This window comes from Gadus macrocephalus, chromosome 16 (assembly GCF_031168955.1).
Source record: "Gadus macrocephalus chromosome 16, ASM3116895v1".
Taxonomy (NCBI): domain Eukaryota; kingdom Metazoa; phylum Chordata; class Actinopteri; order Gadiformes; family Gadidae; genus Gadus; species Gadus macrocephalus.
The window spans coordinates 10,971,177-11,078,251 of record NC_082397.1 but is presented as its reverse complement, the minus strand read 5'-3'; the positions used below and the strand labels follow the sequence as shown (position 1 = coordinate 11,078,251).

The 107,075-nt window shown below is 47.2% G+C and overlaps 5 protein-coding genes across 7 annotated transcripts; 4 read left to right on the top strand and 1 right to left on the bottom strand.

The window, feature by feature from the left end:
• Nucleotides 1–2,514: 2,514 nt before the first annotated feature.
• Nucleotides 2,515–13,455, bottom strand: tsr1 (TSR1 ribosome maturation factor). Its single transcript, XM_060074948.1, has 15 exons — nt 13,288–13,455; nt 12,466–12,569; nt 11,599–11,827; nt 9,897–10,031; nt 9,332–9,783; nt 8,882–9,020; nt 8,278–8,465; nt 6,748–6,962; nt 5,329–5,488; nt 4,963–5,073; nt 4,690–4,822; nt 4,301–4,417; nt 3,673–3,813; nt 3,186–3,260; nt 2,515–2,813 (listed from the first exon to the last, which is right to left on the bottom strand). The coding sequence occupies exons 1-15, from the start codon at nt 13,412–13,414 to the stop codon at nt 2,635–2,637; spliced, it is 2,505 nt and encodes an 834-aa protein (XP_059930931.1). The 5' UTR covers nt 13,415–13,455; the 3' UTR covers nt 2,515–2,634.
• Nucleotides 13,456–13,895: 440 nt separating this feature from the next.
• Nucleotides 13,896–34,301, top strand: taok1a (TAO kinase 1a). 2 transcript variants are annotated; one of them, XM_060074946.1, is made up of 20 exons: nt 13,896–14,159; nt 18,283–18,539; nt 19,132–19,203; nt 19,499–19,600; nt 19,714–19,759; nt 20,000–20,096; nt 20,212–20,325; nt 20,452–20,543; nt 20,721–20,814; nt 20,928–21,009; nt 21,158–21,325; nt 21,657–21,842; nt 22,524–22,652; nt 23,017–23,253; nt 23,736–23,864; nt 24,392–24,595; nt 25,194–25,433; nt 26,794–27,006; nt 27,442–27,624; nt 30,098–34,301. In XM_060074946.1, exons 2-20 carry the CDS (start codon nt 18,408–18,410, stop codon nt 30,656–30,658), a joined length of 3,081 nt encoding a protein of 1,026 aa, XP_059930929.1. In that variant the 5' UTR covers nt 13,896–14,159; nt 18,283–18,407; the 3' UTR covers nt 30,659–34,301. The 2 variants fall into 2 exon arrangements, with proteins under 2 accessions (XP_059930929.1, XP_059930930.1); XM_060074947.1 differs by lacking the exon at nt 13,896–14,159 and adding an exon at nt 14,166–14,381.
• Nucleotides 34,302–34,792: 491 nt separating this feature from the next.
• On the top strand, nt 34,793–39,686 carry paf1 (PAF1 homolog, Paf1/RNA polymerase II complex component). Of its 2 annotated transcripts, none has more exons than XM_060074951.1 (14): nt 34,793–35,002; nt 35,418–35,450; nt 35,563–35,655; nt 35,752–35,873; nt 35,957–36,023; nt 36,267–36,368; nt 36,483–36,588; nt 36,736–36,804; nt 37,093–37,196; nt 37,319–37,435; nt 37,527–37,655; nt 37,829–37,934; nt 38,416–38,494; nt 38,972–39,686. In XM_060074951.1, exons 1-14 carry the CDS (start codon nt 34,956–34,958, stop codon nt 39,511–39,513), a joined length of 1,716 nt encoding a protein of 571 aa, XP_059930934.1. In that variant the 5' UTR covers nt 34,793–34,955; the 3' UTR covers nt 39,514–39,686. The 2 variants fall into 2 exon arrangements, with proteins under 2 accessions (XP_059930934.1, XP_059930935.1); XM_060074952.1 differs by having other exon boundaries at nt 34,794–35,002; nt 35,421–35,450.
• A 961-nt stretch (nt 39,687–40,647) lies between these two features.
• LOC132474331 (protein Smaug homolog 2) lies at nt 40,648–56,565 on the top strand. Its single transcript, XM_060074950.1, has 13 exons — nt 40,648–41,417; nt 42,381–42,930; nt 43,797–44,267; nt 44,806–45,045; nt 45,660–45,769; nt 46,099–46,185; nt 46,714–46,960; nt 48,343–48,428; nt 48,653–48,768; nt 49,185–49,386; nt 49,971–50,097; nt 52,729–52,812; nt 53,212–56,565. The coding sequence occupies exons 2-13, from the start codon at nt 42,735–42,737 to the stop codon at nt 53,238–53,240; spliced, it is 1,995 nt and encodes a 664-aa protein (XP_059930933.1). The 5' UTR covers nt 40,648–41,417; nt 42,381–42,734; the 3' UTR covers nt 53,241–56,565.
• Nucleotides 56,566–57,015: 450 nt separating this feature from the next.
• On the top strand, nt 57,016–60,517 carry socs9 (suppressor of cytokine signaling 9). The gene is given in 3 exon segments (XM_060074953.1): nt 57,016–57,160; nt 58,361–58,643; nt 58,645–60,517. Coding segments are annotated over 2 exon segments (1,662 nt in total). The 5' UTR covers nt 57,016–57,160; nt 58,361–58,538; the 3' UTR covers nt 60,202–60,517.
• The last annotated feature ends 46,558 nt before the right edge of the window (nt 60,518–107,075 follow it).

The window sequence follows — 107,075 nt, the reverse complement described above, 5'->3', positions numbered from 1 at the left end:
CTCTCTCTCTGTGTCCCTCTCTCTCGCTCTCTCTCTGCTCCTCTCGCTCTCGCGCTCTCTCTCTCTCTCTCTCTCTCTCTCTCTCTCTCTCTCTCTCTCTCTCTCTCTCTCTCTCTCTCTCTCTCTCTCTCTCTCTCTCTCTCTCTCTCTCTCTCTCTCTCTCTCTCTCTCTCTCTCTCTCTCTCTCTCTCTCTCTCTCTCTCTCTCCCTCTCTCTCTATCTATCTCTTTCTCTATCTCTCTCTCTTTCTCTCAGTCTCTCTCTTTCCCCCCCCCCCCCCCTTTGTTGCTCTACCTTCCTTTATCCCCATCCAACGGAAAACAATCCCTCAACCTCTCCCCCTGTCTTCGGAGGGAGCCGGCTAAGTGTGGTGGCAGTGAACTGGAACCGCAAGACATTCCTGAGCCCGACCGCGCTGAGCCACCAGTGCTGTGCGCTCCCCTCCGGTGCCAAACACACACTTCACTTATAGGCTGGAATCCGCCTCACCGCGATGCCGCGCGTCCCCAAACAGCCAGTAGTTTATCTGCTTCAAATTGATAGTGTCAAGAGGCCGAGAGAGAGAGATTTACGCTAAAGGCAGCGCATCCTTTAAGTCGCCTTTGCTTTAGGTGGATTTCTCTCCTTTCCTTCAGGCGCGATTCCCCGCGGTGGCCATATGATTTCCAAACCTCTCCCTCATCATGAGGAGTGAGCTGGTGGTTTTATTCTCTCTCTCTCCTGGCCTGAACAAGATGTGTTCTACACATCATACTCCAGTGTCCTCGTGGTAATAGTCTAAAAGAAAAGAAGGAAGTGAGGAAATAAATGGAGTGTTACAGCGAAACTGTCCAGGGTTCAGAGTTGAAGCCCAGCCGCACACCAACACCGCACACTCTTTTATTACATGCATGCAGGCACGTAGACCCACACATACATATGCAGGCACATACACATGTACACAAACACTCGTACACGCACGCACGCACGCACGCACGCACGCACGCACGCACGCACGCACACACGCACACACGCACACACACACACACACACACACACACACACACACACACACACACACACACACACACACACACACACACACACACACACACACACACATGCCAAGGTTAATAAAAACGCAGCCTTTCTAGATTGTATAATCTTTATTTTTCAGGGTTCTCTACCGTAATCAAATTCACTCTTTAAAAAAATGGCACAACGTGAACTTTTGCTCCCCATTTGTTTCCTGCATCCCGTATATTTCTCTTTCTCTCTCTTCGCCAGACCTTCACCTTCTGCTTTCCCAGACATATTGGCATGCCTCTACGCTGCTGGAATAAAAACATGTTGCTGAGAGCAGGCAGGAACGCTGTTGTATGATAAATAGTTCAATTCATAAATCATTGTTTTCCCCTAAGAAAGAAAGAAAGGAAAAAAACGTATGGGATGGGACGGGAAGTGGACGTGAAACCGTGGAGATCCAGAGAGAAAACAAGGAGGGGGTCAGGAGCTGGGTGTCTGCGTTTGACTGGCGGGAGACACGAGGTCATAGCCAGGGTTCGACCACCAGGGAGCGATATAGGGAGGACTCTGTGAAATATGGCCTCCGCGTTGGCCCACACAAGACTTCATTTTTGTGGATACTAATTACACCCACATATATCTAATTATGTTTTTTTTCTGCGGAGAAAAATGGGTAATATGGATGTAATATTTTTCTTTCTATCTTTTATTTTCTTACATTGTTAATATCCATTTGCACTGTTACTCCATTCAACTAACTTAATCATTAATTGACATACTGAATCATTTCGTTGAGTATTGTCATTGTTATGTTCTACACTCATAAATCTCATTGGGCCATATTATATATATATAGTTGTTAATAGTTGAAACACTGCACCCTGGCGGCTACCTTTACAAGCAACAGGTTTAATGGTAAATCAACAGGTGCAAGCAATTAACGCCGAAGGTTTGAGGGAACATGGAGCGGGGTCGTAGTGGTTTCATTTCGTACATTCCCCTTTTAATTCGAAACATTGAGCCATTTGGCGTTTTTATTTATTTATATTAAAAAAACATGTTTACTTTCACTATTTGGGGGAATTGGGTTTCGAACGCACAAATAATGAATATACAAATAATATACAAATAATGAAAAAATAATCCTTTGGTGCAGCTTGTTGTGCATCTTAAACAAACCTTCCAAGAACCCCCTACAAAAGCAAGAACAAGCAAGATAAACAGCAATTTTCTCATGTTTCCCAGACGACATGACGCTTTCAATCGAGGTCAAGTAGAAGTGTTTGATGAATGACATGAGGGGGTAATTGTTTGAATGTTAAACTGCAGCATGTTTTTATTTCCTTCCTCTTACTTTTGATATATTCTTCTTTATGGTAGAACAGATTGTTCTACCATGATTTATGACTGCCACCAAGTGGCCAGAATAGGACGTTTCTTTACATCACAAAACTAGTCCTAAAAATAACAGATGCGTCGTCATCCTTTTAGTAATGAAAAAAAAGGGTATAGCAGAGTGAGAAATTATTTATTTCATTTGTGCCACTGTTTCTTAGAAACCCGTGCCTGATTAGTCCATTGAAAGTCGCTACACACACACACAGTAATTATAACAAGAACAACAGGCTGCTAGTCCATGTCAGCGTCCTCTATCTCCTCAGAGAGCTCACTCTTCACCCAGGGTAAGGGTATGGGCGCGTAGGGGTCGTACGTCCAGCGTGGGTACGCCCTCTTGAACAGATTCATCATCACCGTGTCTTGGGAGCGCAGTTGGTTGTCAAACTGGCACTTCATGTGGCCGTGGGTTCCTTCAGGGAGGGGAGAGGAGCGGTTAACAAACGGTAAACAGACTGCATTTATAGAGCGCTTTTCTAACCAGTGGTCACTCAAAGTGCTTTACAACATTGCCTAACATTAATCCATTCATCCACACACTGAGGGCTGTGTCAACCATGCAGGGCGACAACCAGCTCGTCGGGAGCAGTCAGGGCGAGGTGCCTTGCTCAGGGACACCATAACACTCGGCTAGGAGGAGCCGGGGATCGAACTAGCAATCTTCCGGTTACCAGCCATCCCGCTCGACCTCCTGAACCACATGCCGCCGTGTTAGTGAGGGCTATCTCTATGAAAAGGATGGCATTGAGGGAGGTTAGGAGAGTGGTTTAGTGGTTCCCGCTCACCTAGGGCCATCTTGATGTGGCCGCGCCGGCCCCACTTGGTCCTTAGCTCCACAGGCTTGAACCACAGGATGTCCTCTGAGAGAGAGAGCGAGAGAGAGAGAGAGATTTTAATGTACAATCCGGTATCGATACAGCAGACCTAATCTTCCTCGATGGGTTTCTATATTGTTTAATGAGTTCTGACTTTAAAATCAGAATTATGAGATTATAGTCAGAATTATGAAATTAAAGTCCGAATTATGAAATTAAAATCTGAATTATGAGATTAAAGTCAGAATATTGACTTTAATCTCAGAATTTATAAGAAATTTGCATGTGGCCCTAATCGTCTTCTGTATGAAACAGACGCTTTGGTGCAGTCAAACAGGAAGGGGTTCTTGCTTGACTTCGTTGGATCCTCTGTATCCAACGAAGGCTCTTCCCTGCATTACGGGGGCCTTTTTCTGCACAACAAACAAACTGTCGTAGACGGACTGAGAGCGCTCACCTCTGTTGAAGAACATGTAGCGGACCACCGCCGAGTGCTTGTTGATCTTGAAGGGGTGTCCGCTCAGGACCAGCCTCTTCAGCACCACCCGCTGGGGGTCACAGCTCAGCAGGCTGCCTGTAGCCACCAGGTCCTGCATGCCTGCATGGGTGGAGGACACACACACACACACACACACACACACACACACACTCAGTCAGTCTCCACATAATGATCAATGCAAATGGACTGCATTTATACAGCGCTTTTCTAACCAGTGGCCACTCAAAGCACCTATTGCCTAACAATCATCCGTTCATGCACACATTCATGCACCTGTTCACACACCAACGGCGGTGTCGACCATCCATGGTGTCATCCAGCTCCCCGGGAGCAGTCAGGGTGAGGTGTATTGCTCAGGGACACCTCGACGCTCGGCTAGGAGGAGCCGGGGTTCGAACTAGCAACCTTCCGGTTACCAGCCAACCCGCTCTACCTCCTGAGCAACATGCTCCCCCCCAAAAAAAATAGTGGGTGTCTTCAGTCGATCCATCCCTCTGCCTTGAGTTACTATGGTGTGTTACAACTAACCAATTGATGAGTGACCATGCCAATAAGAAGTAGAGCTGTATGCCACCATGCATCTTACCGTCGTCTCTCTGTTTGAAGACCAGCGTCCCGGCAGGGGGGAAGGTGATGGGGGCGTATACGGTGACCACGGTGGGGGCGTCCTGGCGGAGGAAGCGCTCCATCTTATGCTTGTCCGCTGAAAGGAGAGCACATGACGTCAGAACCCACTCGCCTCAGAAATTCAGGCCATGAATATCAGGGGGCGAATTTTTTGGGGCACGTTGACGATTTTCTGTCCTTCTTTAAATCTATTTAAAATCAAGTGTGTACGTCTGTCCGCCTGTCTTTCTCCATCTCCAGGTGTGGTGTGCAGTGACCAAGTGTCAGTCTGTCTGTCTCTCTCCCTCGGCTGTTGGTGTGCTGTGATCAAGTGTGTGTGTCTGTCTCTCTCTCTCTCTAGGCTGTTACCCGTGGTGTGCTGCGAGAAGATTGGCGAGGCCCTGAAGCGCCTGAAGCCACACTGGAACACCAGCTCCTCCTTGGCCTTGATGGTGTCCTTGTTGTTGGGCTGTCTCCTCACCAGCAGGTGCATCACCGACATCTGTTGGAACGCGAGAAGAAGGGGAGACGAGGTCAGTGGGTCGAGTGGGTAGAGTTCACATGCAAAATAACGGGATCAATAGGATTAAGACTATAGCATAGGACTGTAATGGCCCTTAGCTTCAAAGTAAAAGCGCCTACCTTCTGCTCATGGGGCATGAGGGACACCACCACGAGGGGACGTCCTGCCGCAACCCCCTCCATGACCGAGGGGGGGACATCGATGATGTGAAGGGTCACGTACCAGCCCACCTACGGGACACCACACTGTCAGGGTTAATGAGAGGCACAGGAGCGCGACGTTACCGATGTGGACGTGGATATACCAGCATTGTTATTCCCAGGCCTTAGGGGGCGCTCTACGGCCCCTGTTGAGCGTAACTTGTAACATTATTCTGGTGCTGGTGAATCAGAGTTGAAATGGATATCAACGTCTCGACCTGTGTTCTTGTGCCACTCCGTTGCTAACACGTTATCCTTATGTTATTCAACGAACATATTCGTTACCATGGCTCCCTCCTCCTCCTTCGCGGCCTCTGCCAGGATGCGGCGGCGGGTGCGGTCAAAGCTCTTGAACTGGAAGATCCGCGAGTAGTCCGGGGGCAGGTTCTCCATGGGGTCCCACGGCGTGGACCGGAAGCTCTTCAGACCCCGGTACCGCTGGAACCTTTGGTGATTCGCCGCATCATGAGGCAAATTGTTAATTGCTGCATTTTATTGACAAAGTAGAAAATGCTTTTTATGCCGAAAGGACATAATGTCTTCAAAAGCGCTTTTGACACTGGGCTTTACATTTACATTAATTATATTACTTATTGTAAGTCGCTTTTATTCAAAGCGACTTACAATAAGTACATTCGTCAAAAGACGAATACTGTAAGGTCGGTACTGTAAGGATGTCCACAGAAACAAGTTGAAAGCACTAACAATCGCTAGGATAAACCATTCCCCGTAGGCAACAAAGATAGTTAGGATAAGACGCTACACAATATGGAGTACTATTTTTAAGTGCAAGGACGTACAACATACATAAGTGCGTACATTAAGTGGGTTTGAACCCAGAACATTCCGAGGCAAACACCCGACGTGCTACTGAACTATTCTGCGCCACTCCGGTAGTGTGGTGTGAAGGCCCTCTGGCTGTCATTGTGTGTTGTAGTGGAGCTGCACAATCGTTGTGTTTGCTCCTCCCTGTCTCTCTCTCCTCTCAGGTGGTTCCTGGTGGGCGGAGCTGCAAAATAGGCTGGTTGCAGAAATAATGGTGTGTTTCTGAATCCTTGGACGCCAGCCTTCCCAGTTGCACGTTCGACGTCGCTTCCGGTCTCGGAGCATTCATAGTGTTTGTCTTTGTGATTGTGGCATGAAATTGACTAGCCGTTGTTGATTGTTAGCTACATTAGCCTCTTTAGCAAACCAGCCCGAAAACAAACACAACTTTACATTGTATTGCATGCGCAGCAAGACCATGCAATGTATACATTTGTGACGGGAATAAAGTAGCAATGTAATCAAGTGTGTAAGAGCATTAAAAGGACCTACGCGGTACAAATACAAAAAAATCTCTTCTCGGGCACAGCCATTTTGTTGAGCGTCATCACTGCGCTCTGTCCACTCTCAGATTTTCAAAAGATGATGACAGAAAGGGGGCGTGCCTTCAGGAAATACCGCAAGAAAGCTGGGAGATATTCGACTTTCGACTCGGAAGTCTGGCGTTCGAGGATTCAGGAACACACCATAAGTCTCATCAGTCTGCCCTTTCCAGACACCATTTTTACTGTTGTTAAACCATTAATTTTGGCAAACTTCGGTTCATCAATAAATTATGATTACTTCTGCGGTTAGACCTTGGGGCGTCTCCATATTTGTGGTGGAGCCCGGCCCTGACAGCGTCAAAAGCGCCACTTCACGTCGCAGCTCACACAATACCTGTTCTTAGCGGGCATGTTGAGGGGCGTGTCCACCTCGTCGGGGAACAGCTCGTGGGCACGCGCCTCGCGGTACCGCTTCAGCCCCTCCCCCTCCTCCTCCTCGTCGATGTGGTCGTCGTAGCGCTGGTCGGCCCCAGTGGGCTCCGTCGGGCTCAGCTCCTCCTGTTCTTCGTCGGAGCCGCACAGCGAGCCTGCGGTCTGGGAGTCTGCGCACTGTGAGGAGAAGACAGATTTAGGTTTACGGCTGGATGTCTATTGGGCGTTTTTGAACTTCTGATGGCCACAATTAGCCTGGCTACTGCCAGACCAAGATCAAACGTAGATTGCACGTTGGTCTGGGGAGGCTGCTGTCATTTTCTTCAGCACAAGAGGCGTGATCAACGGGCCTAGTTCAACTGACATCTGTACGCAATTGGCTACTTGACGTCATTTTGTTAAACCAGCCAATAGCGCCCCAGGGGGAAAAGCCAGCTTGGTGATTGGCTCCCGCAAGAACGTATCGGAATCAGAAAAAAATGTTTTGCTCTTCTCCAGACCCTTCAGAAGGGCGAATTCAAATCGCCGGCAAAATGGGCGGGGCAACCCAGGCTAGGCCACAATACTTGTTTTTTTACCGCTGGCCTCTTGCGTAGATTCAGAAATGTTTGGCTTGAAAGAAAAAACGTCATACTATTAATAGTGCCGGTGAACATGTCTGCTGTGGGAGGAATAGTGATCTCATCTGGGTTAGAGAGCTAGGATGTCGTAGACACCATCCACAATATGTTAACCTAATATCCCTTGGATGTATTGGAACAACACATGGGGCCTGAACTTCCTGCAGTAAAAGTGGTGTGATCGAGCGTCTCCCCCACGGGGGGTCTAATTACAACCTGAGGAACAAGGATGCAATAACAGACAGCCGTCTTTTGAAGTACCCTTTCTCCTATTGTTCCCCAGCCAGCTGCGGTGCTTGCGACATCAAACCCGTTGCCCATAATGATCCCAAAATGTAATGAAGCCCCCCCGACATGAATGAGGAATTTTCTCCCCCCCATCCCCCCACCCCAAACCACCCACTCTTTCCTCAGAGGAGAGGTGGAAATAAATAAATGTCTGCCTCCTCCCCGAGCGTCCAGACAGGAAGCGGTGTTCACAGAGAGAGGAAGACGGGAGGCTTCTCTGGGGACTGCCGCTCCAAACACTATTGTTGCCGCTGGCGAAGCCTGGCACCGCACGCCAAAGACGGCCACCGGGAAAACAAACAGCGACCTCTCAGATGAACCGGTGCACCGGGCGATGGTCACGTATGCACTGTTCCCCCCGCCCCCCCCCCCCCCCCCCCCCCCCCCCCTCGCCACCCACCAGGACCCCACCCGCTCCGCCTTCTGGCACGGGGGCCAAGAACGCTCAGGGTCAAACTGGGTCTGGTGACACACTGTTGCCATGTTAGCGTGTACACGGTGATGTAAACGCGCCGCAGCGTCGCCGGTTAGCGGGACCTTATTAGGACAAGATCAAGTCCAAACTACGTGTGTTAGCGTCTAACCTGGGAGTCGATGTCCTCATCGTCTCCTTCCATGTCTTCGTCCATCATACCATCGTCGTCATCATCCTCGTCGTCTTCGTCGTCGTCACAGCTCTCTGCATCCCCATCAAGCTCCTCGCCGATCCAGCTGGCCTGGTAGTCCGATGTCCCCTTGGGAACTTTCATCAGTTTCTTGACCTTCCTGGCCTCTGAGGAACAGACAAGATAAGTTTAACACGCCTTCAGGACCGACGGCCCACCACTGAGACTACCATTTTGCGACGGTACGTTTGGATCACAAATTAAACCACTACCATGTGTTTATGAATGACTGAGAATCACACGTTAAAGGTAAATGGACTGCAGTTATACAGCGCTATTCTAACCAGTCGCCACTCAAAGCATTTTATAATATTGCCTCACATTCAGCCATTCATGCACACATTCACACACTGACGGCACTGTAAACCAAACCACCAGCTCGTCGGGAGCAGTCAGGGCGAGGTGCCTTGCTCAGGGACACCTTGACACTCTGCTAGGAGGAGCCGGGGATCGAACTAGCAACCTTCCAGTTACCAGCCATCATTATGATTATGATTATCATTGTTCTCCTTCTTGGGTGTACCTTCGGCCTCGACCAGCTCTGTGTCAGTGGGCCAGGTCTGCTCCCCGTCCATGGGGTCCACCTCGGCCTCGGCCTGCAGGCTCTCCCTGCGGGCGGGGTCCGCCTTCATGAGGACCCGCACTGGGGCCGCGTCCGTGTCCTGCAGCACGCAGAGCATGGGTCATGATTCAAGAAGAAACAACTAGTCCTCGTCAACGATGGAGAGCTTAACTTAGCTTCCATCTGGCTACAATCTCATTACAAAATGACTCAATAAATCTGGCAACCTTAATTATTTAATGAGTCACCGGGTACACTCGGCCAATCGACGCAGAGCTTTTGTTTTCGTTCTGAGCACCAGAGAATTTGTCCCGACTGCTAGCAAATCCGTTGGCAGACGATGCGTCGTAACATGTGATGTAACATGTGATGTGTAATCCTATAATAATAAAAGAGTCCAACTCCTCCCACCTGCATGTCCACCTCCCCTTCCTTCCCGGGTTTGGCCGTTCTGGTCGTGGGGAAGATGAGCGGCAGTGGGTCCGCGGGCGCGTCCACCTGACTGAGCTGGAAGTCCCCGTAGCCCGTGAGGTGCACCAGCCTGTCCACCTGCAGCGGGCAGCCGCGCACGTACCCCGACACGTGCAGGGTCCCCAGGCCCGTGGCCGGGGCCCCGCCCGGGGCGGAGGTGTTGGGGGTGTAGGAGACGCTCTGGGCCACCAGGTGGGGCCGGCGGGAGCGGAAGCCCAGCTTCCTCTGCCTCTGGGCGCTCAGGTGCCGGAGGATCAGCAGAGCGTCCTGCTCCGTGTCCAGCGGGAAGAGGCGGGAGTCGGGGAAGCGGTACTCCAGGATCTTTGCCAGCGCCCGCTTGGACTCCACTCGCCTCTTACCGGACAGCTCGGGGGCCCCTTGGCCCACCAGAACTACAGCAGCAGGGAGAGGGGTACAGATGACTAACCAGACACCGCCGGGAGGTTTACAGTATATAAGTACTTTGGGTTGGAAGGGAGGGGATGGGGTTACGGTGGGCTCTTACCGTGGCTGGGCAGACCCTGAGCGAAGAGACAGGACAGGCAGTAATCTCCATAGCTGTCCCAGCCCTCGGTAGGATCCAGCACAAACACCAGGCTGTCCGCCATCTTTGCCAAGTCCAGGAGCGCGTACAGGTCAGCTGGAACATTACTTAGAGTTAGGCCATCGTCACTTAGTCATACACAATTAACGTACACCAAGTTCAAGTCTTTTATGGTCAGAAGCACCGATTAGAGTCAGAATGGGCACCAATTCTTACAACGAGTCAACTATACAACCCCCTATTTACGGCAAAAAGTACTAGAAGGATAGAAAAGGTAGATACAAATATTATAGATAAATATGCTGGAAAAACTTCAGTATATTACAGGGTATTAATTAGGGCTGCAACAACGAATCGATAAAATCTATTACTAAAAGCGTTGACAACGAAAATGGTCATCGATTCGTTGAGTCGCACATTTAATACGTCACTCGTAGGCGCGGCACAGTTTACAGCCAGCCGCTGACAGGTTGGTTCATGGTTAATGCCAACCACAGCTTGTATTTTGGTCATATCTTAACACTGGACTGTAGGCCTATAAAAAAGTGTTGTACCTTCACTGTCTTTGGGTTAAAAAAACTTCAACTCAGTATCCGTCTAGCCTGACCAAAAACTCTGTCAGCTGCTGCTGCTGCTGCAGACGGTGTGCAGACGGGATAGCAGTCGGCACCGCGTGCATCAACAGTCATTCAAAGCAGCGGTAGTGATCACACTACCGGACGGGGTAGAAAGTCCCGTCAGTTAAAAATAGTAAACCCGTTTTTAAATCCATGTTAAAATCGGCAGGATATAGAGCTAGTATAAAATAGCAAACAGATGGAATTATGACCAGTTTAACGTCCTATCTTCAGCTATGATCATCTTATCATCAATTAAAGCAATAATACAAGTTCTATTTCAACAAGAAAAGTATCAATAGTGGTATCAATAAAGACTTGGATCGTTGAGTCTAGAAATGGGTATCAATATCAAGAAAAATGTATGATCTCCTGTCACCTGAGAGAGATTAAGATGATTTAAAAAAAATTAACCATTAGTATTTAACGGTTAAAGATCTTATCGGTTAACCAGTTAACCATTGGACATCCCTTATATACTGTATATATATAAATGTATATCATACATTGTATGTTTTTTTTGTGTTATCCAAGTTATGTTTTTTTTAGTTATGTGTTCATATTACTTGTAATAGTTCCGGGACGTTTGAGGAATCACCTGGTGTATTTACACTTTATTTTGCTCTGTGAATTTGAAATAATGTTCAGTTTTTTAATAAAGATGCGGCAATTACAAATGTTTCTTTTTTTATCCGATTCATCGAAAAAATAATCTAATCGATTATTAAAATAATCGTTAGTTGCAGCCCTAGTATTAATATAGCTGATAAACTAAATCCAAGGGCTATAACAAAAAGCGTAAGTGGGTTGAGTAGTAATGATTCATATTAATTTCTCTCCATAGATTATAAAAATGAATCACTTACACCAACACATCTAACGGGAATAAGGCTGTGTAGGCTAACTCAGAATTATTTCACTGAGTCATCCCCAGTCTTGGGTTTACTGTCATCTTGACGTCATGACCCTCTCTCGACTGCATCCAACGCCGACGGGACGAGGCGGCGTGAGCGGGCGGGTAACCACTGAGGACGTTTTGAACCCACCTGTGTCGGGGCGCACCAGGGTGAACCTCTGTTTGAAGCGCGGCAGGATCAGACCAAAGCTCTCCGCCACGCCGCTGACGCACCGCTCCTGCCTCACCAGGCCGCCCGCTCCCTCGCTACAGAGCAGCTTGGCCACGGCCGCCGCGTCCACCCCAGCGTGGAGCGTCACCACGACGACCAGATGCGGGGGGCCGTCCTTGCTGCCTAAACGCCGCTTCTCGGTGAGGACCTGACGGGGAGACACGGGGCACCGGTCAATTCGCTGTCAGCACTGCAGGACTGTTGTTCAGACTAAAGCAGTCTTTACCAAAGACTGGGTCGCGACCCACATGTGGCTCGCGGGAGATTTGAATTGGGTCGCCAAAAAAAAGAAATATTTTAATTTTTTTTACACATTAGCTTTTAAACAAAAATTCAACAAGGAGCATGTTTTTGATAGTACTGAATGTTTGTACTGTTCTGTACTTTTAACATTGAATCAAGTTGAAAGGCTAATGTACATTGGGGTTGTTTTACTGTTAATAAAAACAATGAGATAGCCAAAACAAGGAGATGTTAACTCCGCCTAAATGCATTTATGTGAAGTATTTAATCGGTGTATTATGTTTTCAATAACAAGGGCATAAAACAAAGTTGTGATTTATCTCTTCGAAATGGCTGGTTTAAGTTCATATATAAGGGGATGCGGAATTGGCAGTAAAAACATTCAGAAATGTTCATTGATGCACAAATTTGCTCTTCTCACGATTGCATAGATACGGCCTATTGTGAATTGGGTCCCGATGGTTTGTAATTTAAAAAAAATGGGTCCCCAGAAAAAAAGTTTGGGAAACACTGCTCTAAAGGGATGGGCCGTGCTGTTCCTACCATGTCTTTCTTGTTCTTGCGGTGCTGGTTGGCTTGATGTCTCCGGTCCATCCTCTTCTGCTCTCGCCGCTGCTTCTTGGTGAGCGCCGTCACTGATACTCGGCCTGGGGGGTGAACGATCGGAGTAGAAGGTTAAAAGGTGACATATTAAACCACCAGGTGCGATGCCGCCTTCAAAACAGCTCGGAGGTTCAGAAACTCTCATGTGTCTACCTTCCCTTCTTCCAAAATAAGAGCGTTCAGGAAACGCCCCTCAGAAGGTATTAGGCTATGACATAAAACAGGAACAACAGATTGTTCGTGAGACTAGACTTCATAACAACAAATATGGAATGAATCAGATGAATCACTTATTAGGACTGTCTATGAAACGATGTGCAACAGCAACATCTACTGGTTAAAGCAGTCAGTTGTTATTTGGTTTCCAAACTTTGACTTAAACAATATTCTGCACTTCTTATTTGAGCAGTAAATAATGAATAACAAATAACACATTTTGCCAGGAAAAATGCTGCCAGGCCAAAAAGTATAGATTGCCGCCACTGCCTTATTTATTATCAGTAGTTTTCTTTTTTTCTAACTTCATATCCATACACCCGTAATGGGTTGTAAAGGAATGTTTTCGTGCTTGGTCAGACATGCAGTTTTATTCGCTTTGAATGCTTGTACAACATGATCCAATCGTCAAGCAGCTAATGCATAGGCTATGTTTGATCAAGAGGACCGGCAGTGTGAACACGTGTGATGTTAAAGCCCATATACTGCTCTCCCATCCATCACGGTGGAGCAGGAGACCCCCCGATCAACATCCACATGGCTCACCTTTATTATCCTTTTCAATCTCGCCCTTCGTCCGATGCTTGCCATGTTTGTGCCCTTTGTTTTTCTGTTTGTAAACACCAGCTCTGTGGCCTTGCTGGTTTTCCTCACCCGCAGCCATTTTCACCATGTGAGAAGAAGTCTATTTTCTCCAGCCCTACTTCCGCGTTGGACCGCAGCGTTCTCGGGTCTTCCGACGGGATCCTTCAGAGTAAAAGCATGTATGAGCGAAGAAAAAGTTGTATTTGTTTTAATTGGGGAAATAACCGATAATGACCATTCAAGCATGCCGCATTGCAATACGAAAAACCAGAGTAGATGAAATGAGGTAAAAAGTTAACTGTGAGTAAATATAAGTCATTTGTAGGAATCTGGATCTCGCAGTGGTCGCTCCTCAACACGTGTAAATCCAGACCACATACATGCAACACCACGATCACTATTTCTCTACTCCATTTAAACATCAACGCATTTAGAGACGTGGTCATACGTCACTGTGTCCAAAAGAGTGACGGTTTGTCGTAAAAACGTTGCGATTAATAATTACAGTCTTCACATGACCGTATCTGGGGAGGACCTTTACTGCGACAGGCCGAACTGGAAATGTAGTCCGATGACTGAACCGGAAATGTAGTCCGATGTCTCGCAACTAAGGGAAGACGGATATCAAATCAGAGCCGCAACATAAACACACGAAATATCGACCACGTCAGTAGTCTGGTCTCAGCTAGGGACCCTTTCCTTCGTTTACAAAGCGTCTGGCCCGCTGTCGTCGTGCTTTGACGGGTAGTTCGGCGGTGTTATTGAACTTCCCTCACCGTCTCCCGAGCGTGTTTTCACCGAAGGAGGCGTCGGAGCGGCCGGCCGCCATCTTGGTAAGCTGGGAGTGGGAGTCGAGACTCGTCCAAGGGTGGGGATTTTAACCTCATATTCACCGGGACATCCGTGTCCCGCCGTCGATTGACAACGTCCAAAGCCATGCACACATAACGCGAGCACATTACCGTGTCAGCGGTCGGTGTGGAGGTGTTATTTCCCCGTGTGAACGCAGTCCGGGCCGCGACGCTCCCTGCTGAAGCCCGGCCTGTCAGAGGAGGGTGAGTGGGAGCTAATCGGGCTAGCCTGGGAGCTAGCGAGCAGTCCTTAAGTCTTACTTTAGTTGAACACAGACCCCCGTTTGCATTGCCTCGTTGTGGTTTTCGTCCACACTTGTTGAGATCATGTATAGGAATGGTTCAACTCGGGGGTTTAACCCGTCTGGTCGGTGTTTAACACTTTGCTGCTTGGAAGTTTTGCAGCTCCTAGCTGGTAGCTAGGAGCTAGCCCACCCCTGGGAAAGTAGTTCGTCTATCGTCCTCTGGTTGAGATTTGGTGAGGTGTGTTTGTTTTTATAACGCATTTGTCTGTTGGTGCTTGTGTGTGTTTGTTATTGCGTTAGTACACTTCAAGGTGTGCGTAATAACGCAGGAGTTGTGATCGTGTCGCTGGTGTAAGGAGTGGTGTCTGTTCCTCCAGGGCTGTTGTAGTTTTCTGGCTGGTAGAGGAGCTGGCCCACCCCTGGGAAAGTAGTTTGTCAATCGCCCTCTGGTGATATTTGGTGAGCGTGTTTGTGTGTTTTTATCACGAATTTTGCATGTCTGTTATGGCGTTTGTACACTTCACGGTGTGCGTAATTACGCAGGAGTTGCGATCGTGTCGCCGTCGTAAGGAGTGGTTGTCTGTTCCTCCTGGGCTGTCGTAAGGAGTGGAGTCTGTTTCTCCAGGGCTGGTGTGATGGAGCACGGAGTACAGGAAGGTGTTGGCCAGCTACATGTGCTGCTAGCTGGAAGATTAAAAAGACAAGAAAGTGGAATCAAGTTGGTACAGAGATGGGCTGATCTTCGATTATACTTGTGTCTCTGTCTGGGTGACACAAATGTTTGATTATGATATAACTCACACTAAAAGTAGGATATAACCTTGATGTCTGGAGCATTAATGTCATGGACACCAAACCCTACTCTACTGAAACAATAAAGTGCAGTGTCATCGATCGACGTCCATGGTGTTTCCTGATAAGATTGGCAAAAGGAAACTAAAGTTGATATAATTGTGTGCTTATCGATACTCCTGATAACCAGATCACATGAGCAGTGATGACTGTGATGTATATAGTTTGATCAAACGGCCGTAGCCTATTTCACACAGAACGATTTTTGTAACAAGAAAAGAAAAGGCAACACAACAAATCACATGCTTTCTTTCATCTTGGCTACAATTAAATTACCATTACCAATTGTGTGATTGTTGCTCAGTGAAAAGGAGCAATTACTCAGTTGCCTAATTGCCGTTGTCCCCTCCCCTCTCAGCCTGTGAACAGGAAGTGCTGAAAAATGCAGAGCACTGGGCGCACAGAGAGAAGCACATAGGGAATTGCAGCCCTCCAGCTTTGTCCTGTCTGACTGCATTCTTGTCTGCGTGTGTAGTGGCTGGCACGCCATAGGACTTCACGAAGGTATCAGTTATCATCACTCACGTGCTCGTGTGTTTGAAAGGCCCGTCATTAAACGGTGACACTGGGACACATTCATGAGCAACAATGTAGTGAGGCACAATGACGCGTACAGTCACCGCATGGCCATAAGGCTTTGGTTCACAACGCCGGGGCTTCTGCATCCCAGCGAGCTGCCCAGTGTTTGGTGGGACAAAAGAGGTCTACTTGGATGAGGGGTGGGGGTGGGTGGATGTGGTGTTCCTTCCCGGTTGAGGGAGAAGTCTTGTGACTCTGGTGTCAGCTCTGTATCTGCTTGCATCTGATCATCTGAGCTGCTTAGGAAACTCTTGGTTCGTAGTTTTTACAATGACTAGATATACGCCCTGCCGTTGCCTCATTATGGATGTGTACAAACGCCTTTGCAGGTATTGAATATGTTTCTGAAACCAGGCTTCACAATTACGCTTAAGGTTAGTGATGCACCGTTTGATCGGTGATCATTATCGGCCGATAAACACGTGAACGGGGAGCCCCCTAGACACGTGATCGGCCGATAAACTCTAAATTTGCAGATTGCTTGAGCCATTCAAGTGAATCAAACACTATTGTGCACAAGACGCACCTCCAAACAATTGCAACTGCAGCACTAACATGTCAACATAGTTTCCTCAATGTGAGGCATACGAGGTTCTCCTGAAAAGTAGACTTTATAACTAACTAGCCGTTGACAGCGTTTCCTTTCATGGGCACGGATTTCACGAAGACTTTGTGTAGTGAGATAATACAGTTCCGTTCTAGTTTCGAAATTCTGGCATAGGATGGCTATAATCAGTTTGTGAAACGGTATATGCTTCCTTTGTATAAGGGTTATGGTCATTTTGCTAAATGTATTCGTCCCAATGACAGATTCATCTACTTGTTTCACACTTACTTCCCTTTGTGCAAAACTCAAAAAAAAAAAAATCTATATGTATATATACCAACCCATAATAATAAACAAAATGCTACCGTAGATAATCAGTTACATCTGCTGAGGTTGAAAATGGCACCGTAGGTTATCTCAGACTTGAGTTACTGTGCAAAATTATAACCCACAAGACTGACTTTAATGTGGTGGCCTGTGTGCAACCCGGTCTTATACTTGTGTAATAGGCCATGCCGCATCACAGGATGCAAAAGGTTAAAATATTTTGCATCCCCCATGTCCATTGATGAATCAAGTCGGTTAATTCATCTCTACAAACTAATTAATGGCTAAAACCTAGGCTAAATATTATAATGGGTTAATCCCTCTGATCACTCATGAGAATATCAAATCAGTATTGGCATAAAAACAGATTGTGTTACACCAATTAAGATGTTTCCTCATGTTGATAAAGGGAGGAAAGCAAATGACAACCCTATTCTGTGAACTCTATGGACAGACACAAACTTCTCGTGGAACTCTACACTGTCCAACTAAAGTCTGATCTCATCGGGGGTTTGGTCCATAACGTTATGACCACAGGGTGCATCCCTACCACTTCAATTGAACCATCGGGCAACCCCACATGGCGTTTGATTTTCTAAATTCTTCTTTCTCCGACGGGGAGGTTTTCGCTGTGTGTGTTTACGAACTCCTTACCGGTTAAACGAGTAGTGCCGTCAGTGGAATGCTTTGTCTCTACGACGCGTCGCCCCTGTCACCTCTCCATCAGTCAGTGGCTCGCTCGTGGCTCCCTTTGTTAGAGCAGGGACTTGTTTGCTGCTGCACACAAATATGTGTTCTTAAACTTTTACACAACTAGCAATCTTCTGACGACTCATTTGAATTGGTATGTTAGGCCTATAGGCGTATTTCTATTTTTGATCAAGGACATAGCACGTGGCGTACGTGCTTCCGCGATCAATTCTTCGCAGGAATACTTTCCTCTGAGAGAGGGGGAGGCGGGGAGTGGTTAAACCGACATAGTCGTTCAGTCTACTAGTCTACTAATCTCGAACATCCCAATGCAACACATACGTACGGACTAGGCATGAGCGGAGACATACTTTTCAGGAGCAAAGGCACTTAGTTTATGGTAGTGCTGTGAGTTACCATGGTAACCAGAGACTGATCTCGTGTAGCTCTCGTCAGCAAAAGGCCCCAGGATTTGCTGCTGTCCAAGCTCCCTGACTTCACCCGAGTCCCCTTTGCGTCTCAACCGAGCCTATTCTAGGTCTTTATTTGATATTCGTCTACTTGTCTTCGTATTGGACTCCACTGTCTCGTCGCTGCCGTCTCAATCTAAAGCCCTCATCGACCTCGCCCTCTAAATCTAAAGCTGGTTCGCTTTTCTTTCCATTATAGTTTCCCAAATGTTTCCGTCGGAAAAAAACAAAAAACGTTCCATCATCACATGTGGGGGCATTGAAAAGAGTGTGAAGGCTCCCACATTCTGTCGCCTGCCACAATCAACCACCCACGTCCGTAATGCCTTCTCAGCGCGGTACAGGAAAGGCACTGTATCCTAACCTGCTCCACTTTCTGCCTCCTCCCCCCCCAGGTCTTGACACGCATGCGGCTACTGACCCGCAGATGAGCCATCGTGGGGGCTGTCGCGTCACTGTCGCAGATCCAGAACGTTCCTGGCGGCGGTGGTGGCATTGAGCTCCCCCAACCCCAAACAATATGCCCAACGCCAGCCGCGCCGGGAACCTGAAGGACCCCGAGGTCGCAGAGCTGTTCTTCAAGGAGGACCCCGAGAAGCTGTTCTCGGATCTGCGGGAGATCGGACATGGCAGCTTCGGGGCCGTTTACTTTGTGAGTATTGGAGACTGCGATCTGGGACTGGGGTTTATGAGAGCAGTTCTGTGGGTACTGTTTAGGACATAGGGTTGCGCTAGAGAGGAAGATTAGAAGAGATAATATCGATAATATTGATATTTTTTTTTTCAACTCAAGACAGTTTATTTTTAACCCCCTTTAGCTTAAGCGCTCCTGAAAACTTGGATAAAGTATTTTTAAACATTATCCTAAGATTTACATTTAGATTCAGGGTATTTAGCAGATGCTTTTCTCCAAAGCGACTTACAGTAAGTACATTTGTCGGAAGTTAAAGCCTCTGTTTCAAAGGGGTGCAAGTACAAGTATCAATGCATACAATTACAAATTCTTCAGCTTCCTGCCAAAACTCTAGAGTTAACAAATTGTCCCTGGATAGAGGAGGTCTGGGCGGTCAGGCGTATGGATTCAGTGAAGGATCATATGGATTCAGTGAAGGATCATATGGATTCAGTGAAGGATCATTGGGATTCTAACAGAGTTCGGAGTCTGAGGACTTTCACTTCTGTTCCTGGTGTAGGAACCCCATGAATCATTCTAATGTCTTACTTTTATTCTTTGTCAAATGTAGGCACGGGACATTCGGACAAATGAGGTGGTGGCCATCAAAAAGATGTCCTATAGTGGAAAGCAGTCCATCGAGGTACAATGTTTGCTGTTTTCTCTTACACGTCCTTCTGTGTCATTGTACGAAAGTCAATATTGCTAGCTGTCAAATAAACGCTTTAAATAAACAGACAGAATAATTACTATTTGTCTAACTCCTTGCTTTTAGGCGAATGCACATACAAAGGGGTTTTTCCCAAGTTGTATTGGGAAGTATTCTGGAGTACATAATGACTGTTATTGTCCTTGCTCACCATTTTGCCAGTTCTATGAGATGACTATTATTCATTGTCGATACATTTTAACATTTCTTTTTTAATATAATTTCCCAGAAATGGCAAGACATAATCAAGGAGGTCAAATTCCTCCAGAGAATACAACATCCAAACAGCATCGAGTACAAAGGATGTTTTCTACGCGAGCACACGGCCTGGGTGAGACTTTACAACATTGCGTTTGTGCTGCTGGTGACTGACTGAGTGTATGGAGGTGATATATTTGTGGGGAAATACAACCTATTTACTCAGAGTACTTTCTCTGTTTTCAGTTGGTGATGGAGTATTGCCTGGGCTCCGCTTCAGACCTCTTGGAGGGTATGGTGTCTCATTTGTAGATCCTTATATTTATATCCTTAATGTCCCAGTAATACCCATTCATAGTTCCATATTGAACATCAACCTTTTTAAGTCGCGGTTAATGTTTTGGTTGCATAGACCGGTAACACAGTATGTCTGAATTCACAGTTGCCGTCTGAAATCACAGATACGGTCTCAAATCATAGTTACAGTCTTAAAGTCGCCTCACTTACTCACTGTCCAACCTTCTCCATTCAGTCCACAAGAAGCCTCTCCAAGAAGTGGAGATAGCTGCGATCACGCACGGAGCTCTGCAAGGCCTGGCGTATCTCCACTCCCACAACATGATTCACCGGTAAGCCTTGTCCGCCCGCGGTGTGAGGGGTACGACGGGCAACCACGCTGAGCAGTGACAGCTGCATGTGTCTGGAAGCTGTAATCTCCCCTTCCCTTCCCTTTGTCTCCCACAGAGACATCAAGGCAGGCAATGTCTTGCTGACAGAACCAGGCCAAGTGAAACTGGCCGATTTTGGCTCGGCGTCCATCGCCTCACCCGCCAATTCCTTTGTGGGAACACCATATTGGTACGCTGCGAACGTCTCATGACCATCACATGGGCATATCAATAACTTATCCTGATGCTGCTGCAAAAGTTCTCAGGGTAACTTTTGGAGCTAAAGTATGTGGCTAACATGTCGACCCTTTCTCAGGATGGCCCCTGAAGTGATCCTGGCTATGGATGAGGGCCAGTATGATGGGAAGATTGACATTTGGTCACTAGGGATCACTTGCATTGAATTGGGTAAGGGTCGTTATTCTGAATGCTGTGTTTCAAACACAGAATCCTGTTTTTTCTGTGTTTACATAATGGTAATCTGGTAGTAGAGATAATAAAATGACATTTGCATACACTGATTGAGTCAGAACCCATGTATCTGACTTATGTGTGTGTTGTGTTGCATTGTGTTTTTTTTTGCAGCTGAGAGAAAACCTCCACTGTTTAATATGAATGCAATGAGTGCCTTATACCACATAGCACAGAATGAGAGCCCCACACTGATGTCAAGTGAATGGTGAGTGACTTTCTCTGCATTTATCTGAGCCGATGCAAAATAACATACAATTAGTTCATTTCAACATTTTAATTCTTTCCCCTTCCTCCTAACCCGTTTTCCTTCCGATTCAGGACGGAATATTTCCGAAACTTTGTAGATTCCTGTCTTCAGAAACTGCCCCAGGACAGACCCAACTCTGAAGAGCTGTTGAAGGTAGGACGACAGGGATCGACAAGAGATTAATGCCGATAAGATGCATTCAAAATCCTGTGGTAATCAAATATTACCAAACCGACTTTGCGCTTATTCTTTCTTCAATTCATTCGATTAAATGTCGTGATTCCCCCCTCCCCGTCTCCAGCATGCCTTTGTACAACGCGAGAGGCCGGAGTCTGTGGTGTTGGACCTGATCTCGCGGACCAAGGACGCGGTGCGGGAGTTGGACAACCTGCAGTACCGCAAGATGAAGAAGATCCTGTTCCAGGAGGCACACAACGGGCCTGCAGCAGAGGCTCAAGACGACGAGGAGGTTTGTTCTGTCTCTGACTCTGTCTCTGTCTCTTTCTCCGCTCCAGCGACTGTTTATATTGATTGCTAGTGTTGCTGTTACATCTAGGCACAGTGTGGCTAGGTTTAGGCTTATGATAACTCGTATTGTTCACTAAAGTGTTTTTATTTGCATCAACCTTTTTTGTTTTGCCTGAAAATTCTGTGAACATAATAAGACATAAAAGAAACCAGGAAACTTTCCAAAATAGGGTTTTCCACCAAAAAAACAGCTACATTTTGAACAACACTCACATCAATACCTACCAGTAAGCGTGAGTGTCTCTGACCGCCGGGTGTGTTCTCGTGCTCAGGAGCCGGAGAACAGTGCCGGGCGGACGGGCACTGTGAACAGCGTGGGCAGCAACCAGTCCATCCCCAGCATGTCCATCAGCGCCAGCTCTCAGAGCAGCTCCGTCAACAGCCTGACAGACGCTGCCGAGGACATGGAGCGAGACAAGACCGTCATATCCAACAGCTCCGTCATCCACCTCAAACCGGTTAGTGGGGCCGTGGGGATTACTTATACAGGAACCCGTCTCCTCTTAAGATGCACTCCTGTACTAATAAGTCATTTTGGCTGATTCACATTTAGGGCATATAGCAGACGCTTTTATCCAAAGTGGCTTACAATAAGTACAATTGTCAGAAACGACATATCAATGTCGGTACAGTAAGGATGTTCATAGAACCAAGTGCCAAGCACTAACAATCGCTAGGTTAACCCATTCTCTGTGTACAGCAAAGATAGCTAGGATAAGATGCTACACGATACCAAGTTTGACATACAACATTCAATAAGTGCGTATGGGGGGGGTGGCTATGCAGAGTCTAGGTGAACTCTGCAAAAATGAGTTGAGTTTTTTTGTGGAAACTGACTGATGCTTTTTTATTTAGAGCATCTGCTAAAGGGAAGTTTAGATGCATGTTCTAAGAAGCAGGTATGGGTTAAGGTCCTTCCGCTTCTTGGTCCGAATCCCAAACCATCGGTCCCACTGTGGACATAGAGTTTGAAACCAAGACGCTTCGTACCGGAACACCCTAGCTACTTGACGAGTCTGGCCCCCCGAGATAAGAGATAGCACGGTCTGTCAATAGCATGTGTTATCTTGTATCTGTCAATGTGCTACGGAATAAATTCTCTGTTTGTTGTGGATGTGCCCCCCCCCCCTCCCCCCAAGGAGGAAGAGGCCAACCATGAAGACCCCGAGGCCAACGCGGGTCAACCCGAGTCCCAGTCCCCTTCTGTTCATGTTCCAAGACCAAAACGCAACCGCGAGCACTTTGCCACCATACGAACGGCTTCTCTGGTAAACACTGGATGGAGAAGGAGGAGTTTGAAAAGGGGTTCCTGATTGTGTTGATTTCGCCAGTCCGTCCTCATAGAGAACATATCTTGTTTTGCCTGAAGAAGTTATTATTAATTCTGCTTGTGAAAGTTCATCAGAGATTTTTATTACATGAGCATGAATAACCCAAAAAGTCTCAAATACAATAACTGGTTTATTCCAACGGTCATGTCAACCGTATAGTGCAACTTTTCGTATTGGCATATCAATGAAATCTTTACAAAATGTATTCTATTGTTGTACCTGTCTACACAAAGAGTTTCTCCAGAAGACCAGACACTTTCATAGCTGCCCTCTTAACAGTGTGTGTGTTGCCGTCTACCAGGTGACGCGGCAGATGAAGGAGCACGAGCAGGACTCTGAGCTGCGGGAGCAGATGTCGGGCTACAAGCGCATGCGGCGGCAGCACCAGAAGCAGCTGATGGCCCTGGAGAACAAGCTCAAGTCGGAGATGGACGAACACCGGCTGCGGCTGGACAAGGAGCTGGAGAACCAGAGGAACAGCTTTGCCCAGGAGATGGAGAAGCTGGTGAAGAAGCACCACGGCTCCCTGGAAAAAGACGTACGTCACCGCAGCTACTGACCCCCCCCCCCCCCCTAATGGTTTCACATGAAACTTGGTTGTATTTATATATATCGTTCGCCTCATAGTATAATTGATATCGTTAGCCGCATAGTATAATTGATAGCGTTAGCCTCGTAGTATAATTGATATCGTTAGCCTCAATAGTATAATTGATAGCGTTAGCCTCGTAGTATAATTGATATCGTTAGCCTCAATAGTATAATTGATATATAATTGATAGCCTAAGTCATATTTTGGCCCAATTGTGATGTGTAACCAAACTCTACTCTCCTTACACTGATGATTCACTGTGTCTCATTGACTATGTCCTAAGCCAAATCAGGGTGCTTTTCAAATTCCATAATCACCATCTGCCTAAGTCATCTATTTGACAAACTAAATACAAGATTAACCTTAAAATATGACTCGGGCAATTATGCTACGAGGCTAACGATATGTTTCCATCTTTCCCCCATCAGGCGAAAACCTTCACCAACGACGAGAAGAAGTTCCAGCAGCACATCCAGAGCCAGCAGAAGAAGGAGCTCAACAGCTTCCTGGAGTCCCAGAAGAGGGAGTACAAACTACGGAAGGAGCAACTTAAAGAGGTACCGTCTACTCTGCTGCTCGACAGAGCTCCCGCATTGGGTTTAAATGACATGGGGTGGGAATCACAGGGAATCACGATACGATGTCCGTTACATGGCCTGCGATACCGATAATATCGCGATAGAGCGATTCTACAGTCATCAATATATTTCTTTGCCAATCGTATAACGATAAATCACGATATATGTCGAACTATGAATACAAAATAAACATTAAAAAAATGTCTGTCTCTGTCTATTCATAGTCCAAACTGAGTTTTTTCGTTAATTTACTTCCGTTAAAGTTTCCTTTCTTCATGTGTTAAGCCCCACCCCGTGGAGCATGGATATATGTTTAGAGCGCCTGTTTTGGTCATTAAAATATGGATATTTAAGAAAATAAAATTGATATTTGGTGCCAGTGTATCGATTGTCGTATCGCACGAAAAAGGGTGACAATACATCGCCGTATTGAGATATATATATATATATCTATATATCTCCGATCCGTTCCTCATCCTACCAATCCATCCCTCCCTCGTTTCCAGGAGCTCAACGACAACCAGTCGACGCCCAAGAAGGAGAAGCAGGAGTGGCTGTCCAAGCAGAAGGAGAACTTCCAGCACTTCCAGGCGGAGGAGGAGGCCAACCTGATGCGGCGCCAGCGGCAGTACCTGGACCTGGAGTGCCGCCGCTTCAAGAGGAGGATCCTGACCGCCCGCCACAACATCGAGCAGGACCTAGTGCGCGAGGTGAGACACCACCCTGGGGCCCCGACACCACCACCCTGGGGGCCCGACACCACAACAATAGGCAGGACTTAGTCCGAGAGGTGAGACACCACCCTGGGGCCCCAACACCACCACCCTGGGGCCCGACACCACAACAATATGCAGGACCTAGTCCGAGAGGTGAGACGCCCTCTAGTGATGTCAGAAGAGGCAGATTTCCAAAATCTGCTTGTTACTGCTGTTTTGTCCAAAGCGACTTTTTTCAGAAGGAGAAACAATATATCACCGTACTATTTTTGCGCTTATTCGGATATATATATATTTGTATTATATCCTCAGTTTTAAGTCGGGATGAAGATATTTTTTTCTATAAATTACAAATGTATGTATTTTTTAAGTTTGGATTTTATTTCAAGGTTAACAATGAATAACAAAAGCAAAGTTTGGTTGCCACATACTTTAGGCAAACTCTAAACGCTCACTTTTTTCGTGCATGTATACGTTTTTTTTTTTTAGAGATTGACCATAAATTCGAATTACGAATAAAAATCGATTAATCAGGTAGCTCTAGTCGAGAGTCTCTCCAAACCCCCTCTAATCCGGTCCCCCCCCCCCCCAGGAGCTGAACAAGCGCCAGACCCAGCGGGACCTGGAGCATGCCATGCTGCTGCGGCACCACGAGTCCATGCAGGAGCTGGAGTTCCGCCAGCTCAACAACATCCAGCGGCAGCGCACCGACCTGACCCGCCTGCAGCACCAGACGGAGCTCACCAACCAGCAGGAGTACAACAAGAGGCGGGAGCGCGAGCTGCGCCGCAAGCACGTCATGGAGGTCCGGCAGCAGCCCAAGAGCCTCAAGGTGGGGGTCCCGCCGCCGCGGGGAGGAAGGGGGGAAGGGGGGAAGGGGGGAAGGGATGGGGGTAAAGGAGGGTGGGAAGAAGGTTTGAACTGGGGCTGCGGAGGTACTGGTCGATGTTCACCACTGGTACTGGTCAATGGTCCCCACAGGTACTGATACCAGTAGCACCTGTACCTCACAGAATCGCTCTGTCGGAATGCAGTGTGATGTTGGATTATCTTTTATTTTTATTTTTTTGTGCAGTACACTGTTTGAACAGCAGATGGTGCAACCATTGTTATGTTTTCTAGAAGTGTCATGTCGTGAAACTCCTAGCCTAGTAAAGCCTAATGTCCTGTAGTTTACGAGACAGTAATCCTGCATTGGGTTTCTTGTGAACCGTTTTATTATAAGGGGGAATTTGCAGATTTACATTTTTATTGTTTATTGTATCACAAGTTCAATGGACTTGATATTATACTTTTGAGTTGAGATGGATAGCTACATTTATTTTTTTTAAACCAGTAGTTTCGGTAGCCTAAACTGTTTGTTTTTTATTGGGTGGAACTTTTTCAAAGACAGTTTCAGGGTGCACTCACACTAGGCCATCTGGCCGTGGTCGTGTCCGTTTTCACACCTAACCGTGCTCAAATCTGCCAGTTTGAGTCTGGCCAGGCCAGGCCAATTTGGCCACTTGGGAGAGGTGTGCTGCTACAGTACGGGCCGCCACGGTACAGATGCTAATGAGCAGACACGCACACGCACGGCTACGCAACCTGAGCTGGAAGACGTATAGTCCATGCGACGAGCCTTCTTTCCCCTTAAACGGTAAACATGGCGTCAAGCGGTCCAACTGTTGGTTCACGTTTGTCCCATAGAGAAGTCGAGCGTCTGTTAGCCATTTGGGCATTCCGGCTCCAAATAAGCAACAGACTCAGCCAAGTGCGAACTGTGTTCTCTGTGTTGTTGTCCATTGATGTTAAAACTCTGACTGGTGGCAGACTTTATTATGGTCAATGCAGCGGACGCTTGGTGATGACGTGTTACGACGTGATGACGTATGTACAAGAGCCTACCGTGGCCAGGCCACAGTTGCGACGGGCCACGGCCAGATAGCCTAGTGTGAGTGCAGGCCAGAGAACAATGGGGCCAGTTGAGCACGGTTAGGTGTGAAAACGGCCACGGCCAGATGGCCTAGTGTGATTGCACCCTTACTCTTGCACTTGGATGTTTGTTGACCAGTTCACTGCCTCAGGCAACGGCCAAAATATTTGCAATAACATTTGTTTCATGCCAAACACAATCGTTAGGTTGACCCATTCCTGGTATACAAAAGCAAAGCTATCCACTCACCCACCTCTATGTGCACCTCGTGTCCCAGTCCAAGGAGCTGCAGATCAAGAAGCAGTTCCAGGACACGTGTAAGATCCAGACGAGGCAGTACAAGGCGCTGAGGAACCACCTGCTGGAGAGCACGCCCAAGGCAGAGCACAAGGCCGTGCTGAAGAGGCTGAAGCAGGAGCAGCACCGCAAGCTGGCCATCCTAGCGGAGCAGTACGACCACTCCATCAACGAGATGCTCTCCACCCAGGCGGTGAGGCCACGCCCCTGGTTATAAAGCAGCAGGCCTTCTCGGAAACGGTGTCCCGGTCTCATGCTCGCTGATCCTCCAGCCTTTTCTTTCCAACCCACTCTACCTATTTTTTGTCTTGGGCTCTCTTTTATTCTCCAACTGTCTCTCTCTAGTTATGTTCATCTGATGCATCTTTCTATTTGTATCTCTTTGTTCCCTGTCTATATATATTCTTTCACACTCTATCGTCTCTCGCTCTGTCTGTCTCTTTTTTTCTTCCCCTGCCCCAATCTTCCCCTTCTATGCATATCTATCTGTTATTTCTGATCTATATGTATATACATTTCTCCCACCTAATCCCTACTTCTCTCTCTGTCTGTCTGTGTGTCTCTCTCTCTCTGTCATCGTCTCTCTCTCTCTCTCTCTCTCGTCCTCCTCTCTCTCCCCCGTCTACAGCTGCGTCTGGACGAGGCCCAGGAGTCCCAGTGTCAGGTGGTGCGCATGCAGCTGCAGCAGGAGCTGGAGCTGCTCAATGCCTACCAGAGCAAGATCAAGATGCAGACGGACGCGCAGCACGAGCGCGAGCGCAAGCACCTGGAGCAGCGGGTGTCCCTGCGCCGCGCCCTGCTGGAGCAGAAGGTCAGCATCACACCGGGCTGTATGGGCGATCAGGGGGCGCTGTCACTGTTTCCTAAGAGAGGAACTCTCACGTCACCCCGTCTTGACTGTTTGGTAATCCCATTTCAAAACGGTGACTTAATTTAACTTTACACGTAACTTTACACTTAACATAGCACTTAACTCAACACTTAAGTACACCAGCCCTTGTGGAATACCATTGAAGAGGGTCTCTTAACTTAATTTAACACTTAATTTAACACTTAATTTAAATTACTGTAACAGCTCAGGGGCTATATTTCACTGTTCTTGACTGTTAGGGGATTACCATTCAAGTCAGGCATGGGGCTGATGTGCAGACGGTGTTGTTGTGTACCAAGTTAATTCAACTAGGCACTGATCTGTGTTTTAAGCTCCCCTTTGGCATGCGCACAAACAGGCTTTGGTCTCGCCCGTGGTGACGAAGGAATGAACCATTCCGATCCTCGGTAGCTTATTCAACACACTGAGTACATCGGTGTAAAATGCCTTAGTACAACGTATTATTTTTTTACTAGTGTTGTAACTTAACACTGAACTATAATTGACGATAGACGTATAATTGATTGCAATTATCCCTAAATGTAGTATCTTATTGTAGCGCTATCCGCCGGGCGTGTGTGCGTGCATGCGTGCGTGCGTGAGAGCTCAGCCACGCAGCGGAGAGCCGGTACTAATGCCGCGTTTCCACTGCTGGGTGCGGAACGGATCGGATCGCAAAGGTGCGGTAGGGAGGGGGCGGTAATGCCCAGCTCAGTTCCGAGGTCGCGTTTCCACTGCCGACAGTACCCTTTGTGGTAGGCCGGATGTCGATCGCCATGGCAGCTACGTAAACATCGTAAACAACGTCTTCCTCCCCAAGAATGCAGACGAACGTCCCCACCTCCTTGTTCGCCCAAGCAAGCGTTTTACGTGACATCCTCCTCATCCTCATCGTCATCCGCTTATCCGGGGTCAGGTCGCGGGGGGAGCAGCTCAAGCAGGGGGCCCCAGACTTCCCTTTCCCGGGCCACATTGACCAGCTCTGACGGGGGGATCCCGAGGCGTTCCCAGGCCAGTGTTGAGATATAATCTCTCCACCTAGTCCTGGGTCTTCCCCGAGGTCTCCTCCCCACTGGACGTGCCTGAAACACCTCCCAAGGAAGGCGCCCAGTGGGCATCCTTACCAGATGCCCGAACCACCTCAGCTGACTCCTTTCTAAGTAAAGGAGCAGCGGCTCTAATCCGAGTTCCTCACGGATGGCTGAGCTTCTCACCCTATCCCTAAGGCAGACGCCAGCCACCCTTCTGAGAAAACTCATCTCGGCCGCTTGTACCCGCGATCTCGTCCTTTCGGTCATCACCCAGCCCTCATGACCATAGGTGAGGATAGGAACGAAGATCGACCGGTAGATCGAGAGCTTTGCCTTGCGGCTCAGCTCTCTTTTCGTTACAACGGTGCGGTAAAGCGAACGCAATACCGCCCCCGCTGCTCCGATTCTCCGGCCAATCTCACGCTCCATAGTACCCTCACTCGCGAACAAGACCCCGAGGTACTTGAACTCCTTCACTTGGGCTAAGGACTCATTTCCTACCCGGAGTAAGCAATCCACCGGTTTCCTGCTAAGAGTCATGGCCTCAGATTTAGCGGTGCTGATCCTCATCCCAGCCGATTCACACTCGGCCGCCAGCCGATCAAGTTTTACGTGACATGTTAATTGTAAAGAATAATACCTCGAGGCTACTGTTTGTTTGTTTTTATCCCCGCGTCACCCGGAAGTGATGATTCTGTCGACCAATCAACGGAGGGGGTGTGTAGCTAGAATTTCCCGGGACCCTTTCAGGCGTCTCGTCTCGTTTTCAGTACCCCAACGGAGGAGTCCTGAAAACGAGGCCAAAACGGGTACGGCTAAGTCCGGGTCACGCCCACTTTTGGCGGTGGAAACACGACCCGATCCGCACCTTTGCGATCCGATCCGTTCCGCACCCTGCAGTGGAAACGCGCCATGAGTGCTGTGTGTGTGTACTTAGGGCTGTGTGTGTGTACTAAGGGCCGAGTGTGTGTGTACTAAGGGCCGAGTGTGTGTGTACTAAGGGCCGAGTGTGTGTGTACTAAGGGCCGAGTGTGTGCGTACTAAGGGCCGAGTGTGTGCGTACTAAGGGCCAGAGTGTGTGCGTACTAAGGGCCAGAGTGTGTGCGTACTAAGGGCCAGAGTGTGTGTGTACTAAGGGCCAGAGTGCGTGCGTACTAAGGGCCAGAGTGCGTGCGTACTAAGGGCCAGAGTGCGTGCGTACTAAGGGCCAGAGTGCGTGCGTACTAAGGGCCAGAGTGCGTGCGTACTAAGGGCCAGAGTGCGTGCGTACTAAGGGCCAGAGTGCGTGCGTACTAAGGGCCAGAGTGCGTGCGTACTAAGGGCCGTCTGCATTTGTACTAAGGGCCGTCTGTGTACTAAGGAGCATGTGTGCGTGTCCCCAGATCGAGGAGGAGATGCTGTCGCTGCAGAATGAGCGCGTGGAGCGCATCCGCAGCCTGCTGGAGCGGCAGGCCCGCGAGATCGAGGCCTTCGACTCAGAGAGCATGCGGCTGGGCTTCAGCAACATGGCCCTGTCCAACCTCTCCCCCGAGGCCCTCAGCAACAGCTTCCCGGGGGCCTCGGGCAGCTGGAACCAGCACACGCCCCCCCGCCAGGTGGGGGGCTCCGCCCGGGGGTCGCCCTGGGGGGGCGGCGGCGGGGGCGTGGTGATGGGCTCCGCGGGGAGCCACCAGGGCAACCACCACCACTACCACTCTAGCCCGGGCGGGGGGTCGCTGGGGCCCAGCTGGGGCCCCGGCAGCATGCAGGCGGCCGGCACCCCCCAGCCCTGGGGGCACCCGGTGGGGGGGCACCTGCTGTCCCGGAACAGCGCGGGGGGCGGGCACAACAGCCCCCAGGCCCTGCGGAGGACTGCGTCGGGGGGGCGCGGTGAGCCGGCCATGAGCAGGAGCGCCAGTGTCACCTCTCAGATATCTAACGGGTCGCATCTGTCTTACACATAGACACACGCATGCATACACCCCACCCCCCGCACCAGTCCACCCTGGGGGTCAGAGTCCGGTGAACTGAGGAGAGTCAGCTGGAGATGTTTAGGCTCCGCTCACAACACATTGCTATCTCTCTCTCTCTCTCTCCCTCACTTTCTCTCACCTTGACTCCCTGCCCCCCCCCCCCCCCCCCCCTCCCCCGTGTACAGATAGGGATGTGTGGTGAAATCAATGTTGCTCAGGTCAAAAGGGCTGGGATGACTCCACCCTTCCTCAAAGCAGTTTTCCAGCGCACGTATAGATTCAGAATTAGTTTTAACACCGACGTAGTGTCCACACTTAGCTTAAATATTTTTTTTTTAATTTGGAGATCTCTTCAATCAAATTCCTTATCATTTAGAATCTATAAGTCGTGCTTTATCTCAGCCATTGCTCTCATTTTGCACATGAAACACTGTTGGAAAAAAGAAAAAAAAGACAGCCTTTGACTTGTATTAACTATGTCCTTTACAAATGTTGTGTGACGCAATCACAGTGAGTTGATCTTGTTCCCGACCCTAGTCCTGTTGGCCCCACGTCGCAGTCCACACACACAGTGCTCCGCTGTCTTTGCTGCCAGCCTGCTGTATTGGTCAATGCTCTGACGTTCAGTTGTCTTCCTATAGTATCAAAAGCTAATACTTAGAGTTCCTCAGTCATTCGCCAAAATTAAGATACGTTCGTGCCACCCCTTACTTTGTCCGGCTACGTTGTTTTGTTGCAACTGTTGCAGCTCAAAAAAGAAATATGTGCCTTTTCCTTTTTTTAAACCTGTGATTTATTAAACGCTGTTACATATTTAAGTGATACAACTTAACTTAGTTGAAATGGATGCCAATTTATTTTGAATGTTCAGATTGCTTCATATCCACTCAAATCTTAAGTTTGCAAGATCCCAAAGTCTAAATTGTAGTTTTCTTATACTCATTGTACATATGCAGTAATGTGGGTGTTATATAAAGTTTTATAAAAATATGAGGAATATATCTCGAATGAGCGATACTATCTTTCAAGGTTCAATGTTTTTAGATTGTTCAGACTGCTTTGATGAGGAGAATGTTGCATTCTATGTGATGGATGGAGGAGACAGACTTAGTTGCCTTTTAAAAAAAGGACCCTTGGATATGTTTATTTTATGCGTGCCTTGTTAAACTGCTGCCTATTTAAAGCACTTTAAACCTATCTTTATATATATAGATATCTATATCTAGATGTTTATAGATATATATTTCTATATCTATAGATATAGATATATAATTAGTTATAATAATAATAATTTGCCTTGAATATTACCAAATTCCCTGAAAGGCTTTTTATTTAGATGCCATTAGGAATTGGTCAAGGAAGTTTATATTATGTTTCTTAAGAATACTATTTTTTAAACACAAGTTGGGTGTGGGGGAGCAACTAGCCATAGCTGTCCAGAGAGTCTTCAGTTCAGGGTTTATTTTTGACCTAAAGATTACCCCAGACATGGACGGTCACGTTGGGGATATTTTCATTGATCCTGGTTGAAAGTAGGGAGAGAAGCGAGGATGTGTCTGAAAGAAGTGCCCGAACATGCAAATAGATTTATCGTGTAAAGCCAGAAACCTTGACCATAACAGCAGGCTCGGCAATGCATCTGTGAATAGAAAATAAATAACTTTAAAAAAAACGACACTGTTAATGAAGATACAAGTTTGGACCTGAGAAATTAAACACTGAGGACTCAAATAAAAAAACCTATCTTCTTACCTACATAACGCAAAGGTGCATGAATCAAGCACAGTTTTTAGTGTTGCTTTTTAAGTATGAAAGCATTACGTTAATTTAGCAGAGGTTGACATTACACCGTTTTTCTTTTCTTTTCTTTTTTAATAGATTTAGCAATGCACTTGGGTAAATTACTTAGTCTACCCATGTTTGTTTCTCTCTCACTCAGCATTTTAAAATGAATGCACTTAGCAGGTTTTGTGAGTCATGAAATTTGTTTGGATTGCCCACCATTTAATCACATCCCTCGACCCTCCCCCTCATTTGTCACTAGCTAACTAATACCGGGGTTGAATCATGAATAGGCCTAAACATTAATAATCCAGAATTACATGGAAAGAACTTCCCATATATCTCTGAGATGGAGTTTTGTTAATATTGATTTTTGTTTTCCTTCTCCAGATAAAACTTTTTAAAACTAAACTTGCATAAAGTAAATAACTTTAAAAAAAAACTAACCTTATTTAACTTGCAGAATACACTGATATTATATTATAAAAGAAAATGTTGGCTCTCAAAATAAAAATCCTATTGAGTTGTCCAAAAGTAGTTTATGGAAGATATTCTTGGTTTGTGTACATCGATACTACACTAAATGCTTTATTTGCATGTATTTGCTGTTTACTTTAAAATGCCATTTGCTTAGCCAACGGACCATTAAGATCAAAATGAAACTCAGTCGATTTCCTTCTTTTCTTTTTATTACTTTCTTTCGTCCTTCTCCTCTTTGAGATTCGAGCGGTCCCTAGCCTTGTGGCCGTGCGTGAATCCCTCACCCCTTCGCATCCTTTTCAAGTGGTCAAGAAATGCAAGACTGGTGTTTATTTATTTGAATGGGTGGATTGTTTTGTTTTGCTCTGCACTCGGTCACCAGAGAGCTTTGGGTTTGTCATATTACATATGTTGTGCGATAGGTTTTGCTTCCCCATAATACCAATATACAACTTCTTTTTTTGTCTTAACACCCATTGTCAATAGCTTGAGCTATTTGTGTAATAAAACAGGTTCCATTCAGGTTTTTTTTTGGTTGTTAGTAAAAGCGATGGCGGACCAGGAGGGGGGGTGTATTTAAGATTATGGGAATTTTACATTTTGCTCAAAAGCCAAGGTAAATTGTATTAATGTCAGGTCAAAACACAGTCAGAACGCCAACAATATCTGTGGTCCGTTCCCCGTTGTGTTTTCGTGCGAGGGAGTCCTATTGTTGTGCATAGGACCTCCTTCCACCCACCTGGACTTTTATTTGTGTCACGATTCTAACGCTTGGTGTCAACTTCTGTCCTACTGACCGTAACGCATTCATTACCGCGTCAACCACCGCGGAACAGTCTGAGATCCTCCCTCTCTGCTCCAAACACTGTGCCATACCAAAACCCGACCACACACACACACACACACACACACACACACACACACACACACACACACACACACGTCTTATTTCCTTGGTTGAACTGTCTTTTAGTTTTTTACTGGGCTGACGGCATGAGATACACGATGCATATATTTATAGACAAACCGTTGGCAGAGTTCTAAAGCAGTGGCGTGAAACGATGATGTGGTGACAGGCAAATATATGAAAAGAGATTGCATTTCTTTGAAGATGTCAGTATTCTCGCCACAGCATTACCACTACACCTTAATGTACTCTGTCTTGAAATGTATAGATGTTATTGAATGTCTGAAAGATTATAAGATGATACTTGTAAGAGTTAAACCAACAAAAAAAGAAATGGTGGATTTAAGCAAAGCGAATTACCTAGGATCAAATGTACCATTTTGTTTGTATTATAATTACTGTTGTATTGGCAGAGGGATATTGAACAGAAATCAGCTGTAATAAAGTAATTTTAGTATAACTTGACCTGTGGTGCAATTTCTTTTGTCTTGCAGTATTATTGTTCCAAAACATTCCACTAGACTATAGTGACACATTATCTGCATAGATTAAATGACTCAAGTTGGTCGCCCATGGTCGTTGGAGGAGAGGGAGTTAGTTGAAATCAGGTTGGTGCCGTTGCGTACTGTAATATCAGGATCATGTTCTTCTGATTACCTCTTATTGTGTAATGTCCTACTTTGAACAGTTTTCCTCATAAATTGGGTGGAGCCTTAAAGTGTGGTATTTCACCTCACCAGATCCTGTGTCGTTTACCACGTGGTTTGAGGTTTTCATCGAAGGTGTTAACGTTTGCTTATATAGCTGTTTTAGAAATTGAATATTTAAATTATGAATTCAAGCATAGAAGATTACTAAGCAAAATAATGCATACAAACCAGCTGCCACAACATGCCACAACACTAGGGGGCGCACATTATTTTAACTCCACAAAATCTTTATTTGTTGTTGACCCGCATTTTAGAACCGGGTTCATTTGCAAGGCAGAGACGGAGGAAAGGGAAGAACACAAGTCCACTCCGGGGTTGAAAGTGGACCCGTTTTTTTTGTAGATTGTGTTGGATTGAAAGTGTTTTGTCGAGCAGTGCTGGCCCGAGGTGTGCGGGACTTGAGTAGACGATGGCTCCGACTATTCAGACTCAGGCGCAGCGCGAAGATGGACACAGGTGAACCCCTTTAAGTTTAAACTTAAGTCTGTTAGTTGTATGGATGTGCTATGGGTGGCTGACCGGCAATTAATAACGAATAAACATGGTTAGTTTCTGCAGTGTGCATGTAAAATAATATACCACGTATTCAACACATAAGTGATGATTGGCAATAGCCCAGGCGGACACGCAAACTAGATGCAAATATTATTTTAGGTTGCTACGCTACTTAGTTTATTATCATGTAACTCCATGCACGGAAGGTGTTGGTTACCATATAGGCTATAGGTCTGCGGATATCCAATTAAGCAATTATAATTAGGTTGTGGTTAAGGACAGCATAAGTATTGAAATATGTGGACAGTCCCGCCTCAAGAATGGATCTGTGTATTGTCAAATGTATGAACATGTGACATTGTGTTTCCTTTTGCAGTAGGAGCTCCTCTCACAGAACTGTCCCGGAGAGGTAAATGCATCACACATGGCAACATGTTCGTTATTATACAATTAGCCTCTTTATAAGTAAAATAAAACTAAAGCTATGATGACTGACGTTTCTCATTTTGTTCTTGTAACAGGTCAGGTGTGGTCTGTCGGGTCAAATACTGCAACAGTCTTCCAGACATCCCCTTCGACCCCAAATTCATCACATATCCATTCGACCAGCACAGGTAAATACCCCCCCACTGACACTGAGTAGAGTCTCACCGGAGTAGTAGCCTTAGTCAGACTCTTGACGGCTGGCTATTCTGAATCTCTTGGAACAGATTTGTGCAGTACAAAGCCACCTCCCTGGAGAAACAGCACAAACATGAGCTGCTGACAGAACCAGATCTGGGGGTTACCATCGACCTCATCAACCCTGACACCTACCGTGTTGACCCCAGCAGTAAGTCATCTGGTCAAAGTGAGGCTTGTAAAGCTACACACTACCATGTATATTACAGTAACATTTGGATTTTTTCGCTACAGTTCTGTTGGATCCAGCTGATGAAAAGTTACTGGAAGAGGACATGCAAGCACCTTCCAGTTCTAAAAGGTCAGCCGCGCACACACACGCACACACACACACACACACACACACACACACACACACACACACACACACACACACACACACACACACACACACACACACACACACACACACACACAAACACACCGTGTAACATTCACTTTTTTGTCTTGCATATTTAAAACGGATAATACTCATTTTGACGTGGAACCTTTTTATTTGAAATCATGCTGAATGTTTTGTGTTTTTCCCCATCTCTTCGTAAAGGTCGCAGCAGCACGCCAAGGTGGTGCCATGGATGAGGAAGACGGAGTACATTTCTACAGAGTTCAACAGATACGGTGTATGCAATGAGAAAGTTGAAGTCAAGTGAGTTCGATTAGTTGAATGTTTGTTAATTCTACATGGCAACATTCGATTTCTTACAATTGTTACTTTTGACTCTTTGATTCTTAACTTTCCCCCGCCGGTCTCTCTCCTCAGAATTGGTGTGTCTGTCAAACAACAGTTCACCGAAGAGGAGATCTACAAGGACAGAGACAGCCAGATCTCTGCTATTGAGAAGACCTTTGAGGATGCACAGAAACCGGTGGGTGATGTCATTTCTGTAGCTCCCATCCGCATTTTCCTTTAGACGTATAGACATCATGATTAATATTTTATTAAGAATGCTTATAGTTAAAGTGAAACATTATATGCTTGTGTTTGGGACTAAACGTGCCTGTGCCCTCTTCAGATCGTCACGCACTACAGTAAACCCAGAGTCACTCCTGTGGAAGTTATGCCCGCGTTCCCTGACTTCAAGGTAAGATACGCTCTTAACTCTTTAGTAATGTCTGTATTGTGATCTTGTCTGTGAGATTTGTAATTCAATTTTAGGAACCTTATTATTCTTGCTCCCACAATAAACACAGTTTTTAATTCTTCTAATATCTTTGTTTTTTGATTTCCATTTAACCAATCCTGTGTATATATTATTTTGGTTCAGCTGAACCTTAAAGTAATGTAATTACTGCTTGGCAATGCATGCACATGGACCAATGTTTTTTTTTTAATAGTTAATGACCCTGCTTGGTGTTTTTACTCCTTTCAGATGTGGATCAACCCATGTGCTCAGGTCATCTTTGACTCTGACCCTGCTCCTAAAGACATGACCGCTCCCGCCGGAGTGGAGATGATGTCTCAGGCCATGATCAGGTGTGTGTGTGTGTGTATGAGAGTGATTGTGTGTGTGTGTGTATGAGAGAGAGATTGTGTGTGACACAGTGACATGCCATTGAATTCTAACCAATTGCGTTATTTATTTTCCCTCCATGCAGAGGTATGATGGATGAGGAAGGAAATCAATTCGTGGCCTACTTCCTGCCCAACGAGGAGACCATCCGCAAGCGCAAGAGAGACGTGGACGAGGAGCTGGACTACATGCCTGATGAGCTGTAAGTGGAAACGTTGGGTTATTCTCACATCACGGCCGCCTTCAATGACTCGATCATGACCGCGCTGACGCCAACGCGTTCTGTGTTCCAGGTACGACTACAAGATCGCGAGGGAGTACAACTGGAACGTCAAGAACAAAGCCAGCAAGGGCTATGAGGAGAACTACTTCTTCATCTTCAGGGATGGAGACGGTGTTTACTACAATGAGCTTGAGACAAGGTAACCCAGAATGCAGTCCTTCAAAAAAATTGTATTGCAAGAAAAATGAATGGTTACTTTTATAGATCAAGATCATAGTTCAAACGATGGAGGAATCAGAGGGGGCTGCCTCGTTAAACGGCGTTTACCTTTGACGTTAAGCGCTTGCGGTGTTGTGACGTTGCTCATTGCAGAGTGCGTCTGAGCAAGAGGAGAGCGAAGGCAGGGGCCCAGTCCACCACCAACGCCGTGCTCGTGTGCAAGCACAGAGATATGAATGAGAAGGAGCTGGAAGCCCAGGTGAGTGTTCCACCTTTTTAAAGACCTGGTGCCAAGTGTTTAAGGTACGTTATGGGACCAAAGGCAATGCTCTGTGAGTTGGCTGCTAGCAGTGTTCAATTTAAGTTTGGTTGGGCTATAAAGGACACCGATTCCATGGCCAACAATTTTGTGTTGAAATAGAATATAATGTATATAAAATCAAACAATGTATACTCTAAAGTTAAGTGTCGTATTGAGCATTTACCAACATTTTATTAAGCAAGGCCCACACAAAAGACCTGACAATAGTTTTATTAGATGTATAAACAGCCCTGACATAGATCATAAAAACCCCCGATTCTAATGTGTAATATTGTTCCTTTCATCCTGTAAGACCATGAATACATACTTTGAATCCTACTTCTAGGTGGTCGTGGCTCTGGCCGTGGTACTGGTTAGTGTGGTTGTGTTGAAGCTGTCCCAGTGTAGTAACCCTCACCTCTGTCTCTGTTCACCGCAGGACGCCCGCAAAGCCCAGCTGGAGAACCATGAGCCCGAGGATGAGGAGGAGGACCTGGACAAGGACCTGCAGGACTCCGGTCCGTTGTTTGTTGTTTGCTCTTTCTCTCTCCTCGTTTTTATCGTTGTTGGTTTATGGCCTGTTTATAGAGGTGAGGCAGGATAGATTAGAGGCAATGGACTTATTCACTGGGTTCAATCTACTCCTAGAAAAGTTGGTAAAGGCTCAGTGAATGTCTGAAATTTCAATTAACACCGTCCTGCGAATGTGTTGGGATATACTCGAATGATGGATGGTTCTATTTATTATTACACGTTTTTGAGTTTATTAAAAAAAAAGTAAGATGGACATATCTTTGGTCGAGGTGATTTATGGAGGGTTATTTTGTACAGATTTTGTCTTGATTAAAAAAAATAATAATATTGTAGCATTATGAGTTTTTAAAACCACGGACCATGTGTTGCCCCTCTCTGTGTTGCCCCTGTCTGATCTATTTGTTGCCCCTGGCGGTGTTGCCCCTGTCTGACCCCTGGCTGTGTGATTGTGGCGTCTCCAGGTGACGAGAAGGAGAAGGGAAGCGGGAGCGACGCGGATAACTCCGACAGCGACTCCGACAAGGACGAGGATGAGGACGAGGAAGAGGTGCCGGAACGGCCGCCCAGAGTGGTGGTGCAAGAGGAGGAAGAGGATGAGGTGGAGGTGGGCGGCGGCGAGGAAGAGCGCGAGAAGGCCAAGCCCCGGCGTGTCAGGAAGCCCAGCGGCGGCAGCGCCGGTAGCGCCGGCGCCGGCAGCGGCAGCGGCAGCGAGAGCGGCGGGGAGCGGACCCGCGAGATGCGGGACGAGGAGGAGATCTTCGGCAGCGACGACGACGAGGACAGCGAGGCGGACATCACAGAGCCCAAGCGCTCGGGCGCCCGGGGCAGCGGCAGCGAGGAGGAGGGCAGCGGCAGCGAGGAGGACCGGGGGGGCCGGAGGAGCCGGGCCAGCGCATCCCCGGCGCACAGCGACCGCAGCAGCGAGCACTCCGGGGGCCGCGCCCAGAGCGGCAGCGGCAGCGAGCAGGCGTCCGACTCCAGCGACGGCAGTGACAGCGAATGAGGGCCCGGGGTGGGGGGGCACGCCAGGGGGTTCCGGCTGGTGTCAGGGCAGAGGGCCCTGTCTCTGCCGGATTTTAGAGAGCCTCTCCGGCCAGGCGGAAGTGGAGGGCTTCGGTCCGCAGGAGCTGGTTAGACAAGTGCAAGTGTATTATGTTTTTGTTTCCTTTTTTTTTTTTAATAAAAAAAAAATATGACACCCGTCATGAGTCTTCCATGTGACTACATCAGAACAGAGGTGTGTGTAATTGGGGGCAGCACACCTTCGATATGTATACGATTGTGTGTCACGGTTGCGCCGTTGCTTAACCTAGGAAACCAGATTCCATCCATCTATATCAATGGCAGCGGTCAATGAGCCAGCCAATCGACTAATCACTGCACTGGGGGGGGGTGTCTTAATCAGTGTAGGTGGGTGGGTAGGGGATCATCATGCATGCAGGGCTGTCCTGGCTCTGGCCTAGCCATCCTTGGATGGGAGACCAGATGGAGCCGATAGAGGTGCTGGAGAGCCAGTAGGGGTTGCCCATCCGTCTGGCAACGTGATGTCCCCAATGCCTTGGGATGGAAACGAGCATGGTCTTTCGCATGAGCCGCAAATCCGGGGTCCTGGCTACATCCGGTCACTAACGATCCCGTGGCAAGAAGGCGTCGCTAGCTAGAGTCGGGGCTGCTAAACATGGTGTCCTGGCCGGATTCCCAACCTGGCTCTGGTAGCAACTTGGCCGCCTAATCAGCCCCGGCTCTAATTGGATTGTAGCGTTCATCACCTCTCGTCGACTGAGGTAGCCAGTGTGTAGTGTGCGCGTCCTGGCTGCTGTGCGTCACCCGGCTGGGGGCTAGACATGAGTGGTGGTGGTGGATGAGGTTTCCTATCCCACCCGCACCAAATCACTATTCGGAACGCTCTATAAATGGAGTCAATTATAACATGTATAGTCGGGGTGTTTTAGGTGTCTTATCGATCACACACAATCGATCACTATGCAAAGCAAGATCTATAAGTGCAATTAATTACAAGTCAGTGTTGGGATATATGTTTTGCATACATTTTGTTTGACATGCACACACAACGTCGGTATGTGCACTTTTTTAATAACTGGGCGGGGCCACGCTTTGTCTGCCGCCCTTGCGTGTGACGTCATCGCGCCTTACGTCAACTCTAAAAAAAAACGAAGTGGGATTTCTCTCCACCAGGCGTACACTCTCCCTGTTTTACGTATTGTAATACGATTTTTTTTGTACATTTATCCGCTTGGCCTACGTCGTACAAACCAAACACACACGTTACTGCCGTCACGGAACATGGCCATCGAATGTGACCTGGCCCGGGGGACGAAAACCGACGCTTCTCTCTGAGCTAAGCTAACGTTCTTGCGTCTATAAGCAAACTCGCTAGCCTAGGAGGTAGCGTTAGCATCGTTAGCTTTTTTGCAACGAAGCTACATTGCTAGGCGGTAGCCTTGCCAAGCTAGCGCGCTAATAAGTGACTTGGTTTATCAAAAGGTAAACAACAGAGCTTTTCCAGAGTACGGGATCGGCGATCGCGTCCCTCGGGGCCCAATGGCGCCACACGCGCACGAATTCGGCTCCTAAATTCGCGCGGTGAAGTGCGGGGGTAAAAACGGGGGCTCGCACAGACAGCCCCGTCCGTCGGCGACGATCAACAATACAAATCTCGGATCCCCGCCGGTGAGGCCAAGCCAGCTAACGCCAGCTAGCTCCCCGCCAGCGGAGGGTGGCTGCGAGGGGCTGGTTGAACCGCCCGCCTGAACCTCCACCCGACCCCGGTCTGGAGGTTTGCTACCCGCCACCCGACCCCGGTCTGGAGGTCTGCTACACGCCGCCCAGCCCTCAACCCGACCCCGGTCTGATCAGTCTGCTGCACACCGCTCAGCCCTCCTACAGGTTCGTATGTGACCGGTCACCTGGGGTACAGGTTCGTTTGTTACCGGTCACCCGGGGTCGGTGTGCACGATGGGCTACATGTGGTGGTCCAACTTATTCCACCATGGTGCTGTTCATTGATCAGGTCGCTGCAGCCACCGTTCCAGTGTCAGATTTTCTCTTATCATAAGCTGCTCTATACAAATTATGGAGTGGTAGTGTTTGATAAGCGGTGGATGGGATTGAATAAAGTTAAGTCGACCACAAGTTTGATTGTAAACGGGTTGTATGGTTGCTACCAGCCTTTTGGGGGAGCGGGGCTCACCATGAATGTGTGGCGCACCTGCCTTGCTCGGTGAATGACTTGCGTCTTTACGTTGAACTGGCTCCACACAACCGAATGTAAATTACACTTCCTAAACCCCTTCACTATATACCAGGACCAGAACTTGTTTGGGGCTGTGGAGGGTGATGTGGAATTGGAAATGGATATGATGTCATTGTTGCCAGCATAGAGTTTAGTTCAGACTCTTGTGTTATGCGTATATTCAGTATCATTACTGGTTTGCATATACCATGTCAGTCGGGGTTGGTTCCAATTGAAACTGTGGAGTCAAAAAGAGCTATTCATACTCATACTTGGATGTGTAGAGTAGAGTCGTCTGTGTTTCTGTTTCTATTTTTACCGATTTTGTAATCTCCTGTGGGGACCTACTTTGCTAGTATAATATTAAAGTAGGTCCCCACATGTATGGAATATAAGTTATTATGGAATCCAGGGTCTGACTTTGTGACGGAAACGTTTTCAAACGTACTAGTGTTCACTGCTAAAAGCCAAGCTTGAATTGAAATAAATCCAAATTTTTCCTGGGTTCTAATAATGGTTGTGCGGTAATCACTATTAGAGAATTTTACTTGTAGTTACTTTTTTAAACTGAGGTGTATGACGTGGAAGGCTGTGCTCATCCTCTATTTATTCTCCAGGACTCTGATGCTGTGATCCCGGACACGCCCGTGTGACACAGATTCCCCTTTCTGTCTTGAGTTACATCCAACTGGAGCGGCCATTCTCCCACCATCCCAACACTGGATTCCACTCGCTCACTACGGCCTGCCACGCCCATCCGTCGCCTCGCCCGCTCCTGAACCATGTGAGGGCCCTTCGCTCCACTCTGAGGGGATCCCAGGACCATCCTGCATAAGCCCCCCCCCCCCACCGTGCAGGGGCTAGAGACACCCTGATCCCGAGAAAGTGGTCGCCCCCTGTCCCCCCCACCCCACCCCACCCCTCTTTCCACACCTATACGTTCTTGATCTCCTTCCCTGGGGAGACACGCAATGATGTTCCGTGACCAGGTGGGCATCCTGACGGACTGGTTTAAGGGCTGGAACGAATGTGAACAGACAGTGGCACTGTTGTCCCTCCTGAAGAGGGCAACGCGCACCCAGGCCCGCTTCTTGCACATCTGCCTGGAGCACTGGCTGGCGGACTGCTCCGAGATCCATATACTAGAGGCCGAGGCCAACAATGCAGGTAACTACCTTGTTTAAACGGGACCCCTCAACGGGGTCTCGGCTATTTTCTAAATGAGAAAGGGGTTAACGGCATCAACTCTGTTTCCATGAGTGCTTCGCTGAAATGTTGTAGCATCGATATTGTTTTTCCAAATCTGACGACGTGTGAAAGCATATCCCTGACCACTGGTGTCAATGTTCGTACTAATCTGGGATTATTGTTCACGGCAATGTGATGTACCGTGATTTTTGTTATTCATAACACTCATATGGAGCAGTATTTCCTTAGATTATAAAACAGCGAGTGTTGCTGTTGCCCTTTTAAGTTTCTATTATTGTCTCGGGATGGTTTTAAATGTATTGTGTGAGTCTGAAGGGAGATGAAACTTTTCAACGTTTGAAAGAGTGAGAGAAACCTTGCATGGGCGATTGGAATGTGTGCCCTGGGAGGGAGGCGAGCCGAGCAGTTACGCAATTCTTATCAAGCTGGAATCATGACTGACTTACTAAGTTTGGCATAAACATTGATAGATGTGTAGAAAAGGGCGAGGTATGGGTTTAGCCAGCCTCTGATATGAACTGCTACCGGTAGCTGTTATATATGTCAACGTCACATGAGTGACATAATTCGTTGCCATCGGCCAAGCTGGTAATGATTCTGCTATGGGAGTCGTCTCGTTGTTCAACTCTTTTTGGTTGGTTAGAGTCCAGAGCAATGAAAGCTAAATCTTTTGAGTCAAAGTTGGAGCATTGATACAGTCCTAGGCCTACTTGCCATTACGGCAGGATGAGGAAAAACTCGTTTTTTTCCTCCCCTTCCCTACCTTTCCAAAGCCGATGTGTGATGTGGATTATTGAGTGGTCTCCCCCGTCTCCCCTGTCCAGCCATCGTCAACCAATGGCACCAGGAGCCTAAGGAGAAGGTGGTGGCCCTGCTGCTGTCCCACCTGCCCCTGCTGCAGCCGCGCAACAGCGAGGCAAAATGTGAGTACATGAATCTGCTGCAGAAGGTGCTGAGTCACACCATCGAGAGCAGCCTCTTCGTGGAGGAGAGCCGGCAGCTGCTCTCCTACGCCCTGATCCACCCCGCCACCACCCTGGACGACCGCACCTCCCTGGCCATGTGGCTCAACCACCTGGAGGAGCACCTCTCCAGCGGCTACGCCCCCTCCTCCAGAGCACCCTCCAGCCCCTACCACCCGCGGCAGGGCTCGGACGAGTGGCCCAGCTCCGCGGACGCCATGGACCCCGGCCACGCCTGGCACGACCAGTCGCCCTCCTCCAGCACCTCGCCCGCCGGCCAGAACGGACACATGCCCTTCCCTGGGTGTATGGTGTCGAACAGCAATAACACAGGTCCGTGTCTGCCGTCACTTGTCCGTCTTGTGTGTACATTCAGGGCATTGCTTTTATCCAAAGCAACTTACAATAAGAATTTTTTTTTAGATGGAGAAACAACAATATATCGCTGTCGGTGCAGTAAGGATGTTCATTGAACCAAGTGCAAAGCACTAACAATCACTAGGTTAACCTATTCCCCGTCTGAAACAAAGATAGCTCGGATAAGATGCTACACAATGCTGCTTTTATTAAGTGCAAGGACGTACAAACATACAATAAGGCAAGGAAAGGCAACTTTATTTATACAGCACTTTTCATACACGAGGCAGACTCAAAGTGCTTCACATGAGCACTTTGAAAAAATGAGTAATATAGATAGAAAATAAAGGCAAAGTGCAATGTATATAAGATGAATAAGTGGGGTGTTATTTGGAGAGTTAGGGAGGAGAATGGGGGACGGTGGGGGGTAAGGGAAGTGGCTATGCAGCGTCCACTCATGCAACACGTGGTGACCCCATGCGTCCCCCCCCCCCCTGGGTGTTTCTCCTGCCAGGCCTGGGCCAGATGCTGCCGAGCCCCCTGAAGAAGCCCATGTCCCTTCTCCCCTGTGGGCCCCAGGCCTGTGGCTCCGAGTGGTCCAGCCAGGACGACACAGGGCTGCGGCAGGCCTTCGGGCCCTCGGACCACGCCCCGCTCTCCCCCCAGAGCAGCGTGGCCTCGTCAGGCAGCGAGCAGACAGAGGACCAGGGGTCCGCACGGAACACCTTCCAGGAGGACGGCAGCGGCATGAAAGGTCAGAGGTCGACACCGCCGCCGCCCAAACCTTGCTACTAGGGCAGGGCGGTATATCGATATTTGAACTATATAGTTGTTTTTTTCAAATGAGATATGGAACGAGACGCTATCGTAAACATCGATATAGTTTCATTTGCGTTGAAATTGCAGCGCATTTGCTCCAAAGAAAAGCCGTTCCGCGCCGCGCCTGCTATTTCCTCACTCTGCTTATATCTCTCCGTCCCGCTCTTCCTCTGGCTCACACACGGGGTTGCCAGATTGGGTGGGAAATCTTGCCCAATCTGCCTACGCCCAAATTAAGGATTGAGTTTGCTTCAGCAAGGCAGGTTAACGAGCACAGCGACGCAGGCAGGCTGGAAATGAAAGCACAGCGGCGCCACCGATGTAGAATGACGAGTTGGAGCGTGACAACGGCAACTATGTTATTGCGTCACCAAATATCCATATAAATCTTATATCGGCCTTCTGCTTGAAAATATCGAGATATGACTGTTGGTCCATATCGCCATGCCCTAGTTGCTACTAGTTTGTACGTAACGTGTTCACCCCGCAGTGGGGACCCAAATGATAACATCCGGGTTTGTTTCTGTGTTTCTAATGTGCCGCCTGAAGATGTCCCCGCCTGGCTGAAGAGTCTTCGTCTTCACAAATATGCATCGCTGTTCTCCCAGATGACCTATGAGGAGATGATGATTCTCACCGAACACCACCTAGAGTCCCAGGTTTATATCCTCCTCTCCTTGTTTCAACCAGGGCCCTGGCTTTCATTATCTTCACCCTCACCCACCCCATCAACTGCAAACATCGCTGTCTTCAGATGTAATGATACATCTAGTCTCAATGAGGCATGAAATTAACCAGTGGGCCCCACAGTTATATAGAGTCGCTCACACGACCAAACGGTACGATTCCTGCCGTTGCGCCTCAGGTTTAATGAAACTGAGGATGATTGGGTTTGTTATTTAGTAACTACAAATGACGGCGTGTTCCCCGGAGAAATAACCACTTTTTCTTGCCCTCTGCGCCTTCTATTTCTTCTTCTGTTCCATAGAATGTGACCAAAGGGGCACGGCACAAGATTGCTTTGAGTATCCAGAAGCTGCGCGAGAGGCAGAGTGTGCTCAAGTCTTTGGAGAAGGTAACGTAACAGGTTTTCGTTGTACAGCAAAAGCTGGCACTCGGTAGGATGAGAAGGCAAATCGTTTATATCATAGAATCGTGCCCTTGAAGCACTCCTCTGAATGCAGTGTCCGTATCCGAGTAGTAATCTCCTCTTCGGAGCGGCTAATGTGTATCTCTGAGTCTAAAGTTGACTGTGTTCGCTCAATGTCTGCATCCTACACTTAGGCCTCCCACAAAAAGGAGGCCCAACTCCAGTACCTGAAGGGGAATGTGTTGTCCCTACGGGTAGCGCTGGGAACCAGCGTCTGAAGCCTAACTGTAACAACTAGAGTTGTTCCGATACTGGTATCAGAAATCCTCTGTTACTGCCTAAATAGCGGGATCGGTTATCGGCGAGTACATCACATGACTATCTAATCTACTACACAGGCAAAGAACATCACAAACTCGATACTCAAGTTCAGGAATTTTAACCGATGTCGGGAAGGAAAAGCTGGTATGGGAACATCTCTACTAACCACTGAACGCTGAACCCCTACGGCAGGACATCCTGGAGGGAGGGAACCTGCGGAACGCGCTGCAGGAGCTGCAGCAGATCGTCATCACTCCCATCAAGTACTACAGCGTGTCCAGCGCCGCCCTGATGTCCTCGGACGCCAAGGCGGGGGACAAGGACCTGACGGCGGAGGGCTTCCAGTCCCACAACCCCCCGCCCTGCGACGGCGAGCCCTCGGCCACGCCCATCTCGGAGGGCGACATCGCCGGGCAGTTCACGCGCGTCATGGGGAAAGGTGAGGCGCCTTCTGTACGGCTGGCCTCTCTGTCGTCTGCATTGGAAGAGCGCGTATTGATTTAATCTCTGTAATAAAACAGAGAATTTAGGAATTTGGGAAAGTTCTGCCAATATTAACCCATTAACATTTAGCACAAAATTAAATTAAATGATGCACGCGTCGCTCACATCAGCACCGAGCACATAAACATCAGTAGTGCTGCCACTAACGACTAATCTTTCGAAAAAAAATTCTAAACGGCTTATACAAAAAATATACACAAGAGACGCCAACATTGTTTTCAACCGCTCGGTACTGTGCCATATTAATTCCCAAGTTTTGAAAAGAAAAAGTATTTGAAGCAAATAAGCAACGCTGTTTTTGATTTGTTTATTTGGTTTTGAACTAATAGTTTTGGATGCATGCATCGTTTGTTACTTTGAAATACGCTCACACGTTCATTTATTCACACACGCACCCACTTCAACCTGCCAATCTTCAATCAAAACATCACGTAAGTGATGCCGCAGCCTGTAGACAATTCCATCCCGAGGTGTCCATAGGCTTTATGGTTTGTATATTTGAAAGCTGTGACTCTTTTACCAGTTGGCCTGAAATACTCAACTTGATTCGGCAACCGCACCGGCCTCAGCCATTTTTCATATCAAAGCAATGAAGGCGGGGGGAAGGAGAAGAAGGAGGGAGGATAGCAGATTAACCAGCAGGGCGCGCACAGATTTGTGTGGATGTGAATTACAGTGAGCCGTTTTAGACGGGCAAACTAAATAAATAGGCGGTCAATAGGCGCGTCAACTAAAAAAAATTGCCGTTGATTAAGTACACTAAGTTGACCAATCGCGGCAGCACTACATATCAGCACCGTGCACATCAGCACCCTGCACGCACACATCAGCCCCGTGCACGCTCACATCAGCCCCGTGCACGCTCACATCAGCCCCGTGCACGCTCACATCAGCCCTGTGCAAGCACACATCAGCCCCGTGCACGCACACATCAGCAAGGTTCACACACTCGCCTCAGCACTGCTGCTTGAAACAAACGAGGGATACACTGTTTAACCCACATAATGCCTCATTAGCATATGGACCCAGGGTCCAAATGTAAGCCATAGAATATTTTATTTCTACCTGCCCCAGTGGAAAACCTACCGGCCAGGCAGTTGTTTGAATATATAACCCTGAATCTGCCAAAGGCCCAATCTATCCACTGGTGGCAGAGGTAAATGTTTGGCACCAATGTTGGTTTGTATTTTTCTATGCACATGTTTGCAGTACTAATTGTGCATGAAGGGGAGAACACTGATGTAGATTGCAGGCGATTATGGGGTTTTTCCTGTGTCGTTCCCGTCCTGTGAGAAAAGTAATGTCTTTGTGCCGCAGTTTGCACCCAGCTGCTGGTCTCGAGGCCGGACGAGGAGAACATCAGCTGCTACCTCCAGCTGATCGAGAAGTGTCTGACGCACGAGGTGAGAGCCTCCCACGGTACAGGGTCTCGTGTCAGCATGGCTCCGGGGTCTGCGTATCATGGCCGTAGCGGTGCAAAACGTTATTCCAAATGGAATTAAGTAATATGGGTGAATGTTTTGAGGTGGCCGGTTAAAACGAATGTATTTTGCAGTCATCCTAGTTCTCTGTTTCTATTCCAAATGGTTCTTGGCAGGCGTACCCACACCTTGTCTCTCTCCCGCAGGCGTTCACGGAGACTCAGAGAAAGCGGATCGTGTCTTGGAAGCAGCAGGTCCTTAAACTGCTCCGCTTGGTCCCTCGGAAGGCCATGGTGGACATGCCAGTGTACCGACAGAAGGGGTGAGACCTTTTGAAGCAATTCCCTAACAAGCATTGGGGAAGGTGGGGGGGGGTCACCTGAGGGGAGAAATCCTTCCTTTTACCTCTGCAGCCCTGGGTGTCCAGCTCTCTAGCCTCTGTTCTCACCCTCTTTCAAATAATAACCCCCTCTCCCTCCTTTTCCCTCTCCTCTCCCATCCCCTTCCCTCTCTCTCCTCTCCTTTCCCCTCCCTTTTTTATCCCCTTCCCCTTCCGTCTCCTTGTCTCCCTCCCTCCCTTTCGCTCTCGCTCTCTCCTTCTCTCCACCTCCTTCCCTCTCCCCTCTCCCCCCTCCTTCCCTCTCCCCTCTCTCCCCTCCTGCTCCCGCTCTCCCCCTCTCCTTTCCTCCCTCTCCTTCCCTCCCTCTCTCTCCCTCCCTCCCTCCTCCCCTGCTCTAGTTGGGCGTATGGCTCCAACTCGCTCCCCACAGCAGGCTCTGTGAGTGGAGGTCTGGCGCGGAGAGGCCAGAGGCAGTTCCAGATGCCCCCCCCCCGCGGGCTCCCCACCAGCCGCATGGGCCTGCTAAGCCCGGGTAGCATCGGGGGGGCGTCCCCTCGCCACGCCCTCACCAACCCTGCCCTTGCCAGCCAGGGGAGACAGGTCAGCACACACTCGCACTGTTTACATCGATAACGTAGCGTGTGATAGTGTTCACCCCCTGCTGTCACCAATGTTTCCCTTTGGCGCTCGGCGCGGGCAGTTCATTTCGGTTACCGATATGTGTATCGTTTTATAGTTTCTAACGTGTTCGTATCCTGTTTAAATCTCTTCCTCTCTTTTGAATCTCGTTTAACCTCTTCAAAACAACTCCAAGTACTTTACTGTGCTGTTATTCTGCTGCTGTAGGCCCCAATGGTCCGGGATCAGAAGTTTAGTTTATCAGCGGATATCGAGAGGTTCTCTCTGCTGAACTGCAGGGTGCTTTATCCGCCCAGCGATCGTGCTCCCCGGGCGAGCCTCTTGAACTGAATAGCGAAACAGTATAATTGAAACTGAGCCCTCTTGGTAGCCTGTTCCATAACCCACAAGGCAACTCTCCGCAGGTTGTTAGCGAGCGTTTGAATCATTAAAGCTTGACGAGACCCGGTGAAACGACTCGATTTGAAAACGCCAGAGGACGTATGAAGGTGTGAGACGGATGGACGGACGCCATGAAACTTGTTTTTCTCCCCCCCTCGACGCAGAACCTGTGGTTTGCCAACCCCGGGGGGAGCAACAGCATGCCCAGCCAGAGCCGCAGCTCGGTGCAGCGGACCCACTCGCTGCCTGTGCACACGTCCCCACAAACCATGCTTCTGTTCCAGCAGCAAGGTACGCTCCCTCACACACGTTACACACGTCCCCACAAACCATGCTTCTGTTCCAGCAGCAAGGTACACACGTTACAAACGTAAGGAGTCCTTCTCCCCAACGGGACTAAAACTCTGTTTCATTCCCATGGATTGCACTTGCATGTATGTTGCATTAAAGCATTGAGCAATTTAAGGGCAGAGAACCACCAGAGGCCTAGCTTAAGAAAATGGGGAGTTGCTATCAAATGGATCCCTGCAAAACCTGGTTTCTTAAAAGACGAACGGACACAGTGCAGTCTAGCAACCTGAATGACTTAATCTTCTTTCATTTTCGCTTGCTCTTCCCTCCAACGCACACCTTTAGTCACCAAGGCGTGCAGCATTCTTTGACGTCTCACATGGTGTCATGGCGTGTGTGTCTGGAGAGTAAAAATGAGCTGGACTCCAACAGGGCTTGCCCGTGTATATACATTTCAAAGCTTTGGATAATCGTTGGGTTTTCCAAAGGAATATTCAAATAGTTCCCCAAAAAGAAATCAGCATGACTCAAGGAAATGCATTCACAGTGTGTGTGTCCCCCCCTGCATGAATGACAGTCACTCACTGGGGGGCCACTGTAGAATCTGCCATTTTTAGCACTCGGGGCTGTTTTTCCTTTTCATTTCTAAAGCCTTATCATTCTGGAAGGCAGATGTTATTTTTAGGGCTCGCCCCAAACATTAACTCAACATCAAACATCCTTTTGTTATTTATGTATTCAGAGATTACGACGTTGTAAAGTTATACTTTGACACCATCCATCAAATGTGCGGAAGGCTTCAAAAATCGGAAGTATAATGTAGGATGGATGACAGTGCTGTCTTTCGGATTCACTCATCCTAGTACGACGGCTACGGCTTCTGTGGAAGAGTTTGCAAAGACTTGCGGCTTCCAAATGCATGAGAGGACTTGATATTATCACCAAACAAATAAGCTGCTTTGAACATTGTGCGTGCTTTTGATTAGATTGCGTAGCAGCACAAGTGCACCTGTGCACCTGAAGAGAAAAACACAACAACGCACGGGAGACGGAAGACCAACTGGATTCATGTTTGTTAAATGAACAACTCATTATAACTGGGAGGCAGAGCTTTTGGATATATTCCTCCCTTGCTTCAACGTTGACATGGCTGCTAAATCCGTTAATTATTATCCATTATTAAAGCTATGAACTCCCCGGTCCACACAAGCTCTGGTTTCCATGTTCAGCACCGACAAATGGGAGCTCTGTGGTGTAAAAAATAACAATCCTGAAGAGAACAGTGGAATAAACATTATTACATTTGTTACAAAATAATTAGGACCGTTTAAGGGGCTCCCATGCTGTCGATTTCTTCGGCGTCTGAACAACGGCTCAGTCGGCCTTTCCGATTCTCACACTGGATGGAAGGTGTGAAAATGGAACCGAACTATTGGAATAATGTGCTAACGTCTGAATACATATTCGAGGCATGCCCAGGACTCCGTTAGTAAACTCACTCTTGGCTCCATTGCACGCTGGCATGCTTTAAGGTGTTTGAGTGTGAGTGACAAAATCTGCATGAGAGGGTGCCTTTTTATTCAAGGGTTAGCCTTCTAAAACGGGATGTGTGAATTAAAATGTTGTACTGTTCACTTTTGTAGAGTGTAAACTAAGATTGCCTGTTTAGGACTATCCTCAAAGTCACCTAGGACATTTTTATCTGATAGTTCTCTGAACTTCAAGAACACAAACATGTACACATTAACAAATATTTACACTGAGTTTAAAGTTGTGGGCGTTTTGGCTCCGGTATCGACTTCATTATGCTCGGTAAACCTTTTCACATCCAGTAAAACATTGACATTTCTCCACATAGAAAAAGGTGTGGGAATCAATAGGTCATTTGATGAAAAGTTTAGCTTGCTTCTTCTATCTGGTGTTTCGGTGTTCGGATGTTGTTCGGGTAGAAAAGTCAATGAAAGAATGTATCAACTCCAGCCCACTTGTGTTCACAGAACATTCATGTTCATCAAGACATCGGGCCCTCTCGATATTAATAGTGTGGCTAAATATATCCCAGGTCAACTAGGGTTCAAATTTGTCTTTTTAGCTGGAAAATCACCTGAGCACTGTTAATAACACTAATGATATTTTATACATAATTAATTGTTTCTGGGAAAGGGAAGACTTTTAAATACCCTTTTTGAATAAACACTTTAAATCCTGCTACTAACACACTAGACAAAGAGCCAACAGTGTGACTGTGAACGGGCGTATCAAAGTGAAGGTCTTCAGAGTGATTCTTCATCCTGTGCTCAGGCTGACTCACTTGAGGTCATGCGACGCTGATGCCATGTGAATCCTCCATCACCTCATTCTGAGGCTTGGAGAAGGCCTGGTGAATCTGTATCTTACAGAATGGAAATGTGGTGAATGAGGAATCAGGCGTTTGTGTGTCGGCTTGGCTTCCATGTCCTGCAGACGTGCTTAGCTGCATGTTTCGTTGCTGTTTCTTACCAGTATTAAGGCTTTTTTTACCTAAGAATAGGATTTTGGAATAAGCGGATCATTCCGATTTAAGGTGTGTGCGTGTGCGTGCGTTAGCTTTTATCGCTGAACCTGTTGTTGTTCTTGTTGTGCCTTCCCCAGAATGCCAAGTCCCAGGAGCAGACCTGGAAATCAATCCCACTCTGGAGTCACTGTGCCTCAGTATGACGGAGCATGCCTTAGGGGGTGAGTTCTATCACCGTCCCCGTCTGCCCCACACAGGACATGCAAACAACATCAGTAACAAAAGAACACACACACACGCACTACATCTGAACGACCTGTCGGGGAGAATGAGCGGTGATCCCTGAGAGGCGATGCATTCACAACGCGTTTGCATTATTGAACAGATGATGTTAAATAATATTGGAGCTCCAGTGTTATACAGGAGTTCAAGCATGTGTCGGCCCAGCTAGATCTGTCACTGCTGCTGTGTATGTGTTGCACTATTCCATAGGGCGGCACCCAAATCCAATTTTGGCCAGCGTGTAATGAATGAAGGACCCGTAGATGGACTAGGCTGGCCCCGAGCCCTGTGAGCGATGTGTGTTGTTTAACTATTTTTCTCTGCAACCCCCCCTTCAGATGGAATAGACCGAACGTCAACAATATGAAAAAACACACGGCATAACGAAGAAGGAAAAAACACTTAATTTCATCTTGAGGCCTGCAGTTCCTCGTTACCCAGCACAAAGATGTACGCTTCAGAAAAACGAAAGGCAAACCGCTCACTACAAAACGACAAAAAAACTGTATATGTTATGATATTTTTGTACTTTATTATATACAACTAAGTTTATTATAAATGGAATACAGATGAATATTATATTGCAGGAGAGAGGGCGAGGCGGGGGAGAGAGAGAGAGGTGGAGCGAGGATAGGTTAACTGTGGGTACTCTGCCCCATGTTGTCTGCAGGACTGGGACATGTTGTGCAGAGGCCCAGTTTGCTGTGCTCTGACAGGAATTGGTGTATTGGTGCTGTCTTAAAGTTTTTTTTGCCCCCTATTCGTTTTCTCTTCCTTTTTCTCCCAGGAAAACAAAAAGATAAGTGTGTCTCCGAGCAGCCTTGTGTTGGAGCTAGGAAAAATAACACATAGCCACAGCCTCTTCACCACTTAGTGTGGAAGTTGGATCTCCTCCCCCCCAACTAAGAGTCGGGCACTTTCTCACACACACAGACACAGACACACGCGCAAACACACAGACACAGACACACGCGCAAACACACACACACACACACACACACACACACACACACACACACACACACACACACACACACACACACACACACACACACACACACACACACACACACACACACACACACACACACACACACACACACACACACACACACACACACACACACACACACACACACAGTGAGACCGGTAACACAGATTGCACATTGATTTAACGTACTCACCGGGTCAACCTGCTGCCAGGTCGCGGTTCACACACACACTCTGCTAGCCACACCTCTCGCTCTGTCGCCAGCCAACAGTGTCGATCAAACCTTGGAAAAAAATCTCCTTTTTGTTTAGTTTTTTTTACTTGTGTTGTATTTCTGCTACTGCCCCAAATAAACCTGAGGATGAGGATTGAAAAGCAATTCTAGACGGCCTCCACATTGTGTGACAGGAGCAGAGGAAAGGGGGCCTGGAGGAACGGAGCTGATGCTAGTAACGTAACCACAGGTGGGCCCCTTTTCTAACCCCCCCATCCCCCAGAAACCCCTGCAAACACGGACTCAGCAAAGCCAAAGTTAAGGGCTGTATGAGGTCCCAACTCTAAACTGGAAGATATGACCGGTGAGACACGCCAAGAGGGGTTACCCGTGTCCCGACTAAGGGAAGGTGGCACTTTGAGGAATACACGCCAGCTTCCACTCATCTCTAATATTCTGTTCCCTGGTAAACAAATGATGATGAATCTCATTTTGCGCCGAGGAACCCCTGCGGGCCGAGCCCGGGCTGGGGGGGTCGGCGCTGTCTAGGAAAGGATTTTCAATTGAACCAGGCTGAAACGGGGGGGGGGGGGGAGGGAGAGTGTGGAGTTTCAATTTGCAATGTAATGCCTGGTAAAGTAACTCAGTGATGGCCATCTCGTGCCCCCGGGCTCCTCCGCGATTGGCTGGAAGATGATAAGGAAGCTCAGGCTTTTGTTAATGACAGCGACGGCGCCGGCCGCCTTGCCCCCGCTCGGCCTTCTCCTCAAAATGGCCACTTTGGAGATTTGATGACTCATTTTTGTTTTGAACCCGTGGTGCTCGGAAGATTCCCCAACGTTCTGTTTGGGTGTTCATGCCGCCGTCTCAGCCTCCCCCCCCCCCCCCTCTCACATGATCCCGTGGTGTCAGTGTTGAACCCAAACTCGTCTTATACAGCCTCTGTCTTGGAATGTGGCAGAGTAGGAGGTGCATGTATGTGTGTAATATGGTCTTAACTTTTTCGGGTTACACCTTGAGTCGCATCGTAAGGTCAGGGATTTAACCGTTTGCATATTGTTTCCGTCTCCAGAGCCATAGGAGATCTGTGTAGTAAACATGGTCATTTACAGATGTCTTTTTTCCACTTGGATTTTTTACTCTTCCTCGGTATTGATACCTTATTTTTTTTTTTCTATAACTGCATGTTTTTGCCACACTAATACAGCAAGGTTGTAGAGAGAGAGGCACGACCGTCACGGGTGATCAGTGTCGCCTGCAAAAAACAAAACAAGAAAAAGACGAGCATCTATGTTGCAACTAATGTTTGATGTTAACGCCGCCTCTGTGTCACTGTTTACATCTCACTGGACTAATGCCAGCTTCATGTGACCTCATCAATTATTCCACTTGTCTCACGTTGTAATGAATTAAAAGCACCGAGGCCTTCTCCTCGCAAGAGAGCCGGCCCCGGCTACAGCCTGACGACGCGACGCCTTCTACCCCAGCCAACACCCAACTCCTTCTCCATTCTGTGTCATTGCAAATGGGGCTTAAATATTAGACGCGACACATGTAGGAGGTTACCTTTGTGGTTGTGGAGAAGAAGAAAAGTCATTTTTCCTGGCCTTGTGAATAATCGTTCTGAGTCGTCACACGCTGGCTGAGACACACAGCCACCCCGCTCCCCTCCCCTCCCCCCCGGCCCCGGCCCCATGTTCCTTGTGTCTGTTGAGTTGCATTTGTGATCCTACATAGTGTTCTAGTCATGGCTTTCTTCAGAGCAGGCTCTCGGACAGATCTGACTTAGAGTGAATACATGCGATGTTGTGCCCTCAAAGAGTGCAACGGTAAAAGGTATACACAACTTTTATTTCAGTTAACACATTTTAATCTATTAGTTATTACTGTATGTCGATGCTCTTGTGTTATGGCTCAGATCCCCACTTTCATGGTGTGTGTGCTGCAGACGAGGCGACACTGCTGCTGTTTCGCAGACAGGTGCCGGTTCCTGGCCATTACTGGGATGACGAAGCAGGAGATGAAAATGCTTATCTGAGCCATAATTGATGTGATTATTTGTGTAAACGAACACTAATGACAGGCCAAGGAATATGTTTACTCCATGTTTACATTCCAGTAATAAGTTGAATGGGTTAGAATGTGCTATTCATAAATTAGGGTATATTCAACAGACAACCGCCACTGTGAGGGTCACAGCTTAATGTCAAATTAAAATTCTTACCAAGTTGTCTGTAAAATAGTCAGTGTCCCTGCCTGGCTTAATTAATAGAACTGTCAGTTAGAGGCAATGTTGCGACGTTGTCTTGTACAATTTCTATTTAATTCTAATGACTCCTGAGACATTTTCTAATATTTTAAGAATGAAACATTTTGCATCCCATGCTTACACACTCTAATTTTTTACTGTCACTCATTGTATGTTTTGGATGGTCTGAATTGCAGCATTCATCAGAATGACAGTCCAAATAAAGGAGTTCAATTCTTTTCTGGCTTTTGACTGGTCTTATTCATCTGGTCATTCCTCTAGTGAATACCAGCATCCTCCTGTTGGGCCTGAGATCTTCCTGATCACAGTCAAGCAGAAGATTACAACTATAACAGACCGCACTACAACAGTAAAAAAGAAAATCGGATTTGCACAGCATTTTTGCAATATAATGAACCATGGCTTTTACCACTAGCACTTGAACACTTTACACTTCACTACACTTAAAGGTACTTATTACCACTCTTGATTTCTATTGTAACTTACCTTTTAATATTTATTATTGTGATCAATGCTGCTACTTATTTATTTTTTACATATTTACTTATCTTTATTTACTTTATCTTGTATTGTTGGTGCTCTGTGGCTGTTGAACCAAGGCTGATCATTTTACTCTTGTGTACTTGTACAATAAGATAATAAGATGTAATAAAAGTAACTGATTCTGATTCATCACTTCCGGGTTGCTTTTTTTTTTTTGTTCCATGGATTCAGCCGAGGAGCTAACGTCAAGCTAACGCTAGCCTCGATCGTCTCCATCGCGGTGTTAAGAGAGTCGTGCAGTGACAACACAACACATCCGACCCCTCACAGGTAACACACCTATGGTGGTCTTTGTTGACGTATTTGCAGACGGGAAGAGATGTAGGGTTTGACCTGACAGGACGTGTCCGATGCGAAGAACGGCCGCCCAGCTAAGTGCTAAAGTTGGCTAAGAGGAGCTTCGGCTTTAGCTTCATGGTTCCTGGGTTTCCTACCTCGGGGATTGTTGATCGTTTGATCTTGTTGTCGGGGTTTTGCACCACACACCCGCGCTTTGCATAATGAACGGCGTGTAAGGGGTATTAAAGGAGTTAAGGGGTATTGAAGAGGGGTGGTCAGAGTTGGTGCAGTCTGTGCTGGTGATGGGATAGCTGGCTCAACTTTTTCAAACTCATTATTTCTATAAAAGGAAGCCGGACTGAAAGGACAGACGATCGTCACTCGTAATGGTTGATTTTATGCCGTGTGAGGTCAAATGTTGCGTTACGTTTAACTTTTTTGAACTTAAATGGTCAATACTTTTCAATTTGGTTATTGCCACTTCCGCCAGGCGACGGTCGTCTGTCAGAGACTCGTACGTTTGACTAGGAATAAAGGTCCATGGGACTAAACCATTATACCATTGGAACCATAGCCTTGGTGAATGTTGTTACTTTAGACTGGGATTAAGCCATTATACCATGGGAACCATAGCCTTGGTGACTGTTGTTATACATTAGACTGGGACTAAACCATGAATTTACCATCATGGGAACCATAGCCTTGGTGACTGTTGTTACATTAGACTGGGACTAAACCATTATACCATGGCAACCATAGCCTTGAGGAATGTGTTGTTACATTAGACTGGGAGCAACCCATGATGGAACAATGCGAACCATAGCCTTGGTGACTGTGTTGTTACATTAGACTTGGAACAACCCATGATGGAAACATGGGAACCATAGCCTTGTTGACTGTGTTGTTACATACGACTCGGACTAAACCATGATAATACTATAGGAACCATAGCTTAGGTTAATTGTCTCTGAACTACATGCTTGACTGGTCAAATACTCACGTTGTGTTAAACAGACTGGATTTCCCCCTACACCCATCTATTTAAAAGATTTAGATATTTAATTTAGATTAAGATATTTTAAAAGACAGATGTGTGCCTTAACACACACAATGTTTATATAACACACAGGCCATACAGCAAAAAATATTTCAACGTGTGTAAATAATCAGTGAGTGTTGTTTGTTTTGCAGATGGCCTAAAGCCACGATGAAAGTGACCCACCCATCATGTTGACGGTGGCTCACAAGCTCACACTGCTGGTAAGTCGCGCCACTGCGGGCGAAGTGGAATAACAAGTCATCAGCGCACGTCTCCGCGGACCGGACCTGTCTGGTGCTACCGTGTTACCCGCTGCATAATTACACCGTCATGTCATTACCCAAGGACTCGGGGGACAGGGGCAAGGACAAGGAGCGGGGGGCGCGTCCCAAGGTGAGGCAGAGCCGGTCGGAGGAGCGCCGGGACTCTAGGGGGGGGGGGGGGCCGCAAGGGAGGGAAGTTCAAGAAGAAGGGTCTCTCCTCCAACGGGCTGGCGGCCGAGCGGCCCGTCAGCGACGGCTTCGAGTACGGCGAGCTGCTGGCGGGCGGCGCCGAGACCAACGACCGGCGGTCGTCGTCCCCGCTGAAGGTGGGCCGGAGGTGGCAGGGCGCGGACGCCGCTGCCACCGGGTCGCCGCTCGGACCGGAGCGGGGGGTCGCCGCTGAGTCGCCCCCCGCCGGTGAGGGCGAGGGACGGGGGGGCAGCGGCAGCCGCACCCTGCGGCAGAAGATCCAGGACGCCATGGGGCAGTGCTTCCCCATCAAGACGCTGGCGGCGCCCGCGGCTGCGTCGTTGCTACTGGCAACGCCGCAGGCTCTCGCGGCGGGTGCGGAGGCCGCGGGCGGCAGCGTCTCGTCGAGGCGCAAGATCCACCTGAGCGAGCTGATGCTGGACGACTGCCCCTTCCCCGCCGACTCGGAGCTGGCCCAGAAGTGGTACCTCATCAAGCAGCACACGGTGCCCATCACGCAGCCCCCGCTGCTGGACGCCGCCACGCCCACGGCCGCCCCGGTGGTGGAGGACGTGGACGACCGGCTGCGGGAGCGCCGGCGAATCAGCATCGAGCAGGGGGTGGAGCCGCCGCCCAACGCCGAGATCCACACCTTCGAGGTGACGGCGCAGATCAACCCCCTGTACAAGCTGGGGCCCAAGCTGGCGCACGGCATGAACGAGCTGGCGGCGGACGAGAGAGCCACGGTGCAGCTCCAGCAGCAGCTGCTCATCCAGAGGCAGCAGCAGCACCAGCTCCTGCTGCAGAGCTGCCTGGACACCCTGGACGAGGTGGTGGCCTCTGCCGCCGCCTCCAGCTCGGCCTCGGCCTCCGCCGCCGCCCCCGTCGCCGTGGCCTGCGACCCCGTCCTGGAGTCTCTGGCGGACCCTGAGGTGTCGCCCGGAGTGACGCCGCCCACGGCCTCGCCACCCGGAGCGGAGCAGCCGCAGCCCACGCCGCCGGACGGCTACCGCATCCACACGCAGATCGACTACATCCACTGCCTGGTGCCGGACCTCCAGCAGATCGCCACGCTGGGCTGCTACTGGGGCGTGATGGACCGCTACCAGGCGGAGACCCTCCTGGAGGGCCGGCCCGAGGGGACCTTCCTGCTGCGGGACTCGGCCCAGGAGGACTACCTGTTTTCGGTGAGCTTTCGGCGGTACGGCCGCTCGCTGCACGCGCGCATCGAGCAGTGGAACCACAACTTCAGCTTCGACGTGCACGACCCCAACGTGTTCCACGCGCCCACCGTCACGGGCCTGCTGGAGCACTACAAGGACCCCAACTCCTGCATGTTCTTCGAGCCGCTGCTGTCCATCCCCGTCCACCGCACGCAGCCCTTCGGCCTGCAGCGCCTGTGCCGCTCGGTGGTGAGCGGCAGCACCACCTACGACGGCATCAACCAGCTGCCCATCCCCACCGCGCTCAAGAAGCACCTGAAGGAGTACCACTACAAGCAGAGGGTGAGGGTGAGGCGGATGGACACCTGGTGGGAGTAAGGCCGGCGCCCCCCCCCTCCTTCCGGACCAATCGGCTCTCTTGTTTGGAGTCGCGTGTTTTAAGGCGTGTTTGACGAAGGGAGACACTAGACTCTGTGATGCAGGTCCCCGCACGCCCGGCCAAGTAGTGACTTATTCCTCCGTTCCTGTTCTTCTTTTCTTTTCGTTTGTCGCTGTATTAATCGACGTTATACTTATTTATTTCCTCTGGCGTGTCCTTTTCTTGTATCGCGCTACGTGAACAATACAGAATAATACTAAAGATTGTCATGCACATTTAACATTTGACACATTAAACAAAGATCTTTCCAACGAAGGTCCTGTTTGAAGAGGCTTTTCTTTATTCCTATCAGTTGGCTGCTGGCTGTGACGAATCAGTGTAATAGCCTGCCGACAGGGGACGGCGGGGCTGATTGTAATGGAGTTGTTTACCAGGTGCTGAGCAGGATGGCACGCTGGCTCCGTCGGGCTGCCGAGCTTTACGTTATGGGGCTGGGGGCTTTTATGTTCTCTGGGGAATTTACATTAGCTTGAATAGAGGTGTGTGTGTGTGTGTGTGTGTGTGTGTGTGTGTGTGTGTGTGTGTGTGTGTGTGTGTGTGTGTGTGTGTGTGTGTGTGTGTGTGTGTGTGTGTGTGTGTGTGTGTGTGTGTGTGTGTGTGTGTGTGTGTTGTAGCAAAAACAAGCAGATTCAGTTAGTGTTTAATGTTTGCCAGCAGAACCTTTGGTCGTGTTATCTTCATTGTTCCTCTGGTAGGAACCGAAGGCACCAGGGTCTGATACGCTCACAATGTGCTCTTCAGAAGCTCATATTTCAAGGTGTAGCTGGAACCAAACGCACACAAATGCATGGTGCTCATTCATCCTCTGATTTAATCAGATTATACGAAAGCAAAGGGTGAATTGGCAGCACGAAACGTGCTGCCAATTCACCCTTGAAAGCAACACATTTTTCCCTTGAAAGCAACACACTTGCCATTAATACCGTAAATAGATAAACATTTCCTGAAACGTAAATAGAAGTAGTGTGAAAGTGGTTATTTGAATGTTTTTGAGGTAATGTATGCAATTGACAAGGATGAGGATGTTTTTCGAGACGGGGCCAGTGGTTCTGATACCTAAACCATGCAGAACTCAAAGTAGTTATCTACTTGGCAGAGTTCCCTACTGTGAATGCCCTCAGTTAAATCAGAATAATTAGCATGGTAAATTAGCACTGATGAATCACTCATAATTACCTGAAAGATGATAGCTGTGGGCTTCTGGATTTCTCCTGGGCGCTGACATCAAGTCAATCAAGAAGCCGATCTCAACTAATGAGAACAAATGCTGCCACATCTTGGGTAACATGTCCGTAGTTTTTGTCCTTCTCACTGAATACCCTTCTGCTGCTGTGACCCAATCTTGCCAAACCAACATTTCCTCTCGGCTTTGTAATTGAGTTAACACACTTGCTTATTTGATTTATGTTGTTATGAAGTCCTATTTACAATATCATGGTACAAATGATAGAGATCAGAGAATCATTCTGCTATGATCTTTCGAAAACCAAACAAACTTAAAAAACTTGACCCTGTATCAGTATAAGAAAGCATTGCAAGTAAAAAGCATTAATTCACATGCTGTCAACTTTCCAACTTAAAACAATATCTAAAATGAACAAATTAACTGAATGTCATGCTGGAAGGACATTATTTAACTGGGTATCTGAAACTAATTGCACAATTTACCATTGAATTTCAGGTGTGTGTGTGTGTGTGTGTGTGTGAGAGAGACACAGACACACAGACTGCATTTCCCATTACCATACACCACCACGTGTGGATGCAGCGTTAATTGATGTCTGTGCGTGGGTAATCTCCACACACGACACCCCTTTCCAGTTGGCTAATGAAGAGGCGTGGAGAATCGATCTGCCATCGTTCTGTTTTGAATGGCCATGATGTTCCACACTTAATCAGGATCGGGGGGTTTAATAGGACCCACGTTCGCTATGCTCTCGTGGGCGGCATGGCAACAAACCCCTATCACAGGAGCCTGACTTCCGTGTTGGATCAATCTAGGGAGAGAGAATCTTCACCGATTAGGAAAACAACTCAACCAATCATCACTATAATCCACGGGTGGCATGTGGCTCAGGAGGGAGAGCGCGTTGGAGTGTGTCGAGGTGTCCCTGAGCAAGACCCCTCACCCTAACTTCTCCCGACAAGTTGGCTGTCACCTTGTATGGTTGCTTTGAGTGGCCACTGGTTTGAAAAGCACTATATAAATGCAGTCCATTTATCATCCAGAGGTCTACTTTGGCATTGATATGTATTATATGTATGATACTGATATGTAGTCTACTGATGCTCCTTGTTCCCATCATCAAACCATCAGTCCTTACCTGTAAGTGGCAGTAGTCCATACCTAGTCAGATCCAACCCATTGCTTCCTATGAATACATTCCATCTTAAATCATAATGACTCACGTCTAGGCTAATTCTTTATTAAAAGACTGCTAGCATTGAGTCCACGGGGCCAGCAGTTTTTTTTTTTAAAGTTGATTCCTCAGCAGCACTGAGATATAACTTTGCTCCTGGTATCAGCTTGTTTGTATTGGGGCTTTGCTCCGGTATCCAGCCAAAGCCTGCTCTCCTGTGTGAGCCCGCTGTACGTCCATAGGTGGCATTACACTGGATCCTGACACCCTCGACAACCCAGTGTGTCGTCTCCTCCCGTGCACAGAGCCCTGATGCTATATAAAGCTGGCTATAGCTCACGGATAATAAGCTGCAACAGCTGTCACAGCTTGTGCAGGGAGGTGTACACAAATGCCGAGATCAGACTCGGGGAAGGTGCGAAAGGAGGATTTTCGCGGTGGGAACAAGCAGACAGAAGCAGTATTCGCTGGGGGAAGGAGCTAAGGAGCTCAGCAACAAGGAACCCAGGTGAACAGAGACACTAATGAACACAGGTGAGGACTGAGGAACATTACACCAACCAAACAAAGCAAACACAAGTAATGAGTGGGAGCAGGATCTTTACTAAGAGCCCCCCCCCCCCCCATTTTAAATAGATAAATAAAAGCCCAGTATTAATCACGGCATTGTGTCATATGCAAACAAGATGTCCAGTGATATGATTAATGTTCATAGGTCATTTACTCAAGAGTTAGTGGGACTTGTTCCCCTCCCGCCCTTCCTTGTGATGCTCTCGTCAGCACAAAGAATGTGGTGCTGCAGCCAGCACAGCAGGTGGCTGTAAAGAGCTTCTGTGTTTATTACACTGTCTGCTGATGCAGGTTTGTGCACGACCACAGTGTGTATGTGTGTGCGTGTGTGGGCCTTTGCGTTTGTTTCTTTCTGTGTGGGTGCGTGTGTGTCTGTGTGTTTGTCTGTGTGTGTCTGCATGTATGTGTGTCTGTGTCTGTGAGTTTAGGTGAGTTTGTATGTGTCTGCTTGTCTATTTGTGTGCGTGTGTATGTTTGCATGCATGCGTGCATGTGTGTGTGTGTGTGTGTGCATGCGTCTATCTACATGCATCTGTTTGTGCGTGTGTACGTGTGTGCACGTGCGTGTGTAAGACGCCGTGCTGCAGCTGCAACCAGCGCCTGGCTCTGGTCCTGCAGGTATTAGAGGCACCAGGGACAAAGGAGGACTTCTCTTCTCCTCCTCCTCCTCCTCTTCCTCCTCCTCTTCCACCACGGCTGCACGCGTGCAGCCGTGGTGGTATAGTGGTATAGGGTCTGCCGATTCACAGGAGAAGGAAGTTGAACCAACAGATTATTTGGGAAAAGTATTGTCCTCACCCCCGCCAGCAGCCCACCGCATATATAGAGGACGACCGGCTCCACGGGAGAGGGTCTGTGTGAGTCCGTCCTCCCCTGAACAGGAGGACATCGTGGTGGAGGGGGTGGGAGAATGAGACCTCCCCCTTGGTGGGGCCCGCTGGGCTTGTCAGGGAGGGGAAGATAGGGGACCGCTCTGAGTAGTCCTGCTCCTCCTTCCTGGTGTGATTAAGGCTGCTGAGGTTTGGGCGTGTGAGGCTGCTATTCACTCCGGAGCGCCGTGGGAAGGACTCGGTAATAAGGCTGTTAACTCAACTGGAGGAGGAGGGGGGGGGCGGCGGAGGTTGGGGATTGGACTGGGTTCAAATTCTCAAAAGATTGATATTTTACATAGTCCCTTTGTGTTTAATATACGGCGGTAAGTGGATTTTCTGATGAAACAGGACTGCATGGCTGGTTGGGTATGTTCAAACACGATATCTGAATTATGTAGACACAAGAGAAAGAAACGGGAACATTGTTTTCCCTATTTTAGTCCGCTTTGGAGTTTGACTGTTTACACAGGAAATGCTTCCCCTTCCAACCACCGTAACCCAGGTGGCGGATCCAGAGTTCACTGAGAATCCTCAGTACCCTTCGCCCCCCTCCCCTGGGAGCCTCAGTCAAACAGTCATGTTTGATGTTTGCCTCCCTGGAAGCATCGCCCTTTTGACAACACATTGTTTCTTACTCGTTTGAATCCTAACACACTCCTTGCACTTCAATGCTAGCAGAGCCAGACGCAGACGCAGACACAGACGGAGACCCGCCAGACCCAGACGAAGACCCAGACGAAGACGCAGTCCCACGTCCAGACCCAGGCCCAGACCAAGAGCCAGACCCAGCGCAGTCCCCAGGAGGTGGCCTACAGCCGCCTGTATCGTCCTTCCCACGCTCCGCTCGTTCCGTGGACGGCTCCGGGGGCCCGGCCCCTGACAGGTGGCTGGCGAGGGGCCCGACAGTGCTAACACACCGGCCCCCCATTGGACAGTTTGTGTGAATAACAGTGCGCGGTATGGCTGGCTGACCGCATGACCGGGGGTCTATAAAAGGTAGTTGCAGATTGAAAAGGTATGCGTATAAGTTAGTGTATGGAGCAGGACACAAGGAATTTATTTATACCGCACCCTTCAAACACAAAGGGCATTCATGGCACAGAATGATCTCTCAGCATGGAAGTGGGCTTTATATTGCTGGGAATAGCAACACACTGAGGTGATGTTTTAGAGAGGGCAGATTTGATCAGGAACGTGTTTTCATGCTTGTTTGGGGAAGAGATAATAACTCTTAAGCTTGTATGTAATTGACAGCCATTGCATCTGATTAATCAGTACAGTATATCAGCTACATATCTTAATGGTATGCAAAGTAATTCATTATTCAAATGATTTTAATCAAAATGGATGACAATGATTACCCGGGCAGCTAGTGTACACCTGTCGGATTATGAACTCCTCAACCTGAGCATAAGTCAAACGGAAATTTCACTGCACACAGCACACTGAAAGCAACAAAACAAAGGTGTGTGTGTGTGTGTGTGTGTGTGTGTGTGTGTGTGTGTGTGTGTGTGTGTGTGTGTGTGTGTGTGTGTGTGTGTGTGTGTGTGTGTGTGTGTGTGTGTGTGTGTGTGTGTGTGTGTGTGTGTGGGTCGTCCCTGGTTACACAGAAAAATAGAGATGTTAAGAGACAGTCCGAGAACACGAGGCTAGGTAACAACACACAATGATACGAGTCCAAAGACTTTAAAGGTCAAGCCTCCTAAATGTTTATGGCCACTACATACAGTTAAAAAAAAACGCATAGAAGTTAACATTCATTTTGCCTTCTAAACAAATGTTAACAAATAAGCAAATTATTCACACATTTCAACAGCGAGAAGTTGTGGGACTTGACAGGGTGCTAGTGTGTTTGGTTTGCTCTGTAATACACCCTTGTCTCTTATTAATTCTTAATTGAACAACTCCAGCAAAGCGTTCTGTGAGTCCACAGCTCTCGTGCTACAGCTGCTGGAGAAGCTGTGAAAGACCTGCGCCTGCCTGTCAGGTTTACTTTAACTCTAATTAGGAATCACAAAACACCAAGACCATTACCAAACAAAGTGGACACTTTTAAGGATCCAGGCGTAATCAAAAGCGGTTGGATAGTGTTAAGAGTTTGGTATTTAATACTTAAAACCATTCGAGAGCCAAAGAGAGAACAAGTCTGGGAGAATCACAGCAGGCGGCCGAAGCATCTTGGATAGTCGTGTGTCACTTTCTGACATCGTACTGCCTTAGAGAAACAGAGAAGAGGGAAGCATGAGATTCAGACATGGCAGCTTCCGCAGCATGACTACACAAGCACGAACATTTTAACTTATGTGGTGAAAGCGTGTTAGTTCTCCAACAGCACAACAGACACGTCAATTAATCAGTATCACTCCTGTCATCATTAGATATAATTAAATGAAAATGGATAAACACGATGATGACAATAACGATGGTTATCATTATTAAGCGTCCTGCACAGCAGACATCCGACCTCATGTATTTGTATAACTCACTAATAGCGTGAAGTCTAAAACCTTGTCACACATCTCCATAGCTCAATTTGACGGATAAGATGACATTTTAATGAAGAGTTTCAACTTGTTTTTCCGCCTCCAGCCCATTCTCTTTAGGCCTACATATCTCTTACAAACGCAAACCTCCACTGAATACCAATTTGTCTTTTGTCCTTCTACCCCAGTACATGGAAACCACTCAATACCATAAGTCTGCAACGTCGAATCGCATATTTCACTTACAAACTAATTTTACAACATTCCAGCAGTCATTCTTCAACCACCATTGTGTCTCCGTTCCCCTCGCTCCTGCTCCCACCAGAACCCTTTGCTGTATTGACATGCATTTCCCAGCTCCCCTGACAAGACTTTGTACATGTGATCTTCAGAGCAGGTAGATTGTTAGGGTGCCATGGAGGAATTAAAGGTTAAATTAGGTTAAGGATGTGCTGCAAACAGCAGTCTCGGGGGTCTGATCATTCTCATTCCGGGAGACAAAGGGAAGAGATGGCTTCTCGCTGGCTGCAGTCTCCGGGCTGCTGCTATCAGTGATTACACAGCACAGGCAGGATGAGAGGAAGAGGTTATGTTTAACCTCGTCGCGTCCTCCTGTGTTATCGCTACTCAATTCCCCACCGCCAATTTGGGTAATCTGACACATTGTGAGCATAATGGGGTTGTTTATTTTTTTTGGTTTCCCTGTCGCCGGTAAAATACCATGCTGCACCCACATTGTCACACAGAGAGCGGAGCTGTTCAATGGTAAAGCGTTGCCCGTTGTTGTTGCTATAGCAGCACGCAAAACGCACAACCGTGACGAATCCGACTGAATCATTTCTATTTGAATCCGTGAGTGATTCTTGACTTCAGAGGCGAGCTCGTGAAATCCCTTCACAGGTATGGATTCAGAAAATGTGCTCCCTTTTTAAAAGCCTTATAAAGAACTAAGTAATAAACACGACCCAAATCCAAAGGCTGAAATTAAATTGGACTTGAGGCTCACACGTCGGAGGGAGGGAGGGCGCATCGAGCTCTCGCGGTTGCAGAGCTAATTCTGAATGCCAACTGGGACTCTTGGCTCTTTGCCCCCCTCGCCGCCACACAGAGAGAATCCCAAATGCGGCGGGGCCTGTGAAGCCACAGGAAGCGCTGACCTCTTTTCACCAGACTATGAATCACCCGCTTATCTCCATCTCCTCAGCAGAAGGACTTCTTCTTATTTTAGCGCCATCACTGTCAAACCGAGAGACTTGTTAAATAAACCTGGGAGGCGGGGGGGGGGGGGGGGGTTACCGCAGACCTGTAATGATACGATGGATGGGGTGAGGTGCACACCAAATAGGAGGGTCTCCCCCTCAGGTTGAATGATGGGACAGACAGTGTACCGAATGTGTTTAATAATGCCCTTTCATCCACTGAACTAGTGGAGCGGTCCTATAGGCACGATAAACATTAGCATTTCCTGTGTCTGGTTAAATTATTCATGTCTTGAAACGAAGAGGAACAGAGTAGGAGCTGGGGCTGTTTCAGTCGAGCAGCACAAAGGCGCCGTTGCCTTGTGTCTCTACTTTAGCTCGTTGGCGCTAATTGTTAATAAATGTATTTACTGATGTTCGGTGTTGGTGTTTTCTCTTCAATGCGTGCAGTATATCTTGTCACTGTGCACCGCCTGGGTCCATTAATCAACCTCAGAGTTGGGTGACGCTTTGAGAACCGGTGCATGTTAAGCAGCGAGCTGCAGTAAGAGCCAATGTCTCCCGTTCTTTCAGAGTACATTCAGGTTCTCTTTGGGTGACTTTATTTATTCAAAACCTCCACCTGATGGTCCGCTCGTAAAAACAGCACACCTCATAATAACACATTTGACACAAGAGTAGCAAATAATTAAAACAAAACAAAAACAAAAAAGATATTTAATGAGACATCATGGTTTAGGTTACCAGTCCAACCCGCGTTGATCACCCAGTTTGTCCACCCGTCTCTATTTTCTATCTTTTCTTTGTGACCCCTCTATCTATTGCAAGTGTTTGCCGGCAGCATTTATCCTGTTGTCAGAGGTAACAACAGCCAGCATAATGCGCGTGTCAGAGAAGAGCGTCTCAGTCCCTCCTGGTTTATCATTCGCGCACAAACAAACAATGAGATGAAGAGGAAAAACAACCACACAAATGTCACTTTGACGCACTGGATAATTTCTGCACGTATCACTAGGAAAAGGTCTACGCGCATGCGTGCGTGCCCCACGTTCACGTGCGCACGCCAGGCAGGCACTCGATACACAGGTAGTGCCGTGATTTAAGTGCACGTGGTACACACGAGCGACTCAATTTGCGGAGGTGGCCCGTCGCGTGCTGCGTCGCGATATGAAGCTCCTCTACCGTGAGTAGGATAATTTGCGTGGTGGAGGTTCTTTGCTTGGAGCGGGCAAGGTGGGGGGATTAGCGGACGGCGGGGGACACTGAGGCAATTGATGACAATTGATGACAATTGATTAAATCAGCGGGAGGGAATGAATTGCGCACGTCATTATTATCCCGCCCTGACGACAGCGCCACAATCACACTATCTTGTGCGTTTTTAACATCACGCGTGTAAGCAGGTTCCAACCTCAAAGATAGTATTTCTAGGCAACGGTGGAAGAAAAATGAGGATGAAATGTTGTGTCGGGATCCAGGGATACTGAGAATACCTGTGGCAGAACGCCAAATGACATTGTTCTGGGTAAATAGGTCTGGTGTTCTGCCAAAAACCTGTAAGCCATGCCTGCTCCAAATCAACACGAAGGCCCTATTTGATGTGGCGTATATCCGGTATTAAGTGGCCCATGATGCCATTATGAATAAATTAGATCCTATGGGATACAAAAAATGTTGTCAGGGAAATGTAAACTGCTGGAGTACAACAAGTGGATCCTCTTTGAAACAGCCTTTACCAGGGCTACGGTAGAGCCGGGAGTTTTGGACTGTTAATGACGGTGACATTTCCAAATGTCTCGCGATGGTGTGGCGACCCAGGCTGTCATTGAAAGGGGAGATAGGACACCTGGAGGTCCGGGGCTGGCCAGGGGCCTCTGAGGCCGCAGCAAGGATAACCTTTTAAAATAAAGTAAGATTAGGTCATTCATCTTTGTCTGAGTAGCGCGGGCTCTGGTCTGCAGAGGAGACTGGTGGTATCACAGCAGACGATACGCGCTAGGATTCATATTACCTGAAGGCCGGCCCTGGTCGCATGATGGATAATGCCGAGAGCATAGGGCTGTTCCCAGGCCGGGTCCCTGGGTGTGGGAGCCCACACATTGCTATCATGCTAACGTTTGCCGTCTCTTTTATAGTGCAAGCCTTTACCTCTACCTGTAGGAAGTGGTGATGGGATGCCATAACACGAGACTAGGGAGCAAAATGATAATTTATCAGTATTGACACGGTATTCCAATGTGCTGACGATTTAGTACTGATGCACACACTGAATAAGAGATGTTTTGAAATCCACAACCAATAAGCCGCCCTATGTATTTTCTTTGCTTGCATAAACATTTGAAAAATATACCAAAACCTTTCATGTAAACGTATGGACACCATATGTGAATTAACATTAAATATGGTGGAGCCCTTTCACAGCAATTTTCTTTGTGCATAATCTTGCAGACACGGTGTCTTTGATCATTTTTCCCTTTACATTAAACGCGATTGTTCATTGCATTTCCTCAAGCATCCAAACAAAACACGAAATTGGCAATTTTTGAAAGCCCTTGCCTGCGTTTACATCAGTTTAACGAATCAGGTGCCTGCGTCATATCGCCATGGTCACGGTACATGTCTGTGGAAATAAAAATAGGTAGGTCTACTTCCATCCTCCCTTGTGGTATCCATAGTATTGAACTACGTTCATAGACCCCTAATTATCGCTATCTGTTCTATGCTGACCTATTGATCATTGGGCTAATCTTAATAGCACTTGGTTCTGTTTACTAGCCAATGTTCATTTATTTTGCACTGCGCTAATAGATCTTGCCTTTGATAACATGATTGTGTGCAGTAGAATCGAAACTGTTTTGTTTTGGGTTGGCCTACAGAATTTCTCTTTCTCTTTCAAGTGTAATAGTCTCTTTCGACCTATGGTAAAGGGGAAACAAGCTCAAAAAACGAACCTCTCCAAAACATGGCGGTGTTAAGGAATGCTCCAAATGCAACGCCACTTAATCCCATTCATCCACAAACTGCCGTTCGCTACACTCTTTCACACTTGGCTTTAAAGTGTGTAAACTCCATTATAAGTGAATCCTCTAAATACATCGCATATTTTTGTGAGAGGACAGCATAAGCTTGTCTCCAGGCTATACAGTTGATGTCTTTATTACCTGAGCTATATTCCTAATTGAAAATGCCGTCTACTTGCATCTCAGCTGATGTAAAAATTAAATAGAATTTCTTTCGTTCGTCGTTCTTGCTTTTTCGTGACGTTGATTCATTATGGGCCTGATTTTAAAACTACCTTTAGTCCTCTTTTGAAGGCTGAACAATCTCTGGAGCGCTTTCCCTGCATTTCTGCCATGACACAAAACAATTCCATGTTGCATGGCCCTTTCTCTTTATAACTCTAATGTAACCTACAACGGTATCACTAACGAGGGCTGCGGTAGAGCAGTGGATTGGTAACACTAACCAGGGCTGTGAATCGTACCATGGTTTACAACCGTTTCATCCTTGGCTCCGACAATGCTGACATACTTGTACTGATTCATGCTGCATGCGTTTAACAGTCTGAGCAGGCTTTCATTGTTCCCCCAAATCGTCGCCAGAGATCAGGCCTTGGGTTTAAAAATGTTATTTAGAGCGCCGCGTTGCTATCATTCTTATCATGTTTCTCCATACACTAGCCGTAGCGCGCGGCGCAGCCACGTCTGGCCGCGTCCTCTAGGAGACTTTGTTTCCAGCGGGGAGCGAAGGTCGCGTTTGGAATGCAGGTGACGACTCGGCGCAGACGCCGTTTGCCAGCGAGATTCGGCAAATCTCCAAGACATGCTAATGGGTAGCTGTGGGGTGACAGAAATAGACACGCCACACACACACACACACACACACACACACACACACACACACACACACACACACACACACACACACACACACACACACACACACACACACACACACACACACACAGAGACAGATGTGTACACACACATGCACAAGCGCAGAAGCGAAGCCAGGTCAGGCTGGGGAACTGTGCCTTGTGCCGTCTTGTTTCTCTTTTTTTGTGTTTCGTTTCAATCATTCGCCGCATGCGCCTCCTTGCAAATGTCACCTGCTGAGGCCCGGATTAATTAGCGCTCCCACTGCACAGCCCCCAGCCGGCGAGCGGCAGCCACGGCGGCACCGCGAGAAATGTCATTTATTTGACTTGCAGAGTTATGTCAAGATATGACGGAGAGGCTTGTGATGTGAGGAAAATGAATATAAATAAAATAATATCGGCGTTTCGTGAAAGAGAGCATACAGGTGTTAATAATGTGAAGGATTGCTGAAATGTGGTTGGGGGCGGGGGGTAAAGTTTGGGAATTACTGTTCGTCATTACAATATGTGCGTTTGATAAGAATAGCGTGTTCAGGTGTTTTTGTCAAAACCTAGTGTAAAACCGAACACGGGTGAGCGGTTTTGGTGAACCATCTTAATCATCTGTAACACTTGCTTGAAAGCTCTGAGGAATTTGTAAAGCTACAAACGGGTGCCGACTGGTATGTGGTTGTGTGCCGTCGTGTATCGTGCGTATTCGAGGCGACAGGGAGCAGCTGTGGTGAGCCGGAGTCACCCGGCCACTCTGGCGTGAGGGGGTGAGTCAGGGCAGCAGCCACGGAGCCCGCAGCCCTTTTGGACCTGATGTCACTTCAATTTGATGTACTTTCATTACAGTGATTACCGCCAGGTACCTTCGTTTTTAAGCCCGTGTCACTCTTGTGGTTACACAAACAGAGTTAACTGGCTGTTGATAACCCGTGGGGTTGACATCATCCAGTTATACAGCTCCCTTGCAGAACCTATATTTATATCTGAGGATTAGTTCTGTGATTGGCTGGGAGAGGGCAGGGGTTGGGGTTGGTAGAGTTGCAGAGGGTTCTGTTGTCGAGCGGCAGCAGCACCACCACCACCACCACCACCACCATCACCACCACCACCACCACCACCACCACCACCACCACCACCACCACCACTACTACCACCACCACCTCCAACACCACCACCACTACCACCACCACCTCCAACACCACCACCATCACCACCTCCACCACCACCCTCACCACCTCCACCACCATCAACACCACCACCACCACCACCACCTCCACCACCAGCACCACCACCACCACCTCCACCACCACCACCCTCACCACCTCCACCTCCACCACCACCTCCACCACCATCAACACCACCACCACCACCACCACCTCCACCACCAGCACCACCACCACCACCTCCACCACCACCCTCACCACCTCCACCTCCACCACCACCTCCACCACCATCAACACCAACACCAACACCAACACCAACACCAACACCAACACCAACACCAACACCAACACCAACACCAACACCAACACCACCACCAACACCACCACCAACACCACCACCACCACCACCACCACCACCACCACCACCTCCACCACCACCACCACCACCACCACCTCCACCACCACCACCTCCAACACCAACACCAACACCACCACCACCACCACCATCACCACCACCACCACCACCACCACCACCACCATCACCACCAACACCACCACCACCACCACCACCACCACCACCACCAACACCACCACCACCACCACCACCACCATCACCACCAGCACCACCACCACCACCACCACCATCACCACCAGCACCAACACCACCACCATCACCACAAACACCACCACCACCACCAGCGGGTCCTTGTGAATTCTCTCTCAAGTCCCGCCCACCCGCCCCAGCACGGAGGCTGAGGGCGGGCTGAGCACCGCTTGAAGATGAAGATGCACATCAAGACCACTGAAGAAGTTCACTTCTATGAGGGGTGCTCCGTAAAGTCTAGTCGGGGAGTTGTGTGTGTTTTTATGAAGTTATAACTCTCGGCCCCTTCACTTCAATCCTGTGATGTCTCGTGACAGGGGATTCTGCAGAGCAATTTATTTGCGTTTTATAGCAATATTGAATCTTTTGTGTTTTACGCCGATAGTAAATGTTTTTATGCACCGGCAGATGTAATATGTGTATGGTTATTATATAATGGTAAAATGCTCATGGAATCATAGGGTTTAACGGAGGTCTCTGCAGCATCGACTCGTTTCAACACTTGGAGGATACATCGGCCCTTCTCTGCCCATCACTTTGACCCCCACTCTAATTTACAACGTGAATGCAATTCATGTATTGGTATGAATATCTCGATCACTCATATCTCTTCACGAGGCAAACCATTAACTCACCCAGGCGTCGACATGAAGGTCAAAGACGAGCACATTATTTGTCAGGGTTTATATATTGAAATAACATAGACCACCAAACTAATAATGTACAAACCATCGTAATAGCACATCATCGCATTAAAGGTAAAGCATGGTCTTTAATCCTCTTTTCAGCTCATACCGATGCAAATAACAAGTTAATCATGTCAAATTCGAAGCCCTGTTATTATAATCATGCAGTTTGATTTTGGAGTGGCCTCTGAACTTAAAAAAAGACAGTTATTCCACTTCATGAACCCAGGCAGTGACAAGGGAGTCTTGAATCAGCCACTTTAATTATAATCAAATGTTCCTACCATACACTTAAATATTAAACTTAAGTATATATGCATTGACCATTGAGATGAAATGCAATGCATTTTGTACACCATGATGGAAACATTTACAGTAAATGATTCGATAGTCTTACATAAACTACAGGGATTGTGTAAAGAGTAAAAGCTACAGCTGTGAACACCACAGCAGAGCTAATCTATAGGTGGCCTTTTTTGTAAGCAAACTTAAAGTCAGTTCTTAAATATGGCCATTAAGCGAGCATAATAGCATAACCACTCACTCTCATTATTTCATATCTGGTTATCTGCGTTGGCCGGGAATACGGTGTGGCCTTTTCCGCTTAATAACCTTCCGTTGTGTTTCCCATTTGTCGTATTTCTTTCTTGGCTTTCCCATGTTCCTTCCGTGCCTGCCCAGCACTTGTCTCGATAATGGCCAGCGAGGGACAGATGATGGCTGTGAAACAGTGGCGCTGTAAGACCGGCCGTTAACTGGCCTCAGTGAGGTGCAGAGCCTGGGCTACCTCCAGCTGCTGTTTTAAAGTGACCCCTTCTTTGATGTGCGGGTGGATAAACTCCGGCCCTTAAATCACCAGCCTTGCCGCCGTTCGCCAAAGGATTGCCAGGAGGAAAGAGGGGGGAGGGGAGAGGCAGTGGGATAGGAGACTTTTTTCACGGGTTATTACTCGCTGCAATATGGTGTGCCTATCCCCGCATCATAAGAATGGTGATGGGTAATCAGGCGTCTGGGTGCCGGCGACATGTCCCACGCTAGCAGAACATGTGGTCATTATCACGGAGACGCTGACGCTGAACACCGGCTGCTAGAGCATCGTCTGCCTGGTGTGGGGCTGAGGGGCGCTCGGTATCTCTGAATTCAAAGGGAGATCTGTTTTGTCTGTTTGTGACTAATCAACCGGAATCTTCTGAGTCCCCCCTGTAGGCCAGCGTGGACAACACAGATAAAGTTTGGGAAGAAGCAATTATTACGAGGCGCTCGACTTCAACATTTGAAAGAATCTCTCTTTGAAGAGCCGCCACACTCGTCCCGCCTTATCTCGAATGACATTACACAATGAGTGTGTATCGGCAACGTCTGCCATATAGTTTGAATAAACTAAATGGTAAAGTATCTTATTTTTTAGCTGGATGGAGCTAGCTGATATGTGTGCAGTAATTAGCAATTCCAACCCTCAATATCCAATGAATAACGAATGAATTAACGTCTCTGGCCGATAATAAGCTAGTCTTGTTAGAAGTGGGTCTATATAATGCGAGTTAAAGTGAAAGTTTTGAAAAAAAAAAAAAACATTGTTCCAATCAGAGACCAGTCTCATAGGTAGACAAGCCGGTGCTAACCTCCGGCAAGATGATGTTTGTATTTTTATATTGCCTTCAATTTGGGGCTAAATTTGGCCTTGTTTTCCTAAGGTTACAGAAGCGACTGCGACACAGCGGAGCGGATCCTATCTTCGAGAAGGCACACAGCAAAAACAAACCACAATCAATCTTCATATTATGCTCTAATCGCGGGGAAGGTTGCTGTTGTACACAGCCGAGATGACCACACTCCACTCAGAGCCATCGAAACTAGCGTCTCACACCCAGTGTTGCCACAGTTACCTTGAAAGAGTAATCCGATTACTGATTACTAGTTACTCCTTCACCGGACGCATCTCCACGTGTGACGTAAACCGCGTTCTAGCGCTCGAGCTGCTCGGACCTCCCCACAAACAAACAGGCAGACAGACAGAGAGACATACACACACCACCCCATCGCTCTCAACGCCAATCGGTGATCCGGTAAAAAAATAGTAACGCACAGTGACTTTGATGAGTAACTTTAATCTGAATACTGGTTTGGAAATAGTAATGCGTTAGATTACTCGTTACTGAAAAAGTGGTCCGAGGCCAGTACCGCGTTACTAAGTAATGTGTTACTGGCATCACTGCTCACATCACCTGCTAGCCATTCCTCTCCCATCGGACTCCATCTCCATGTGAGTACTACCGTGGTGGTTTGAGACCGCCGTCCGACTCAAACCTTTGTTTGAGTCGGACGGCCTTCCGATCCTTTCTGCGCTACAAAGCCTTCAACTGCTATCGGACACAGCCTCGCGCAGGCTGTGTCTGGTGAGACTGCTCCGAGCGTCGTCAACCAAACTACAGAGGCATCTGTTCCAAACCACCACGCTGCCTCATTGCCTTCTTTGTTGTTTCGTGTTTTTGTTTAATGTTTATTTGCATTATCGCTGGCTATTAATAAATTACAACACTGCAGTGTTTTTTTTTATACTTTGTTAACTCTGTAATGTTAAACAGTGATTCCGCTGCCCTTTGCTTTGTGTAACCGATAGTGGCTTAGAATTAATGACACCTCCATGAGTAGTTTCAATTATAGTTTTGTTTTGTTCTGCGGTTGCAATAGAACCGCCCTGCACAGAGTCAATGCTCTTCATTCCTGACTGATGTTCACACACGAGCAGATACAAATAAACAATTCCAAGCTCAAAACCCCCCTTTGTTATCTCGCGTTTACATCATTTGTTAAATAAATAAATAAATAAAAGGATAATTGCACGGTGAAGCATTATCCCGGCCCTCTGTCGTTACAGCCTTCGCAACACATCGCGGTGATGGAGGCTTTGCGTGGCTTATCAGCAGTAGTTTCCTGCGACTCGTTGCCTTGTGTTGCTGCACGGGGGACGTTGGCGGAAAGCTAACGCTGAACGTGGCGTTGCGTTGCGATTAACTCCCGTTTGAATGACAGGCAAAGAGAGCTCGCTGGAGTGCGGCGGATCCGTCTCGAGGATTACCTGCTGCAAAGCAATTAAGACAACAATGTAAAGGTTTACATGTGCGGTCCCAGAACACCGCGGTAAAAAGGTTATGTGCAAACAATTGGGTCCCAGGGAAATGCAGCTCCGCAGGAGATCTCATTTGCACAACTGGATCGAATACCCAGCTGTGAATCCGAGGTGTCAGGCTTCGTGGGGCTGATGTGGTGTGTAAGAACTGTGCAGAAACAGGCCTATATATATGTATGCATGTATGTATGTATGTATGTATGCATGTATGCATGTATGTATGCATGTATGCATGTATGTGTATGTGTATATATTTCTCTGAAGGTCTGCTCCCTCTGCTATGAAGATGCTCAAATGCAATATCAGTTAATAGTGTGTTTGATATAAACTGATATACAAGTTGTCATATAAACTGTATGGGACATCCTACTTATGTTGAATTCATCCAACTAAATCCAACTACTCTGCTCAAGATATATAAAATCGTACCTGAATAATTTGCAATGTACAAAATTATTAAACCGGAAACTCTTTATTTAATTTTTGATATTTTATTTGATCAGGAAGACCGTGCTCTCTTTTGTAAGAAAGCTCTGCGAAATTTGCATGTCAATTATCTTCAACAAGCCAATTATAGAGACACATCAACCAAAATACTCACAAATAGGCCTACTGACCATGTTTTTAGTAAGCAGCCTTCGAATTCTATTCACGAAACGAGTCAGTGCCGTTTCAGACGTCTCTGTAGCTCCTCCCAGAGATGACACATGCGTGGACCTTATAAAACGTACCCTTGATCCAGTATCAGATCTCCTTTGTTCACGATGAGGCCCTATGCCGCGAGCAGAAACGCCCATCCAGACAGCTCTGTCCCTCCAGCCGCTGGAGGAGACTGTAAGTCTTCCCAGATCCCTCTAGAGCGGTATTATCCCCCCAGTGCATCCTGGGTCTGCTCCACCCTCTCCTACCAGCTGGGGAATTTGTGGAGCAACTCAAAGCGAGAGTGGCCTGGAGGCATCCTCTCCTCGCTACTTGGTTCAACTCCCTCCATGTGGAGTCATCTGAAAGTCTCTGCATACTAATGCATCCAATTATGTAAGTCGTATGGATACAGCTTGCGTACACCCCTGCATGTGACTATAAAAAGTGAATCACTCCAAACTAAACAAGTGTCTGCTAAATGACCGAGCTATAAACAGTAATGAACAGATAAACGTTGGACCGAGAATACCGGGCCTTTTGTGTTGTTGTTTCTATAAAAATAAACCTGACTTGTGAGTAGCGTGGAGCCATGTGTTTGGCATCTGCTCGTTTTCATCTCACTTCCACTGATGCCATTGAGCAGACTCGCTCCGACTGCGTAATAGGGGGGCTCTTAGTTTGAAATTGGAATACGTACCAATGTTTTGTCTGAAGCACTTTCAATTGTGTGCCATATGGCATTTGTCCTGCGGTGTATCGTGACTCTGGATTAATGACACGTTGATAACAGGACGGTTGAGGATAGCAGAAAAACAAATCTGTTTGTTTTCAATCTAAGTTTTACCTATTAGTCAGAATGCAATACAGGTTGCACTTAATCAAAATCTAATTAATCAAATGATTCTTTTTTTTGGGCTGAGGTAATTGGAGCTCAGGAGTTATTGAAGCTGTTATTAACAGTCTATGACAATAAACAGGGTCCTCGTCAGCAGGCTATATTAATCATACATGTCGTGGCTCACGTCTTGATAAATGATCATCTAATGCAATTATTCATCGAACACAGGCTCACATTCCCGCTATTCTTCCTCTGACCTTTATTTTGCCACCAAATATAAATAACCATTTGGATTCAAATTATATGCAGAGAGAATCGATTTGAAAAAGACCATAGAAAAAATTAACCATCAAGTTATTAATAACCGTTTTTAATAAAAATGCAAATTTCTTAATTCACACAATTTTGTTGAAATGTGTTTTTGTATGTGTGCCTAGATTCCCTTTGTAGAAAAAGGTTTTCACCCCCTTCCCCCTGCAATCCCCCCCCCCCCCCCCCCCCCCCCCCTCCCGCTGGGTGCAACAGAAAGCCTCCTTAAACAGTCTTGTCACAGATCTGATGAAACCAGGGATACGGTGGGTGGGTTCCTGGGTGGGTGTGGGGGGGGGGGGGGGGGGGGTCGAGGGGGGGGGGGATGCAGAAAGAACCCCTTTGATCTCTCAACGTCGTTGAGTGACCACTGGCATAAATTGCCAGCGACCGTGCACTGCCAACGTCGGTGGCGATGGAAAGAGATCCCACTGAAGCAGGGAGGGATGACTGAGTGATGCCCTACCCTAGGCCTCAGACGAAACACTGAGATATCACTTCCATCAGTGTAGCAGGATGCGGCAGATAAGACTGGCAGATATGCCGCAGGAGCGAGATGGCTAATTGTTTTTGTCAGGCGACTCTGCCACTTTCGTAGCCAATGTTAACCCTGTATGGTGAGCCATCCCTGGCCAGGTAGAGGAGCTTTGTGTATTGTGCCTTTTTTTCCAGTTCCAAATGCATTGTAAATGATCCAAAGGAGAGCTACTGTAGAATAATAAACAGGTCTGTAATGCACCTGGGTGCACCAGGCCAGCGCTAATTAAATCTATTATAACCATCTATACTATACCATTGTTTACGGCATTAAAAAAGCACCAGTTCATTTGTATCACATTGATTAATGTGAAATGGAAATTCCCAATGCATGCATTTACTGTATGAGAGAATTAATCAATAATGTTAGTTTGGAATCCTTGGCGATGCTAAATTCCAACCATTATTTTTCGTATCAACAGCCACGATAGAGTGTAGAATAACACAATTTTAAAATGCCCTATCGATTAGTAATGAGCTATCTATTATTGACATTGATGCCTTCAACTGCCAGAATCCCAAGGGGTTGGGTTCTCTGATAAGAGAAACTTCGGGATTGATAGTCACTGCTGTGTGACCACCGTTTTTTGCCCTCCATGCGAACGCCTATTGGTAAATCATGGCAAATCAATGACATCTGTGTCGTGTTGCCACGGACACTCTGTCACCGAGTCCTCCATCCGCATTGAGATTCACCGGCTGTAAGGATGCATGAGCGTGGGGAGGGAAGATAACAAGGCTGCTTCCTATTCTCCCCCCAAATGTGTTTTTTGAGGCAGGTGCATTTAGGTCTCCTGTAAAAATGAAGAACAACACATGGAGATGAAAGCAGCGCAGGGGTTCATAAAACACTGTCACCTACGGTGCTATAGTGCTACCCTAATGGGTAAATTGCCCGGATATGTTACACTTTTGCTTTGTGAATTTGTGGGAGAACAGCAACGCTAAACAATCATCCAAATGTCATCAATCTGATGTTAACGCCGGCCAGCGGGACAATCAGCCAAGGGCGTCTGTTCATTTGCGGACCGCGGTTGGCTTCCTGTGGGATGCCGGGTTGACGAAAAGGGGATGGCTGTGATGAATGCAAGTATTGTTCCGCTGATTTTGGATTGGGTGCCTGCTCTCCATTGAGCAGCTTTCCCTGACCTACGGCAAGGTCATGAGACGAATAAATCGAAGCATAATGGAGGAGCCTCTAAATCACTGTCAACTTGGTCAAGATGGGTACACCCCTGCAACTAACCCCCCCCCCCTCCCCAACCGACCCCTATGACCCCTCCTCTTCCTCTGAACGTTGTTACCCGTTCCTATAAATGTGCGTTGTTTGTTCCGGTGTACCAAACTAACCCCCTTCGCTGAATAACGCATTGGGGAGGGAGTGGCGCTCAGTGAACGGGTGCGTGAGATGACTCACATGTGCTTAATTGCTAATAAAGTTGTCGTTGAATCCTTATGTGGCTGTGCTCAGATGTTCCCCCCCAAAAGTTCCCCAGAAGCTCCCTTTGGTGCTGCAGCACCAAAATAACTCTGGGAGGAAGTCTTCCCTTCCAGGCTGTCATTGCTAGTGAGCCAGCATGCAGCATATGAGACACACCACTGCTCTGCAAACAAGACGCCTCATAAACCGCCACACGCTCATTTCCTGTGGAGCAAAACTGCAAGGACGAGGGGGAAGTCGGGTCGCCTGTTAAAACTGAGGAAACGTAAATAATTGAAGTTGTTTGTCTCCTTGACCGTACCGATTGGTCGTTTTTGGAGGATTAAATCGTTGTTTCTTTCAGCGGAGTGTCGGAGGTGGATAGGAAAAGAGTCACTATTCTTCATTGATTGGGGAGTGGATGGACATGCCGATTGAGCAGCCATCTATTTTATGGTCAATGGCAAAAAAAACGATTTGACTATCGGATGATGACATGCCCTCCCAAATACCTCCAGATACAACAGGAAGCCTGGGAACATATTGGGCCACCTCCTGTGAATGCTCAGAGAGAATACAGAGAAGTGCCTAATCTGTCAACCATCAGGCAGAAAAGGAAGAGGAAATAAAGTACTCACCAATGGGAAATAAAGTACTTGCATCTGAATTAATTCCACTGGGGATCACCAGGGGTCACAGATATCGTTTTTATTACCTTTGATTCCTTGGAAGCCAGATGGAGATATGCATCTCTTGAATGTTAAGTGTGTCTCAAATGGGGGCCAAGTATTTTTACTGCTCAATTGTTTTGCCCCAACGGTGACATATCGGCATGACGATACCATCCAAAAGCGTATTAGGTATGTGACTTTGTTTTCTGTTTTTCGTGAATTTGGAGTGTTTTATTTTTTAATGAGCATTGACTTGAGTTGGGTATTAATTGGACGCCGAGACTGGTTTTTGTTTCAGATGAAGAGCTCCCAGGAATACGAGATGACTCATGTCTCCATCTGGACGTGTTCTTATTGTGATCGTGCAGACGGACAGTGCTCTCTCTAATGGTGTACAATTACACAGTGTAACTTTTAATGGCTGATAATGGGCCACTGTAAGAGGCAGCATCTACGTGGTGTAATTAGATACGCCATTCCATAGGAAATGCCTAAGCCATCCTGGTTAATGATTGATCACGATGCAGGGCGCCCAAGCCTTCTCAGTAATGCATCAGACAAGGTACTTTGTGAGCGGTGAACTGGTAACAAGTGCTTATATCTCCCCAAGAGTCTGATGTCAGGTCTTATAACCGACTTTTTATGCAGACCCAAGACTGATGTGTGATTGAAAACCGTAGAGTTATAAGAAAATATATTGGATTAATTAGCAAAGGCATAGATAAAAAGAGTATCTATAAATGTTTCTTCCGTGGAATAGTGTTGGAATTGGCTTTTATTCTATCAAGTAATTTGTGCTTTTAGTTTCATGGGAATTAATAATTGTATCATCTACTCACATCCCTGTTTATCAGGTTTGTTATGGAGTCAGAGTTGGCTGGGTCTTCTCACTGGCAGGGCACTGGGATAATGAAGTTTGCGTGTGTGTTTTCAGCGCAGAGGGCGTGGGTGGAGCCCGTACTGATGAGAGGTTAACCAAAACAGAAAAATCAAGGAGCCAAGCACAACCCTTCTGTGGCCAAAAACGAAGTCTCGGGAGAAAAATACAAATTAGTCTGGACTCTGTTATAGCTCCAGCAGTAAAAGGAGCTTTTGTTTAGATCATGGCTCGCCCCCTCTGGGATCCAAAGAGCCGCCGCCAAAGGTCAAAGGATTTTTATGTAATTTATTCTTTTTTTTTTACCTTGCTGTGTCTCTCTGTGTCCCTATCTGTGTTATTATAATTATTATATTTTCCTTGGTTTGCTCCATTGGGGAGCTTATTTTGAAATGTAATTCATTCGCTGGTCAGCCTGACGATGCCTCAAGTTAAACACATTGGCAAAAGCGAGCCAAGCTAATTGGAACAGGTGTTGAAGCCAAGTACAACAAAGACGATGATGCTCGCCAGTCTATTTCCAACCTACAATCCTTTTGGTTCTGGTTGAATTGTTTTTTATTTGAATATACAATACAGTTTATATTATCAGCAACTTAACTCCAGAGCCAAGCTCACGACTAAAGTTTGTTTTTATCCGATACCGTTGAGTTATTGTTTTCTGTGCGATATTGATATATAGATTTACAAATTAGTTTTGATCCTGCCTGTACTCCTTGCGCGGAATATAATACAAAAACATGCAGTGGAATATGGAACAAACAGAAATTATCCAATAACTTTTACATAAACCAAGTCACTAGAGAATTTCTCTTGGATATACATGATTCCTTCCACGCAGCCGCTCGGTAATTAGAAATTGATTTGATCCGGGAAGATAGGAAAGACAACAGAAAGGCAGTGAGTTCTCCCTCCAACATCGGCTCAACATTCCCCAATGTTTTCCTGTGGAAGCCGAACTGTGCATTTGTTTTGGCTACTCCGTCTCCGAGCTGGTATTCGCCGTATCGATCGCGTTTCCATTTGTTTGTATAGTTACACGTCAAACAGGGCCTGATGGTCGATGTGTAACACAAGACTCGTCCACCGAAGGAAAGCTAATAAAACAGGTGCTCCTGCCTGCCCCGATTACCTGCAGCACGCCAGTAACAGCATTACTCCAGCCCATGCACGCGGTATGGAGACGTCTTGTCATATCTCCAGTGCAGTTATCACTGGGTCCTCCGATGAGGACTTCAGCACAGTATCCATTGTTTTACATGGTCATTTTTGACCATGTTGAATTGAAGATACTTCTCATTGCAAGTTTCCACTGCTGGTTTCACCCCGTGTCTGAAGCAACGTGATGGGGGGGGGGGGGATGGGGGGGGGGGGGGGATGGGGGATGGAGGCTTCTCTCTGTGTAGGGGCTGGTGGGGGGTGGCGAGATCGTTTTGGTAGCAAGCACTGAATACTGCATGAGTCCTCTGCTGGATTCGACTGCTTTCAGGCCCTGTTAGATGTCAGTGGTGCGTAGACAACCACACAGACTCCAGCCAGTCTGGAGGTGGTCCAAAGGCCGGGAGATTATTTAAGACGTGTTGGGTGAATATTACATTACAAAGGTGTGAAGGTCTGTCTGTCTGTCTGTCTGTCTGTCTGTCTGTCTGTCTGTCTGTCTGTCTGTCTGTCTGTCTGTCTGTCTGTCTGTCTCTGTGTGTGTGTGTGTGTGTGTGTGTGTGTGTGTGTGTGTGTGTGTGTGTGTGTGTGTGTGTGTGTGTGTGTGTGTGTGTGTGTGTGTGTGTGTGTGTGTGTGTGTGTGTGTATGAGACAAACTTTAGGTGGGTACCTTGGATTTATGGTAAAATGCACACTTTTAATTGCTCGTCAAACCCAAAAGGAATTGAAATGGGACACTTCAACGCTGGTGTTAATGCACTGGGTAGAAGTAACCACTTTCACGACTACATTCATGAACCCTTTGACTCGAGTGTATGAAATGGATGAGATATGTGCAACAAAAAAGTAAACTCTTTTAACTACACACATTTTGCTAAATAATTGTTCCTTAAGAACAATCAGAATTATTATTTCGGAATATTCTGATTCTTGATGACCTTTTTCTGACAAGTAGGGCGAGGTAAAAAAAAGTCGAGGAATGATCCTTAGAATAACAAGCAGCACGTAACTGATCACCGCCTTAGTATTGACGAATGCTCTTGATGTCTTTGGGATTTGATTTCCTCTGTACATGAAAGATCTCCATTTTAATTGAAGATAAAATTAACAGACTGGCCTTGGTAGAAAATCATCCTGGAAATCGACAACACTTTGAGATGTTGGAATATATTCAAACTAGCGTATGTGAACCCGTGTTTCAGCACAGATTTACCACATCAACATTTGTTTTTGCACTTGGGAGTTCTCGTAATATAAGGAGGGGGAGGTGTTGTCTACATGGTTATGCCCAAATGAAACCTTGTGATACTTAGTTTTAGGCAAGTAAAAGCTATTTCAAGCGAGTAAAACTATTTGTAAGCTTGTATGCCTTTGCGTCATTGAGTAAGAGTTCAATAATGAGCGATATGTCGTATGAAATGCACCACACACTGTGGCGTAACACATTCTACGTAATACTGTTAGCCTTCTATTAATAACTAATAAAAAAGTATTCGATTAATTAAAGAATCGAGTCAAACGTTCACAAATGTATTGGCGGAGACTAGCCCAAATTGTTTTACACCTGTTAATATTCTGAATTCACCTTTTTAATTTAGTAAAGTAACAAAATAGTATGTTGAGGTAGCCTGGCTGTTGCCAGACCAAGCTGAAACGTAGATTGCCCGTTGGTCTGGGGAGGCTGTTTCCATTTTCTTCAGCACAAGAGGCGGGATCAACGGGCCTGGTTCAACCGACTCTGTACGCAATTGGCTGCTTGCCGTCGCTTCCCTGTCATTATGTTAAACCAGCTAATAGCGCGCCAGGGGGGAAAAGCCAGCTTGGCTCCCGCTAAATGCGTATCGGAAGCAGAAAGAAATGCATTGCTCCTCTCAGTTCAACCTTCTGCAGGGCGAACTCAAATCGCCGTCAGATTGGGCGGGGCTACCCAGTCTAACGTAGAGGGTCTCAGAATACGTTCCAAGACGTCTAAACCAAAACAGCAGCAACAGCAGCGTTGGCTGGCACGTTGTGGATGGCTCATCTGGCGGCGCCATCAGTGTGATGAATCCATGTATCACCGCCACCTCCGCCGCCGCCACCGCCGCCACCGCGCAGAACCTCCTGATCAAAGCCAATATGGGACGGGCAAGGAGGACAGCTGAAGTCGGTGTGTTTGTTCACAGACAGATTGGCACAGACTCTCTGTTTATGCTGAGTAAAACACATAAACCAACGACGGCCCCGAAAGTACAAAGAAGAAAGGCAGACGACGCAGTTAGTTTGACAGCGATTATTCTCCTCTGAGTAACGCAGTGTGGGCTTTCAGAAGTGTTCGGCTACAATCTGTTTATCCAGGCGTCTGTCGCACCACTCAGAACTGTCCCACGCTCGGACACACGTACCCGAGCTCTTCTGACAAATTGAGGCCGGTGGGAAATTAAAAATGCTGGTGTTGGCCACAGGGGCCACAGCGCTGAGCCCAGTGTATGACCCAATACCCTCCCCTTCCCAGGGCGCTGTCCGTCTCTCTCTGGCTCCCTCTCTCGTTCTCTCTCTCTGTCTCTGTCTCGTTCTCTCTCTCTGTCTCTGTCTGTCTCACCCACTCTCTCGGCTGCCTCCCCCCCTCTCTCTCTCTCTCTCTCTCTCTCTCTCTCTCTCTCTATCCGTTTCTCTCTCGCTCTCTGTCTCTCGCTCTCTCTCTGTATCTCTCTCTGTGTCTCTCCTCTCTCTCTCTCTGTCTCTCTCTGTCTCGGTCTCTGTCTCTGTCTCTCTCTCTCTGTCTCTCTCTCTCATGTCTGCTCATCCGTTCTGCAGGCCCAGGATTGGCACCGTTGTTAGTCAAGGAACACTTCTGAAAAAGTAGCCATGGTTTATCTTTTTTTCATTCTTTTTATTCCCCTTCTTTTTATTTTTTTCTTCTTTTCCACCAAATTGACTTCTGAAGTCCATCCAGAGCCTTTGAGGTCCGGGAGGCCAGGAATTGAACGTCCCTCTGACACTCTGGGAGAATGAGGAACGACATCTCAGAGTCTTATTTGTGATCACGCTCATGTTTGCTGACACATTCGCCTCATGGGTGGAAATGTGTCACTGAGACGCAACGAGTGCAGAGACCACACTTCCACTGTTAAAGCGCTATCATCTAGCCTCAGTTTGATGCCTCTGCACAGTCAAACAACACATGTCACAAAAGGATAAAGAATACCTGATCCATCCACCCACACAGACAGAGAGACAGACACATACAAACACAAACACATAGACAGACATACGCGCGCGCACACTCGGATACATGCACACGCACGCACAAACACATGCACACAGACAGACACCCACACACACACGCACGCACAGACACACACACTCCTCTCACATACTCCTCTCACTCCCTGCTTTCTAATATAAGACAGTACTGCTTAGTACACATGTTGTAAAAAAAATGGCAGTCGGCAACATCCACTCTGTTTCCCTTAAAAATGTGCCTTTGACCTCATTTTTCAAACTGGACCAATGGTGAAGGCCACTCCCAGCCTCCTCCGTTGATACTGATGAGTGGATGATCTCTGATCTCCTCACCACTGACATGAGGATGAGGATGATAATATGCAATAGCAAGCGTGAAGCGTCCCCCTTTGACCTTGCTCATAACCTTGGGTAGAAGCAAACACATTATATCTGGGATCAATACGGTAGTGTGGTGTATTAAGAGAAAAACATGTTTATCCACATTAATGATTTTGTCAACCTGAGAAACTGCGGTTTTGAAAACGCCCTTGAAATCAAGTTTGTTCTGAACCGTGGGGAGTATTCTGTTGAACGTAGAACAATTCTTTCAATCGATCGTGAAATATCTTAGGTTTAGCTGTCCAAATGTAATTGTTAGGAATGACATATGTTTTCACCAGGCTTTGAGTTTCAAAAGTAACGCAAAGAAAGAATGAACCCAGTAGTGATTGTGATCAAGGAGCACGTACGGTTCGGGACATCTTGCTCCAGGAGGCCTGAAGGTAGACCGCAGTACTGGAATATCTAAAGCCAGAATCTTGAGGCTGGGTTCTCCCTCGCCGATACACGTTGTAAATACACTATTCTACACTGGATGGATGGATGGATGGATGGATAGCTACCCATGGTGATGTTACAGCAGCACACATCAGTATGAAGACTTGTAAACGGTAGTAGGTAAAAGTAGGAATTTACTGCAGACAATGGAGTAAGTGAAAGAGCTGTCATCAATGAATAATTAAACGACTGCAGTGCTATCAAACTCACGACCTGATGCCTAGAACAAGTCGGTGCTTAAAGACAACACATGTTTACTCTCTTTAATGAATTTTGGATAAGAAAGAAATAGTGGTTTTAAACCACCATTTGGGCCAAGGGCATTTTAAACAGTCGTGATTATTCTATTGAATGTTGAGCGTTATTTAAAACGTGGAAAAGTACCTGCTGTTCTCGCTTTCCAAATGTAATTGTGAGGAATGAAATATGGTAAATGGAGCACAAAAATAATAATAAACACACTATTGACGGATCAACCGAGCGCTGTTAATCGACTCAGCGACAGAAATACAGCTGTCGGAGATGCTTTTCTTCCCTTCAGTCATACATATTTAAAAAGGAATAGTGCTAATTCGGTGTCGCGTGTCAAGCGCTATCGATGACCCCGATGGGTAAACAACTGAAACAATCAATCAAGCCCCCCCGGTATCAGTTTCCCTCCCCTCGGAGTGCGTTCCATCGCCAGTGGGAGGAGGCCCTCCCACACCCGTCCTCCCAGTCGTCAGGGCTGTCTTGTTATGCCAATACCAATTAACTCGCGTACGTTCATTTCACTGCCTATCATCCTCCGCCGGCTCACCTCGTATTACAGAGTAGTTATGAACTCAGTATGTTGTTTTTTTTTCTGTTTTTTAAGTCGCTGTATTGACTTGTGTACCGAGAAAAAAAAATTCTGTCTGGATCTGCGCTGCGCTTACGGAGGACAGACTAGTCGGAGAGTTTGAGCTAAAAGTTGTTTCTGTAAAAATTCTTTCTCGTTTTTAACTTCAGTCAAGGTAGCAGGATGAAGAGACTGCTACTATAAATATGAATATTTGCATTCATATTAATATTAATATGACTACCGCAGACACATTAGTAATTGAGGAAGTGTATATATTCCTTGAGAAGAATGTATCTGTATTGAGTTTACGGGGAATAGAGGCCGCTGTTATCAAGGAGCATATAAGGGTGGGACAACCTGCTCTAGGAAGCCTGGAGGTAAACGACAGAACTGGAATATCTAACTTTTGTCTCCCTCGCCTAACCCTAAGGGTAATTTAATAGCAGCACATATAAGAACGAAGACTAGTAAGGGTAGGAATTTACAGTAGACAATGAGGTAAGATAAACAGCTGTGATGATGAATAATTAATCCACTGCAGTACTATCAAACTCCAAAACAAGAAGCCACCATGAGCGACCTGATGTCTAAAGAAACCAGTAAGGTTACATAACGTGACTCTTTTTGACGTTTCACCCCAACCCTGTTTCGTTTATAGAAGTAAAAACAGTCTGGAGTGGAGCCCAACTCAAGAGAAAGCCAGAACTCATCCAGAGCCCTTCTTATCATCTGTTTTCCAATTGTCCAGGGTGAGTTCTGCCTTTTCCCGGAGACTCTGGGGATTAATGTTTGTTCAGATAACAGACGTCTTGTGGCATTCGCCTTAAAGCCGAAATCCACAGGATTACTGAAGCTCAGCGCTGCCTGCAAACTTATTCATTTATTATTTAACGGTGTGAGAGAAAAGTGGAGCACAAACACCGCCATATAAATGATGAATAAACGATGTGGAGGGATTGACACATGAACAGGTGCGGGTGAATCGTAACGCACAACTGCAGTCTTTCTAGTGGCGCGCTGCTCGCTTGTTGGATGGACTTTGTCTCACCGCAGGGGTGTAATATGAGGGGTGAGGGAGTGCGGGGGGGAGAGACACAGCATGGGTGCTATTCTGATCCTCTCCACGACTGCGCACACACTGGAGCCGCTGAAGAGCTGCGCCCCAGGGTGCTGCCTTGATTAGGTGTGTCTGCTTGGAGCGCACACACCACCGCCCCCACACGCTCACCCCTTCACTAATCCCAAAGGTAACCATTTTATGGTTCACTATTGTCAGACGCCCTGAACTACTCTGGGAGTAAACATTCCCTTTGCCCAATGTTTCTGTTGGAAGTGTCATCCCTGTTGCTGCTAGGACACCTTTGTTTCCCTCTTGGGATTAATTACCTAGCTTAATCCCGTCTACTTTATTTTATTGGTTGTGAGGGTTGATAAACAGTACTCACGCTGTTGTGTTGTTCCGTTCTGGGGCCCCTTGAAGTAGTTCACGCGGTCAAGTGGACGGGGAGCCGTAGGAATCTTTAGTTGTTTTCTTCCCAACGTACTCGTAAGTGACTTTTATGCAGACTGTTGACGGAGAATTCCACTCGAGTGACGAAAAGATCAGCGCTACGGTACACACGCATAAACCAACAGAATACTCTGTCACACTTGAAAGTACACACGCACACACCAACAGAATACTTGGTCACACTCGCTCGTGAGTCACGGTCAGGTGATGTGAAGACGGCCCCCACGTCTTCAAAGGCGTGTTGGTATAAATTGCGGGGGGAGTCTGCGAACCCTGTTTGTATCTAAGTCCGCCATTGTCAAGGAGATCAGGCAGGCTGGAGAGCCCACAGAAACCAAAACCAAACAATCCAATTGATATTGTTTGAGATGATATCAGCGTTTCTAGCGCCAAACACGGTATTTGGCTCGGAACAATTGGGTAGAAAGCATCCAGTCGTTTTCGGCATTCATCGGGGATACAAATTGTCACATTGGCGAAATGATAACATATTAGTAACCCTACTACGAGCCTCAATAGAAAGTACAGTCATTTCTGAAACCAGTGATGAACACGGGAGAATGTTATGTGAGACCTTGGTTTCAGGGACACATCACAGCAGGAACATACCTGGGTACCCTCTGAACAAAACATTTCATTCCCCTCGTTCATTCATTAAACAAACTGAAACAAAAGGAAAATAAACGTCATCTTGCCTTCTCCTCACCGAAACAACTCCTTTGCGCAATCGCCACTCAGAGCACACACCGGCGCCCCAAACCAAGAAATAAAAACAATAGTCGATATTTCTAATTACATTTTTAGCTGGCAGTACATCAGGGCTGTCTGAGGTTGTGGTTGTGGCTCCCCATTGGAAAGAGATCAGGATGAAATATCGGCCAAGCTGCTCCGGGCTCGTCGGAGATGCTTGTTTCAGCATGTTCTCCATGTCCGCGGCCGACCACAGCCCCAATCAATGTCGTCTTAGCAAATCACTCCTAGAGCCCAATCATATTTTAAGATCCAAGGGCCATAGCTCATTCTGTATGACGGATGGCCAGACTATTGCAAAGCATTGAGCGATGTTTATATATATATGTATAACGGCATTAGATACTACTATACTTAAAGATTTGTCAGATAGGAAGGCATATGTCTACTTCCTCTGGGGTTTAATTGCAATTGCTAATTGCTAATTGCCAATGCATAAAAGGGGAATTTACCACAATGCTATGATGGATTGTTTATTTGAGATTTCTCAAAGCTTTGTTAAAGTTTCATTAGTTGCACAATGGATTCTGGCAATTACATCTTGACAGAATGCAGTTAAAACTATTAATTCTGTGCATGACTCTTGATTTCTCAAACAAGCATTGTAATAGACCATTCAAATAGGCAGCATTAAAACAACAATGTGAAAGTACAAAACCAATAGACTTGGCTAATTACTTTTCACTCTTAATTTATTTAATATATTTCATTAAATTCAAAAGAACCCTGTGTTTTCCATGAAACAAAACAATATCTGGGAATTCCTAAATCAAAGAGAGGAAATATTAAAGTTCCTCCGCATTTACAAAGTGAAAAATATACCAAATGAAAAAATATTGTTATGATTCATGATAATGGTTGGCAAGCTATCAGTCAGCAGTTAGGGGCGTACTTCAAAACACGACAACCATCTCAGATTATGTCTTAGTTCTGTAAAAACTAAAACTGTACGCAGTGCAGACACATACATTTCTTCTGACAAATGTACTAATTGTTAATTGTTACTAAAATAGTCGTTTTTTCATCATTAATTAAATATTTGTTGTTTGCATAACCCTAACCCAACCCTAACACACAACCCTAACCCTAACACACGGCCTTAACCCTAACCCTAACACACGGCCCTAACCCTAACACACGGCCCTAACCCTAACACACGGCCCTAACCCTAACACACGGCCCTAACCCTAACACACGGCCCTAACCCTAACACACTGCCCTAACCCTAGCACACGACCCTAACCCTAACACACAGCCCTAACCCTAGCACACGACCCTAACCCTAACACACAGCCCTAACCCTAACCATAACACATGGCCCTATCCCTAACATACGGCCCTAACTCTAACCCTAACCAGCGACACTCTGTGGTCAGTGAATTTTTTTTTTACTTGTGCCAAATAGATATTTTAGTAACAATTATCAAATATTAACAAAGGGTTAGGTAATGACTAGTTTGCTATTTATTATGCCACCTTTTTATAAAGTGTTACCTTTATATTTGATATATTATGCATATCAGGTATTATTATTTTACAGCATTTCATATGCATGCATCCTCCTACACATTACCATCCAAATTATTAATTAATAATTAATAAATGCTGTTTGAGAACATTCGTTGTAGTGTTGCACTCTGAACATGGCAGCATTCGACTCTTGGTGGCACCCCCTCTGCGGCCAGATAACTCTGGGCGTCATACGATTCTCAGTGGGGCTTCAGCCGGCTGGGCTCCCTCGGTAAACGTTGACAAGGGCTGACCTTTGACCTTTAAATCAGCCGACTGCAAGCCGTACACATTTTACAAACGAGACATCTTGGATCCTATCGAAGCCGAATCGTCTGAACCAAAGCATAGTCTGCGGGTTTATGTCTTATGATGTGTTTTTGTTTTCCGTTTCTGTAGCGTTTTGTTTTCACAGTCGAAGCTTTGGTGTCTGTGTTTGGTTGGCAGTCATTTGTTATTCTTCTAATGCTAATATAACTCTTGCTGAAGACTAGTAGGAAACAACAATAACCAAAGCCTTTTAAAACAACCCAACACTGTCGTGACACAAAGCCAATCGTTTAACCACATCAGAAAAAAGTATTTTAATGATAAATAAGCAAACAAAAGCATGCTCAGTGCAGTAACGTCCCCTGAATTTGCAGCATCCAGCTCTTGTTGAATATTTATGCACCAACAGAGGTCCCTGGGTATGAGCGCTTTCCTTCCGAGAAAGTGTTGACAATTCTGAATAAATAGAGTTGTGAAATATATGTGACGTCATGAAATATATGTTGACAGTCTTGATTATGCAGAGGTGCTGCAGCTGCACGCTGCGTATGAATACATTACCGTCACGGATGTGGTTGATTAAGACCTAACCACGTCAGTCACAGTCTGTCAGCGGACGCCATCATTTGAATTCTAATTACGGTGCTCCATACTCGGGGAAGGACAGTGTGGTGACTTGGGTGTTTGACTCCCAGTCTGAGGATGCCACACACCTACCTCCTGCTCAGGAGTCAGTCCCCTTGAATACGAGTGTCTCCTAAATTAGATGAAAAAATCTGAAAACAAAATACCTGTTAATTCTTCCCATTATCGTAAAAGGGGTGAATTCATGAAAACGTCCTAATTAAATCCCGCTGACTCTAATCTCGATTTATGTGTTTTTATTCTATCCTGACACGGAATATGTGTAGGAAGCTAACTACATCATATTACATAAGCTTGTTACCAAACATTTAAACCCCCCTTCTCTTTCTCACCATGCTGCAGGAAGAAATGCACTCGCTCGCCAATGAAGACGGTGAGGGCTGGCAGCCACACTGGCGCACGCAACTTTCAAGGTGATGCCTGATTCTTTGTATCAGCAGGAAGCTGTTGCCAAGGGAACAGAAATACTTGACTGTTGATAAAGAATGTCAGGCAATCAAGGGGTTGCCGGAGGCACAGCCAGCCTCTGATAGGCCGGGCGCGTACACCTCCGAAGACGGGAGGAAATAAATAAATAACTTCATCGGAAACACGACAGTCTATCAGGACCCCGGCCAGGAAATGCCCGTCAGATTAGGTGCAGATGTGCGGGTCTGGGAAAGGGGACTTTTCCGGCACATGGGTCTTGCTGTGATGATCACGGTGTTGATGTTGTCATTACCCACCAGGAGGAGACAGGTGAAGGTCGCGGGGTAAGCCGTGTGGACAGAAACGAGACGTGGCATCTAATAAACGGTCTCCTGTCGCTCTGCAGATTTACACCACTTGAAGAGCCCATTAAATCAGACTGATGGAATCAAACACGCCTTTGTGTGGGAGGGGACGCTCATAAAAAAAATAGTAACTTATGTATTATCAATAGTGGGGGGAAAAGGCGTCTGGTGAAGTGACGATAAATTGTAGGGCTTTAAATTACAGAGACTGTCCTCATCACTCCTGGGAGTGTTCTCTCACGCCAGGGTTAACTGGAGTCGTGACAAAACAACTGGCGTCGCATATACTGAGGCCTCTAAACCACCACTTCCACCCCCATCATCACTGACGGCTATCGTTTCATTCTGTAAAGGGCAATGATAAGCTTGATGTCGAGCAGAGTTTGTGACCCCAACTATGTTCAGTGTGTTTCTTGTCATTGATTTACTTCATTTGGACACAGCAGTTCAAGTTTAACGATGCAAACTCAATTTGTGGGCAGGTTGGGGCTGCTTTGGCCGGTTGTTGGAGAGCCTTAATATAATTTCGGCTGTCTTTGATTCAAAGATAGCCGAGTAAATGACTGTATGGAGGAGGTAAAAAAGGTAGCAGCATCAAATGATCTTTGAATATAGTAATGAATAAACGCCTTTGAATCCAATCCAGGCAGAAATATTCAATTGGAATATATAAAAAAAATACAAGGTTAGAAAAAGAAAGCAATTTCCCTCACTTAATAGTAGGAATGCGGCGACAGAAATGAGGGTGTAGAGATGTTTTCGGCTGTTCTTTTTATTTTATGGTCAACAGCACCACCCCCTCCCTCCTGAAGTCTCACCCATCTGGGACTCACTCTCCTGCTCCCCCAAAGTCCTCCCCCAAAACCCATAAGCATGCCTTTAATGTTGAAACCATTCTACATGTTTTCATATTGCCTTATCTCCCTGCCCCAATTTTAACTCGCTCTCTCGTTCTAAACAATATCCATGCTGCTATTTGAGAACGCTTTTACCCAGGGATTTTAATTCTTGTGTCTATTTAGAAACTCGCTGCACAAAATAAATCTATTGTTGTTGTTATTAATATTTTAAGTAATGGGGGAAATAAACACACACACACACACGCACACACACACACACACACTCAAAAACAGACTCAGTGTGTTCTCCTCCTGAAATATGACGTCTGGGCTAATAGAAAGGTGGACCGTAAAGTAGAAGTCATTATGGTCTACTTGCCAGAGAACCCATTCTCTGTGTGCACTCAGAAGCAAAGGAAAACATTAGTGCAAGCACAGGAGTTACATTTCAATTCCTCACCTGTGATTATCTCGTCGGGAAATTTTCAGAATGTGTGTGCTTATCTCTGTGTAAAAAACGTTTTTCATGGGTGTTACCAGGATGAGCCTTGCGGCGGTGGAAGGATTGGAGGCAGTATGAAAGCTGTTGGTAAGGCCATTGGCCTGACTTTATTCCGGTACGTCCCTCAGGAGTATGTCCCTCAGGAGGCAAAAAAAAATGAATAATGAATATACACAAAAAACCAATCAATAATTCTAAATAACTATCACTAATCAAACTATCAATAATCAAAAAACAACAGTCCTCCCCTCGGCACTAATACAGCCCTTGGCTGATCTAAGAGCCAGGTGTCTTCACCCGCTCACCTCAGACCCTTCTGCCCCACCTACATGATTTGGACCTGAATATATCCTCCCTGGCCTAACCCATACCCCTCTTAATTCAATTAACCCTCCCCTACACATTTCCGATTTACCTATCCCCACCCCTAGTTACCCACCTTACTCCAGACCTATTAGTCTAAAACCCAACCTTAACCTCTACTTCCCTGACACCTTAAATATTCCCCAAGTACCCCAACACACCCCTCTCCTCTCACACACTTGGTCTCGCCCGTCTGACGTCACGCCCCCACCGCACAAATGTTCTTCCGGACTTCACGTCGGGTCCTCCCGCAGTCCCCGACACCCGGAAGCCAGCGCAACCGTAACGTGAGTGTGATTACGATTTCCTTGTTTGTACCGTGTCCCCCTGACCGGCTTCCTCATGACGCATGTTTTTTTTGTGTGTTGCAGGTGGCGTCATGAACGTGTTGGAATGTTCTGTGTGTGTTTAAATAAAAGGGTACTTGTAACTCCTGGTGTCAGTCCTGTTTTTATCCATTGCCTGCAGTAACGGGCCGCCGCACCGTTACATTACCCCCCCCCCGTACAGACGACTCTTGTCGTCCCAGGGAAGGAAAAGGCCCTTCCAAGCCGGGCTCCATGCTCACTCCTTCGACCCCCCCTTCCGGGATGCGGGAAAGGAAATCTGCCACTCTGTTGGTAGCCCCCGGCCGGTAGGTCACGGTAAACCTGTATGGCTGGAGAGACAGGTACCACCTGGTGACCCGGGAGTTCGTGTCACGCATCCTCTCCAGCCACTGAAGTGCTCTGTGGTCGGTCTCCAGATGAAACGGTCTCCCCAAGAGGTAATACCTCAGGGAGTCGAGGGCCCACTTAATCGCCAGGCACTCCAGCTCCACAGCCGAGTACCGCCTCTCCCTCGGGACCAACTTCCGGCTGATGTATGCGACCGGCCTCCGGAACCCGTCCACCTCCTGAAGCAGGACTGCACCGAGCCCCACCCCAGAGGCGTCTGTCTGGACAATGAACGGCCTGTCGAAGTCTGGGCTCAGCAGGACAGAGTCGCCGCAGACTGCCCCCTTCAGGTCCTGGAAGGCTGATTCGCACTGCTCCGTCCAGACCACTCTGTTTGGTGCCGCCGCCCTGGTGAGATCAGAAAGGGGAGAAGCCCTCTCGGAAAAATTAGGAATAAACCTCCGATACCATCCTGCTAAACCCAAAAAGGATCTCACCTTCTTTTTGGTGGTCGGAGGTGTGCAGTTGCGCATGGCGTCCACTTTCTCCACTTGTGGTCGGATCACACCCTCACCGATCACGTAGCCCAGGTAGCTGACTTCTTTCTGCCCCAGGGCACACTTCTTTGGGTTTATGGTCAGCCCTGCTCCCCGAATCCGTCCAAAGACCTGCTCGAGGTGGTCCAGATGATCCTGCCAGGTGTTGCTGTAAATCACCACATCATCCAGGTAGGCTGCAGCAAACTCATGGACTCCCGCTAGTATGCTGTCCATGAGTCTCTGGAAACTGGCTGGCGCCCCCTGCAGGCCAAATGGCATCACCCGAAAATGATAGAGGCCAAATGGGGTCCGGAAAGCCGTGATCTCCTTTGCTCGCTCCCTCAGTGGCACTTGCCAATAGCCCCGGGAAAGATCGATCGTAGAAATGTACTTCGCCTTCCCTAGGCGTTCCAGCAGATCGTCAATTCGGGGCATTGGGTAGGGGTCCACCTTGCTGAGGGTATTGACTTGCCGGAAGTCTATACAGAATCTGATGGTGCCATCTCGCTTCGGCACCAGCACCACTGGGCTGCACCAGTCACTGGAGGAAGGCTCTACGACTCCCAGCGATAGCATGACATCCAGCTCTTCCCGCAAGGCGCACACCAACCTTTCCGGCACCCGGTAGCTCCTCCGCTGAGGGGACGCATCTGGTTGCAGGATGATGTCGTGCTCCACGGCCGTCGTACGCCCAGGTTTCTCCTGGAACAAGTTGGGGTCCAAAAGCTCCTTAACTTGATCCTGCTGGTCTTCCTCCAGATGGGAAATGTCCACCCTCTGTGAGGTGGTCTTGACCGGGAAAAACTGCTCCTCTGGCTCCTCGTCCTCAGTCACCGCCCGGACAAACAGCGTCTCCACTTGGCCTCTGGAATGGAATTCTTTCAAGAGATTAACATGAAAAGTCTGCTTCTTCTTACCCCGCTCGGGCATGTGGACCTCATAGGTGACCTCTCCCGTCCTCCTGGTGATCTCATAGGGGCCATGCCACTTAGCCAGGAGTTTGTTTTCATCCGTGGGCAGAAGGAGCAGCACCTTTTGGCCCGGCACAAAAGTCCTTTCCCTGGCTTTTCCATCATACCAGGTTTTCTGTTTTTTCTGCGCCAGCTCCATGTGCTGATGCGCCAGTGCAGACATCTCTTCCAGCCGGTTCCTCATCTGGATGACATACAGTGCCACATTCTGAGTCTCTTCTTTGGGCCCCTCCCAGAGCTCCTTCAACAGGTCCAAAGGCCCCCTCACTTGCCGACCATAAAGAAGCTCAAAGGGTGAGAAGCCTGTGGAGGCCTGTGGTACTTCCCTGTATGCAAACAGGAGGTACGGCAGCCACTCGTCCCAATCCTTTCCGGTCTGCGAGACAAAGCGGCGGAGCATGGTTTTGAGGGTACGGTTAAACCGTTCCACTAACCCGTCGGTCTGGGGATGATAAGGCGTGGTCTTGATGCCTTTAATGCCTAACAGATTGTACACTTGCCTCAGAAGTATGGACAGAAAATTAGTGCCCTGATCAGTCAGTACCTCTCTTGGCACTCCCACCCGTGAAAAAAACTGCACGAGGCAATTGGCCACCTGTCTTGCCTTGATGTTCTTGAGAGGAAATGCTTCTGGGTATCTAGTGGCATAGTCACACAACACTAAGATGTAACGGTACCCCCCTTTACTTCTCTCTAGTGGGCCAACTATATCCATCCCAATGCGTGAAAAAGGTGTGTCAATGATCGGCAGAGAATGTAGGTGTGCACGTGGGACTGCTCTACCTGAGGTTAGCTGACACTCTGGACATGTACGGACGAAACTGGATACATCCGTGTACATATTCGGCCAGCTAAACCGGCTCCCTATTCTGGCAAGTGTTTTGTCTTTCCCTAGATGTCCAGACCATGGGATCGAATGGGCCAGGGTCATCACCTTCTCTCTTATAGGGCCGGGCACCACCAAGTTCTCACGCTCCCCTTTTACTTGATACAGGATATCATTCTTCAGAATGTACCTTTCTTCCTGCCTACAGCTACTTGTGCTCTGTGTCCCTTTGACACCCCCGGCAGCTTTCTGAAACCACAGCTCCAGGGTCTTATCCTGTCTCTGTAACTCCACAATGTTTGTGGGTATGTCCATCTCCAATGCCATGCTTGGTTGTGTCCACTCTCGCTTCTCTTGACCCGCTTCTATTGTAATTTTCTGTCTGCGCTTCTCCTGCCTTGACAAATGCTTCCGCTCCCCTCTACTCTCCACGCCCAGCACCAATTCATCCTCTGCAAAGGGAAGTGCCCTCAACTCACTAGCCCTTTGGGCCCTAGTGACTGCATTACAGTGCTTAACCTGGGGGATTAGATCACATAAAATAGGTAGATCATGCCCCAACACAACTCTATAAGGCAGCTGGGGTGCTACAGCAACAGACATGAAAAAGGTCTGGCCACTCACGGTAAGAAAAATCTCAGCCGTAGGATAGCTCCTAACATCACCATGGACACAGCATACTTTAACTGGGGGTTTCACCCTACACTCCTCCAACGGGATTAGACTCTGATGGACCAGTGTTTGTGAACTGCCAGTATCAACGAGAGCTTTTGCAGCTTCTCCATTAACCAAAACCTGAACTGAGTGAGCTGTGCTGTTAGGTGTGTGTTGTGTGTGTGGTCTCGGTGCATAGCACATGTTTGTGTCCTGTGTTTTCTTCTCCTGACAGTTTTGTTTAGTGTGACCCGGTTTCCCACAGTGATAACAGTTAATATCCTGTCTGGTACCATCTGGCCATCTATTATAACTGGTGGACCTACCATAAGACTGACCACGCTTCTCATCACCCCCATCAGATTTCCTTCCGGCTGAGCTCCATCGGCTTGTGCTTGGGCCTCTGGTGCATAGTCGAGCCGACTGGAACACTTCTGCCAACCTGGCTGCCTCCTCTGCCGTCTTGGGATCATGCTCTCGGACCCAGATGGCCATATCCTCGCCCAGCATATCCATAAACTGTTCCAGGATGATCATCTCTGTGATCTCCTTCACTGAATGCTTCTCAGGCCTGATCCACTTCTGGAGGTATTCTTTTAGTCTGACATACAATTCTCTTGGTGTCTCACCCGGCAAGATCTCTGACGTACGGAATTTCTGTCGGTAGGTCTCGGGCCTTATATTGTACTTCTTCATAATGGCCTCCTTCACCAGGGCGTAGTCGTCTGTGTCTTCCATGTCCATGGCGACGAATGCACCGCGAGCCTTCCCGGTGAGCAGTGGCACCATCCGTATGGCCCATGTGGACTCCGGCCACCTGCAGGTCACTGCCACCCTCTCGAACGTGGCTAGGAAGTGTTCGATGTCATCCTCTTTCGATAGCGGTTGAAGCTTAGGATCCTTAAACCTTGTCTCTCTGGATTCTCCCGTCAGCGTCAGCAGCTGCGGTATGTTGGCTCTTGACGCCTCACTGTCTTGGATGTCTCCCACCTGACCTTGGAGTAGCTGGAATTGGTGGCTCATCACCTTCCAGCGCTGATCTTGGGACTGTACCACTTTCTCCCATCTGCTTTCCCTCACTTCTTGGGTCTGTAGCATTATCTTCATCATGCTCGCCAGCTCCGACACTACTCCCTCTGCTGGGCTACCGCTTCCCGAGGGTCCCTCTCCCCCTGTTGGCCTGGTGCTGGTGGTATCCACTCGTTCCTCTTCCTGCTGGTGAAGGACATCGCCCTCTTTTGCCGGCTTGGCTTTTGGTCCCATCTTCCACACTGCCCCCTGTTGAGGCGCTCCGGTTTCTTCTGACACCAATTGTTACCAGGATGAGCCTTGCGGCGGTGGAAGGATTGGAGGCAGTATGAAAGCTGTTGGTAAGGCCATTGGCCTGACTTTATTCCGGTACGTCCCTCAGGAGTATGTCCCTCAGGAGGCAAAAAAAAATGAATAATGAATATACACAAAAAACCAATCAATAATTCTAAATAACTATCACTAATCAAACTATCAATAATCAAAAAACAACAGTCCTCCCCTCGGCACTAATACAGCCCTTGGCTGATCTAAGAGCCAGGTGTCTTCACCCGCTCACCTCAGACCCTTCTGCCCCACCTACATGATTTGGACCTGAATATATCCTCCCTGGCCTAACCCATACCCCTCTTAATTCAATTAACCCTCCCCTACACATTTCCGATTTACCTATCCCCACCCCTAGTTACCCACCTTACTCCAGACCTATTAGTCTAAAACCCAACCTTAACCTCTACTTCCCTGACACCTTAAATATTCCCCAAGTACCCCAACACACCCCTCTCCTCTCACACACTTGGTCTCGCCCGTCTGACGTCACGCCCCCACCGCACAAATGTTCTTCCGGACTTCACGTCGGGTCCTCCCGCAGTCCCCGACACCCGGAAGCCAGCGCAACCGTAACGTGAGTGTGATTACGATTTCCTTGTTTGTACCGTGTCCCCCTGACCGGCTTCCTCATGACGCATGTTTTTTTTGTGTGTTGCAGGTGGCGTCATGAACGTGTTGGAATGTTCTGTGTGTGTTTAAATAAAAGGGTACTTGTAACTCCTGGTGTCAGTCCTGTTTTTATCCATTGCCTGCAGTAACGGGCCGCCGCACCGTTACAATGGGTCATGGTTCACGAGTGTTTAATCTTTGGTTTTGGCTTTTATTGTCGTAAACTGTCCTTATTATATTCAGTTGAAATATGAAAAAGGTTACGGATAACCTTAAGATTGTATTTAAGATTTTTTCTCTTTATATTCATGGTAGGCAAGTGGGCATTAGCACATTATGAAACTGTAATTCCCCTAAACTAAGAGTAGGAATGTTAATTACCCATGATTCATTTAAAAGCTTTTTACCCTGATTTGAGGTCGCTGACTCTTGCTGAACTCTACGGCGACTACGATTTTCCTATTGAATTTAAGGATTTAACTTTGAATACTTTAAAGGTCCTATTTATGGGACTCAACAAATATGTCTATAAGTCCAACATGTTGACAGTGAAACGTTTTATCATTACTGCTCCAAACTGATTTTGTTAAACAGAGGTTGTGTGAATTTATGAATTTATGCTACATCGGAATTAAATTCAAAAAAGAAATTCCCTATTTGTACAAAAAAAATTACGTGATGATATCGACAGGTTAATAGTGAACCTGTGCATATAATCACCTAACATAATCACATTCAACTTGACCCTATTGGGTTAATAGTGTTAATGTAACTAATTTAATCGATTTACAAGCAGCCTGTGAAAAAGGTCTCCAATCTGGCAGCAGAGTAAGACAGGTGCTGGTTCCCCCCCTCCACCCCCCCCCCCCCCCACAAGTACTGCTGCTCATTGGCTTAAGGGAGATCCACCTATGCATACAAATCAGCCGTTATACAGCCTAAGTAATCAGATTCCATATTGTGCCTGACTTTGTTTTTGCCTCGCCTGCCCATACTCAAATCACTTCCACTAATTGATTGAGCAATCACCGATCTGGGTCTGGGGAGAATATTGAACAGGCCTGACCGATGGAAAATGAAGAACAAGAGCAAAAAGTCAAACATAACAACAACCAATGGGAGCGTCACATGCGGCGGGAATGACTCTGCAGAAGTACGCGGGCCGCTGTGCACTTTTCACTGAAAGCTGAAGAAATTCTTTGATCCACATTCATAAAACGACGTGTTTCGCTCGTCAATCGACGAAACAATCCCAACACTTCCGAGGTGACATTTATACGGAACGGTTCAAGCAAATGGCTTTCCACGCTATTCATCAGCGAATCAGTCGGAACCAAAAAAAATCAAGTACAAAAATACAGGCTGTGTTGTGAAATAAATGATCAAAATCAATCTTTGAAGCTTCCTGCTTCTCTCCCTGTTGCCTTGCCTGACTCGTGATGAAAACTAATTTGATCCTTTGTGATGTTGGTGTTTCGGGCTAAGTATGACTCGGGGAGGTATATGAACACTCGGTTTATTCAGAGACACAAGGTAAACAAGCTTGCGTTCTGTAGGTGGTTCATGAAGCATCTCTCGAACACAGGTACAAATTCAGTTTATATTGGAAGTTATAATGGTAAATAAGCCACACCTAGAGGTTTTAAATTACCCAGGTAAACCTCCGTTCTGTCTGGGCTTGGGCGGAAATGGCAAAGAGGTCATGTTTGTACTGTCTGACTTATCTTCAAACTCATAAAACAATATGGTGTTGTGTTGACCACAATGTGGAGAAAAAAACATTCATAACTGGTGTTAGCCCTACACATGTATGGTCAAATGAGGTTCTGATGTTAGTTTGAACCATGTGGTCTAAATAAAGTATGGACTAAAATAGTTGACATCAATCAGTAGAGTGATGTCAGCACTGCCAGCGTTAAGGAAGGCATGTTTATTTATGTTTGGGGGGCCTGAAGTTAGAATGAGGCGGTATGGTGGTACCTATTGTGTTACTTCACCTCACTGTTTTTTGACTCGATGTAACCTCAAGTCGAGGGTTTAGGAGAGTCCTGTGATGGATAGGGGCGTGTCCAGCATCCTTCCCTCCAAAATGCTCGGGTCGCCATTTGATTAAAGTCGCTAACCACCGTGTGCAGTCGCATTGCCCTTTGGTGCCAGGCCAGCCTTTGAATTAGTGCAGCAATTATTAAGGACCATATAAGAAATTCATACAGTATATAAATACCAGCCAAGGTATCAGCCATCATTTGAAGCAGGCCAGCTTGGGTGCGAGGGAATAAATTTGAAAGCAGCCTGCGTTAAGTGTCATTATTTAGAGCGATATAGGGAGAGACAACGAGGTCAGTGTATAATCTTTAGCGCTCTCCATCCCCCCCTCTGCTATCAGCCAAAGACTCTATAGATATTCCTCCAGCAGCCCAGATCCCCCATGTCAGTGCAGAGGAGTCTTTGTTTGTTGCTCGTCTGATGTAAACAGTCTTCCTGCCGGATTGAATAATGTATTTAAGACTTAAGTCCCTCAAGTTTACCCAGTATACTAATGGTGGCTCGCCATAGCATGTGGATCCATCAATTAAAAAGTATATAACAAAGAAATTCCCTTTGGAATGAGAGGCAGACCAGATCCAATATAATGTGAATATAATATGAGGACTTTTCTCCGAGCCAAAAGCGTATAGCAGTTGAAGAAACAAATTGATATTCCGTCTGAAGAGCTTTGTAAGTTCTCTTCTATTGTACTTGATGCACTAAACATTGCTCAGATATCCACTTTCGTTTTGCTATAAAGAAGTATAATTCAGGAGATTAGGATGGAATAATAAAACAAGGGCTAGAGAGTATCAACCTGTTTCATCTAGTGATGTTATCATCTATCTCTCCGGCCCTGTTCTACTGGGTATGTTGAAATCTATGGCAATGGAAACAAAATGTTATCAATGGAACTCACTTGAATGTGTGGCTCGCAAATTATTCAAATGTACTTTCGAGAAACGCAACGGCGTGTGCGACGCTGAATGAAAAATAACATCTCCATGATAATGGTATTGGTATTATTTCTGAGGCCTCGACACACCTCGAAGAAAGATCTTCACCTTCAAAACACAAAGCCTGCCAAGCTAAAACCGAAAACACATTCATGATGAGGACATTCTGGCCTCTTAAACAGAAGTACTCTCCTACGTTTCCGATTGACTTATTAATTCAACTGTAATATATTGTTTTCTGTACCAGACGTGGGTCTGACTCCTCCAAAGGCACTGCGTGGACGGCGAAATGCAGCACCTGTCTGGATCGATACTCCGGCCAGTCTCTGCTGCTGAGTGATCGTTCTTTAGCCAGAGAAAAGACGCTCAGGAAAGTTGTTCCGGATTATTCAGTTGGGCTACGCTGCTGCTGCTAGGCGCCAAGGTCACGACACCTGGCCGTGACGGCCCACTGCTAGCATGAATGCTAAGCCAGCCTCAACTGGGCAATTCGTCGTATCAGTCTGGGCTCAAACCGACACATCCTGCCCCGCCGCCTCGTCCCTCTCCACGAATCTCCTCTGAATAGAATAATATAATAATATAATTCTTTATTGTCATTGTACAGGATACAATGAAATTGGATGGCAGTCCTCATGGTGCTTTTATAAATAAATAGTTAAAAAAATATCAATGCCAAACAATATAATGAATCAGAATCAGAATCAGAATCACTTTTATTACATCTTATTGTACACAAGAGTAAAAATCTTACTAAGAGTAAAAAACCCACCCACATCCCAACATCTTCAGACACATTCTCCAATGTATGTTTAAAGTGACAGTGAGGTAACCTGGCTACCTCACTGCAGACCCAGTACTACATCTGGGTTTGCAGTATGTTAGTGGGTTTTCTCCGTCCAAATTTTGTGCGTCCGATCAGCGAACAGAGGGAGAGGCTGAGAACAATGACGTTAAAGTCAGCTCTTGCTAACGGACATCTTCACACACAGTGTTAGTTTGTTTACAGCCTGCGCGCAACGTGATTCCCGGCCAAACGTTAGCAATTGGTTATGGCAGATCCAGAGTGGCACTGGGCAGATCCAACAGACACCCGCCTTCAAGTGAGTTAACGTTAGTCAATTGAGTAGGTCCAGACTCTCTGTGCAAATGAAATTAAGTATGAGAGTCTGGTAGGACCAGGCTAACAATGAGGTAGCATGGAAGGAAACTGCATACAGTGCACACAGTTCGACACTCAGAGGGGCATAGTCTCTAAGTTCTGGTAAGGACTGTTTGTGAAGCTCACTGAGAGTAGGACCCGACTGCTGTTTTGACATAAGCCTGTTTGTTTAGCTAGTCCGACTTGGGGGTGCAGGCCCAGCAAGGCCACCGTCTCACCCAATCATAGCTCTGTTGTCGAAGTGGCATTGAACGGCTGAACTAAGAAGCACCAAAACATCACATAAGGTCTGGAGAACGTGGTCATTGCATGCTGTTGGATTTAAAGCCTGAATCACTGAGTTTGAGCAGGTTTGGCCACAACGTTAAAAAGAGAAAAGTTCATAGCGGGGTATTCCGAGCTTTGAGAGAACATTTCATGCATCATTAAAATAACTCATTACAGAAGGTAAAAAATACAAACAATTAACATTCATCACATTACCATCAAAGCTTCACTCCTTAGTTTAACTACTTCCCATCTCTTGAGTGTGTGTAAACGCAAAATAAATCCCTTCTTCTGCACTGGTTTTTCAATAATTGTACCAAAGCCATACTGGCATAAAGACGTGGCAAGGCAATCATCGACTATTCTGACAACATTATCTTCCTCAGATAATGTTGGAAACCCCCCACTGTGAGAGGGCTTCAGAGCATCGATGATATTGGTTCACCTCAATAGCTTGATCCGCGGCTGGCACTGGAGAACAGCAGGTATTGAATATGGAATGACGCTCGCCTGGGGAAATTAATAGGCTTTCACAGGAGAGGTGCTCCAGCACCAACTCTGATAAAAACGACAGCGAGGAAACAAGGGACCGCGGGCCCCGAATGCTAAGAGGGACGGTGTGTTCCGTTGAAGTTGCCTAGCAGCAGGTGCCCTGGGGTTAGCTCTCTCCCTTTGTCTCTATGTCTCTCTCTCTCTCTCTCTGTCTCTGTCTCTGTCTCTCTCCCTCTGTCTCTCTGGTCCTCTCTCTCTTTCTCTCTTTCTCTTTCTTTCTCTCTCTCTCTCTCTCTCTATCTCTCTCTCTATCTATATATATATATATATATATATATATCTTTCCCGCGCTCATCCTCTATCTGTTTCTCTCTCTCCTTCACTAAACCTCTATCTGGTCTCTATCTGGTCTCTCTGTCTCTCCTCCATTATAACTCTCTCTCTCTCTCTCTCTCTCTCTCTCTCTCTCCCTCTCTCTCTCTCTCTCTCTCGCCCGTCTCTCTCTCTTCCTGCGTACACTTGACGGATGTGGGGAAAGAGCAGCAACAGCTGTTTGACCTGGGGCGTCGATGCAAGCCTACAGGGATGGCCAGAGGGCTGCCCAGGTGGATGGAGGAGGAGGAAGAGGTGGAGGAGGTGGTGCTGTAGTGTTGTGTATTTACATGTTGACATACCTGTGAACATCCTAGCGAGCATGTGAACATGAAAGACAGCGCAAACATACTGAAAGCAGAGCTCAAGACATCTGTGTCCTTGTCCCTCGTTGAAGCTGTTCTCCATACAGAAAAGAACATGGGAGAGTCAGAGATTGAGGTTTTGTTTGAATGCTACATGTATAGCATTCAGAAGTATAGCCATGACCCAACACAGAAAGTAGTT

Excerpts from the sequence above, each read along its gene's own strand:
- tsr1 (XM_060074948.1), bottom strand. The coding sequence starts at position 13,414 with ATGGTGAAAATGGCTGCGGGTGAGGAAAACCAGCAAGGCCACAGAGCT. Across the intron at positions 9,784-9,896 it reads TCAGGGTCTGCCCAGCCACG|TTCTGGTGGGCCAAGGGGCC; the intron begins GTAAGAGCCCAC and ends CTGCTGCTGTAG. Across the intron at positions 9,021-9,331 it reads AAGGGGAGGTGGACATGCAG|GACACGGACGCGGCCCCAGT; the intron begins GTGGGAGGAGTT and ends TGCGTGCTGCAG.
- taok1a (XM_060074946.1), top strand. The coding sequence starts at position 18,408 with ATGCCCAACGCCAGCCGCGCCGGGAACCTGAAGGACCCCGAGGTCGCA. Across the intron at positions 19,601-19,713 it reads TACGCGAGCACACGGCCTGG|TTGGTGATGGAGTATTGCCT; the intron begins GTGAGACTTTAC and ends CTCTGTTTTCAG. Across the intron at positions 23,254-23,735 it reads ACGGCTCCCTGGAAAAAGAC|GCGAAAACCTTCACCAACGA; the intron begins GTACGTCACCGC and ends TTCCCCCATCAG.
- paf1 (XM_060074951.1), top strand. The coding sequence starts at position 34,956 with ATGGCTCCGACTATTCAGACTCAGGCGCAGCGCGAAGATGGACACAG. Across the intron at positions 35,874-35,956 it reads CTACCGTGTTGACCCCAGCA|TTCTGTTGGATCCAGCTGAT; the intron begins GTAAGTCATCTG and ends TTTTCGCTACAG. Across the intron at positions 36,805-37,092 it reads CCGCGTTCCCTGACTTCAAG|ATGTGGATCAACCCATGTGC; the intron begins GTAAGATACGCT and ends TACTCCTTTCAG.
- LOC132474331 (XM_060074950.1), top strand. The coding sequence starts at position 42,735 with ATGATGTTCCGTGACCAGGTGGGCATCCTGACGGACTGGTTTAAGGGC. Across the intron at positions 44,268-44,805 it reads GTCGAACAGCAATAACACAG|GCCTGGGCCAGATGCTGCCG; the intron begins GTCCGTGTCTGC and ends TTCTCCTGCCAG. Across the intron at positions 46,186-46,713 it reads TGCTCAAGTCTTTGGAGAAG|GACATCCTGGAGGGAGGGAA; the intron begins GTAACGTAACAG and ends CCCCTACGGCAG.